The sequence below is a fragment of the Sorex fumeus genome, unplaced genomic scaffold (genome assembly GCF_029834395.1).
Source record: "Sorex fumeus unplaced genomic scaffold, SorFum_2.1 ptg000072l, whole genome shotgun sequence".
In the NCBI taxonomy this organism is placed as follows: domain Eukaryota; kingdom Metazoa; phylum Chordata; class Mammalia; order Eulipotyphla; family Soricidae; genus Sorex; species Sorex fumeus.
This window is the reverse complement of record NW_026606129.1, coordinates 10872652-10988338: the sequence shown is the minus strand read 5'-3', so window position 1 is coordinate 10988338 and position 115687 is coordinate 10872652. Positions and strand designations below refer to the sequence as shown.

The 115687-nt window shown below is 49.5% G+C and overlaps 3 protein-coding genes across 5 annotated transcripts; 1 reads left to right on the top strand and 2 right to left on the bottom strand.

The window, feature by feature from the left end:
* The first annotated feature begins 39345 nt into the window (after positions 1–39345).
* Positions 39346–72348, top strand: NR2C2 (nuclear receptor subfamily 2 group C member 2). 3 transcript variants are annotated; one of them, XM_056129275.1, is made up of 14 exons: positions 39346–39458; positions 42763–42892; positions 51059–51259; positions 53304–53406; positions 57383–57562; positions 58500–58647; positions 59417–59510; positions 63530–63663; positions 65191–65368; positions 66468–66589; positions 67646–67785; positions 68750–68887; positions 69929–70034; positions 71713–72348. In XM_056129275.1, the coding sequence occupies exons 2-14, from the start codon at positions 42860–42862 to the stop codon at positions 71885–71887; spliced, it is 1752 nt and encodes a 583-aa protein (XP_055985250.1). In that variant the 5' UTR covers positions 39346–39458; positions 42763–42859; the 3' UTR covers positions 71888–72348. The 3 variants fall into 3 exon arrangements, with proteins under 3 accessions (XP_055985250.1, XP_055985249.1, XP_055985251.1); XM_056129274.1 differs by lacking the exon at positions 42763–42892 and having other exon boundaries at positions 39348–39458; XM_056129276.1 differs by lacking the exons at positions 42763–42892; positions 51059–51259 and having other exon boundaries at positions 39348–39458.
* A 5930-nt stretch (positions 72349–78278) lies between these two features.
* Positions 78279–81765, bottom strand: MRPS25 (mitochondrial ribosomal protein S25). Its single transcript, XM_056129618.1, has 4 exons — positions 81582–81765; positions 79675–79781; positions 78924–79011; positions 78279–78575 (listed from the first exon to the last, which is right to left on the bottom strand). The coding sequence occupies exons 1-4, from the start codon at positions 81713–81715 to the stop codon at positions 78383–78385; spliced, it is 522 nt and encodes a 173-aa protein (XP_055985593.1). The 5' UTR covers positions 81716–81765; the 3' UTR covers positions 78279–78382.
* A 5816-nt stretch (positions 81766–87581) lies between these two features.
* On the bottom strand, positions 87582–112552 carry RBSN (rabenosyn, RAB effector). The gene is made up of 11 exons (XM_056129784.1): positions 112336–112552; positions 104951–105091; positions 103293–103393; positions 102436–102481; positions 102177–102338; positions 100206–100447; positions 98190–98260; positions 92894–92980; positions 91881–91983; positions 88932–89036; positions 87582–88833 (listed from the first exon to the last, which is right to left on the bottom strand). The coding sequence occupies exons 1-11, from the start codon at positions 112481–112483 to the stop codon at positions 87682–87684; spliced, it is 2358 nt and encodes a 785-aa protein (XP_055985759.1). The 5' UTR covers positions 112484–112552; the 3' UTR covers positions 87582–87681.
* Between the last annotated feature and the right edge of the window lie 3135 nt (positions 112553–115687).

Here is a 115687-nt window from a genome sequence, read left to right as displayed (position 1 = left end):
GAGGTTTCCCCGAGGAACCGAGGCGGAGGCCGGCGCCCAGGGTCCCCGGGCCCGGCCGCAGCCGGCGGGGGCAGGAACTCGGCGGGCCCGGCGGTGCGCGCGCGACCCCGCCGGTGTGAAGCCCGGCCGCGGGTCTGGCGAGGAAATCGGGCCAGGGGAGAGACTGCTGGTGGATGCCGGGCTTGGGGGAAGCCTCGGAAAGTCGTTTTGTTTTTGTGTTGGGTCCATCAGTACCCGGCGATGCGCACCCCGGGCTCCCTCCAGGCCCTGCACTCCTGGAATCCCTCCCCGGCGGGGCGTGGGGGCGGGGAACACACGCGGTGCCGGGGATCGAAGCCGGGTCCGCCGCTCCAAGGCAAGTGCCCAACCGGCTCTTCCCCCCAGAAAATCATTTCACTTCCGGATTCAGCCCCTTTTTTGTTCCCTGTCGCCATTTGCAGTTAGTAGCTACGCAGTGAGTCCCGCTTAACTGGGTGGAACACAGAGGGGCTTGAACCCGGAGTGTGGTGCATCCGTAGGAGTTGGGGACACCCCACTCCCCCCAACACACTCCGGCTAGGATCTGGTCCAGGGTGAAGGATTCCTCTACTTCACCCAAGCCCCATTAAAACTGATGCCATCAGCTTCCTATCTAATTGATTGATTTTTTTTTTTTAATTTGGAGAGTGAGCCCTGTCCCAAGCAGTGCTCAGGGGCTCCAAGGGCCCCTCCTGGAATACTCAGCCATCCAGGCTGGCAGTTCGGTGCTGGGACCCTCCTGAAGATGCTCAGGAAACCTTGTGCCCTCGAAGGGCCGCTGTCATTGAAGGCCTGGCAGGAAGGGGTGCTCCTGTGAGCAGTGCCCCATTCCCGCAACTCAGTTCATGCTCTCTTGTTCTCCTCAGCCCCTTGTTTCCCGTTTAAAGACCTTTCTAGGAGCGGGAAGATGGGGCTTTGGGTCAGTCATTTGTCTTGCACTCAGACGGCCTGGACTCTATCCCTGCCACCACATAGCCTCCCTCTCCTCCCCCCAGCACTGCTGGGAATGATCCTTGAGCACCAAAAGGTGTGGCCACAAACCAAAAAAACCAAGACCCTTTCCAGGCTTTTCATCATTCTCTTACACCCGTGCTCAAAGCACGCTGGATTGCTTTCCTTGACCAGGTGACTCACCTGTACCTCTAAGGTCGCTTGACGTGCTGTTCTCTGTGACTGCAATCCTTGCAGCCGCTCACCCCTACCTCCAGACCTGCACATCTCAGCCGAGCAGTCTCTTCACGGAAGCCTTCTCTGATGCCTTACACATCAGTTTCTTAGACTTTACACTGTTCCCTTCCTTTATGACTCCAGTCTCATGTTTTAATTACTCTTTCTGTTGTTTGTCCCCTTACCATGCTATAAGTTCACGAAAGCAGAAATGAATGTGCTCGCCATAACAAATTACACCACTTAACCTGGCACTATTTACTGAGTAAATTAACTGTTGACATTTCATCATATATATTGTTTTTGGCGTTTTGGGTCACACTCAGCGATGAATAAGGGTTACTCCTGGCTCTGCACTCAGGAATGACTCCTGGAGGTGGTCAAAGGACCATATGGGATGCTGGGGATCAAACCCAGGTCAGCTGCATGCAAGGCAAAGGCCCTACCTGCTGTCCTATCGCTCTAGCCCCTCATATTTTCTATAACCTAAGTTGTCTGTCTTTCTTTGTTGGCTTATTTGGCAGTTCCGATATCAGTTCCTGCAAAAAAATATCTGTTGTGGTATTTGGTTGAGTAAAGAAGTTCCTTAGGTATGACACTGCCTGGAGAAATAAGTGTGGATTCAGATTTGAATATGAATAGCTCCTTGTTGCTCAAGACTTTTTTAGGAAATCCCAGATACCTAGATATAGAAAGTAAACCTATAACCAGAGGGAGTTGGTTCATTGGTTAAGGCACATGCCCGCATACCCCTGATCATGGCACCACATAACTCCTAAGCAGTGAGTGGTGCAGCCATGGGACCCCTGTCATCACTGGAGTGGCACTAGCATCCCCAGCACCACAGGCCCAAGCAGCATCGTATTCTCAGGCCAGTGCATTGAACCGCTGGCCTGGTTGACAGCTTGGGAGGCTCCACCCCTAAATAAGTACACGCATCAAATAGTAACTGGGATAAGTCATAAATTTATTTTAGTCCTGGAGAGATAGTATGAGGGATGAGGCACTTGTATTCTGACCCATTTGCTCCTCAGCACCACATGCTGTCACTATCAGGGGCCACTTCCTGGCTGTATACTCAGGGATCACTCATGGCAGGGCTTGGTAGACCCTCTAGGGTGCCAGGGATAGAACCCAAGTTGGTTGTGTGCAAGGTAAGTGCCCTATCTGCTGTACGGTATCTCTGGCCCAATAATTGTTTTGTTTTGGGGTCACTCCAGGCAAAGCTCAGGGTTTACTCCTGGCTCTGTATTCAGGGCTTGGGAGGCCGTAAGGGATGCTAGGGTATTAAACCTGGGTCAGGTACACGCAAGAGAAATGCCTTACTCCTTCAGTAACTCTCTGGCTCTAGAAAATTTTAATAAATTTAATAAATTCTGGGCCCGCTCGAGCAAATCGATGAACAACGGGAGGGCCTTTACCTTTAATAAATTAAAAATTTTAATAATTTTAATAAATTGATATTTCCATTTTATGTGTGCTTCATTTCAGACTACTCAACACAAAGAGTAACACACTCTTTTATCCCTTAGTAAACATATGATAGACGTGGCACGTAATTTCCTTAAATTTTTATTTCAGTCTATGATCATACATAATATGTATTTTTATTTATTTTTTTGTCTTTATTTTTTATATATTTATATATATTATATATGGTTTTTCTTTTTAGGATCACACCCAGCGATGCTCAGGGTTACTCCTGGCTCTGCACTCAGGAATGCTCCTGGTAGTGCTTGGGGGACCATATGGGATGGAGGGGATTGAACCCGGGTGCTGCGTGCAAGGCAAACGCCCTACCCTCTGTACTGTTGCTCGGGCCCCTTCTTTTGACCTTTGACCCTCCCCTTCACTCATCCACTCCCCAACCCGTATTTGGCCACCACCAATCTAAGATTTAATGTATAACATCCTACGGTATTTGTTTATATATGTATGGCTTCAGTTGGTTTTAATGCTCCCAAATTCTATTTCACTAGGGTAGGATTTCCCTTTTTTTACAACTGAATAATTTATGTTATCACTTCTTTACTCTTTCACACATCAGCAAACATGGGATGTTTCTGTGTCTCAGTCACTGTAAATAATGCTGCATTGGATATAGGATTGTAAATGTCTGGGGTAGCGTCTTGTTTCCTTCCAGTAAATAGCCAGAAATGGACTTGCAAGATCCTTGGTAGGTTTTCCGTTCTTGTTTGTTTTGTTTTGGGACCACTTGCACCAGTGCTCAGGGCTCACTCCTGGCTCTACACTCGGAGATCACCCCTGGTGGTGCTTGGGGGACCATATGGGGTGTTGGGGATCAAGCCCTGATCGGCTGCATGCACAGCAAATGCCCTACCTGCTGTACTGCCGCTTCTGGCCCCATCTTTTTTTTTTTTAAATGAACTTCCATGCTGCTTTTTCATAGTGACTACATAAATTCTTCCGGCCATCAACAGTGCACAAGGCTTTCCTCTTTTCTGCATCATCAGCATTTTAACTCCTTTTTTCAATTTTCATATTCTTTCTCTTCCATTTTTGTTTGTTTCTGCAATGACCTGGTGTACACAGGAATGGGGCTTGTTGGGGTAACAGGTTGCAGTGCTTACACCTATAGATGCTCACGCAAGCAGCAGTGCCAAAGGACCATACTTTTCTGATTGACCACGTGGCGTTATGTTCTCAGGGCAGGTCAGTCAACAGCTGAACTGTTCCAGGGCCCCTGCTTGTTTTTTGTTATTTTTTTGGGGGGGGGGGTGTCACACACAGCAATGCACAGGGGCACTCAGGAATTACTCCTGGCGTTGCTTGGGGAACCATATGGGATGCTGGGAATTGAACCCGGGTTGGCTGCGTGCAAGGCAAACGCCCTACCCACAGTACTATCTCTCCAGCCCCAGGCTCCCTGCTTGTTATTGATACTATTCTAATTGTACTGTGGTGATATTTTGTTGTGATTTTTATTTGCATCTCCCTGTTGACTAAACGTTGATGATAAAAACGATGGTTTAAGGGTTAGAGCAATAGTACAGTGGATAGGGCACTCGCCTTGCACAGGGCCCACCCAAATTCACTTCCCCAATACCCCAAGCCCACCAGGAATGATCCCTGATTCAAGCCCCTAGTAGTAGTAGACCCTGAGCACCACTGGCAGTGGTCCAAAAACAAAAAATGATGCTTTGAGTGTTTTTCCATGTAACCGTTGACCATGTTTAGAAGTATATGTACTAAGATCATCTGTCTATATTTTAGTTGAATGTTCTTTACATATATTTTAGATATTACCCTCTATCAGTGCTGGAGCGATAGCACAGCAGGTAAGGCATTTGCCTTGCACGCAGCGGACTGGAGTTCGATTCCTCCACCCCTCTTGGAGAGCCCGGCAAGCTACTACCAAGAGTATCTCGCCCGTAAGGCAAAGCCTGGCAAGCTTCCCGTGACATTTGATATGCCAAAAACAGTAACAGCAAGTCTCACAATTTGTTGTGAGATGTTACTGGTGCCCATTCAAGCAAAATCGATGAACAAGGGAAGGACAGTGCTACCCTCTATCAGATATATACTTTGCAGATTTTTTCCCCCATTAAGCAGGTGGACTTTTCATTTTGTTGATGGCTTTCTTTGCCACACATCAACTTTTTAGTTTGATGCTTACAGTCACACTTATTTGCTTGCTTGCTTTCAGATTAAAAAATCCATCAACACCTCTGTCAAGGAGCTTATTATCACTTTTTTTTTTTTGGTTCAGGTCTTTAATCTATTTTGAGTTAATTTTTTGTTTGGTTTTGGGGGACCACACCTGGCTGTGCTCATGGCTTACTCCTGACCCTGTGGTCAGGGGACCTTATGTGGTGTCAGGATTTGAACCTGGTGGTGCTCGGGGACCATATGGGATGCTGAGAATCAAACCCGGGTCGGCCACGTGCAAGGCAACCGCCCTATCCGCTGTGCTATTGCTCCAGCCCCCCAGTTTTTCTGTTTGATAATGTGTTATTCACTGTACACAAGTGCAACGGATTTTTGGTTTTGGAGTTTGTGTCCTACACCTGTATTGAAAAACAGTTCCAGCAGTTGATTAAAATCTTCCTGTTTGGTTTTTGGGCCACACCCAGCCCTGCTCAGAGGTTACTCCTTGCTCTGCACTCAGGAATTACTCCTAGCATTGCTCAGGGAACCATATGGGATAGTACGAACTGAACCCAGGTTGGCCCAGTGCAAGGCAAGTGCCCCACCCAGTGTACTATCCGTCCAGCCCTGATTGAATTCTTCTATGATTTTGTTTTCTGAATCATTTTACCTGTTTTACTTCTGCCTTGTCAGTTTGACTTCTTTTTCTGGCCTAATTACTCTGATTAGGACTTTATTGGGGGCTGGGGGGAGGTACACCCAGCTGTGCTCAGTTACTCCTGAGTCTGCACTCAGAAATTACTCCTCACGAACTTGGGGGTGTCAGATGGGATGCCAGGATTGAACTTTCCCGCTCTACTATCTCTCTCTCTCTAGCCCCTCCGACTCGGACTTTAACTACTAGATGAATAAAAGTGAGCAAGGACCACACCGATAGAGGGATGGGTGTTGGAACATTGTATGACTGAATGTGAACAGCTTTGTGGAATTCTCTCATGGTGATTCAATAAGATAAATTACATCTTTTTTAAAAAGTAAGCAAGGGCATCCCTGTCTAATTCCAGATCTTCTAGGAAAAACTTCTAAATTTGCACTGTTAAATATGGATGCTAGCTATGGGCTTATTATATATGTATGACTTGTATTACATTGCGATACATTCCCTCAGTATTCTCTCAGTTGAAGGTTTTTTAGAATTTTATCATGAATGATGTTGAATTTTCTGTTGGGCTGGAGCGATAGCACAGCAGGTAGGGAGTTTGCCTTGCACGCGACCGACATGGCCGACCCGAGTTTGATTCCTTCACCCCTCTCGGAGAGCCCTGCAAGCTATCGAGCGTATCTCGCCCGCATGGCAGAGCCTGGCAAGCTGCCCGTGACGTATTCGATCTGCCAAACGCAGTAACAAGTGTCACAATGGAGATGTTACTGGGCCCGCTTGAGCAAATCGATGAACAATGGGAGGACAGTGACAGTGACAGTGACTGAGATGTTACATGATTTTCCTCATTTTGTTAATGTGTCATTTCTTTGAGTGATTTGCAGTTGTTGAACAATTCCTTCTTCTTAATCTGAAATAAACCCCCATTGATGGTTTATCTTTTAATTCATTGTTGAACTTGTTTTGCTAATATTTTGAGGATATTTTTTCATCTTCTAGTCTTAGATATTGGACTGTAATTTTTTTCTCTTGTGCCCTAAACCTGGTTTGGGTATCACAGTAAGACTAGGCGAATAAAATGAATTAGAGCTTCCTCCTATTTTTTTTAAGAGTTTGGGGATTGGTGTTAATTCTTTGATAGGATTAACACCTAGATTTGGTCCTAGATTTTGACTAGTTTGAGCCATAGCTAGCAGTGTTCGGTAGCTCCTGGATTAGTGCTCAGAGATCACTTTGAGAGATGCTGGGGGGCCACATGGTGCTATACTGAATCCAGAACTTGGGTGAGCAAAGCACTGACTCCAGCCTGTTGAGTTGGCTCTCCAGCCCGTGGGTTTTGTTGTTGATTTCCTTATAAAGCGACCAGTCTCTTCAAATTTTGTTTGAACCTAATTCAGACTTGGTGGGTTGTATATTCCTAGGAATCTATCATTTCTTATATGCTGCTCAGTTGATGAATGATTATTCGTAGTACTCTGTGTGGTCCTTTGCTGTTTCAGTGTTTGCGTATCATTCCTTTCATTTCTGGTTTTATTTTTGCCCACTCAACACCTATTTTTTCCCCTTTGGTGAGTCAGCTAAAGGCCAGTTAACTGGAGTTCTTTTTGTTTGTCTTGGGGCGTCACCCTGCAGTGCTCCTGACTCTGAGCTCAGGGATTATTCCTGGCAGACTCCAGGGACTGTATGGAAGGAGAGCCTCATGCAAGGCCTGCCTGCTGTACTATCATGTCAAAGAACCAACTCTTGTTTCATTCTTCCCTGTTGTCTTTCAGTGTCTTATGCATCTCTAATCTTTAATTTACTTTTTTTTTCTGTTTAAGGTTCATTTGTTTGTTTTGCTATTTCCACAGTGTATAAAGTTCATTATTAGAGATTTTTCTTGTTTGTTGAGGGTGGGCAGATACTGCTACTTAACTTCCCTTATAAAATTGTGGGCTGGAGTGATAGCACAGTGGTAGGGCGTTCGCGGCCAACATGGCCGACCGGAGTTCGATTCCTCCGCCCCTCTCGGAGAGCCCGGCAAGCTTCCGAGAGTATCTCGCCCGCATGGCAGAGCCTGGCAAGCTACCCGTGATGTATTCGGTATGCCAAACACGGTAACAAGTATCACTATGAAGACGTTACTGGGCCCGCTCGAGCAAATCGATGAACAATGGGAGGACAGTGACAGTGACAATGATATAAAATGGTATTTTGTGGGCTGGAGCAATAGTAAAGCCGGTAGGGTGATTGCCTTGTATACTGCCACCCAGATTCAGTCCCTGGCATCCCATATAGTTCCCAAGCCCTGCCAGGGGTGATCTGAGCAAAACCAGGAGTAAGCCCTGAGCACTTCTAGGCAACCCCCCTCACCCCCAAGAAAGAATTATATATTTTCTCTGTACCGCACGCGGCCAAGCGGGTTCGATTCCTCTGTCCCTCTTGGAGAGCCTGGCAAGCTTCTGAGAGTATCCCACCCACACAGCAGAGCTTGGTAAGCTCCCCCTGTGGCGTATTGGATATGCCAAAAACAGTAACAAGCCTCACAATGGAGATGTTACTGGTGCTTACTCGAGTGAATCTATGAAGAACAGGAGGACAGTGCTACCTGCAAATTATGGTATCTTAACATTTTCATTGTTCCCTTTATTTTGCTGGTGGTTGTTGCTTGGGATCCAGCCCTCATGTATGCTCTGCCACTGAGTTGCACAACCCTGTCCTTGTTTGTATCTGTTGATTTTATTTGTCATGTATGGCTGTTTCCTTACTGATTATCTGATATATCCACTGATGTAAGTAGAATATAAAGATTCTCACCCACCCCATATTAAAGTCTGTTTTGCGGGCTGGAGCAATATCACAGCAGGGAGGGAGTTTGCCTTGCACGCGGCCAACCTGGGTTCGATTTCCAGCATCCCATATGGTCCCCTGAGCACTGCCAGGGGTGATTCCTGAGTACAGAGCCAGGAGTAACCCCTGTGCATCGCTGGTGTGACCCAAAAAGAAAAAAAAAATGTCTATTTTGTTTGATATCCACATAGATATTCCAGCTTTCTTCTTCTTTTTTTTTCTTTGGTTTTCTGCTTTTCTGTTTTTGGGGGATGGGGGCATGGCATAGAATATCTTTTACATTCCTTTTCTTCCGGTCGGTCTTTTTTGCAACCTTTCTTATATTTAAAGTTAGTTTCTTGGAGGGAACTTATAGATAAATGATTTCTCTTAATCCATTTGGCTTCTCTGTGTCTTAGATTTGAAATTTTGTCTATTTTTAAAGTAATTTTTCGCAGGTGTATATTTGTGGCCATATTGTAGTTCTCTGGTTGTTCTGTACTGTTTTCTTCTTCTCTGATTTGATGAACTTTCTTTAGTGGTATGCTTAGATTCCTTTCTCTTCTTCCTTTCTCAGCTTATTACAGATTTTGCTTTGTGGTCACTATGAGGGTTACGTGAAACATTTTATATCTGTGACAGTCATTACAGTTGATAACAAGTAGATCACATCCTAAAGTTGAACAGTTTTATTGCTTCCATCATGTTTTAATGTATCTGATACCACATTTTACACTTTGTGCTTCTTTTGACTCTTGAGCTCACTAACTTTGTGAGTTATTCACTAACTTTATATTTACGTTTCCAGTGAAGTATATCCCTTTTTTTCAGTTGTTTAATTTTTTTCAGCCACAACCAGCAGTGCCCACAGGACCAGGTGGTGCCAGGATTGAACTGGGGCTGCTCTGCTCAGCCGTTAAGTTTTCACTCTGGCCTGAAATTTATTCTTTGTTTATTTTGATTTGGGGGCCACACTTGGCGGTACTCAGGGCTCACTCCTCCTGGTAGGCTTGGGGATCAAATGTGGTGCCGGAGATTAAACCTAGGTCAGATGTGTGCAAAATAAGCACCTTACCTGCTGAACTCTCTGACCCCGAAATTTATTCTGTATGTTTTCTTGTTGCTGATTAGCACCCTGCCTTTTTATTTTGGAAAAAAATCCTTTGAGGCTTGTAAGGCTGATTAGTAGTGATTAACTATCTTAGTTTTTGCTTATCTGGAAAAACGCTTTATCTCTCTATTTTTTCCAGAAAATCACCTTTTATTTGCTTCACCAAGGTTAAAAGCAGATTTTGCAAAGTATGTCAAGCTTCTGCTGGAAAGTCTGGTAAATAGAAAATTTTTGTTGACTTATTTTATATAGCCAGAGATTTGTAAAATAAGATGTTAATAGTATTTGAAAAACAGTTACTTTTATTTGATTATCCTTTGAGGCTTCATTTTTATCCTCCTTGATGATTTTTTTATATTATTTGTTCAGTTCAGTAATTTTTGACCCAAGATAACCGAAAAGAACAGATGGTTTTATGAAAAAAACTATGTCTTAACATCATTAAATTATATATTGTTTATAGCTTCAAGATAGTCATCCCCCACAAATGAACATCCCCTTACAGAGAAGAGAACTCTCTGGGAACCTTTAGGTTTGTGTCAAGGGACACTCCTAAGACAGGGCAGGGCCTGACCACAGTGTCTCGGGGATGTCTCTGAAGTTTACCCATCCCCCAGTTACAAAAGGGGGCACGAGGAGCCCAGACTGAGATTGGGACCAGGGGTTGGAGCCACTCTTTTTTTTTTTTTTTTAGATGGAAGCCTTCATATTAATTAATTATTTATTTTTAAATTTTTATTAGTGAAACACCATGAGGTACAGTTGTAGACTTACACATTTTTGTGCTTGGGTTTCAGTCATACAGTGATCGAGTACCCTTGTCCAAATGCCACAGGGAACAAGGACGGACTAGCCCCCTTCAACCTCAGCACCCCCCAGCGACCTCCCGTTGCTGCTGAGTGTGAGGTGCCCCCTGGGAGTTTTCCTTCTTTATTCCGGAGGTGACTCCTGAAGCAGGAGCGAGTCCTCCTTATTAATACCATGTGGGGAGAATCTGGGAAGGAGTCTGTCTCTGTGCTCTGCAGTTGCTTTTGAGGAACTTTAATACTGCCATGTTTTTCTTTACCTACGATTTCTTTTTATGATCCTGACATGATGGACACATTTATATACCTACTCACATGTGAAAGGCAGCTCTTCCTTATTTGTTAAAATTTCAGTTGGCCCTCGACTAACGTGCCTGCAGTTCAGATGGTTTTTGTAATTCCTTCCCATATCCCGTGTCCCCTGCTGCTGTTCCCTGCCCTTTCATCAGGTGTGACCTCCAGGTTTGTAAGCAGCAAGAGTTCTGCTGAAAAGGCAGGACTGGGCCGGGCAGAGTTCACTGGGTTAGAGCTCTTGCTTTGCCTGCTGGAGCCCCAGGTTCAATCCCCAGCACCTCTGGGTCCCCTTGCATCGCTGGGACCAAGCCACAAAGCACAGAGCCCGAAATAGCTGCTGAGCACCATGGGTACGACCCAAAACAAAACTCAAATAAGTGCAGACAAAATTTTGCAGGACCGTTCTGGAACAATATCAAGGAGTATAACTCACAGTGCTGAGGAGTAGATCCAGAGGACCAAAGTCCATATCAGGGCCTTGGCTCTGGGGCAGGAGGAGGGCCAGCAGGGCCTGATCCATTCCTTTGACTTATGTATGGGATGAGGAATAGGCTAGCTGCTGCTGGACTTCGGCTAGCCTGTGGTGATGAAAACCAGCCTTGGGCAAAGTGTGATTCTTCTTGAGACAACAAAAATTACCTCTGGTGGGGCTGGAGGGATAGCAAAGCAGGTAGGGCGTTTGCCTTGCATGCGACGGACCCAGGTTCAATTCCTAGCATCTCGTATGGTTCCCTGAGCACCGCCAGGAGTAATTCCTGAGTGCGTGAGCCAGAAGTAACATTGCTGGGTATGACCCAAAAAGCAAAAAAAAAAAAATTACCTCGGTGCTGTGCAACCTAAAATTCTGTAAGTAGAAGTTGAGAGCTTTCAGTCCATGGTTGTTGATAAGGATCCCAAAGATTCTGATTGCTTGAAATGATAAAGAGAAATTTAAAGGTGTTGTGATATCCAGCAGGTAGTGCGGTTGCCTTGCATACAGCTGACCTGGGTTCAATTCCCAGCATTCCATATGGCCCCCCGAGCACCGCCAGGAGTCATTCCTGAGTGCAGAGCCAGGAATAAACCCTGAGCATCACCAGGTGTGACCCAAAAAGCCAAAAAAAAAAAAAGATTTTTTTATTCTGTTTGCTTTGTTTGCTTCTATATCATTTGCTCCTGGATGAGTCTTGGGGCAAGGAAAATGGAATGAATGCTACTGCAGAGAAAGAAGAAATGGGAGGCATGTAGGTCCAGACTCAAACTTGAAAACTATGATTTTATCAGGAGCCACTTTCTTTACCTTTATTTTTCATATATTGATAGAAACTGTGCCCGCCCCGCCCCCCCCACCTCAAAGTTAACTGGTTGTGAACACATGAACACATACATGTGTTGCAAACCCGTTGCAAACCTCAGCAGTGGCAGTCTCCACTGAGAAGGATGCTCAGCTGAGACTGATGGTGTGGTCTCAGTTCCCGCAGTGCAGCCGGCTTCATGATGCAGTTCCCTGGTGGTGGTTGTTGGGCAGTGAATTTGACGATGTATTGTTCATAGAGCGTTTCAGAAACATAATTTGTACCAGCCTGATTCTCTTTCACCCTCTCCCATAGCTTTTGCAATATTGCATCTTTCTACTTGATTGAGTTGGTAAACAATTTTGTATTTGTTGGGAGGGGCAGGAAATCACCTTTCATCAAGCTTAAACGCAGATATCATAAAATGCATCCTAGCCAGTGACTGAAATAAGTGTTGGGAGATGGCTCACATGAGGAAGCCCAGGTTAGTCCCCGGCACTGCTGTCTCAGGCCCTCCAAAGAGTGGCCCCTGAGCCTCCTTGTGTGGCAAAAAATAAACTTAAAGAATCAGTTCAGTGACTTAATAGAATCCTCTGTAATAAAATTAAACTTTTTTTCTGAAGTAAAGATCCATTTTTAAAATAAATGTTCAGATGACGAATATATAGTAATGCAAGGCATGCATCAGATCTACAAACTAAAAGGATTTAAATGTTTGACAGCTATAGAATGTATAGACGGTAATGTGTGGTTTTAAGTTGAAATTCTGTATGTGATGAAAATTGACTTGTCACTCAAGACTTGCTCAAACGTGAGCAAATGAGTCGTCTCCTCTTTGTCCTTCTCTCCTTCCCTATTCCTTTCTCTGCTGCCTCACCCTTTCTCATTCCTTCTCCATCTCTCTCTCTCTCTCTCTCTCTCTCTCTCTCTCTCTCTCTTTCTCCTTCCCCTCCTCCCTTTCTGCCACAGGAAGGCCCAAAGGAAAATGCCCCCCTTGTACCAGACCCCCCCCCCCACCACACACACACACACACCCCCTACCAAAGGTATCGTGCCACTTCTGCAGATCTGAAAATCGTACATGCCAGAGGTTAGAGATCAGCCTCCGGTCTAGCAAGGGAGTTTGATCTCACCACACATGGATCCAATTGAATTGTGAATGTGTGCGGTTAGACACACAAAGCCCAAATCAAGGTGTGTCTGATGTGGGCGAAAGAGTCATTTAGACCAGTAGATGAGGGTGGATGTCACAGATTGGGCCCAGTAGCCTGGGTTGACCAGAACACTGTCTCAGCCTGCTCCCTTTCTGTCCTGCATAATTTAACTCTAGACCAATGCTGCCATTGTTGTTTCTTGTCACCTGACACCTTCATTAACTAAGCCCTACTATCTTGTCAGTATAAATATTTGAAATGATAAGTAAATTAATATTCAACTATGTGGCAGTTTTTCTGTTTACAAACCAATTTAACGGACTATTGTACATGTTTGGTGTCGGTCTGATGAGACATCGGCGTGTGAGCCATCAGTGGCACATGCTCTCCATGGGACATGCAAGTATGAACCATCGTGGTATGTGCTGGCATCAGTGTGTTCAACCCAACCCATCCCCGAGTATAAGAGGAGTGGAGCTGGAGAGTAGCTAGTCTAGGGCACTGGCCTTGCACGCAGTCAGCCCGGGCTCAGCATCCCATCTGGTCCCCGGAGCCCCAGGAGGAGTGATTCCTGAGTGCAGAGACAAGCGTTAGCCCTGAGCCGTGCTGGGTGTGACACCCCACCCCCACCCCCTAAAAAAATGTGTAAAAGGAGAAACATTTCTGTCTTTCTACAGAATCCCTGCCCAGGAGATTTCATATGACAGTGGGATATTTCCTGCCCACCTTCCCTCCCCTGCTAGCCTTTTAAATAAAGTAAAGTAAAGTAAAGGCCCTCCCGTTGTTCATCGATTTGCTCGAGCGGGCCCAGTAACGTCTCCATTGGAGACTTTGTTGTTACTGTGTTTGGCATATCGGATACGTCACGGGGAGCTTGCCAGGCTCTGGCGTGCAGGCGAGACACTCTCGGTAGCTTGCGGGGCTCTCCGAGAGGGGCGGAGGAATCGAACTCCGGTCGGCCATGTTGGCTGCGTGCAAGGCAAACGCCCTACCGCTGTGCTATCGCTCCAATCTCTTCTGAATTAAACCCCCTAAAAGGGGGGAAATCAGGTAAATACATACTGCATACAGATAGTTCAAAACAAGACTCAATTCATGATAATAGAAGTTAATGACTATGAGGATATATGAGGGAGAGTTGAGTGCTGGTAGAATGTTTTTCTGACCTGAGTGGCATTTATATGTATTCATTCTCTTGGTGAAAATTGTTTTGAGCTGTTTTATGATTTGGTACTTTTGTTTTTACATGCTCTTCAGTAAAATTTTTTAGTTAAGGGGCTTTTTCTTACAAGCCTGTGTTTTCTTGAGCATTTATTTCTCCTGTGTTCTCTTGAACACGTTTCTCTCTTAACTCGTTTTCCACTCTGGAGATGCCAAATTTCTTTCAATAAAAACTATTTCGCTTCACTAAAAAATTTTTTTCTAAAAATTTAGAAAAAGCCTGTCAAAGCTCCCTGTGGTGTGTTCCTTATGCCAAAAACAGTAACAAGGCTCACAATGGAGACCTTACTAGTGTCCGCTCAAGCAAATCGGTGAACACAGGGAGGACAGTGCCACAGTGCAGTGCTCCATTTAAATCAAAATCAGTTTGGTTATTGAATGTAGGTTAAACAGGTTTCTTGTTTGTTTTGGACCACACCCAGCAGTGTCCAGGGCTTAAACTCCTGGCTCTGCGCTCAGGGATCACTCCTGACAGAGACAGGGATTGAACTCGGGTTGCCTGTGTGATGGGCAAGTGCCAGGCTGTAGCGATAGTACTGCCGTAAGGGCATTTGCTTTGCACATGGTTGACCCAGCGTCCCATATGGTCCCTGAGCACAGCCAGGAGTAACACCTGAGCAATGCTAGGTGGGACCCCAGAAGAAAAAAATAAAAGAAGGCAAGTGCCATAACCCCTTATACTGTGTCCAGGGCTCCCACTGTAGGTAAAGTCTGTTCTTAAGGGGAAGTCTCTTCAAATTCCAAAAGTACTGATCTGTTATTATCTGGGCAATGCTGGGTGGGAAAATCTGTGAGCCAATACAGAAGTGCATCTCTCATCTTGGGGAATTGATGTTTATAAGCATGACTTATTAATTTACAGGTCTTCCTATTTCTGAGAATTATTTTGAAGAGCACTGTGGCATAGAGGGTTTTTTGTAATTCTCTCTCTCTCTCTCTCTCTCTCTTTCTCTCTCTTTTTCTCTCCTCTCTCTCTCTCATCTTTCCCCTGAGAGACCTGAGTTCCAGTCCAAAGTCCATCTTTACTTGCTGGATGACTTGAAACAATTCCCTTATACTAATGCGCATTGTGGGGTTTTGTTTTTTTTTCTGTTTGTAATGGGGCACTAATGATAACTTCTTCGAAGATGTCCTCAGGATCAGAAGATGCCTCTTGGTAGAAGGAATGTTGAGGCTGTTCAGGAAATTATTCCTGTCTCTGGCTCACACTAATACAGATAGAAGCCCTTAACTCCCTAGGTTGAGCCATGGGAAGGTGAGAAGCAGCCAGTGTTTGAATTCTTCAGGGGGTCTTTCTCCACACAAAGCCGAAGTGCTGCTCTAATCACACTGGCCTTCCAGGGAGGTGACAGCGACTCTGTGCCCTGCCTGCCTTCTGAGCCACAGCACCTTCTGTCCCTTTCTTGTAATCGGGACAAAACTAGCTTCTTATGGGGAGCAGGAAGTATTCTGACCCAGAAGCTAAATTCTTTGAGTCTAAGTTGCAGCAGTTACTGTTGATGAATACTGGTTTTATATAAAACAAACTCCTTGATTTCCTTTTCCTGGTTTCAAGTCTTTTTTTTTTTTTCTTTTTGGGTTACACCTGGCGATGCACAGGGGTTACTCCTGGCTCATGCACTCAGGAATTACTCCTGGCGGTGCTCAGGGGACCATATGGGATGCTGGGAATCTTACCCGGGTCGGCCATGTACAAGAAAATGACCTACCCACTATGTTGGTTTCAAGTCTTGATATCTGATTTCAAATCTTGAGCTAGATATATCTCATTTTTTAATTGTAGTTCGGGCTACATAGATTTCTTAGTTTTTATTTTCCCATGTGTATAAAAATACTTCTGACTGCCTAGCAAGACTTATACTGACTAGCAGATCTGTGCCCAGTAATATTTTGCACATAATAATAATGTATTGATTTATTTAAAATAATTGTGGGTTTGTAACCCTAGCAGCCCTTTTATTTTTCTCATTGGTACAGTTTAACAGTGACTCACAAATACTGTGTATAGTACATACGTGTAGTTGAATTTGAAGTGACTCATCAAATGAGAGGACTCATCCTAATTACAGTACACATCTGCAGTTTGAGTTAACTGTTTTAAACTTTCTTTGAGACAGTAAAAATGATACCATTCCAATGCACCCCAGTAGTTGTTCCTATGTATTGCATACCAGCTATGAACAGGTAGTGTCAGTCTCTTTATATACACATTTAAGACAGAATTTATCTATTTAGATGAGAAAATACCGAGACAGTAGATGTTTTAAGTACTTTGTAGTTCTGAGCCAGGCAGTTCCTAAACTGTGAGTCTTGATTGTGCAGGGAAAGGCAGGCTCACTGGTTCCTGTGAAGACAGTTTCCTTGTCCTTGGACCTATTTGCTGTCACTGGAGACAGTGGCTGGCTCCTTAAGTCGCCCTGGGAGAGCTTGGCCAGGCTTTGGAGGCTGACTTAGAATTCCATTGTTTTCTTGGGGTGGGGGGAGCACGGCTTGCTCTGCCGCCATGTCTGTGGCCCTGCTTGCAAAGTGTAGTCAACTGTATGTGCACGTTTTTTGTTAGGTTGGTTGGTTTTTGTTTTTGCTTTTGTTTTTTGTTTTTTTTGGGTCACACCCGGCATTGCACGGGGGTTACTCCTGGCTCATGCACCCAGGAATTACTCTTGGTGGTGCTCAGGGGACCATTTGGGATGCTGAGAATCGAACCCAGGTCAGCCGTGTGCAAGGCAAATACCCTAGCCGCTTTGCTATTGCTCCAACTCCTGGGTTGGTTGGTTTGGGGGCCACACCTATCTGTGCTCAGGGTTTATTCCTGGCTCTGCACTCAGCGATCACTGCTAGTAGGCATGGGTAGCCCAGTGGGGTCCCCAGGATCGAACCCGGGCCTGCTCCGTGCAAGGCAAGTGCCCTCCGCGCTGCCCTGCTGCTCCTGCTGTGTGTGCACTTTGGGAGTGCCCCGGAGAATTGGTTCACAGCCACCACGTGTCCTTGGCCACTTCATTGTTAAAAGGATAGATATTGATTGCTTGTATTTTTCATTGGGTTTTAGAACCTGCTACATAAGACCAAATGATAACATTCTGTGAAATTACAGTTTACCGATACTGTGCCCGTTTGTTTGTCTTCTATACAGAAATTCACTGAAGTTAGAAACTTGCTTTCGTTCTAGAGTCACTGTATCCTTACTGCTGTCCAGCCACAAGACTTTCTTTTTATTTTCCCACACTGTTGACCAAAGATTTTTTTTTTAAAGTCCCGTGTGGAATGATCTTCAATTCCGAACTTCAGACCACTTCCCCTTGACCTCAGTTCAGCAAATTTCACCCCAGCTTGCTGATGCCACTCTTCTCCTTGTCTGCCCTTTCGTTTGAGCTGCTGTAACTGGTCAGATGCTTCACCGTTTTCCCTCTCTCTTCATGAGTTTCCACTTTTCTTTCAAAAGCCAGTTTTATTCTTTTGGTTTTGGACCACACCTAGTGATATGCAGGGCTTACTCCTGACTCTTTGCTCAGGGATCCCTACTCAGTGCTCAGGGGACCGTATGAAGTGCCAGGGAGTAAATCTGGGTCAGCCACTTGCAAGGCAAGCACCCTGCCTGCTGTACTATCGCTCTGACCTTGTTTGGTTATTTTTAAATGAGATACTTGGTCATATAACTCCTTTGACAACTAATCAGGTTCTTCTCTGGAAACTGGGGGCCTGGGGAGAGGGCAGTCTTGAGGGTCAGGGAGCTGAGTGGATCAGGAACCAACCTTTTAAGACTTAATGTCTCCATACCAAGAGTAGTTCTAGGCATAGTGCTTATTAAGACAGTGTCCGATTTATAGTAAGCCCATGGTGTTATGTTCAGTATAAATTGCTTTGCCTAGTTAATTTTTCTCTTTTGGGGGGGGCAGGTGGAGGACATATGGGCTATACTCAGTGGTCAGTGGTCTCTTCTGGCTCTGCACTCGGGAGTTGTCCTAGCAGTGCACAGAGGGAATGTGTGGGATGCCAAGGATGGAACCTGGGTTGACTATATGCAAGGCAAGCCCTCTCCCTGCTTAACTGTCTCTCTGGCCTTGTTTGATTTTCCTGGTGGGGTTAGGGGAGCATCACAGATAATTCATGGAATCCAGGGTCACTCCAGGTGATGCTTGGCCTGTGTGTTGGCTTGCCGATTCAGTACTCAGGCCTGTAGGTGTTGAGTGGCCACTAATGCCAGGATGGCAATACTTAGAGGTGACCAGGGCTGTATACAGTGGTACTTAGAGGACCAAGCAGTACTAGGAACAAACCTAGGGCTTCTGCATGCACTGTTTTCCCACCCTCTTTTTTGAATGTTCTGTCTTATTTGTAGTATCAAAACAAAGTTTTGTCCTTCGCATTTCAAATGCAAAAGAATACTGTGCTAGTGAATATGATTTTTCAAACTACATGTAGATGCAAACTGTGTGTTCCTTGGAATGTCTTATTCTTGAGGAACATCCCAGAATTACTAAGCATTGTCCACTGCCCTTTCTGGAGCTCTCCGCCCTTCCTTCTCACCGTGACCTTTCTGTCCGTAGGTCGGCCGCTGTCCGAGATAGCTGGAGAGGACGCTCTCTGTGAGTCTTGACCCTGCCATCTTCTCTTTTTATGTGGGTGCCTCTGAGTTTAGTGTTTTCTCTCTGATCCTGTGGGTTTCCTTTTATTTCTTATACTGTGATACGGTAGGCGGCCTCTGTCTTTATACATGAGAATAGGATATGGCTTGTGGCTTCAGTGTATTTTCAGAAATGATGCAGTGGGGCTGGGTGATGGCTTCGGAGGGCGGGAGCACATTCCCTGTACACGAGGGCTCTGTTTGATTCCCAGCACCGCATGGTCCCTTGAGCACCAAGCTGCAGCTCACCGCTGGTCACTGCCCAGTATGACCCACAGACCAGAACAATAGAGTGACACAGGAAATCGCTTGTCCAACTTGCCCTCTCACTTATCTGCACTGACTGGACTTAAAATATTTCTTGGAACCACTTGCTTAGATCGTGTTCCTTCCCGTTTGTCCCTCTCACTCCTGTTCTCACCCTCTGTCTCTGCTTGTTTTCCGGGAGGAAGAGGCATTCTTCCTTTTTCATTTTTCAGCCACTTCCATAGCTGCTGTTGCTGATTCCTGAAGCTGTTTTGGAGACAGAAATCCAACACTGAAGAATTATAAGAATTCGGTATCTAAAGAAAGGTCCAGCTGGGGTGGGGGGGCACTTGCCCTATTCAAAAGCAAGACTTGGGGGCTGGAGAGATAGCACAATGGGGAGGGCGTTTGCCTTGCACGCAGCTGACCCGGGTTCGATTCCCAGCATCCCATATGGTCCCCTGAGCACTGTTAGGAGTAACCCCTGAGTGTAGAGCCAGGAGTAACCCCTGAGCATTGCCGGGTGTGACCAAAAAAGCAATAAATAAATAGAGTGAACATAGTGCTATTATTTTTTTTTTTTAAAAAGCAAGACTTACTCAGCTGAAGTCATGAGGCAGTCGTGGCCTAGAGAAATAAAAGTAGAATGGTAATAGAATAGGATAGAGAACCAGCATTATACCCACACATAAAGGGAAACTGAGTCACAGAAAAAGAGGCGGTGCCAAGTAGTGGGCAGTAGGATAAATTGTTCCATAAATACTGCTGGAAAATAGATTATTTATTTGGAAAGAAATTTTATTGGTCTTTATTAGACTCAAGAACCAATTACTGCTGAATTGAGTACTTAAGTATAAGGACAAAACCATTTAACATTTGTATATAAACATAAAATTAAAATTTGTCCATGGGGTAAGACAGTTTTATTTTGTTTTGATTTTTGGGTCACACCTGGTAGCACTCAGGACTTAACCTGGTTATGTGTTCAGGGATCACTCCTGGAGGTGCTCACGGGACCATATGTGGTACCAGGGATTGAACTGGGGTTGGCTACGTGCCAGGCAAGCACCTGAACCCCTCTACTATCTCTCTGGCCCCTGGGATTTTATAATAGTAGATAAGAAGACAGGCTAAAATTATTGATAAATTCACCTCATGAAATAGAAGAATCTCATAAAATTCATCAATACACTATAGCAAAAATAAATATAAATCAGTTTCACAGTGTGAGAGAAGATATTTATAACTTACATAATTTTATAATGTCCGGAATATTTTGTTTTCCCTGGCTAAACAGGTGTACTGCCACTACTCTCACTGAAACCTTGAGTTTTCAATCATTAGCAGTATCTTGGAACCTCCTTCTCTATCCAGTTGGTCCTGTAAATTTATTGATTACATAAAGTTCTCTGAGATACTGAGAAAACAGAAAACTCCATAAAACGCCCCCGTCAGAGAATTCGGACAGGGTTGAGGTGCTGGCCTTGCATCCCGCCGGCCCTGACTCGGATCCCCAGCACCATGTATGGTCCCAAAGTGCACTCAGATCACTCAGCACAGAGCCAGGAATAGCCCCTGAGTAATACCAGGTTCAGCACAAGCCCCTCCCCAATGAATAAAAATGAAATAAAACCCAGTTTAACTCAAAATTTAAAGATCGTATAGGGAAACCCAGTAGAGAGAAGAAAAAAAAGGTAAGCCTTTCTATTTTGCTCTATTTCATGTCGAGCCAGTGATAATTCCCTAACAGTATTTCTGTTAACACTGAAAATAATGAAATTATGACTTATAGTTGCCTGTTTGGATTTTCTTTCTTCCTCCTTCCTCCCTCTCTTTCTCCCTCCTCTTCTCCCCCCCCCCCCCATTCTAATAATTTTTTAAGTTTGGGGCCCATGTTTGATGGTGTGGGGATGGAGTTGATACGGGCACTGGAAATCCGACTGAACGTGTGCAAGACATGAGCTGGACCACTTGAGCAGCATCCCCCCTCGAGATCTTTTGAGGGGAAAGGGCCATACCCAGCTGTGCTTAGCTCCTACTTCCCAGATCTGTGCTGGTTGATGGGGGTCACCTTGGTGGTTCTAAGGGGACCATCTGGTGCCTGCATGCCCCACGTACGCACTGAGCCCTTTGAGCCCTCTCTGGCCCTAGATTTTATTTCTTAAAATAAATAGCCTGTTTGATTTCTGGGAGAGCTCTTAGATGCTGTTTTGAGAAATCGGAACGCCAGGCTTTCCACATGTAATAATTGTGCCAGTTGACTGTTCCGGTACAGGGGAACTGGGGTTTTTCCCCTCCGTTTCTGTTATTAAAACTAAAATGTAGCAAAGGAAAAAGTGTATACGCCTTTTCTTCTAGAAATACAAGTGAACAAAAGATAAATGTCTTGACTACTTGTTGCTGTGTTTGTCTCTTTGCTCTTGGTGTCAGGTCCTCATCAGGCTGTGCTTGGGCCCCTGGTTTAGTGCTCAGAGATCACTCTTAGCAGGGCTTGGGACCCCGTGTGATGCCTGATGCCTGATCAGAGCTGGGTCAGACACATGCAAGGCACACATCTTACCCCTATATTCTCTCTAGCCTAGAATACTTGTTAAAATACTCATTTTTAATGTTAATGCTACCCCCCTAGTTTCCCACCTGCTTACATCATGTGAAGACAAATCCCTGATAGTAGTGGCCTGGTAGGGTTTTTTGTTTTTGTTTTTGTTTTTGTTTGTGCTATCTGCACATGCTTTGGACGGCTCTTTTGTTTCATTTTTTGGATTCATTTTTTGTTGTTTGTTTTGGGGTCACATCTGGTAGTACTCTGGGCTTCTCCTGGCTCAGTGCTCAGGGACCAGTCCTGGTGGACTTTGGGGACCATATGTGGTGCCAGGGATCAAACTTAGTTCGGTCAGATGCAAGGCAGTCTGGCGCCAATTTTGACTGTTTAAGACAGACACCAGTTCTTTTCTGTCAGTTATGAGATCACGCTCCTTTTTCCCTCTTCTTTCTGTCTTAACAAGATAATCTGAAGGGAAATTAGACTAATAAAAGTCACTAACAGTGAATGGAATATAGGAAGTTACTGGAGTAAGAAACTGTAGAGATCAGTGCTTAAGTAGAAAACCTTAAGTAAGAACTAATTAAGGAAAGCGTTATGTAAAATTGCATTGAAGAACAGTCCAGTTTGTGATTGAGAAGGGACCAAGCAGTGAGTGAACTGCACACTCAGTAGTTACTCGGCATGTAGGGAGAGAGGACAGGCAGGTTCTCCTTCTCCAGATGATCCAGGTTTCTTCCCTGTGCTCAGAGCCAGGAGTAAGTCATGAGCACAGCCAGGTGCTCCCCTTCCTCCCCTGCCCCCCCCCCCCCTATAGTAATAGTGCTAGGTAGTTTTCGATGTAAATGGTGGAAATAACTGACACCAGAGCTTTGTTGTTCGGTTATACGCAGTAGTGAAGTCTTCTCATTCATCCAGAGATTTGATTGAGAGAGAACGAGAGGCAAGGGTCAGATAAAGGCAAGGCCTCTTCCATGGAAGCATGCTCTGTCCCACTGAGCAGCGTCCTTGTTTGTCAGTTTTGGGGCCACACTCTGCAGTACTCAACGATCACTCCTGGCTCTGCTCAGGGATCACTCATGGCAGTGCTGGGGATCGAATTGGCGTTGACTGCATTCAGTGCATACACCTTATCCCCTGTGCTATCTCTCTGGCCCTATTCTAAACTTTCTGTGAGAGTTTATTGGAAGGATTTCCTTGACCCTCTGGGGAGCTGTGTCATGTTATTAAGAGACTGGGGAGTTGGTTTCTTCAATAGTTCTGGCACACTTGACCACAGTGTGATCATGGTCCAGAGCTTGGCTCTGTTCTCAGTCTTTGGATAGCATCATTAATCGGCTGGAGCAATAGCACAGCGGGTAGGGCGTTCGCCTTACAAGCGGTCAACATGGCCGACCCGAGTTCGATTCCTCCGCCCCTCTCGGAGAGCCCGGCAAGCTACCGAGAGTATTCGATATGCCAGACACAGTAACAACAAAGTCTCCAATGGAGACGTTACTGGGCCCGCTCGAGCAAATCGACAATCAACGGGAGGGCCTTTACCTTTACCTTTACCTTTACTGGGGATTTAAACATATATTTAAATAGATAGCTTTTTAACATACTCACGTATTGCAGTTTCTTTTTCTTTGTTAGTGACAGCTGTTCGCTTTTCAATTTATGTGTGAGTTGTGTTAGTGATTGGGCAAGGCTTTGCTGCTTTTCATTGACCCAGGTAACAGAAGTGTAGTTAACGATAGCAATCTAGGATTCTGTGTCCAGGGTTGCTCTCACACCTTTCTCAGAGAGCCACATTCTGTTCCGCTTACTGTGACAGGAAACACTCCAGAAAGGTGTGATCACTTTCTCCATGGGACGTGAACCAAGCTGTTACAAACCCAGACGACCTGAGAATTAAAGTTCCAAATTCATCTTTGTGTTTACAGAGGAAGTTTCTGTACTGAAATGTTTCTTTTGATTAATTTTGGCGTTTGTAATGAAGAAGCTGGTACAGCATACTCAGATATGCTGCACTGTAGAGAGAACCAAATCTGAACAAGTGCCAACTCTTACCAAAGATGACTCTTAGTAGTTTTCAAGTAGCCTGGTTTCCCTTTCCCTGATAGAAGTTGCTGCATCTTTCCAAACAGGTTCTCTAATGATCTTGCTTCATCATGGCTACACATATGGAGGGGCTGGTTCAGCACAGAGTGGGGACCCAGCAGGTGGCTGAGGTGAGTGATGGGCCAGCCCAATAGCTGGCACCCTTGCTTTTGCAAGGAAAGTACATCGGTGGGCTTTGTCGTTTCTAACTAATCGCAGGTCAGGCAGTAGCCTGCCATGCAAGGGAAAATAAAAGTGACCAGACCATTCAGTTCACCATCTTCGGGGTGGCCTCACTTCGTTCCATAAGGTGATTGGGAACCAAAGACTGATGCTTATCGAACTTTGTGAATGTAGTTTTAGTTCCAGGGCTCTGCGCCAGCTTCTGGGGCACTTCTTACTTTGTTATTGTAGGGGTATAGTGGTAAGCCTGGTTCTGCGTCTGAGTCCTAACTGACCATCAGAACATACTGCCCGACTTTGCGAAGTACTGAGAAATACAAAGGCGAATGGACAAGGGGTCCTGCTGTAGCTTTCTCAGAGCCTGGTTACGGAGCAGTTGTAAACCAGTGTCAAAAGTATGACTCCTGGTAAGGAAGGTGATCCTCAGGACCGATTCTAGAGTAAGTTAGCATTTGTCACACGGGAAGTGAGGTGGGACCTTTGGCATACACTGCAGAGAGCATCCTAAGCCAGAAACTGCAGGCTTGAAAGGCATCAAATAGCTTGGTATGTTCAGGCACCATGAGGGGTAGAAAAGGAAGTAGAGCCGGATCTGAAATATTCACACTGTACCAGGCTCTGTGCCTGTAAAGGGCTGACAGCCAGTGGTTCTCATACCATATGTGTAAAATGGTCGAACATCTGGAGTGATAGCATAGCAGGTAAGGTGCTTGCCTTGCTTGCGGATGACCCAGCTTCTACCCCCAGCACCATATTGCCCCGCCCCGTGCACAGAACCACGAGTAAGCCCTGAGTACCTGACCCCACCTTTTCCCCGCCCTTTCCCTTCCTCTCCCTCCCTCCCTCCTTCCCTCCCTCCCTCGCCCCCTTCCCCTTTCTCTGTTACAAAGACTCTTGAAAATCTGCTCACAACTACTATTTTGGGGTAGGGTTTGGGCTACACCTGGCATTACTCGGGGGGTTTAGACTTGACTCAGTTTCCAGAGGTTGCCTTCCCACGATACTCAGTGAACTATGCAGTAATGAGCTTCAAACCCAGGATTTCCATACAGACCCTGTGCTCCAGCCATTTAAACCATCCCTCCAGCTTTCACAGCTACATTTTGAGGTCGGTATGTCAGTATTGCCATTACCTAAATGAAGAAACCAAAGCTCAAAGAGAAATAATTAGCCAGGGGCACACAAAAATGGAGCTGAGATTCTATCCCAGTTCTGTTTTACTTCTCCCAAAGCTCCTCCAATAAATCTTGTGTCTAACTGCAACCAGGAGACATTAGAAGGATTAAATTTTTAAAATCATATTTCTTGCGAAAACAGATTTACCAAAAACATGACATTTAAAGAAAGAATTTTTTTTAAAGTTCCTCCATGCTGATTTAAGCCAGTAATGGTGAATAATTTTTTTCAATTTGTAGTTCGGCCATTTACTTTAAGGTGACAGTACAGCTAAATTCCCTACCTTGCCTCCAGAAGCTGAAAGCAGATTTTACATTTTAATATTGTGTTTTTGAAAGGGCTGTAAAAGCTGCAAAGGGATTGGGATTTAAACATCCAGGTTATTTATCATTTAATGTTGTGATGGCGATGATTACATTACTCTGAAAATCTGCTCACTAAAAGCTATCAGTGGGGTCAAGCCTGAAACGACCCGTTAGAGGGCTGTCGTAGATGAGGATTGGTGTTTTTAGTTTGGTTTGGTTTCCCCCTTTCCCTCCCTTTATAGTTTTTCTTGTCATCACAGTGACCAGGGAGTGCATAGCTGGTTCGCAGCGCTCACCCACCTGTGTTTTAGTGATGGTGTTCCCCGGGGATTGCACTTCTGGCCGCAGCGTGCTGGAAGCGGCACACACTGTTGTGGTGCTGAAGGTCCCAGAGAGCAACTGGCGGGGTCACACTTCACCTGGCGGGTGGTATAGGAGAGCAGGGGCCCAGCCTCCACCTGCAGAGCCGTGCGCCCTCAGGCTGCCTGTCAGTCCAGGCCCTTCTGTTTGCTGTCTCTGTGAGTGTCCAGTGCCTTCCTTGCCTCTTCTAGAAAACGGGTATAATTATAGTACCTAGTTAGCTCACGGGGTTATGTGAGACGCCAGTAAATCAAAAACGCAAAGTGCTTTAGGAGTTGCCATGTTTTTGTTCTGTGAATGGTATAACGTTGCCAACCAGGTCAGTAGTACTCTTTCCAGTTCCCTGGGGGTAAACTTTTTTTTTTCTGGAGGCAAAGCACTAGTTCCACGGCAAACTGAAAAAGTTGGAAATATGAAATAGCCGGAGATCCTGTGATGTACTTAAGTGTACTATGCTGTTGGGAGAAAGAGTTTCATATAGTGGTGAAGAGAATAGACACCAGAGCCAGGTTACCTGGAACTAAATCCTGGCCCTGCCATTTTCAAGCTGTGCGTCCTCTCTGCTTGTTGTTGACGAATTGGCATGAATTCTTTATTTGGGCGGGGGGAACACTTGGCAGTAGTCAGGGGCTACTCCTGTCCACATGGGGTGGGGGGGCGGAATGCTGCAGCACCGGGGTTCAAGCCCAGCCTCTGAATGCAGAGCTTGTGCTCAGCCCATTGACCTCTTTAAACAGAGACTATCCGAGCCAGGCTTTAGTTGCGAATATTCTTTCCCATTCTGTGGGTTGCTTTTTCATTCTCTTGATAATACCCTTTGATATAAAACATTTTTTAGTTTTGAAGTTCAGTCTTTTTTTCTTGTATTGCCTGTAGCCTCTGTGGTCAGAACCAGAAAAACATTACCGAATCTAATATCTTGCTTTCCACCTGTGTTTCCTTGTGAAAGTTTTATAATTTTAGCTTTCATAGTTAGGTTTGCATTCCATTTGTCATATAGATTGGGCCCAACTCAGGTTTTGTTTTTTTAGGATTTTTTTTTTTAAATTTAGGAGTGATAGCGCAGCCAGCCCGGCTGAACCAGGTTCGATCCTCCGCCCCTCTCGGAGAGCCCGGCCAACTACCAAGAGTATCTTGCCCGCATGGCAAAGCCTGGCAAGCTACCTGTGACATATTCAATATGCCAAACACAGTACAACAAGTCTCAAAATGGAGATGTTACTGGGCCCCCTTGAGCAATTTGATGAACAGTGGGAGGACACTGACAATTTTTTTTTGTATTAGTTACTGTGAAATTACAAAGTTATTTATGATTGGGTTTCAGGCACACAATGTTTCTTTTTTTTCTTTTTTTTTAAATGTAAGAGTAATGCTATTTATTCAGCCATTGATTAAGCTGGTTGAATTGGGCATGAACTCCACATTACTTTTTTTTATTGACTCACCATGAGATGCAGTTAGAAAGCGTTCATGTCCGAGATACAGTCGTACAGTGATCGAACACCCATCCCTCCACCAGTGAACACCTTCCACTACCATGGATATACTGTCCACAGTATATCCATCCCCTCACCCCCTCCATCCCAGTGCTCACCCTGCCTCCATGCAGACAGTTTCCCCAATACTCCCTACGTTTGGCATTATGTTTTGCTTGAATTTTTTCCACCACCATTCAAGTCTACCTGCCGGGGGCAGATGCTAGATCATTTATTGTCCATTGCTCATTTTTAATATCTTGGGTGCCATGGCCGCGTGCTTCTGCAATCCTAGATTGTAAATGGTTGGGTTCCAGAGACATCTCTGTAGGGCACTAACCCATTTTGGGATTCAGTTGGGCGTCTCTGGACCAGGGCTGTTGGTGTGCTAAGATGGCTCCCGGAGGCACATTGTGGGGGGTGACAGTCTGGTGGATGAGCAGGCGGGGAGCCAGGGAGGGACAGCCCGGCACCTCTGCTGCCATGTGGCATGGAGATCTGGTTCTGGAACCCGCATACCTGGACCTTGCTTGCGCACAGTCTTTCAACACCACTGTCCACTTCCCTCCATCAATGCCCACACCCCTCCAGCTTCCCACCCACCCAGAGGCTCTTGGTGTTGTGTTCCAAGAAAGAACGTATGCTTGAGAGAGCAAGTAAGCACAGAGGCAACACGTGGGATCCATGTTCACAGGAGAACACGGGCTTGAAAAGCAGGGTGTTCGTTGATGTTTGTTGGGGGCCTGGGGCTGCCCCTGGCTCTGTGCTCAGGGGTCTCTCTCCGCACTGTGCTTCCTGCGTGCAGCGTCTCTGCTCAGCCCTTCAGCTCTCGCTCACCCTGGATGTTTTTGAACTGAACATTATGAACAAAGAAAGTTTCGATTCTGTGTTTCCCATTCCCAAATTCCTCCTCTTATATCCATGTGATCTGTGCCTAGGTGGATCACATATTCTTCCTCGCCTCTCCAAGGTGGGCATAAAATCATCTAAATACTCTTTTCCTTATCAAATGCATTGGGGGCATTTCTGGTTTCCTCTGTGTTTGGCCTATGTAAACATTCCTCCTGAAACGCTCTGGCCTCCCAGCTAGCACTGGCCCTGTGTACTTGGTGCCCAGCACAGCTGTGACCTGTCACCTCTCTGTTTGGATTGTTCCCTTGAGCATGTTTTTCCTTTTTCCTGATGGAAATACCATCCTCCACTGGCTTACCAGGAAAGGGTACATCTGGGGAATTATTTTTATATCTTCCATATTTCAGTGTTTGAATGGTTTGGGTATAGAAATCCAAGCTGAAAATTTTGCCTCAGTATTCTGGGACCTTTTATTTTTTTAATTGAGTCTCTGTGAGATCCACAGTCCCAAGGTCGTTCGTGTTTGGGTTTCAGTCATACAATGTTCCATTCCCCATCCCTTGGCCATTGTACATTTCCTACCACCAATGTCTCCAATCTCTCCCAGTACCCTCCTCACCTCCCCTGCACCTCTCAGCAGCAGGGCACTCTCTGCCTCTGTCTGTCTGTCTTTCTCTGTCTTTGTTAGCCTGCCTGCCTGTCTCTCCCTCCCTCTCTTCCTCTCCCCCCACCCCTTCTGGGCATTATGATTTCCAGTACGGATACTGACAAGTCATCATATATCATCCCTTGACCTACCATCAGCACTTAGTTTTGTCCAGAGCGATCATTCCCCACTCTCATCGTCATACTGGTTCCTTCTCTATCTTAACTGCTCTGGGATTTTTTTAAATTTACATTTTATTCCAAAATGTTATTATCTACTATATTTTCTCTCTGTCCTCTGTCTGGCTTTCCTTTTTTTTTTTTAAAGAAGTATGATGATTTTTCCCTTTTGGATTGGGTTGCCTAAATTTGTGTGCAGATCAGAAAAATGATGACATTTTCCTGTAACTTAGATTGTAGTAAGATATTACGCTCAAAAAGTTGCGACATGGAAATTTATTTTTTTATAGCAATATGAAATTATTCTTTTAAATTTCCTTCTTTGGGGCATGGAAAGATAGCGTAGCAAGTAAGGGCACTTGCTTTGGACACACTGACCCGGGTACTATCCCTGGCACCTCGTTCCCCGAGCTCGCTAGGAGTGGTCCCTGAATACAGAGACAGAAGTAAGCCCTGAGCACCTACCTTTGGGTGTGACGAACCCCCCCCCAAAAAAAAAACCCAAAGTAAAAAATAATAAAATTTCCTTTCTCTCTTTGCTCATCCTGGATAAATGTAAATATCCATAAACTCTCCTTTTGTCCTTCTCCCGAGTTTGTGTTTGCTTCCTTGTAGTTGGTCTTGGTGATAGGCCATCATTCATGTTCACTCTGCCAGGACATTAATGCAGGTAACGAGGACAAGGGAGTTAGCTTAAAGAGCCTAGGTGTGTGCTTTTTAGAGACCCTGGTCTTGATCCCAAAATAAGTAAATCAGGTGGTTCGTCTTCCATATCAAACAGGAGAAATATGGGTATTACTCTAGCCTCACCTCTTAATGGTAACGTCAGGAATTCCTTTCCTCTGTAGCCTCAGGGTAGTGGGGGGCTTAGAGTTTGAGGCCTCCTCTGGCCCGTCGTTTGCCTCATTTGCACCGACAGCTTGTTCTCCGTCAGCTTTGAATGGGAGGCTCTGCAATCTAGGACTGGCCTGTGTCCGCTTGCCTGGTGGCATCTTTGAAATGGGCAAAGTAATTTTGTGAACTGAATCCAGTGCTGCTATTTTTGTAGGATTCTTTGGATATAAGCAAACTGTTGTTGCCTTACGTTGGTATCAAAGAATTTGCAAGGACATTCGTTATCTCTAAAAGTACTGATTCAGAGGCTGGAGATCGTATAGCAGGTAGGGCACTTGCACGTAGCCTGGCTGGCGGGGGGTTGATCCCAGGCACCCGTTATGGTCCCTCAAGCATCACCGGGTGTGGTGAGTATGTGTTCAAACAGTGAGATTGATTCTATATGCAGAATGTGATACTTCTGGGTTTTCCAGATCTTCCCTCCACTCCTCATGGGTCGTAAAGCCTCTTTCTTATTGAGTTGCCCGATCTCCTGGAAACATTCTGGCAATCCCTTCTGGAAAGGCGGTCTTTAAGGGGAATCAGGTGCATTTCGCGAACGCAATAATCAAGTTTTCAACAGAAAACTTCCTAAAGCAAAGCACATCTTCCCATGAAGCAGTTAGTCATGTTATTAGACAAACTGCCTCAATAGCTGGCAAAACAGCAGGAACGTGGCCATTTTGCTTCCTTAGTTACAGAGTGATAGTGTACTTGACCTTCAGCAGAGCAGGGTCACAGAGAGGGCATCTCTAACCGCTCTGTCTGGTTTTGGTGACTGGAGTCTGCACTGGCAGTTGAAAAGCAAAGCCTGGGAGTTTACCCACCCTCCTCTGGCCTGGCAGTTGCTGAGGAAAATGTAAATGAAACTTCAGGGAGCCATTGGCCTGCGAAGTGTAAGTGACCAGAGTTAAACAGTGCTGCTGTGTTGGGACCTGTTCTCTCTCTCTTGTTTGCAGGGATCCCTCCTTTTAATGCTTTGCATTTTGTGGGTGTTTGTTCTTAGAGAAGTTGATAAAAGAGCAATAAATTTAGTTACCTGGTAACATACTTTAAAGGAATTCAGCATAGTGCCTTGCTATGCTTAGCAGATAGCATTTTTTCAGAGAAACTTGTATTTGACTTTACTGGATAAATCCAGTGAAGCAAAAGCTTTTGCTTGCAGCCAACTTATCTGCCTAAAGAGTTTCTGAACCCTGTTACCCTTCAGTGCTTAAACACCCTGTTGTTTCACTTAACAGCTGCTACTAGCTCTTGACTTTGGATCTTTGTTTTTGTGCCAAGAAAGTTAGAACTATAAGTTGATCCTTTTTTTAACAGTATCAATAGGAAAAATTAAAAACTAATCAAATCTGGTTCAGATGAGATTGATTTATAATAGTCAGGTTTCAGTTCTTCACTGACTTCAGTATAAAGAACTGGATTTACTGGTAGGTCATCAAAGAAGTGATTTCTTTCTGAACATCGCACCTTCACATTGAAAGGTTTTAATCCTCTGTGTGAGGTTGGAGTAAGCACTTTGGAACAGTGGCTTCCTATGGAATTTTCTCTGCTTGCTGCAAGGGGCCAACCCAAAGGATAGTTAACTCTTTACCAACTGACACTCCCTAATAGCACTTTGAAATAAAAGAGAGCGTTTGGTACGTTTTAGTGCAAGCTTGAGACATCCCCTGCCTTTCCCCGATTTGAGGATTTACCTTGTTCGTTATTTCATGTGGAATGCTAAGGTGTTAAGGACAGTAATTTGGAAGTTTCTGCTTTCAATTTGTAACATGTTTTCATGACCTCTTTTTTCCCACAGGGTGTGAACTTTGTTGGCCTGTTTATAACGGAGGGAATGTTGCAGCCAAAATCCCAGAATAAACATAGGTTCATAGGCCGACTGGTTCAGCCCTTTTGGAAAACAGTATGGACGATTCTCAAAAAATTAGAAATTGAGGTCCCATTTGACCCAGCAATACCACTCCTGGGAATATATCCCAGAGAGGCAAAAAAGTATAGTCGAAGCGACATCTACACTTGTTTGTTCATTGCAGCACTGTTTACAATAGCCAGAATCTGGAAAAAACCTGAGTGCCCGAGAACAGATGACTGGTTAAAGAAACTTTGGTATATCTACACAATGGAGTACTATGTAGCTGTTAGAAAAGATGAAGTCATGAAATTTACATACAAGTGGTACTACATGGGAAGTATCATGCTAAGCGAAATGAGTCAGAAAGAGGGATAGACATAGATTGCATTCATCTGGGGAACATAAAGTAACAAAATATGAGACTAACACCCAAGAGTGGCCGAGATTAGTACCAGGAATTTTGCTCCATGGCTTGGAGGCCAGCCACACATGCTAGGGGAAAAGGGAGCTCAGATAGAGAAAGGAGCACCAAATAAAGGGTGTTGGGAGGATCCTCCCAGGGTGGGAGAAGCATGCTGAAAGTAGACTATAGACCAAACATGATTGCCACTCAATGCCTCTTGTGCAAACCACAACACCCAAAAAGAGAGAGAGAACAAAAGGGAATGCCCTGCTACAGAGGCAGGGTGAGATTGGGGGTATGGGGGGTGGGAGGGATACTGGGACCCATGGTGGTGGAAAATGGGCACTGGTGGAGGGATGGGTACTCGATCATTGTATAACTGAAACCCAAGCACAAAAATTTGTAAGTCTGCAACTGTACCTCATGGTGTTTTACTAATAAAATTTTTTTTTAAAAATCCCAGAATAAACATAGGTTTCAGAAACCTACAGATTGTTCAACTAGTTCTGTGCTATGGGCATCTCCTCACCTCTAGGTTCATCTTTATCCAGTGGCCGCATGTGCACTGTAGAACTGTTTCCTCCCAATTATTTCCTAGAGCAAGTTGCCAGGGCAAAGTCACGTTGTGGTGGAATACAGGAGGTTCCTGTTGCAGGGTGAAAATGTCTGTAGAAATTCAACTTCGGCTTCATAAACCCACTGGTGTCAGTAGTAGGCAGAGCTCGTTGGCTCTTGGATGCCAAACCTCCAAGATAGGTGGTACCTGCCGGGCGTCTAATGAGCAGGCTGGCAGTGGAGAGGAACTGAGGACAGTCAGACTTCTTTTTTTTTTTTTTTTTTTGGACTCATACCTAGCTCTGCACTCAGGAGTTACTCCTGGTGGTGCTTAGGGGACCAAATGGGATGCTGGGAATCGAACCCGGGTCAGCCACGTGCAAGGCAAACGCCCTACCCGCTGTGCTACTGCTTCAGCCCCCTGAGTCAGACTTCTTATTCGTTCCCAACTTAAGTGCTTAGTCACCAAATAGCCATGGTTGCCTAGTATGCGCCTCGTTGAGAGAAGAAACGGGCAGTGGGCAGGCAGTTCGCTTCACGCCGTGTGAACAGGGCTAAGATGTGGGAGTCTGGGAGCCCAGAGCAGGCTTGTCCACTAACCTCAGGGGTCAGGAAAGGCAGAGGAGCAGGGGTTATTAAATCTCTCAGACAGTAGGCATCTGTGCTGCATGCATGGCTAACTTTAGACAGGATGCGAAACAGAGCAGCTGACTACCCTTGGTGTGAGTCAGAGATCGTGACCTGGAGAGGACCTTTGTCCTGTCATGCCTTCACATCCTGCCTGCTAAGGGTTTAATTGAGTCCTTTGTGCTTTGAGTCCTTTAGCAGTCTAATAACCAGTCCTTTAAACCAGTGCTTTGCTTGTGAAAGTGCAAGTGTTTGGTCCCAGACGCAGACCTGGGTATTGCCAGGTGTTTATTCATTCCTATAAACTAAATCCTGACCTGGCCACTCAAGCAGCTTGAAAGGGGGGTTTCAGGAAGTAGGCCGAGGCCGAGGACCAAGATTCGTGTTAAAAAGTAGACATGAGGGGCTGGAGTGATAGCACAGCGGGTAAGGCGTTTGCCTTGCACGCTGCCAACCTGGGTTTGATTCCCAGCATCCCACATGGTCCTCCGAGTACTGCCAAGGAGTAATTCTGAGTGCATGAGCCAGGAGTAACCTCTGTGCATTGCTGGGTGTGACCCAAAAAGCAAAAACAAAACAAAACAAAAAGTAGACATGAAAGGCCAGAAAGAGATGCTTCAGTGAGTCAGTATGTGTCTAATATGTTCTTACCCTGTTACCAGACTGACCCTTTCTCTCTGTGGTAATATGCAACAAGTGCCCTGGGGAAAAAGTCAGTTTCCCACCTGATGTTTGTTAGGGACTAAAGTCACAGACCACAAGACTTTCTTAGAGATTCCATCTGCCACCACTTTGCCTTTCACCAGATCATACCTAAATTCCCCCTCTGGAGTAGGATTCTGATCCCCAATATATTCCAGTTAGTACGTCACTTTCTCAAAGTTCACCCAGTCTGAATTTAATACAGAGCAACAGGAAGCCCGTTATCAAGGATTTGGGCTCCTTATATTCAGAAATGTAAAATTTGCAGACGCGTCCCTTATAGGTGAGGGAGTCTGAACTATGCTGAGGCATGGTTACAGAGCTGGCCAATGGCCAAATCAAGTTTAATCATCCCCTGTTGTCATCTCTGGATCTTTCCTCCCTGCCTCCCCCTCCCCCCCCCCCCAGACAACTTTGACAGCCCTGCTCACAGCAACCATGTAGCACAGGGCCAGTGCTCAGCTGGTCCAAGAGACATACAGGCAAGATACACTTGGAGTTAGCCATTGGGAAAGCTTCCTTCTGAGGACTCATTCTTTTTTGTTTCCAGACCCCACTTTGTGGCCCGCAGGGGTGACCCCTGGCTATTGGATACAAGGAAGGCACTGTGCCTCACCTCCTGTACTGTCTCTCTGGCCCCAAGGATACTCATCATTTTGTTTGTTTCAGTTGTGTGGGTGGTGCCTAGAGCTTACTCCAAGGTCACTCTCAGCTCTGTGCTCAAGGACCTCTCCTGACAGTAATCAGGGGATCATGTGTGGCATCGAATCCAGGTAGGCTGCATGCAAGACAAGCGCCCTCCCCTAGCTGTACTATCTCTGGCCCAAGAGACTCTTTATTTTTTTTTTTTGCTTTTCGGGTCACACCTGGCGATGCTCAGGGGTTACTCCTGGCTCATGCACTCAGGCATTACTCCTGGCAGTGCTTGGGGGACCATATGGGATTCTGGGAATCGAACCCGGGTCGGCTGTGTGCAAGGCAAATGCCCTACCGGCTGTGCTATGGCTCCAGCCCGAGACTCATTCTTTTAAGTAAACTTTTATTGTAACAAAGTACATAAAGTCGAAATTCCTAAGCATATAACACTGAGACATAACAAATTTTCATGCTGCCTCCACCCAGGTTAAAATAAAATAGAATTTCCTGCGGCCCACAAACCTTTGTGCCCTCTTAGGAGTCCCCACTCCATTTTCACTCTCTAAAGATACCTCCGTTCTGACTTCTTAGACCATGGATTAAAATGCTCTGGTTGGTTGGTTTTGGTTTTTGAGCCACACCTGGCAGTGTTCAGGGGTCATTTCTCTGTTATCCAATCAATTTCAACTCTAGAATTGTATCAACAGTTGTGGGTTTTGTCTATACTGAAGTAAATTTTAAAAACGAGTCATGGAGATAACTTACCACCATACGGAAGATCAATTGAGAAGCATTCATTTATATTGAATACTTGATGTGTAATTGCCATATAACCTTAATTCAGGTGTCCAAGGTAATGATTTGATATTTATATATGCTGAAACAGATGGACTGGAGCGATAGCACAGCGGGTAGGGCGTTTGCCTTGCACACAGCCGACTTGGGTTCAATTCCCAGCATCCCATATGGTCCCCTGAGCAACGCCAGGAGTAATTCCCCTGTGCATTGCGCTGGGTGTGACCCAAAAAGCAAAAAAAAAAAAAAAAAAAAAAAAAATGCCTACTTTTTACAAATTAAAAATATGTAAGGGTCAGACCAATAGGTAGGATGCTTGCCTTGCAAGTAACTGACCTATGTTTGATACTTGGCATTTCATATCACATGGAATATTTTGTCTGTTCATTCTTCCCAAAACCTTTTAAAGAGGTTTTCTACAGTTTAATTCACCGTATAGTTCACCTACATAAAGTATACAATCCTGTATTTTGATTTATTTGCATGGTTGTATAGCCATAACTACTACATAGTTCCAGAACAGTTTTGATTTTCTCAAAATCCTTGTCCTTTAGCTGTCAAACCCATCACTCCCTCCCCCCACACACAAACACACACATTCACACACCATTTCTCTAACCCGGCAGTCATAGATTTACTTTCACTGATTTACTTTCTGTATTGACTTGATATTTGATTTGCTATTGGGAACCATACCATATGTGGCCCTTCTGGCTTGCGGGTCTTTCTTCTTTAACTCAGGTAAATGTTTTCAAGGTTGATCCTTGGTGTAGCAAGTAACAGTACTTCATTCCTTTTTATCGCAAAATAATATTCCACAATATGAATCGACCATCAATTGATAGTCATTGATTTGTGTCCAGTTTTTGCCCATCAGGGATAATTGCGTTCTGAATATTCATGGGCATAATTTTTGTTTCTCTTACATATACAACCTGAAATAGAATGCCGAATCACATGGCAACACACTTACCTGTTTGAAAACTGGCGTTTTTGTTTCCATCATTTTATATTCATGCACCCTCGTATATTAGAGTTCCAGTGTCCTCACATCATTGCCAATGGCCGTTCCCTTTCTCTTCTCATAAGCACCCTATTGGGTGTGATGTACCTTGATGTGGCTTTGGTTTGCGTTTTCTTTGTGACTGATGTTAAACATTAGAATCCTCTTTTTAGGTTAATTTTCCCTATTTTCTTTGAGGGATGGATCCAGCTTCATTCTCTTGCATGCTATGTCCACTTGTCCCATCCTTGAAAAAGCTATTCTTCTGTTTTAATTCACTGGGAGATACACAGAGAGTTGTTCATAATTGAGTTTCAGCCTGAAAAAACTATAATTTTCCCATTGTGTTGTCATGACATTATTGTGAAAGGTCATTTGACCATATGAAGGTCTATTTCTGGGCACGATATTCCATTTTATTCATTTCTCTGCCTGTGTTTATATCATTGTAACTCTTCAATTACTGTAGCTTGGTAATATATTTTAAAATCAGGAAGTGTGAGTTTCCTGCTTGTTTCTTCAAGATTGTTTGGCTATTCTGGGTCCCTGGTATTTATAAATAAAAAATAAACTATTTGGTTTTTGGGCCATGCTCAAAAACCGCTGTATTGGCAGTGCTGTGAGGTTATTCGTGACTCTCCACACTGGTATCATTTCTGGCACGGCTCAGGGGACCACGTTGCATGCCAGGGATCAGACCCGGATCATCTGCATGCAGGGCAATTGCCTGCCCACTAACTGTCGCTCTGGTCTCTTGTTTCCCTGTGAATTTTAGGGGTTTTTATTATTTTCATTGTGTTGAGGGGAGGTTTGAGTGTTTTTGGAGGTGATGGTCACACCTGGCAGTGCTCAGGGCATACTTCTGGTTCTGTGTTTAGGGAACCACTTCTGACAGACAGGGACCGTATGTGGTGCTGGAAATCGAGCGTTGCGTTGGCCCTGTGCAAGGCAAATGTCCTACCCCTGCACTCTCACTCTGGCTCCTCCAAATAACTATAAGGATCAGCTTGTCAATTCATACAATAAGGCAGTTGGGATTTTGACAGGGATTACATTGAATCTGATGAATCAGCTGAGTTGTATTGACAACTTGACACTATTCTTCTGATCCATAACTATGGATGTTTTCATATCTTTCTATCTTCTGTTTTAATGGTGTTTTATAGTTTTCAGTGTGTAAGTCTTGCACTTTGTTAAATTTACTTCCGTGTATTTTTTTTAATAACCTGGGCTGTGGTTCTCTTAATTTTACTTTCAGACTGTTGAAGTTTAATGATTGTGTATGTTTGTGTATGTTGATCTAGAACTATATTTATAAGCTTTAATAGTTTTCTGTGGCTTTCTTGGGCTCTTTTGAATTCAAGTTCATGTCATGTTTAAATAATAGCTACTTTTAATTTTTTCTTTCTAGATCTTTTTGTGAAAGGTCATTTGACCAAATGGAGGTCTGTTATCTTTGAGGGAAGAAAATTTGTGTGTTATTTCTTTTTCCTTAACTGATTTCCCTTGTTAGAACCTCCGATGCAATATGAAGTGATAGAATGGTGGGTAGACGCTTGCCTTGCAAGTGGCTGTTCCCATGTTCAGTCCCGCAATATGAAGTAGAAGTGATTAATGAGGCTGTCTTGGTCTTGATCTTAGGGGTATCATTCTATATTATGGTAGCTTTGAGTCTTTTCTAGATTCCCTTCATTAGTAAGTTCCCTTCATTTAGAACTTACTTCTATTCCTACTTTAAGGATTTTACCATGGAAGGATGTTAAATTTTGTCAAATGCCTTTTCTGCATTTATTCAGCTGATCATATGACTTTCCTTTTAATGTGATATCTTACATGTATATATTTACTTTTTCTGAACCAACCCTTTATCCCTGTAGTCATGGTGTACAAGCCTTTATGTGCTGCTGGGTTAGGCTTGGTAGTGTTTGAGGGGTTTTTGCATCTATTTTTACAAGAAATACTGGTTTGTAGTTTTCTTGTGATGTTTTTGTCTGGTTGTGGTATCAAGTAAGGTTGATCTCTTAGAATTGCAAACTGTGTGTTTGTGTGTGTGTGTATGTGTCTAAAACATACCTGTTGTTTTTGTTGAAATGATGCTAGGACTTACAAGTAGCACCGTTAATGATAAACGTCCCAGCAGGGCTCAGAGAATTGAACGTGGGTGTGCTGCGGCCAAGGCAAGCCCCTAGCCACAGTGCTCTCTCTGGCCCCTTTCTTATATTTTTTTTTAGAAATGTTTGTAGAGCATTGGCTCACAATACACATTTTCTGTTTTGTCTTGGTTTTGGGGCCACACCTCGTGACTTTTGTGGACAACTACTTGGCTCTGTGCTCAGGGGACAATGTGGTGGCAGTGGTCTAGCATGGATGGACACATGCAAGGCCAGGCCTTCACCCCTGTACTGTCTCTCCGGCCCAGAATGTACTGCTGATGAGGAAAGACAATGCTTGATTTAAGTGCCCAGGTGACCACTCGGAACTTCACCTTGTGTTTAGTGATAATTGGCTACATCCCTGACCCATCTGTTACCTGTGGGCTTTTTCCAGTGACATCCCACTGGGACTGGGAGGTTTCCAGGATTCTGCAAATAGCTTTAATCTCAGCAGTTTTCAGTGTGATGCCAGTTCTGTTGTAAGAGCCTTTCTTCTGCACATTGTCGTCTTAAAGGGAGGTTGTATAACCGACTTGGGAGATAGCAAAAAAAACCCAAAAAATTCAAGATCATTAGTATAAAGTTACTTTGGTAGCTTTGTATTTTATTGAAGTTGTGTAAAACAGTCCTGAAAAATCCCTTGATTTCGCCCTCCCCCTTGTGTTTTTAAAGTCAAAAGCAGCTATTATTAGATTTTATTTTCAAGTCCCAGCAGTTAGAATGTACCCTTCACGTTTGTGAAGCCCGGGGTTCAATCCCTCACGCACACTCTCAAAAGTTTGTATTTTCATGGGGTCCTTCAGTGGTAGTGTCTCATCAGTTCCTTTGTTTTCCTGGGTCTTAAGTCCAGAAGTTGGTTGTGCAGAGCTTTAGTGAAAGCAGGAGGCCTGATCCCCAGGGCACCTCCATATGCCTTTCTGAACCCACTCTGATCCAGCTCACCTCTCACCCACAGGTACCGCGTGCACAGACCTCTCGGCCGGAATCTCCAGGGATGACCAGCCCCTCTCCACGCATCCAGATAATTTCCACCGACTCTGCGGTAGCTTCACCTCAGCGCATTCAGGTACTGGCACCTGTCCCGCTTGGTTTCAGTTCTGTGGCCTTCCCCGAATCCCAGAGGTTTCACTAAGGAGTTGTACCTCTTGGACATCTAAGTACACAATAGCCTCATTTTAATTTTTATCTTAAAAAAAGTAAAAGAATAAAAGAAAAGCCAGAAAAAGAATACAGTAGATAAGGCACTTGCCTGGCACATTGCTGACCCAGGTTTGATCCTCGGCATCCAGTATGGCTCCAGAGCACAGCCAGATGCAACCCCCATCCCTGAAAAATTAGATGCATATGCAATACAGATATGTATATGTGCATGTATAATAAAAGTAGGACCAGATATAATGCTTGCCTTGCACGCAGCCAATCTGGATTCAATCCCTGGCACCACATATGATCCCTTGAACTCATCCAGGAGTGATCTCTGTGCTCAGAGCTAGGACCAAGCCTAGAGCACAGCTGGATGTAGCCCCAACACACACACACACACACACACACACACACACACACACACAGAGAGAGAAAGAGAGAAGAGATATTACACTTGTTTAACTGCAAAAGTCAAAGCTCTTTACAAACTATCATGATGGTATATTGCTTTATTATGTGCTTCCAAATTAAGAGGCATTGTGTCCTCGTCAGTGTATGGACTTAGGGGCCCGGAGCCAAAGTAAAGTGGGGAGGGCCTTTGCCTAGTAAGCCACTGACCTGATAGTTCGATTCCCGGTACCCCATATGGTCCTCCAACCCTGCCAGGTGTGCTTCCTGAGCGCAAAGGCAGGTGTAAGCCCTGAGCGCAGCATGGTATGACTCAAAAGAAAAAACATTTATATTACCAGCCAGAGAGATAATCTAAGGGAAACCTCTTAGAGGTGCCTGCCTTGACTGCAGCCAACCCTGATTCAGTGTCCAGCACCCCCCCCCCCCAGCCCCAAGCATTGCTGGGTGCAGCCCTGGGTGTCCCCAATCGCTACCAAGGTATATCCCAAGTAGATGGTGCCCCTGAACCTCGTTCACTCTGCTTGGAAGACAGAATTAAGAAGTTAGATTTCCATTTTATCTGTATTGTGCAGTACTTACATAAGTGCAAAGGTCCATTTACTTGAATTTTTGTTTTGTTTGGGGGCCATAATTGTCAGTGCTCAGGAACTACTCCCAGCTCAGTGCTCAGGGTACCAGGGATTGAACTTGGACTTCCTGCTTCTCTAGCCCTCTGAGTTATCGCTCCACCTATTTGTCATTATTTTAAATTCGTACCAAGTGAGTAACACTTAAGTATTTGGATATCCAATAAGCCACAAGTCCAACATGAAGGAGTTTTCATTATTCCTCAGAATTTATAACTTTAGCTAAATTAATTTTCTTTTATTATTTGCTGGTAATGAGTTGAAAGTAGGGTACGTGTGCGTTGTTTTACATAATAGGCATTAGAGTTCTTTCTACAATTCTCCTGACTCTGGAAATTACCTCTGCTTTAACATGGCTATTGCACCGTGGTCACAGAACCATCTGAGGGAAGATGAGAACAGATAGACTTCTGAGATTCTTCATGTCTTTCTAAAAAAAACTTGATGTTGCTAGCTAGGAAACTTAGGGCCTCACACTCCTGAGCCATATCCTGAGCCATTTCAGGAGAAGGTGCACTTACCCAGTGCTCAGGGGTGTGACCATATGGGATGCTGGGAATGAAACCTGGGCTAGGTGCTTGCAAGGCAAATGCCGCACCCACTGTACTCTCCCTCCAGCCCCTGTTCTTGGGAAATTTTACAGCTCTTGCCATACTGCCTTTCAGAGAGGTTCTGCACAGGTGTATTTGCACAGGACCAGTGTGAGTGCCTACCTCCTGTCCCCACTGCATCACCTGCCGAGGCGCCTCCAAGCTCTTCTGTCGCCTTCCTCTTGCTAAGAGCCGTTTGAATATTCTTCTCTGGGGCCTCTTCCCTGCCCCTGGTGCTTGGCCCATGGCAACCCCAAGGTCCTGGCTAGGATACTGTGAACTAGAAGTCTTGCAGAGGAGATGCCTATTGTTGAACCTTTACTCTCCAAGGCCACTAACACTTGACATGAAACTTCTGTATAGTAAGCATAATTGAAAATAATTTTGACTGCATATTGTCAGTAAGATGCTTATGTTTCAGTATAGTTGAATTGACTATATTCCAAAGTTTGGGGATTTTTGTGTATTTTTAAGGAAAATGAAGCAATAGGATAACTTCTTGATTCTTGGTACTGATGGCCAAAATGAAGTTCTCCTTTCTAGGTAATCTCCAGTCCCCTAACAGCTGGGAGGAGAGTGAATTTCCTAGTGTTTCAACAAGAAACAATGCTTGGAACTCAAGTAGTGACTTCTTGAAAGAGTAGATTCATTAAAAGCATGAATGGCCTGGCCAAGGGGCTCACATTACATCAGAGGAAGATAGGTGGGAGAAGGGGTGTGTCCTGGAGAAATTTTGTCTGTTTTTGTTTGGGGACCACACCCAGGGTGCTTAAGGATCACTCCTTCCTGCCTCTGTGCTTCCTGCCCGGAAGGGGACCATATGGGATGCTGGGGATGAAACCTGGGCTAGGTGCTTTCAAGGCAAACGCCGCACCCACTGTACTCTCCCTCCAGCCCCTGTTCTTGGGAAATTTTACAGCTCTTGCCATACTGCCTTTCAGAGAGGTTCTGCACAGGTGTATTTGCACAGGGCCAGTGTGAGTGCCTACCTCCTGTCCCCACTGCATCACCTGCCGAGGCGCCTCCAAGCTCTTCTGTCGCCTTCCTCTTGCTAGATCCAGTTACTTCTGTGTACAGCTTGCAGTTTCATATTTATTCAGGCATACGTGTTTAATGAATGCATTGTGTTTTTCACTATCAAAGCTGATAGTCAAATTTTATATGATCATAAATTAGAAAATACTCTTCCCTGTTCTTCCTAGTTTTCCTACCCACACACTCAAAGAGATTTTTCTGAAAAGGATATCTTTATTGTAATTTTATTATTTAAGTTTACTCTAGGACTTAGGATACAGCATACAGTAAGATGGATTTTTGCAGAATCACTGGCACAGAAAACTCAGTCTGCTAAGCGTTTGTTTTATAGGAGAATAGGTATTCAGAATATTTAAGATAGCATTTATACAACTGGAATTCCAGGCTGATTTTGGTATTGGCTGTAGTTCCCCACTCTCTAGCTGAGCCCATGAGTTTAAATGGTTTTTGGTCGGGGCCAGGAATGACTAGTGGCCAGTAGTGCCTCCCCTGCAACTGTGGCCACTATGTATGCTAGACTCAGTCCCTGCAACTTTGCTAAGACACACTCCCCTTCCCCCCACAGTGCCACAGCCGAGTATGTAGTCTCTGGTGCACAACTACGTGTGTGTGAGCATTGCAGTAAGAGAGTGTGCAGCCCTCAGCAGCCACCACTAAAAGACATGCAAGTACCACGACCAGGATTACAGCCCTTGGTGAGCACTACAACAGACTGCATGAACAGCAGAGCTAAGAGTGCAGCCCCTGGTGAGCACATGTGCAGGCGCAGCAACTAGAGAGTCCCGCCCTTGGTGAGCATTGTCACTGAGTGTGTAAGCACCACACCAGGTGTGCAAACAGAAGGGCCAGAGAGCTAGGACAGGAGGTAAGGCGCTTGCCTTGCATGTGGCCTACCCCAGTTGGATCCCGGGCACTGCCTATGGTCCCCATGAATCACCAGGGATAGCTCCTGGGCATGGAGTCAGGAATAGCTCCTGAGCGTCACCGGATCCCCCCCCCCCCAAAAAAAAATAAATAAAGTAAAACAAAAAGTGTGTAAACACCACAGCCAAGTGCGTGAAACCCTGTCGTCACAGCAACAGATGAGAAGGGAAGGGAGGAAAATGTCTTTCTATACCAGTGAAAGTAGTTTTTACTGCATTGAACTGACCTATGCGTTGTTTAATTTACGAATATTTTGGAGACTTTCTAGCTATCACTGGTTTTTATTTTTTTATCTAGGTACTTTATTTGCAGGATTTGTTTTTTCCTAGTGCTGGGGATTGAACCCAGGGCCTCCCACTTCCAGGGCAAGTGCATTACCGCTGAGCCCTGTCTGGTTTTTATTTTTCAAGGTGCATTTTTGACTCAGTATGGCTTGTCTTAGTGAGTGTTCTATGCCAGCTTGAAGAATGTGGATTCTACTTCTATTACATGCATTGCTTTATAAATGTTAATTATAGTCATTGACTGGTAGTGCTATTCAGGTCACCTATATCCTTTTTGATTTTCTGTCTTTGTTGGATCTGTCAATTACTGACAGGGTTTATGTCCAAATAAAATAGCTGATTTCTGTTTCTCCTTGCACTTCTATCAGGATTCTCCTTATGATGCTTTGTTGTTAGGTAAATCACATTTAAAAGATGGTTATGTTCTTTGTTCTGAGCCACCCCTGCAGTGCTCAGGGCTCACTCCTGGCTCTGCTTAGGAGACTGTAGTGCAGGGGACGATGGAACTTTCAGTTGGCCACATGCGAGATAAGCTCCCTACCCAATGTACTGTCCATTAACATTATAAAAAACTTTGTGCATGAGTGCCCCCCCGCCCCGTCCTTGCTCCTTGTCGCTGCTGTTGACGGATGAGCAGAGGTCGTACACCCCAGGTTGTACTGTTCTCTCACAGACGTGCTCGTGGAGCTTGCGTTCGCTGACTTGTCTTCCCCGGGATTGCTTTCTTGGCATGGTGTGTGGGAGATCCCAGAGAGCAAAGCCGCTGGGATTGTGCTTTTGCATATCGATGGCACCAGAGATCGAGTTTGGTGCTTGCCAAGTTGGTGTTTTTGCTGCTGAGCCGTCCGCAGGCACCATGTCTGATGTGTTATGCCAGACAACTTTTTTTATTGTACCGTCTGTTTTGTCCTTAAGTTAATATAGTTGTCCTAGTTGTCTTTTGATTAGTATCAGGACAGCATATCTTCTTCAGCCCATTATTTTTAGTATGTCTGTGTCTAGGGCTTTAATTGTTTTCATTCCTTTTCATGATTAGGTTTTCTTTTTAATTCAAATTGAAGTTTCTGTCTTTTAATTGATATAATATACACCACTCACACTTAAATTATTATTTAGGTAAAATCACCAGATACATAGTTCTTTTCTGTTTGTCGCTAGGTGCTTCTTTCCCTGTCTTTCATTAAGTTTTGACCAAGTAGCTCATGTAATCCCATTTACCTCATCTCTTGGTGTCCCAAATGCACTGCTGTTTAGTTGTTTGGTTTTTGACCATTATTTCTCCAGTCCTTCTCTATCTTGATTTTTAAGACAGTTTAATAGTTTGAGGAAATGAAGCATTTTGAGGCCAGAGATAGTACAGTGGATAGGGTGCTTGCCTTGCATGTGTCTGATCTGAGTTTGATCTCGGGTATTACGTATAGTCTCCTAAGCCTGCCTGGTGTAATCCCCGAATGCAGAGCCATATGTCTCCCAAAACCAAAAATCAGAAGCATTCTTGGGGCCAAGGAGACAGATCAAAAGGGTAGTGCACAGGCCTTGTCCACTGGACACCATTTAAGGTGTAACACAATAACTCCTTTAGCAAAAACTTAAAAATTAAGCTCCCTTGTATTGCATATGGTTGTAAGAAAGACTGTTCAAATGTAGGAACTGATCAGAGTTGGGAAGGGGGTGATTAATGCTTATGGAACCATCGCCGTTTCCTTATAAACAGAACAGTCATGTATTCAAATGACTAGCAGGGTCTGATTATTAAGCTCTGTAATTTCTGTGTAAGGAAATACGTGTTTTTTTAAAAAAGGTGTTATAAATTCTTTTCCACTCGAGTCATTATATGTTACACTTACACTGTTTTCCTATCTCCTGAAGAGTGCATATGTGAGTGTGCACCGTACAAAGTGCAGATTTTCTCACTGGGAGGGATTTGGTGAGATGGGGAGGGTCCACAAGACTGGCCAGGCGAGGAGAGAAGTATGAGAGAGCCCAGAGAGCGGACACTTCTATCGAGGTCCCCTTGTGTTGGTGGTATAGGAAGAACTTCGACATCCGTCATACCCTTTCGCTGCCCTCTTGGTCTTTTCTGTAACTGTATAAATAGGCTTCGAGGCTCGTGGAACTGCTGCCCCCCTGGCAGAGCTGGAAAGGAGGGGCGCGAGCGCTTCATTCTGAACTTAGCTGCAAAGCTCCGGCTCCAGATCACAGACGAGGTGTTTGTATGACCAGATGGCGGTGGAGAAGGCGGGCGTCGAGGTGAACCAGAGAACTTGTGCAGTCTCTCAAAGGACACTCACTCGCCTGGCCAGTGCCACGGAGAAATGGGGGCCAAGGATGGCCAGTGCTTCCATTGTATCAAGGAACTTTTTCCTGGAGAACAGTCATTTAGATGTGGGCAATCAGTTTTTAAAAAATCGTAATGTTGGTGCGTTCCCCAGCAGCTGACCTTCCCAGGGGCAGTTAGCTAGGAGCAGAGCGCTGGATGAACTCCTTTTTGGTAGAATTAAGGCTTTGTTAGAATACAGTCAGTTCTGTTACAATGTGACACATTGCCAAGAGCTCCCATGAGTACAGTGAGGACCACAGGAAATTGATGTTATAGTGCCTTGTCACTCCAAAGTTGCATAAACCAGAATGAATTGAATAGAAACGGTCGTTGGAGGGGCCAGAGTATAACATAATCCCATATGTCTGAGAGCCTAGGCTTAATCATGGGCGTCATTCCCTTCCCCCTGTTCCATTCATCCCACCTCCAAAATACCACAGAATCCACAACTGGTGGTTACATACCTATCAAGTTGGTCAAGGGATGTGGAATGACCGCAGTGAACAGTGCCTTCCCTGCCAGGACACTGCTGCTTCCTCACAGGCCTGCGTCCCGGGACTCCTTGGGAGCCGCTGCAGCCTCACGGCATGAAGCAGGCTCTTCCCACACAGCCCACGGCCCTGGGTGTCACTGTGTTTTCACCTGGATTTACTTACGGAGAAAAGGAGGTGTAAACAAATGAAAATTGCTCTCTACTGCATTAATCACATGGGAATGAATCCGCACTTAGTGCTTTCTGGCAACACTGATTGTGTAACCAGACTAGTGGCGCTCTATGGTCAACGGGATGTAGTTTAGTAGCAGAGGTCCTGAGTTCGATCCCCAACACCAGAAAGGAAAAAAAGGTTACCCAATTAAAAAAAAAAACCTCTCCTTAAAGATTGTTCTTCTCCACTCACCTGTTAATGCTTGCCAGCCAGAAGCATAAACATTTGTTCCATGTAAAATAAAGTTAAATAAAGATCACTTCTTGTGTATTTTAGAGTTGCTATAGTAAATTAGACAAATTTGGTGACTTCAGACAATAGCACTATAGCACTGTCCTCCCGTTGTTCATCGATTTGCTCGAGGGGGCACCAGTAACGTCTCCATTGTGAGACTTGTCGTTACTGGTTTGTTTGGTTTTTTTGCTTTTGGGGTCACACCCAGCAACTCCTGGCTCTGCACTCAGGAGTTACTCCTGGCGGTGCTCAGGGGACCATATGGGATGCTGGGAATCAAGCCCGGTTCAACCGCTTGCAGGGCAAACACTCTACCCATTGTGCTATCACTCCAGCCCCATATTGTCCCTGTTTTTGGCATATCAAATACGCCACCAGGAACTTCGCAGGCTCTGCCATGCGGACAATAGAAATCATTTTTACTCTCACAGTTCTGGAGGCGAAAGTCTGGACAAAAGGTTTCTGCGGGCCTTGCCCCTCTCTGACTGCAGGGAAGCACAGGTAGATCTGCCACTTCCAGCTGCTTTGCTCACCAAGCCTCTGGCCTGTGTGCCTTCCGGCTGCATCACGCCCCTCCTGTCACCAGGGCCCTGGGGCTTTCTGAGCATGCTGCTTATTGAAATTTTTTTTTTCGTTTTGGGTTACACCCAGCGATGCTCAGGGGTTACCCTGGCTTTGCGCTCAGGAATTACTTCTGGCAGTACTTGGGAGACCATATGGGATGCCGGGGATCGAACCCAGGTCAGCCGCATGCAAGGCAAATGTTCTCCTGCTGTACTACCACTCCGGCCCCACACAATGCTTATTGATTGTAGGGCCACCCCAGCCACCTGCTCAGGCCCTGACAGTCAGGTCTTGAACAACTCTGAGAGTGCAGGGAGAGGCACAGTGCGGCCTTGTGGCGCAGGACACTTAGGGGCCTGGGTTGGATGGGGGCCATGTCCAGCAGCGCTCGGGGGTCCCGCACGCAGCCGAGGGAGTTAGAGTTGTAATCTGATGGCAGCCTTGCAAGTGAACCTGCTTTTGTTCAGGATCTATCTTTGTTTACCTCATGGTCTCCCCATAGTTCTAATTCGGTTTTGGGATTTTTTTTGGTTTCTGCCTAAATTTTTAGCTTTTGTTCCCATGAAGTTTTTGTTTCTTTTTTTTTTTCTTTCCCCAACTGAAAAATACAAATGTTTTAGGACAGGAGAATTTTTTTGAAAACAGTTTTAAAGTAATTCATAAATTTTCAAGAGCTCCAGGGTAGATTGCTTTCTGGCATGTGTGAAGCTCAGGGTTCCACCTTGCAGGGCAAGTAAAGATGGGGGTGGGGAAATGATCCGGGCTTTGGGGTCTTACAAACAGGCACCCGAACACCTGTCCCTCTGAGTGGACTGGTCACTCCTGCCTCGCACCTCGGCCCGCGTCTACCGCGCTTTAGGGCTATAAACGGAAGTGCCACGCTACTTCTGCGTTGAGCTCAGGTGCAGCTTGATCCCTGAACGTCCCTAAAAGCAAAGCGTCGTGAGCCTGCCGCGTGAAAACGGCTCAGGAACGAGACTGCGTGCTTGGTCGCTGTTTCCCTCTGTCCGAGGTGGTGGGACCCACAGGCACTCCTCTCCTGGTGCCGGCTGGGGATCGCACACACCTTGGCCTACAGGAGGTCGCGTGCTTCCTGTTAGAGCGAAGCCATGGGTGGGGGGGCGGGGGGGTGGGCACTCGTGGGCCGCAGGCTGTTGCCTCCTATTTGCGGGCCAGGAGCTTTTTGCCATTTAGGCCACCCCCAGGCCCCTACATTCTATTTCTGGACATGGAAGTTCATTTAGGAAGGAAACGAGGCTTAGACCTGGAAAAGAAGGGAGGCATCTCAAGGGGAGGCGCCTTCACGGGCCCTCCCGGTCTCCAGTAAGACAGTCTCCCAGAGTCTCCCGTGGCAGCAGACCAGTGCGTGTGCTGGCTTGGGTTTGAGACTTGGGGCCCAGAAGGAGGTCAGTGTTGCCCCTGCAGTGCCGGCCGGATGGTTCGGCAGGCCACTAGGACCACTAGCACCTGGAGCGAGCATTCTTCCTGCCCTCACGGGGCTCCCCGCCGTGTCCTGCTCTTCTGGAGAATGTCTGGGGTAGGTTGTGATCATGAAAAGCAGATCCTGTCCTTCTCCTTTTCTCTTCGCCTTTAAAGATCTTTGGACCCTTCAGTTGGAAATTGTGGCACGCTGGGCAGTCCCAGCCATCGGCAAGGGTTTCTCCTTCATCTCTGTTCCCGCGTTGCTCTTCTCTCTCCTCTCACCTCTTCCCCTCACCTGCCCCCACCCAGCCTGCAGCCCGGCCGCCTGTCTCTGTGGCCTCCTGCTTTGTCGGGGTCCCTGCCGAGGGTCGCTCCCTTGGACCCTCGGAAGTGCCTTCCTTCCTGCCCCTGCCCCATGTTCTTCTCCCTCCATTTGCCCTGTCTGTGCTGGACCCTCACTGAATCGTGTCCTGTTCGTCACACCGCCGAGTACTTTGTCTTGTCACTTGTTAGTTGTTCTGTGTTCTTTTTCTCCTTTCTTTTGGGCACTGTGATTCCACTTCCCTGAACGATAGGTTTTCAGGCACCGTCTGGAGACCAGCGGGCCCTGTGCTCAGCCCACCCCCTTTTCCCAGCATGCAGGCGCCGTTCTGAGACCAGGTCTCAGCTTCTGCTGCTCTGCCCATTTGTTGATTCCTTGCTGTGCTGCTTGTTAAACCCCACACATGAGACAGATCGTTTTAGATATGTTCCTCTCCTTTGTTTAGTTGGTTGAGTTTCCGGGATCATTGCTGGTGTGACCCAGGGAACCATACGGGGTGCCAGGGATGGAGCCCAGGCAAGGCACCCCCGCCCCCTGCAGGCCGCTGCTTCAGCCTCTTTCCCCCTTCGGATCTACGTCTCCGTCATGTCTATGTTGCTTATGTTGTTTTCTTTGTGGTTTGTATTCTGTTTCAACTTTTGGGCCACATCCAGCAGTGCTCAGGGCTTGCTCCTGGCTCTGTGCTCGGGGCGGGGATAGCTCCCAGTAGGGCTCTGGGGACCATATGTAGTGCCGGGGATCAAACCCGGGCCCACCACATGCCCTGCCTGCTGTCTGTACAACTGCTCTGACCTGTCATTTTCTTTTGAAGCAGCCCACCTTGTCTGACCTTTTTTCCTTCTGACTGGCCGTTGACAAAGCTGTTGTGTTAGGCTGTATTTGCTGTCTGAATCTGGGAATTCCACATACCATAGCGACATTTATTAAGAGGCGGTCCACAGGGCCACTCCACCCGCGAACAGGCTTGGGGAGCTGAACTCCAGCCAGAGATCGAGTCCGGCTCCCCCAGTCCTGGGGGCAGCCACTCCGTGGGTGTTCCCAGGGGAAAGAGGGAAGGGCTCCATGGTGGGGGACGTGGCCTAGAAGAGGCAGGACAGGAACCAAGTAGCTTCCAAGAACTTCCTGAGCAAGAGCAGAGGTTCCTTTTAAATGTGGCATCTGGACTAGTCAGAAGGGATAAAGATAGAAAGGAGAGCAGAGGGAGATCACGATTTCCAGAGCAGCAGCTTTGGCCCAGCTTTTGTCTTTAGATTTATAGGGACTACAACCAGCAATGCCCAGCCTGGCGGGGCAGCTGATGATTTGGCGCTTGGAGGCCAGTAGGGCCACCGGTGGTGCTTGAGGACTAACGGGGGAGGCCGCGTCCCTACTGGGACTAGGACTCTGATGACTTGGCCTCCTGCTTAGTGGGTGGGGTCAGTGTTGGGACTGCGAACCAGCACCACCCATCAGAGTGGTGGTCACTGCTCTTCTCTATCAGGCAAGGACCCTCGTGACAGAGGGGCTAGCCTTAATGATCTCAGGAAGTGGGGTAGTAGAGGGCTCCGGACTTTAGCACTTCAGTAGGAAGGCAAGACTGGGGCCTTCCTGTTAGAAATCAGTGCTGGAGAGAGAATCAGCAGGTCAGGTGCTTGCCTTGCACGCCGCTGACGGGTCTGATCCTGGTCCCCAAGCCCCACGAGGAGTGACTCCTGAGCACAGCAGCGGGTGGCCCAGAAAGCAAAATGGTTCAGTAAAGAAACAAAGGGAGCGTTTGTTTAAAACTGTCATTCCCAGGCTTTTACATTTTGTTAATTGGTAGCCTTTCAGAAAAGTTTGTCACAGCATTTTTTTTTATGATACCAAGTCTGTCATCTTCTGTTCAGTGTCTTCCACAAAAGACAGGTCATTTTGGCTCTCAGCAGAATAGGAAAGCTACCCTACAGTAAAATCAGTTTCGTGAAAACTGGTTTCTGCGAAGCTCACTGCTGTGTTCTGTGGTTCTCGCATCCCCACGGGCTGGCGAAAGCGCGTGTCGGAGAGGCCGGCAAGCGCACAGGTCACACGATGCTCCATGAGAGCAGCCTTCGTGTTGTGTCTTGTAGATTGTGACAGACCAGCAGACAGGACAGAAAATCCAGATAGTCACCGCGGTGGACGCCTCCGGTTCCCCCAAGCAGCAGTTCATCCTGACCAGCCCAGATGGAGCTGGAACTGGCAAGGTGATCCTGGCTTCTCCGGAGACCTCCAGTGCCAAGCAGCTCATATTCACCACCTCGGACAGCCTTGTCCCTGGCAGGATCCAGGTGAGACTGTCGCGGTGCCCAGTGCTTGTCGCAGTGCTTCACGGCCGGCTGAGCACGGACATGTTGCCCGTTCATTTTTGTTTCCTTTTTCGCTTGGGGGCCACACCTGGCCGTAACTCGGGTCACCCCTGGGTCTGCACTCAGGCATTCTCCCTGGGGTGCTCGGGGATCCAGCCTGGGGCAGCCGAGTGCAAGGCAGGCACCCTGCCCGCGGTACTCTCTGACCCGTGTTTCTGATTTTTAACTCCCTCTTAGAGGTTAGATTCCATCCCTCAGACTTTTGGAAGCCTGTAAATACAGCAGGCTGCTACTTCCGCTAAGGCAGACAGTCAGCAAATGGGTAGCCTAGTCCGGAAGCCAGCCAGATTGGGCCCAGGGGGAATGGAGTGGGGCCTGCAAAGTCAGTGGCTGCAGTCAGGAGTTGTTCGTAAGTCTTCGTAGCTCTGTGTCGGCAAACCTGGGCCCAGCTCCTCCCATCCTTCCTGAAGTCCTGCCTCTGGGTCTGAGTTCTCATCTCTTTTTTGTTTGTTTGGGGTTTTTTTTTTTTTTTTTTTTTTTTTGCTTTTTGGGTCATACCTGGCGATGCTCAGGGGTTACTCCTGGCTTTGCACTCAGGAATCACTCCTGGCAGTGCTCGGGGGACCATATGGGATGCTGGTAATTGAACCCGGGTCGGCCGCGTGTAAGGCAAACACCCTACCCGCTGTGCTATCACTCCAACTCCGAGTTCTCATCTCTTCCTCTGCTGTCTCTCGCTGCTCTGAAAGGGGGGATGGGGTTGAGGCAGGTACAGGAAGAAGAGTGAGGCTTGAAGGATGCAGGGCTACCGCGAAGTCCCGATTCCCAAGTCTCACAGCGGGTGATGGAGGCTCCATGGTTGGAGTATGTCCGTCTAGTCAAGATCAAGGGAGAATCCGTGTGGTTTGTTTGTTTTGCTTTTTAATTTGTGTTAAAATAGACCATGAAGTTGGCCGTCTTAATCATCTCTCTGCACCTCAGTGGTATTCTGTGCTCACATTGTCATGTGACCATCCACGCCTCCTTCTCTAGAATTCCGTCTCTTCCCAGAGTAGACTCTGCCCAGGGAGACTCCCCTTTCTCTCCCTCCAGCCAGCCACCAGCAGCACCTTTCTGCCTTCCGCCTCTCTCCCTCTGACTGCTTCAGAAGGAACGCTCCTGTAGCACGAGCGAGTGTTAATTCTTCCTGTAACAGGAGTATTCCGCTCACATAATCTTTCAATGCCTCTGTTGGAGCACGCGATGAACATCCTCTTTTAAGGCAGAATGGTCTTTCATCGTAGGTAGAAACCACTCATTTGCGGGTGGGTACTCAGCGTTGTTCTTCTTGGGGTCTCTTGCTGCAAATAAGGCAAGGGCCTGTGTGGGTGTATTTTGTTGTTTTGGCGGGGAGGGAATGCAGCTATGAGAAAAGTAAGGAAAGGATTTTATTTTCTTCTAATGGAATAGGGCTCAGACTACCAACATGCTCAACTTTCAAAGCTGTTCTTTTAGGACTCTTTGAGTACAGTAAGTGCTGCTTTTCCTTCCCCAGAGTATGTTCTGGTCATCTAAAAATAGCACGCTTTTTTTTTTGTTTTCTCATATTAGTGTCAGTTTTCTTGAGATGAGAACCATTGTCTGCCTCCTGTAAATAAAGGGCAGCTAGGCCTCGGAGGTCACCTGTTCAAGCACTTCCACTGCCCCCTCACTGCGAAAGACCTAGTCAGTAGCTTGATTATGTCTCTGCCAAATAGTCCATTTTGCATATTTGTGAGCTGTTCCTGGAACAAGAGAGGCAGCCCAAGCGACCTTGTCTCTTTGTGTTGATCTGTATTGGTCCCCCCACCCCGCCAATCCTGGGTTGTGAGGCCAGCCAAGGAAGAGAGCGCAGTGGCACCGGCACCTTGACGGCTGTGGCTCTGGGGTCATTGTCAGGTGGTTTTCCCGTTGCTGTCCCAAGTCCGGAGTTAAGAATCGACAGTTCAGCCCTCTTGCCCGGTGGTGTGGTTTTTAATCAGCACCTGCTTCTCCCCATTCTTCTTAGATTGTCACCGATTCTGCTTCTGTGGAGCGTCTGCTGGGGAAGACTGATGTCCAGCGACCCCAGGTGGTGGAGTACTGTGTGGTTTGCGGCGACAAAGCCTCTGGTGAGTGACCCTTCCTTTGTTCCGCTGTGCTTGTATCAGGGACCAACAGCATCAGCTGGACTGCAGGGCAGGAGGCCGTTAGTGGAGAGGAAGCACGTTCCGTAGGTGTGTCAGCTCCAAAAGAGGAACTGCACTTCCTTACTTGGTTAGCGATGTGAGCGGGCCAGTTTGTTCAGTTGCTCAATTCAGAAGGAAGAGTGTTTTCCGTGATTCATAAATTACATTCACACGTCAAACGTTTCAGTGCTCCCGAGAAAGTAATTTCCCGAGTGCGGTTTGTGCCGGGCTTCGTGATTTCGCACCCGCGTGGTTTGCGTCTTCCCCTGCATCCTGACTGTGACTGTCTCTGCCTTCCCTGGTTACGGCACACTGAGAAACGCTGATGATGGGCGGTCAGGGCATATTGTTGTGTCTGGTCAGGGGTCCCCAGACCGAGTCCCACCTCTGAGCCGTTCTGGTGGAGGAATGCGGGAGCGTCTGGGGAAGCAGCCGTGGCCCGGGCGCCGGGGCAGGCCCCAGGGCCCCCTGGCTGTGCGTGGCGTGCTCTCAGAGCTCGCAGAAATCCTAGGCACTTTGTGGTCTTTTCTTTTTTCATTCTTTTGGTTGGACAGTGATCTTTTTTTCCTTCTTATTTTTTGAAATGTTTATTGAAATAAAGGTAAAGGCCCTCCCGTTGATCGTCGATTTGCTCGAGCGGGCCCAGTAACGTCTCCATTGGAGACTTTTGTTGTTACTGTGTTTGACATATCGAATACTCTCGGTAGCTTGCTGGGCTCTCTGAGAGGGGCAGAGGAATCGAACTTGGGTCGACCATGTTGGCCGCTTGTAAGGCGAACGCCCTACCGCTGTGCTATCGCTCCAGCCCTTTATTGAAATACTAATTTAGAAAGTTGTTCCTAATAAAGTTGTTCCAGACAGATAACATTCCAACCCCACTCCCACCACCCAAGTTCCTGCCCACCCCTCAGCCTACCCCTTAGCAGACATGTAACAAATTTATTTCCTTTTACTTGGCCCAATAAATCTTAAGGGAATGGCAAATAGAATGACCAGATATCAATAAACGTCAGTTTATGGTGATGAATTGCTGTCTGTTTTTAACCTTTCTTGGTTAGTAGCATGCTCAATGCCACATATGGGAAGTTCTTCCTGTTCTTTAAACGAACTTTTTAAATGCTTCTTACAAAACTGGTTTCAAGGCTACGAATTCCTTAAGCTGTTGCCTGTCCATGAAGCTCTGTATAGTTCCTTTAAGTCTGAATGATTATGTAGCTGGATAGAGTATTCTTGAACTGCTCATTCTATTGAGTTTTTGTTCTGTATTCTTCTGGCTTGTAGAGTCTCATTTAATAAATCCGCTCTGCATCTTATGGGCTTTTTTTTGTGTGCAGGTCTTTTTTTGGTTTCGCCGCATTCAGTACTTTGGATTTTTTCATTTTTGAGTATAATGTGTCTTGCCGTTTTCCTAATTTGGTCTTTTTTACACCCCTCAGCCTACCCCTTAGCAGACATGTAACAAATTTACATGTGGCTTCTTGGGTCTTGGTGCCAATAACCCTCAGCTCTAGGAAGTTCTTCTCAGTTATTACTATATTTACTTTTGCTTTTGGGGTTACACCTGGCAATGCTCAGGGGTTATTCCTGGCTCTGCACTCAGGAATTATTCCTGGCGGTGCTCGGGGGACCATATGGGATGCTGGGAATCGAACCCGGGTCGGCCGCGTGCAAGGCAAATGCCCTACCCGCTGTGCTATCGCTCCAGCCCTGATAATTTCTTTATCAAATGTTTCTTTATCACATTTGCCTCCCTTCTCTTCCGGGGCCCTCTGATGCTTCCTTCGCTCCCCTCGAGCCCGACCCTTAGTTCTCTGGTCGCGGTTCTTTTCTTTCCAGGCGATTTCCCACCCTGTTTCCTGCGGCGTCTTCCTCCTCTCGGGCTCCTGTCAGCCTTTTTCATTTCCCCCGCCACGGTCTTCGTTTCTGTCACTTGGCTGTGGCGGGTTATTTGTTCCCACTCTCATACTTTGCCCCGCTGTGCTGACCCCCTGTGCTGTTGTTTCTCGGTGCTCATTGAACCCCCTCCTCGCAGTGTCCTGCAGACACTGAGGGTTACCGGTGTGGACGCCTCCAGTGAGGCTGTTTCACTCACTGAGCTGGGGGCTGCTTTGGGCTTCCCTGGTGATGTCCCGGGTTCCCGTGCTGGGGGTGAGTCTTCGTAGTTATCCCCAGAAGATGCGGAGGGATTAGGCTGGAGAGTGTCTGCCCCCCGCCTGTCTCGGACCATGTTTGTCCCCTGCCCTTCCTGGAGAGTGCTCTTATCCCCGCCCTTCCCGGAGAGTGCTCTGCCCCCTGCCCGTCCTCACAGAGCAACAGGAAGCTTAACTGTGAGCAAAGTGTATATTTTGATTAGGTCTGTTCTGTGTGTGGCAGATTCAGGGGTTGTGGCGTGGACCTTTAACATGATTCATGCCGAGTGTGGAGGCTACTGGGAGGCCCCCCCCCTCCCCAAACTCCCTATCCAGAGGAACAGGCCCAGTACTGTCAGCTGGAGGCCCCTCACCTGGGATGGCGAGCAGCAAACAGAAAGTTTGTTTTTTTGGGGGTTTTTTTGTTTTTATTTTTGTTTTTTTAATTCATTTATTTACTTAAGAGGAGGACCAGAGGAATTGTACAGCAGATGGGGCTGCCATTCCAAGTTCAATCCCAGGTGCCACAGAGTGCCCTGAGTGCCGCTGAGCGTGACCCCAAAAAAAGGCAAAAGAAACTCTGTCGTACCCCCCCCCCCCCGCCCCCAGGCTGTGACTCGGTTTGCTCCCCTGGAGTACCCTCTCCTCCAGCCTCTAGTCCTGGGAAACGCAGCCCGCGCGCCCTTTCTCAGACGCCCTCGCCCGCCCTGGTTGGCCGGGGCCAGTGCTTCTCTGGCCTGACGCTTTCTTGTACTTAGTTCTCTGATAATCAACACTCTGGGCTCGAGGCCCCGCCAGTAAGTGCTTTTTGTTAGCGCAGCAGTCCCGTGTGGCCTGTCTGCCATGGTCAGCACGGTAGAGGCACTCTGCGGTCTTTTTGTTTGGGGAGGGTTTTTGGTTTGTCTCTTGTTTTGGGGCCACCCCTAGATGTGCTGAGGGCTTAATCCTGGATATGCACTCAGGGTTTCGGAGACACTCAGGGTGCCAGGGACAGGACCTGGGTCAGCCAAATGCTGGGCCAGTGCCCTCCCCACTCTCGGTCACTGCATCCCCGTTCTTCAGCCTTTTACACAAGTGAAGCGTGAGCATGATGACGGGGTGGGGTCTCCACTTGGCTTCTCCATTTGGCAGTCCCTTGCAACACTGAAAGCCCTACCCGCAGACTCGAGCCACCTTTGTCTCCAGACGGAAGAGACCACTTTAAGGGTCGAGTGTGCAGGAGAGGAGAGCAAGTGTCCACGTGGTCACTGAGCGCAGCTGCCCTGAAAGGCACTGCTGAGCGCTCACATGCGCACTGGGCAGCGGTGTGCGTGTGAGAACCGAGCACAATGGAACGTGTTTCAGTGGCCAGAAAGGATGTCCTGCGAATGTGTCATCCAGATCCGTAGCTCAGGCGTTGGGGGATGTGCGATCAAACCCGAAGGACACATCCGTGACCAGTCCCAGCTGGAGCAGATGTGTGGACTGGGTAGGCGCACTTGAGCCTGAGGCTGCTGTGGGCAGCACGGAGAGTGTGTCCCTGCAGGGCCAGGGCACGTGTCAGCTGCCCTCCGTGAGCCCCTGCATGGAGTGAGGCCCCTCGTGCGCCCAGAGCTTGACAGGCTGTCATCTAGCTGTCGTCTGTAAGCGGTCAGAGCATCTTTCCCTTGTGCCCTACTTGGAAGCTGGTCCTCAGCCTGTTCTCCCGCAGCTGTTGGTGGCCGGAGGCTCAGACAGACCTGCCTAAAAACAGGGCGAGGGCATCTGGCCGCTTCCTCGCTAAACAGCGCACTGCTCTCTTGCTTGTCCAGGCCGTCACTATGGGGCTGTCAGTTGTGAAGGCTGCAAAGGTTTCTTCAAAAGGAGCGTAAGGAAAAATCTGACCTACAGTTGCCGGAGCAACCAAGACTGTATTATCAATAAACACCATCGGAACCGCTGTCAGTTTTGTCGGCTGAAAAAATGCTTAGAGATGGGCATGAAAATGGAATGTGAGTAACTTGATTTTTCTGTATTGGTTTGGTTTGGAATAGCAATACTTGATAGCAATGTGGGTTAATGAGGAGGGCGAGAGTGAAGTTTCTGTACTTGACTTTAAGGTGCTATAGGGCTGGAAACACAGACAGGAAGTCCAGGATCACTCCCTGGCCCTCATGGTACCCCAGGCACCAGCAGGAGTGACCCTCATGCATCACCAAATCTAGCCCCCGAACAAATGAAATCAGCTTTAAAAGGCTGGGAAGGACTCGCAAGCACGGGGAAGCTTGCCATACACAAGGCGGCGCCTGGTTCCATCCCCGGCACGACAACGGTCCCCGAACATGCTGGGATGGTCCTTGAACGCAGAGCCAGACGTATTCCATGAGCACCACTGGGCCTCAAAGCCAAAGAAATAGAGGCCAGGGCTGTGGCTCTGGGCGTCAGTGTCTCAGGAGACTCTGGCTTCCACCAAGAGTATATTATAGTGTGAAGGAAAAAACCCACTCAGGCCCCATTTGGGATTCCCTTCTGGGTCAGGTAAATGACTCTGCGCCAACACCGCGGGGTTAGTGAGCTCTTTGATGGCGGCGGCCTCCCCTGCAGTCAGGAGGCCGCACGGTGAGTTGTGGGTCTCAGCTGAGGAGTAAAGAGGTGCAGAGTCCCGCACAGTCTTCTCCCGGGAACAGACGCTCCCTTCCCTGAGAGCGGGCCTGGGCCTCGTTCGTGCTTCCTCTTCGAGGAAGCGTTGGTGTTTGTTAGTCTGGGCAAGCCTGCTACGTTTCTCACGCGGCAGTGCCCTCCACCCTGAGCTCTTTCTTTCAACCGTGAACGTTGAGCGTCAGAGCCTGCCATCTCTGCTTTCCCCAGAAGGACCCCTTTCTGCACCCCAAAAGATGCTTATTGATTGGGGTCTCTCCTCTAACATGAATGTTCACGTTGTGATTTAAGCTGTGCAGAGTGAACGGAAGCCCTTCGATGTGCAGCGGGAAAAACCAAGTAATTGCGCTGCTTCCACAGAGAAGATCTATATCCGGAAGGACCTGAGGAGCCCTCTGATAGCCACGCCCACATTTGTGGCAGACAAAGATGGAGCAAGGTCAGTCCCTGTTTCGACAAAGGGCAAAAAAACTGCATCCCTGGCCTCTAGTTATTTGGTTTTTTGAGGGGTGGGATAGTGTCCAGTCAGCCTTGGAACTGATCCAAGTCATGCAACGCTTCCTGGGCAGAGAGCACCTTGTCTGGCCTCATCCCCTCCTCACCTCGGGACAGGCCTCAGATGGCTAATTCCTGGGGGCTCGGGGGAACTGGAGATGGAGCCAGTGGTAAAGTGTCCGGTTCCCGTGGAACCATTTGGCTCCCTGGGTTCGATCCCTAGTGCCAGAAGGATGGGTGGGGAGTGAGGGGGAGCCAAACAGAAAGAATGGGGTCAGAATTTCTCCATCCTCAGGGACTCGGATCATGTGCAGTATTTAGGTGTCAGTCACGTGGAGGAATAGTTTCAGGGGAGTTCCATGGCAATGCCGCGGTTCCTTTTTCCGTCCTGCATAAGCAGGACCCAAGTCTTGTGTGGTCCAGAGGATGAGACCAGAGAATCCTCCGAGATGTTCTGAAGATCGGCCTCTCGGAGAGTGGAGTCTGTGGCCACCGGAGGAGCCCTAAGAAGGGCATCTCCTGGCATCCACAGGCACCACACCGACCTTCGTGCCCATCTCACTGCCTGGTCTGGGAGTGGGGGGGCTGTTCCTTCGAAGGCAGGGTCTTCCCAAAGCTCTCCTGCTACTCAGCTTTGCAGAGTCAGGAGACGTGAATGACCTAATGCCACTGAGCATGGAGCGTCGGTGCTATCCTGGCTTCCTCTCCCCTAGGCAAACAGGCCTTCTCGATCCCGGGATGCTCGTGAACATCCAGCAGCCTTTGATCCGTGAGGACGGCACGGTTCTTCTGGCCACGGACTCCAAGGTGATGTGCTCTGCTTCCTGTGTGTTTTGCTCCCTGCAGAGAGCTGATCTAAATGTGCACCTACCTTCCTCTGGCCTTCAGAAACCAGGTTGAAAGCATGATTGTGTGAGTCAGTTGACTTGTGTCTGTAATCCAGCATCCTGTGGTTTGTCTTAGGGGTGCCACTGACAAACCTTCCAGGAGCTCAGTCATAGGGCCGGAGCCATGCCAACCCAGGGTTGATCCCTGGCGCCCTCTATAGTCCCCCAAGCCCTGCCAGGAGTGATCCCTGAGTATCACAAAGTGTCACAAAGCATTCATTTTGGTTCAAGTCCTTTGACTCTTTGAGGATTCCCCCTCCTGACAAACTGCTGGGCTTCCACAGTGGCCTTTGCCAAGTCGCCTTTTAATTTATTAGTTAGATGATCTTCAGGAGGAAGTCCAGCAGAATTCTGGAAAATCTTGCCTTGAGCCAGTCAGCCATAGGGAGTTTCCCCGTAGCTTGTAGAAAGAGATGCTTGTCGCGCCAAGAGAGAAACAACAGCTCACTTTTGTGAAGATACTGAGGAGAGGATTTTATCCAGCCAAGAGAACATTGGTTTCTCCTTATTTCTGATGAAATCGAGCCATAAAGTAGCAGTGGCCACAACTGCGGCCCAGTTTTTCTCCTCTAGAAGAGGCTTGCTGACAGGGCACTGACGTGGCGCTTTCCTGATTCTGATTTGGAGGTATGGGAGGTCTCCCTGCTCCCTCGTCACAGTTCTGATGCAGAGTGTATGCCCTCATCACTGACAGCAGCTTGTCAGTTCCTCGCAGGCCCCCAGGGCAATATAGGGGGACAGCTGGAAATCATAGAAATGGGGGACCACAGCCCGAAAGGAGTGAAGTGGGAAAAGCAGGATTGATAAGGAAATGAAAATTATTATAAACTGCTTGAGGAGTCACTGTGTTAAGGATCATCCTCTTTTGACCTTTTATCTTTTTGTTGGGGGCGACACTCATTGGTGCCCCGGCAGCAGTCAGGACCTTGTGGTATCAGGGGTCAGACCCAGAGTTCTTTTGTTAGTTTGTTTTGTTTTGGTGGCCACACCCTGTGTTGGGGGACCAGGAAGCGAATTTGGACCAGCTGCCCTCGCCACTCTGCGCTCTCCCGCTCCGTGGGGATGGGACCTGGGGTTCTGGCTCGTAAAGGCGTGTGCTCCAGCTCTTCTCTCTGTGGTTCTGCTTGGGTTGAAGGCCACGCCCGGCCATGCTCAGGTTTTGCTGCTGGGAATGCGCTTGGGAATTCCTCCCCTGGGCCTTGGGGAACTGGGGTGCTGGGGATCCAACCTGGGTTGGATCTCGTGCAAGGAGATGCCCTCCTTGCTGTACCGTCACTCCAGCTCTTTGGGGTTTTTTGTTTGTTTTGCATGTGTTTTTTTAATTTTTATTAAGTAGTCCACTGTATTTATAACGTTTATAACATTCCGTATTCCAGCACCAATCTCACCACCATTTCCATTTTTCCAACCCTTACCCCTTACCCAAGCCTGCCCCAGTAGCAGGCCCTGAATAATTTATTTTGTATTGCTCGTTAATGATTATTTCGATAAAATGATCACAAAAGATTTCCTTAAAAGAAAGTGTGTGAAGATTGTTGTGTCTCACCCTGGTGCCATTAAGCCCTTGTATAAGCGATCACTAACATGTTACAGGTTAAGCCTTGTGTGTTAATGTTGCCTTCTGCTTACGTTCCCGCCAATGTGGTGTGCTGCTCCTGGTATATCAGTGGCTTCGAGTCTGGCGCTCCGGCTCTTTGAACCATCTCCCAGACCTCAGCATCTTTAGGAAAGAAAGGCTGGCTGGGAGCTGCCCTCCGCACCTCCTCTTGGGCTGAACTTGGAGTCTGTCTTAGGGTCAGGCATGGTTGAGTAGGGGGGTAGGAAGAAGTCAAACAAGTTAGATTTATAAGGTACTTGGCACGCCGTGAGCATCATTGAACACTGGTTGGCAAGTAGTGGCACTGGGTAGAACAGAAATACAAAAACTACTTAAAGAAGAGCTAAGAGGAAGAGCTGCAGCATCAGGTGGCATCAGAGCTCATCCCCTCCTCTGTTCCCACCCTGAAGTCGGCCGTGAAGTAGGGGGCGCACATAACACACTTTGGGACCGGAGAGATAGCACAGGGTTCGAGGTATTGCTTTATGCTTGGTCAGCCCTCATCCCATCTCTGGTACCAGCAGGAGCGACCCTAAGCACAGAGCTGGGAGTCATCCCCCACCCACTGGAGGAAAGGGAAAAGGAAGGAAAGCATATGTCTTCAGAAGCTGAGTGTACGGACTCTGCTTAAAAATAACTCTGCGTGCAAGCTGACTGCTTTTGAGCAAGTATAGTCAGACCACGGCAATCCCAGTACGTGGGCCCCGGTTCTCCCCAAGGCTCCACCTTGCTGAGCTACAGAACAGCGCCCAGACCAGGACAGAGCATTGCTGCAGTGGTGTCCGTCAGCTTTTTCTCCCTTCCAGATCAGTCTCTGTCAGGGTGACTGTGAGCTGGTGACTTGACTTGTTAAAAGCTAAGTAGCTGTGTCCCATCAAACTCACCTTTTTCAATACATTGTTCAGTGGCTTTTAATATTCACAAGGTCCTGTAGCCAGCTCATCTCAAAAAGATTTCGAATCTGTTAAGCTGTCACTTTCCTTCTCCCAAACGCCAAACCTGCTGACAGCTCAGCTGACCTGCTTTCTGGCTGGTTCCTCCAGGCTGCATGTTCTCTGTAAAAGAAGTCATAGGAAGTGCCTTTCGGACCAGCTTTTTCCCCAGAGCATAATGTTCCTGAGGTCATCCATGCTTAGTCTGTGTCAGTGCTCCTTTTTATTGCCAGTTAGCGTGCCGTTAAATGCACATATCACATTTCATTTGTTCATCTTTCAGCGGATAAACATGTGGATTGTCTCACCTTTCTGTCAATGTTTATATCACGTTTTATTTTGTCAGCTGATAAACAAGTGGATTATTTTAGCTTTTTGTCTATTATGAATAGTGCTGCTGTGAATTTTTAGGGGTTTTTTTCCATTTGTTTTGTTTGGGGCCACACCCGGCAATTCTCAGGGATTACACCTGGGTCTGCACTCAGGAATCAGTACTCCTGCGGGACTTGGGGGACCATACGGGATGCTGGGGATAGAACCCGAGTGGGCCACAGCAAGGCGAGCGTCCTCCCCGCTGTCTGTTGCTCTAGCCCCTAGGCACACTTTCTTTGGACATGCGTTTTGATTTCTCCTGAGTTCGTACCTCAGAGCTGGGTCCTGTGGTGGGTGAGTGTCTGACCTCCTGGGAGACGCTGGGCCCCTCTCCAGAGTGGCGGCACCATGTATCCTCCCTAGCAGTGGACGAGGGTTCAGGATTTTCTTTTTTTTTTTTTTTTTAATTTTTTTTTTATTTTTTTTTATTAGTGAAACACCATGAGGTACAGTTGTAGATTTACAATTTTTTGTGCTTGGGTTTGATTATACAATGATCAGATACCCATCCCTCCACCAGTGCCCATTTTCCACCACCATGGATAATATCCCCCCCACCCCCATCCCCCCATCCCCCCCTGCCTCTGTGGCAGGGCAATCCCCTGTGTTCTCTCTCTCCTTTTGGGTGTTGTGGTCTGCAAAAGAGGCATTGAGTGGCAAACATGTTCAGTCCATAGTCCACTTTCGACATGCTTCTCCCCTCCCTCCTGGGAGGGTCCTCCAAACACCCTTTATTTGGTGTTCCCTTCTCTATCTGAGCTGCCCTTTCCTCTAGAATGCCCAACTGGCCACTAAGCTATGGAGTAATCCTCCTGGTGCTGATCTCAGGGGTTCAGGATTTTCCGCATCAGCACTTGATATTCAGTATGTCATTTTTGACTACCTTGGAGTACAGTGATACTGTGATCTTGGTGAGTACTTTCAGTGGTATTAAGCATCTTTCATGTGCTTCTTTTTATGTCAGCGTTCCATACGCTTTCCTGGGACAGAGGCAGGGTATGTGTTGTTCACGTCCACCTTACTGTTTTTGTTTGATAGGCTGAAACAAGCCAGGGCGCTCTGGGTACTCTGGCAAACGTAGTCACCTCCCTTGCCAACCTAAGCGAGTCCCTTAACAATGGCGATACGTCGGAAATACAGCCGGAGGACCAGTCTGCGAGTGAGATCACGCGGTACGTACCATGAAGGTGGCTGCGGCACCCACACCCACAGCACTCTGACATCCTGTCCAGTTTAATTAAGGCTGTGCAGTTGTCGTAGGGCCCCTACACATCTGTCTTCATTTCCGTTTTTCTATGGTACTGTGGACACACATCACATGGTATCAGAAGTCAAAACTGCCTTTCATCCCAGACCCAAAAAATGAAGAGTAACTCAGTGAAGCGCGGGAGCAAGTGCATCAGTGGCAGATGTTTCTCTTGTCACTTCCACCTGCATGTAGTTTTCCAAGTTGTGGGTGTGGTGCAGTCATCACTGGGGTCGATGGCTGTCCCTGAGACAGTGGGCATCACCAGCTTATGACTGTTCCTCAGACTCTGGTCATCACTGGGGTCGGTGGCTGTCCCTGAGAGAGCGACATCCCTGGGGTAGGTCATTGACCCTGAGAGAATGGTCATCACCGGGGTAGGTCGCTGTCCTTGAGAGAGCAGTAACTGGTCCCCAGCATCGGTGACAGGCTGCCACAGGCATTTCTTCTTTGCAACTCGACTCTTGTAATTTCCTCCTTTCCTGTAGGACAGATCATACCTGCCTGTCTGGTCAGCTTGGAAGGGACATGGCTAGGGATCATGAAGTTTGCTGGCCCTTTAAGTTCACTTGTGCCATTGATCAGCAAAGTCAAGATTCGGAATCCATCAGCTGATGGATTTGAGTTAGGTTCAATTCTGATTCTGCCACTAACTGGGCAGGTATTCTTGGGAAAGGTATTTAACATCTTTAAGCCTTGGCTTGCACATCTGTGAAAGGAAGAACATTTCTCCCTGGAGCGTCGTTGAGAAAAGGGTTGGCACACAGGGTTCGCGAATGCGCTCTGGCACGCGGGAGCGAGCTGGGAGTTAGCCAGCACCAGAAGCGTGGCCCAAAAAGTAGGAGGAAGATTACACAGGAAAATAATGTAAAAGGACGGGAATGGGTAAATTTGGTGGAAGTGATAAATTGTGTGGTGAAGGAACGGACACACTTTAAGCTCAGCGTACCCGATACAGATCTGTGTATATGTGTACACACCTATGCATATATATATATATACACATATATGTGTGTGTGTGTATGTATATATAGATAGATATAGATACAGATATAGATATAGTAGATATACATGCTGCCATAATTTTTTAGTATTTTGCTTTGGGGCCACACGCAGTGGTGGTCAGAACTTACTCCTGGCTCTGTGCTCAGTATCATTCCTGGCGGAGCTTGGGGCAGCAGATGGGATGCTGGGGTTGAGGCTGGGTTGGCCCCAGGCAAGGCGAGTGTCCTGCCCGTCCCTTCACCTTTTTAAGTACGCTCTGTATACCTCAGTGCCCCGACGGAAGATTAATATCACAGAACACCTTCACTCGCTCTCCCTTCCCTCACAGATGCCATTTGATCACCCTCTCTCTGGGCATTGTGGTTTGAAACTACGCCTCAGCTAGGATTCTGTTCTCCCTAAAAGCTGTGCATTTTACAACATCTGCTTGCTTCGTTTTTGCTCTCAGGGCATTTGATACCTTAGCTAAAGCACTTACTACCACAGACAGCTCCTCCCCGCCGAGCCTGGCTGACGGGCTGGACACGAGTGGTGGAGGAAGCATCCACGTCATCAGCAGAGACCAGTCCACACCCATCATTGAGGTGGAGGGCCCCCTCCTGTCGGACACTCATGTCACGTTTAAGGTGAGTGCGCTGGCGAACCGGGTGCCCTGGCACCCAGCTTGCGGGAGAGGGGTCTGTCACAGCTGGTGTGCCGCGGCGAAGGTCACCCCCGCACAGAAGCTCCCTCTGCCATTAGCACCTGCTACCCCTCATCCTGTCCTGCAGGGCCCCGCTGCTCTGAAGGCAGCCTGAGTCCTCCTGCTCGCGGACCCACGACTGCTGGCACTCACTTCCTGGCCTCTGCCTCACCTCGCAGGCAGCAGGCCTCACTCCCAGCCGCCCCCCGATCCTGTCCCCCTCAGCAACACGGGTAGATCTCGGATAACCTTGGGAGCGCTGCTAAGGCCCTGGCGAGCTCTCCTCCTCTCACCTGCTCTCAGGGCACTCACAGCTTCCCCGAAGCCCTCCCGGTCTTGAACTACAAAGCATGAGTCTCCTTTCTCCCTAGAATTCTCTGCCGAAAGAGCTGATGGGCCACTTAGGAAGGTTGAACCAGGGATGCAGAAGGAACAGCTCCGTGGGCACTAAGTACCGCACCCTCTAGACAGTGGAGTGCCCAGAGCCCTGGGCCTGATACCCTGGTGGTGTGTCTCACCCTCCTGCCAGACAGCTCTCCCCAAACGCCCAGCCAGGCACGGACCCTGCTCCTGGGCCCACACACACGAGCCTGCAGCTCCAAGCAGAAGTGCCTTAGGATGAGTCACAACTCAGCTGAAGCAGGAGTTTATTTATTTGTTGCTTTGTGGGTCACACCCAGTGATGCTCAGGGGTTACTCCTGCCTCTACACTCAGGAATTTCTCCTGACTGTGCTTGGGGGACCGTACCGGATGCCGGGGCTTGAACCCAAGTCAATTGTGTGCAACGCAAATACCCTACCCGCTGTACTGTCCTTCTGGCCCCCGAAGCAGGATTTAGAAGTCTGCTCTGCACGCAGACCACATCCCCAGGGTCATCACACCTGTCTAATTGGGCCAAAGAAAAACAAAGCCAGGATTTTCAGCGTCAGAGATGGTGACAGTGCTGCCATGATTGTCGAAATGCCACAGGGACTCATGGCGACAGACAAAGCCATTCTCTGTCCTGCCAACACCTCCTGTTCTCCGCCCCTCCTCTCCTCAGCTCACCATGCCCAGCCCCATGCCCGAGTACCTCAACGTGCACTACATCTGCGAGTCCGCCTCCCGCCTGCTCTTCCTCTCCATGCACTGGGCCAGGTCGATCCCGGCCTTCCAGGCTCTTGGGTGAGTCATCTTTTACTCTGCCCTCTCCTTTCTCGGGGGTGCCAAGGGTACCCGAGGGCTCTGCTGGGAAGGCTGTCAGTGGCCCAAGGCAGAGGCCCCTAGTGGCAGTCGGGGGGGGGGGGGGCTCCCCCAGCCCTCTGCCTCTGTGCCTGGTGCCCGAGCCAAGTGTGCAGTGGAATAGAGGGCAGGAGTTATCCAGAAGTCGTGTGTGTGTGTGTGTGTGTGTGTGTGTGTGTGTGTGTGTGTGTGTGTGTCACTTCCAGCGATGCTCAGGATTTCCTCCTGGCTCTGTGCTCAGGGATCACTACTATCAGGACTCAGAGACCACATAGGGTGCCAGGGATTTGCACTCAGTTGGCCATATGCAAAGCCAGCACCCTACCTGCCGTACTACCACTCGGTCCCTCGTCCTGAAGTCGAGGGCTGCTGCAGCTGGCTGGGGCGTTCCAGAGTAAGTCATAGTGTCTGCAGGGTATCCACCAAGCTGTCCTGAGCGTGCTGCCCAAAACAGGATCGGCTTGTCTGACCCCTTCCTCCTGCCTGCGTTTCTAGTCTCTCCCCATGGGGGCCTCAGGCCCTTGAGTCTCAGGGGAGATGCGGGGTGGGCTCCTCTCACGCCAGCACTGCTGTGATTTCGAGGCTACCAAAGCTGCTGGTTCTTGAAATCTGAAGCAGTGTCTCCAAGGAGGGGATGGCGCCCCCTGGGGCATGGGAACAGGTGAGAGTTGGGGCCCCGTCATACCCTGGAGTGGAATTAGGGGGTATTTTCTGTTTGTTCACTCAAACATGGTAGATTCTGGTAGGATACTCTCGAGTTTATTTTTCCCCTGTAAAAGGGGCAGTAGGTTAAGTCCTTCTGGGGCGCTCTTGCCTAAGGAATCCTTTGCACAGGACTCTGTGTTTGCCCTCACGGCACGTTAGTTTAGCTGTGTACGGGCAGTGATGCAGTGGAGGCTAACCCTGGCTAGGCCCCAGACCTGCACTGTACGTTTTCTGAATCCGCTTGTTTCAGCTGGGCTTGGAGAAGTGCCAACATCCTGGTATCTGTGTTCCTAGGCAGGACTGCAACACCAGCCTGGTGCGGGCCTGCTGGAATGAGCTCTTCACCCTCGGCCTGGCCCAGTGTGCCCAGGTCATGAGTCTCTCCACTATCTTGGCGGCCATCGTCAACCACCTGCAGAACAGCATCCAGGAAGGTAGGCCTGGGCCAGGCGAGCAGGCCCTACACGGCGGCCTGCAGGAGGGTAGGCTCACCAACTCTCAAACCCTAGAGAAACTGTTCTCTCCTCATTACACTTGGGGAAACTGAGGTTCACTTGGTTTGTGCCAAATGAAAGAACAAGTAGAAGGGTTGGAGCTTCGGTCTGGACTCGGGGTTTGGGGCTCAGCTCTTTTCTTTTCTCAAGAGTGAGCAGGCGATTCTTCCCTAGTAAGGCCTTTGGCAGCATCTGACCTTTGGTGGTCCAGGCCCACCGTGTCAGGGTGGGAGCTGCCCGGTGCAATGCGATCTCTGCGCTGCCCAGACACGACTCACGGGCCTCTGCGGGGCTGGGGTGCAGCTGCTGCGCCCAGCTTTCTTTTCTAGTCATTCCTTTGGATTCTTCAAATCCTATAACATTTTATTGAATTTGTTAGATTGTTCACAAACTTTCCTTTTTTTTTTCCCCTTCTGCTCACGAACGTTTAAGTTTTCATTATTTAGCTGGTTGTGATACCTTCAGTAAGATATCATGAATTAGATCATTTATTACAAAATTGTTTGGTCAACTAAAAAAAAAGTAGGCATTTAATTTGTATGTTGGCAAACATGTATTAAGTGCCTGCAGGCTTAGAAGACCTGAGTGCTGATGAGAACTGGCATCTAGGTCGTGAGCAGAGGCCCGGGAGTCACCTGCCCACACCCAGACCCAGAGTGCCGCCCGGGTTCCAGGAAGCCTCGCTGGCTACAGGCTCCGTAGTGGGCAAACGATCTAGCGCAAGGGATGTGGGACTTGGGCCCGTTGCCTGCAGCTGGAGAACGAAGCTCTTAGCCATCGTCAGATATTTGGGGTTGCTTCTTGTTTTGTTTTTTCATTCAAAAGGAAAATGATTCCATCTTTGTGGCCCTTCAAAGCAGCGTGTGTTCCCGTTGACATGAGGGTCTGTGTTCTTCATTCCCAGACAAACTTTCTGGTGACCGGATAAAGCAAGTCATGGAGCACATCTGGAAGCTTCAGGAGTTCTGTAACAGTATGGCCAAGCTGGATATTGACGGCTATGAGTATGCATACCTTAAAGCTATAGTTCTCTTTAGCCCGGGTAAGATATGCCATGGGGACTCATGAGCATTTTCCACTGTGTCTACTGATAATCCGAGCATTGACGTTGTCAGGACATGCACAGGAAAGAGACCGCACCACGTTACGACCAGGCTCTCCTCGGATAGGTGTGCTTTGCAGGCCAACACAAGTTACATGCGTGCTTCTGTAAGTCCTTGCCTTCAGGGCTTTGATACTCAGAGGTGGAAGAGCACATGCCCGGCCTTTGGGCAGCCCTGGGCCCATCCTGGTACTCCGGTGAGTGCCCATTCAGAGCCCCCCAGGACGTTGCTCCGGGGCCTCCTTCCTAGCGCTGCTGGGTGAGATTCTGTTGCCTTCATCCCCACAGTACCTGACTTAGTTGACTAGAGATTGCATCTCTGTCCTGAGCAAAGCACGGACCGTGAGAGACTGCGCGGACAGAATGGAGGGGCCGGCCACTCGTCCTTTTTTGTATCATTTGGCTCTTTGCGAATCCTCAGGATATGCGATCAGATCCAGTAAGGGCTGTCACACACTAGTGTCCTGCAGCCTGGGGGTGTTCGGCCGACCCTCAGCTGGCCCCTCTCGCCCTTCTCCCAGCCTCTGTTCAGGAACGGCCGGCTCGTTCATCAGAGTGATTGAATGTGTAGAAAGCCGTCATTTCTAGCTTTATGTGGTAATCTAAAACTCCGGTTTCCAGAGTAGTAGGGAGTCAGGTGCCCAGGGACCGTGGAGGCTGGCGTGGCCATGCAGGAGCCCGCCCTCCCCTCCGGGGACCCTTCGGGCTTTGATGGTGCCCCCGTCCTGCTGTCCAGACCAGGACCCAGTCTATCTGTCAGCCTGACTCAGAATAGGTACTGAGACGTCTGTAGGGGCCTGAGAGAGCCCGGGGGACTGAGCCATGTTCTCACGTGGGAGCCCTGAGTATGACTCTGGAACTTGGTCCGAGCACTGCCTCGTGTGCCACCCCTCCTCCCCCACCCCACCCGTCCCTCCAGAACAATGGTCAGGTGAGGCTTTCTGAATATAAAGGGAGTTTGGGGCGTTCTTCTCTTTTCAGATCATCCAGGTTTGACCAGCACAAGCCAGATTGAAAAATTCCAGGAAAAGGCACAGATGGAGCTGCAAGACTATGTACAGAAAACCTACTCCGAAGACACGTACCGGTGAGGCCCGGGCCCAAGAGGGGGTCGGGGTGCCCGCTTCTCTGGTGGCTGAAGCCTGTCCTGTCCTCCGGGGTTGGAACAGAGCCAGCACACCTCCCTCCCGCATCAACTCCCCGGGCGATGGGTTAGAGCCCCCAGGTCAGGTAACACCGAGGAGGGGGAACTCCCAGAGAGCAGGAAAGAAACAGCCCCCTGGTGGCACCTGTGGGGAGGACAAAGTTTTCATTCACAGAAACTGGATCTGACCCCTAGAATCTGAGTGGGGCCCTAAACTGAGTTTTAAAAATCCCTTTATTTGGCTGACGGTTCCTTTTTGCCTTGTGGTGGTTTTTGCTCTTTTTCTGGGGTGAGGGTGAGAGGTTTGGGGGGCGACACCCGGTGGGACTGAGGAGCTGCTGACTTAGCCTGGAGGGACCGTGTGGTGCTGGGGTCGTGCCGGGGAGCCAAGCCTGGGTGCTGTGTCCTCCCCACGGCCACAACAGGGGTGACCCGGAGGCCACGCGGGGCCTGGCGTTGAACCCAGAGCCTTATACACACTGGGTCTGAGCTCCCGTCCTTTGTGCTGTCTCGTGAGTCCTGAGCACTGATTTGTATTGTTGAAATGGTCATGCAGGCAGATTTGAAAAGGAAATTTCTTGAGGAATAGGGCAGAAGAGAGTCCTGGTAACTTCCTGCTGGAGGCTCCATGAGTTTCTGAACTCCTGTCAAGCAAATTATTTAATAGCTCCCCCTCCTCTTCCTGTCCCCTCAAAATAAACCCCAGGACAAAGATGGCCACACCCTCACCACTCGTTTTCCTTGTGCCCCTTCGTTCACTGGGATCTTGGGCTTGGCCTCCAGCACAGGGCCCCCTTGAAGCACTCCCCAGAAATCATAGCTTTATGTCCCAAATATAAATTTCGCCAAAGCAGGGTCATTTTCTTCTGGAATCGCACAAGACCTCACTGAGTGTAGTCTGTACAAAAGGGAAACCCCCCTCCGGCTGCTGGCAGAGCCCACTGAGAAATCTCTCTGGGCCCCCAAAAGACGACTCTTGCATTACCACTATCCAGAGAACCATTGTTCCTGTTTTATGTATTTGCTTGCAGAATTTTGTTTAAAATGGAAATTACAAAATCCAACAATTTAGTATCTTATTTTTTCTCCTAATACAGTAACCATATATGCCCATTTCCCAGGGCTAAGAACATGAAAACTTTCCTTCTTGGAAATCATTTTCCCCCCGATGCAATCGTAGGTGGTTTCTGGCTGGTCTGCTCTGGAGACACGTGTGGTGGCCTGTTCTCTTTTGACACTACATGTTGCATTTTAGTGGGTACCGGGACAGTTGTTATAAACAGTGAGAGTCAGAGAGAACAGCCTGCAGCTGACACGGGTTTGGTCCCCAGCACCCCATCTGGTTCCTCAAGCACCGCCAGGAGTGATTCCCGAGTGGAAAACCGGGAGTCACCAACCCCTGAGCACTGCTGGGCGTGACCCAAAGCCAAAAATTGCTCATTAAAAAAAGAGAAGGAAACCCTTTTGGACGCACGCCTTCAGACTGCTCTTTGCAGTTTCTCCTGTGATGAACTGCATGGGGTCGTTGTCTAAGCGGGCGGCTGGCGGTCTGCTGGGCCGCGTTCCGAGCAGGCAGCGCCCTCGGCTCCGCCAGCTTCTCTGATGGGCCTCCCCTCCACAGGTTGGCTCGGATCCTCGTCCGCCTGCCGGCACTCAGGCTGATGAGCTCCAATATAACGGAAGAACTGTTTTTCACTGGTCTTATCGGCAATGTGTCCATAGACAGCATAATCCCCTACATCCTCAAGATGGAGACCGCGGAGTACAACGGGCAGATCACGGGAGCCAGTCTATAGTGCCCGCCGGGGCCGCGCGCACTCGCTAATGGTACTTGGTATGTGCAAATGTGTCCGATGTGTTCGCCATTACCTGCCTGGTTTCTTCTCTGTTAATCCCAGAAAATAGCAACTAAAAGACTAGTAGGATCCTTTCCTGACGTAAGAAATGTTTTAATGCCTTTTGATGAAGTAGCAGGTTTTGGAACAATCTTTTAACTCAATTTGTACTTAGAAATTCTCAAAGGGCAGAAAAGGAAAACAGAATTTTATAATATCAGAGACTAGTATTAAAACTAAAAAGAACCTAAGAGAACAGTATGTGTGTATATATATTAAAAATGTCCTTGGAATTAATAGCTACTAATTACCAGGGTAATGATATTAGCACTTTCTAAGCACTTCTTATCGATGGGATGTTCACGGCGTCTTGCCTGTGGGCAGGGCAAACGGGAGACTGTCTTGTCGAAATGCTAATGATCTCTGCGAAAACCAGTAGGGACAGGAGACAATCATTCTGTGTGAAGAAACGAAGGTATCATTCCTCTTTGTACGCACACATTGGTGGTGTTAAGCTAAGTTCCTCTGAACAAACGAGAACTCAGCCTGTCTGCAGCCTAGAGTGAGTGGGCACTCAGCACCCCGCCCCAGCTCCCACAGCCCTAGTCGCCCCCTGCCAGGCCGAGGGCGCCTCCTCTCTGGGGGCTCTCCTGATGACCGGTTCTCAGGATCGGAGTGCAGCCGCTGGAGAGACCCCAAGGCACCCCCGCCACGCCCAGGAGATGGCACCTTCAGACCGGCGTGCGCAAGGTCGGCATTCCGAACCTTTGCACAGAACTTTGGAGTGCAGCGTGGGGCTGGCGCGTTACTCGGATAGGCGGATGTGAGGGCTCCCGCCCCCCAGAAGGGGCCTGCGGCGGCCTGGCCAGCGCCCAGCGAAGCTGAAAGCGAGGCTTGTGCCGACTGGCCAGCTGCCTCCAAGCCGGGCTGCAGGCAGATGTTTCCGTGGTACTGGTGCATCGCCCACTTGGATCCAGCCCTTTGGACAGCGCAGCAGCAGACGCCCGCCCGCTCCCCAGCGCAGCCCGAACTCCCCATCTCTCTCCTCCAGGAAGGGGTCGCTCTCTAGAGGAGAGGCGAGGGAGCGCAAGCACCGCCGCCAAGGATGCAGTGGCCACAGCCAGCTCGGGCGCTTCCTGCTTGCTGTTGGATAGTCCAGAGGAAAGCGGAAGTACCGTGCAAGGTTCAGTTCGCAGCAGAAGGTGGCCTGGCGGAGGCTAGAGCACCGCTGAGTGAGCCCCCTCGCGGGCTCGGGGCGCGGGAGACGGGAGCTGCTTCATTCCGGGCGCGCAGCAGCACTTTATGGGAGTCAGTGGCAGAGTGCAGTCAGGGGAACGGTCTCCCGCGTCCAGACTCCCGTCTGGAGGTAGAGGGGAGAGGTGGGGTGCCTGTTAGAAAGTGGGGGAAAGAGTGACGCTTTTCTCTTTGCCAGCTTACAGTGATGGTTTTCTAGGTTTGAAGTGACTCAAATGTCAGAATGAAGACAAAAGCCAGCGCGGTGGCTTCCGGGAGGTTCGCTGTGTGCTTGGAGGCCCGAGTGGGGCCTCCAAGACTGTCCGAGCAGCCCGCACATGGCGTTTCCCCATCCTCCCTCTCGACCATCTGAGCAGTTCCCTCAGGCCCACGCACATCCCGTCAGCATATCCTAAGGCCCAGGTTGTCAGTGTTGCCGACAAGGCCCCAGGCCCGCGTGCTGCCCACGCCTTTCCCGCCAGGCTCGCGGCAACTCCCAGAGCCCTTCTGAGCCCGTTACATTCACCTGATCATATTGGGGGAGCTGAGCAGACACCCCGGAGGGCCCAGGCCATGCTGGGGGTAGATAGTGACCGGCAGGACAGCAAGAACACTCAGACTAGGGAGTGCCGGGCTCCCGCACGCAGAGCCGAGGGGCTTGGCCCTAACGCAGCCTGTTCCTGCATCTCTTCTCTGGCAAGGGCTAGTTCAGGGGCCGCCCTTCAAACGCCCATTCGTTTCCCAGATCCTTCTTGGCCTTACTCGGAAGTGACCTTTCCCTAAAGGATCATGTCCTGAATTCACGCCCCCGTCATCCCACGCCCTGGACTGCGTGTGGTCTCTCCCGGCTGTTGTCAGATTGCCGAAGCGAAGCCCTCAGTCCGAAATCTTCAAAGGGACCGCAACCGATCCTCGGTTCAGCTTCTCAGAAACTCAACTTAGCGAAGTCAGACCTGCCCTCTGCCCTCTGCCCTGCCCCCGCTTCGTGCTGGAGACCCTGCTGGCCCCACTCCCGCTGATAATGCTGCAGCCTTTGTTGAAATTTGTGGAAAATAATGGGACAGAATCAGATTCTAGGACAGGAAGAGGCTTAGAAAAAGACCAAATTACTTAAGCAAATCGTACTTTTTTACTGTTATTCCTGGGAAGTTTTTAAGGAAGTACCTTAACATCCCCTCATTTGAGATGTGTGTGTGTCTGTTAGGGGGAGGGGTTGTGTTATTTATTATCTAACGGAGGCTATTGTTTGGGGTTCTTGATTTCTTCGGGTTTTCATATTTGGTTTCAGGTGTAGTCATGTGTAAGGTGTGTTCTGTGATTGCCCTCAGAGGGCCTGTTCTCCTTGTGTCAGTATTAAGTGTGGAGGGGTCTGGGGTGGGCACCCGTCATGGGGGGTGCTGGGCTCCCTGACTGTGGTGGCGGCCTGCTCAGAAGCCGAGGGTTGTAGCCACACAGCATGCAGACTTGGCCGTTCAGAAAATGGGGTTCTAGCTGGACCTAGTGCTTTTACTCCAGGTAAAAGGGGGGGGACTAGGTACCCTGAATTGTGAGGGACATGGCCGGCAGAGTCCGCCTCGGCTGAGGATCCAGGCCCGAGCCTGGTCAGAAGCTGTGTGTCCAGTTTCCGGCGGAGATGTTCTATGTGCAATGGGTCATGGGCGACATTTCAGTATCTTAATTAACCCCAGGTCTTGACAAGTGTCACTTTTGACCAGGCTCTGGATTGCGTGGCTCTTCGGGAATGCGCTGAGATACAGGTTTCTAACCCCAGCTTGGGAGAGGTTTGAGTCTTTTGTCCACAGGGTTCTGGCCTCTGCTGGGGCCTCCTGCCTTCAAGCACGTCTGCACGTCCAGCCCTGGGTCGCTTCCGAGGCCCCGTGTACAGATCTCTAGGCCGTCTGACTGATGAATGTATGTGTGTTTATAGCTCGACGAATGTACAGTGTATATAACTTATGTGTACATAGATGTATATTATGTATACAGACATGTAGCCATGTATCCAAACTTCCCTCACGGTGGAGTCTATGATGGAGTCCCGCTCCTCTGAGCTCGCTCCGGGGCTGGGAAAGGCCGGGGCAGTCACGGGCTCTACTGTCAGGGAGAGCTCGAGACAGAAAAGGTCCTAACAGGATGACGCTCTCTTCTCTGGGGAAAGCCAGGGCAAGACGCTGCAAGAGCATACCCTAGTGTCCCCTGCCCCGCCAGGGCAGGGGCTTGGTGGGAGGCGCTGGGCGGGGACCCCTGCACTCCCCAGAGCAAACCAATTGAAATGCCAGTTGAAAAACATCGCCTTCCAAGTATTCTGTTCAAACAAGCATGAATGTCGATGGTTATCTTATGGCATATAAACTACAAATCCTAAGTTACTTTGCTAAGTATCGCATGTGAGTAAAATCTACTACTTAACTCCATAAATTGGTTTTTTTTTCCAAATTAAAATTGCATTTCTGACATGGAGATGTATGCCCATAAAGCTACAGATGCCAAATTCTCCTCGTCCAGATGGACTCTGATGAATTCCCCCTAATCGGGCTTTAAACTGAGACACGGCATGCGGGAGGCAGGGCCTGACCCGCCGAGGGGCGAGGGTGAGCGCCCCGGCAAGCCCGCCACGGAGCAAGCTGCAGACTCCCCCGGCCACAGTCGCTTTTGTGCTCGGCGAGCTACTGAAAGGTTCCAAGCCGCCTCATTGAGACCATAGTACTCAGTGCCTTTGTGAGACGTGGGTCACTCAGCCTCCCGCTCCCCCACTTCCGGTGGGAAAGCAAGCAAGCTCCGGCTGTTCCCTGGCCTCGTCCAGCTGTGATTGTTCGACCTTTCCCATGTCCCTGCCTGTCGCGACAATCGCACCATTGAACACGGCTTTCCAGTTGGAACACAAGCGGAAGCTTGACAACGGAACCCGCAGACTTCTTCCTTCGGGGCTCTCTGTCTTAACAGCAATCGAAGCATTAAACTGTGAGCTTAAAAAAGCATCCTGGGTGGGGTGGGGGCGGGGCGGGGGAGATTTGTAAGACCCAGCTGTACTTTCAGTTAAGAAGCCTTAACTGGAATTTTGGTGTTTCAATATTTATACATACGGCGTAGAAGAAATACCGTTAAATGCTGGAAAAAATATTCAGCAACATTTATCAAATGACACTTTGATAAAGTTTAATCTTTGGATAACATTGGGAATAAATAGACTTTACATTGAAAAGGTTTTCCTTTAGGAGAGTAATTATTTTAATGACCGGAGCCTTCATGAGGCAGCCGCTGCCGCCTCATTCAGCTCAAGTGCCGGGCTGTCTCCCCACAGCCTCTCCGGTTCCCCAGTCCCTGGTAACCAGTGTTCAACTAGTTTTATAACGGAAAAAGCTGCACATTTTTCATAGTACAGACCATAGTTTTTATCTGTAGTTGGGACCTCTGGTAAAATGTAGCTGCGTTTCCAGCTCTTTTGAAAGACGTCTGTTAAAAGGAAAATTCAGGTGTTGGATTTTTCTTGGGACCGTTTCTGTAACCTTTTCCCTTCACAATATATTGTTTATGCCATTACATTTTAATTCCAGGTTTAAAATCTGTTCAAAGCTGTAGCTTGAAATCAGCTTTGTTTATGTGATGGCATTTAAAAAGAAAAAAAAAGCATGTTCTTTTTAAACTGAATTTTATATCTAATCATTGTCTTCAGTCCTGAAGAAGAATTTGCATTGTTGTGTTTGTATATAGAGTATTGCAGTGCATGAATTAGCTTTATGCATTTTATTAAATGCTGTTTTAATGTGGCATTATTGTTGTGGCTTAATACTACTACCTAAACGAGGTTTATACTATTAAAAGTGAATTAAAGACTTGTGCGTCCTGCTCATCACTTCTCCACTCTATAGTGACAGCGGCAGGGCCCACGGAGGGCTCCTGCCTCACTGGCCTAGGGAAGGGCCACCTGCACGGTCAGATGCGGGGCCAGAGCACTGGGGCCGGCGGGTCCCTCCAAGAGGGTGGCGGCTGTGGCGATAGACACAAGCTCTGAAGTCACAAACAAGGGACTTGGTGTCTCTGACCTGGCTCTGCTGCCAGGTGAGCACTGAGCGCAGGAATCCAGAAACCCACTTGATTATGCCAATAGAAAGAAACCACCAATCAGAGAGAACTGCCAGGCACCACCTCGGGAGAAGAGGGGTCTCAGCGGGAGGGGAGGCTACTCCCTCCAAACAGCTGGCTGTCTCCGGAAAGCCCCTGGCAGCTGAACAGAACCTGCTGCGTGGTGAGGCCAAGGTGAGGTGAGAGACGGCGCCCGCCCTAAGGTGGGGTGCCCGCTCCACCCGGGAGCCGTCACCCTGAGCGCAGCTCAACACAAAATCACAGCAAACCAGAGCTTCCTGAGGCGCGTCAGGCCTGGCCAGCAATCCCTGACCCCAGAGTAAAGGCCAAAGACGTGGTCCAGGCAGACCCTGGGCTGTTAGCGCCTGTGTGGCCCCCACGTGGAAAAGCCAACTTCCAACTTAATGGGCCTGATGATAGCCCATGTCGATCCACAGCCGCCCTGGATGTGCAAAGCCTCTGCCTCCACACCTTCCCGGCAAAGCAGTCCTACCCTCAGCCGGCTCGAAGCCACTGACTGAACCACACCCCAGGGATAGGGGCAGTTCCCGGGTTCTGCTAGTCCTTCACATGTGACCAAGTCACCCTCTGGCTTCTTGCTGCTGAAGCCCGCGGACCTCTCCTGATCCTGTGTCCAGGGAACCGGGCAGCCCTCAGCCACACCTGCCAATCATGAGTGAACATGGGTGAGCACCGGGGCTATGGGGGGGTCCCACAGGGGCCATCCCGCCCACCAGACCTGCCTCTGGAAGCGAGCCCTGCGCGAAGGCACTAGCCTCGCATGCAGCCAGCCCTGTTCAAATGCCCAGCACCACGTGTTCCCGGGACAGGGCTGGAGTAACGGGCACAGCCAGGTGTGGCCCAGAGCCCACCCAGCCCTGCTCAACGAAAGGCAGGTGCTGCAGAGGCTCGCCAGAAAAACAGATGAGCCTGGTGCAGGCGTGCACACCGCAGCCACGGCCCAGGAAAGGGCCTCCCATTTCTCACTCGGCCCCTCCGGCCTCATTCATACCAGGGACGCACAACCGTGCCGAGGTGGTGGAAAAGCATTTTATTGCTCACTAGCAGCTCAGCTGCCGACTCCCCGGCCACCTGCATCTTTCCTGGGCATGTAAGGGGCACCCCAAGTCTCTGGCAGTCTTAATCCTGGGCACCGGCGCTCAGAGTAGCTCGGTACTTCCCTGTCATCTCCTTGGGTAAGGGCACCAGGCCGGGGCAGGGTACCTGCCCTTCTACCTGGCACATGCACTCCCGCAGACAGTACTTCCGGGGGCCGAAGTTGGCCGGGTGAGAGAGCTGCATCCTCGCCTGCTCTTCTTTCTTCAGGGTTTCCCTGATGGCAGAGACAAGAAGGCGTGGGCGACGCTGCTCCAGGCCTCTGGAAAGGGGCTGCCAGCCAGGGGAGAGGAGCCCCATCCCACAGCCTTCCCGGGAGGAAGGACGAGGGGCAAGAAGGCCTCCCCTGGCCTCCCGCTGCCTCCTCACAGGGCGCTCCCCCGAACGGGGCCCTGCCGGGTCCAGACACCCCAACCCAGTGGACAGGCTGGCACTAAGCTGCAGTCCCTAAGGAGAGGGGCCACAGGAGGGGCACAGAGCCGGGGGAAGGAGCTAAAAAGGTCTTGGGGGCAGCCTTGCATCAGCCACGGCCCTGCTCTCAGCTCAGGGAGCCCCAGCAACTCACTCTGTCTTCCCCAAGATTTTCTTGATGTGCGCCATGATCTCCTTATTGCTCTTGGTCTCCACGTCCACCAGGACCTGCTCCCCAGAATCTGCAAACAGGAAGCATGGGGAAGAAAGAAAGATCCAGCAACTCAACGCATCCCTCAGTGTGTGACTTCGGCCCTCAAATCATTTTAATCTGCAGAAACAGATTCAAATGTCTGGGACTGCAGCCCGAGTTAGTTCCCCGGCACACATGGCCCCCGAGTGGTCTGTTGACATGACCTGTATGTTAGCTACACTTCCTTCTTCCACAAGCAGACAAACTAGGGGTAGCTACGAAAGCGTACTATGTAGTGGAAAAGAATTCTATGTTCATAGATAGATACTGTCAGATACGCTATACCCCAGGGTGTCGGGAGATAGTACAATGGGTAAGTGGGTAAGGCACTTGCCGTGCACACACCCAACCCAGATTAGATCTGAAACACGGGATGCGGTTCCCGAGCCCAGCCAGGAGTAAACCCAGAGCACAGCCGTGTATGACCAAAAACATCCAAAAATACAAAGTTAGTCTGCCCCCAACTGGTCTAATTAATCTCTATCAAAATCACTGGGGCCAAAGAGTGAATCAGGTCAAAAGCACTCAGGAGGCCTGGGTTAACCACCAGCACCGCATGGTCCCGAACCCTTGATCACCAGCAGGTGTGGCCCCCAAACAAACAAATCTGAGTAGATGTTTTTGTCCCTGGAGCGCTGGGTCCCACACTCACCTAAATAGAATCGCAGGAAGGGGGACGGCGTCATGTTCTTGAACATCAGGATCTGGACCCAAGGGTTCTTATACTGGATCTGAGGGACGTTGAAAAACACGAATTTCCTGAAGAAAGCAAGAAATTAAACTTGCAACAGTTTTTGTTGTTGGGGGGATACTCCTGGCAGTGCTCAGGGATCACTCCTGGTGGGGGTGGGGACCAAATGGGATGTTGGAGATTGAGCACTGGTTGGCTGCAAGCCAGGCAAGCACCTTCCCCCTCTGTCCTATCCTGCCGGCCCCTAGAGGGGTACCAATATTTAATTAATAGCACTGTAGCACTGTCCTTCCGTTGTTCATCGATTTGCTCTAGCGGGCACCAGTAACATCTCACAACAAATTGTGAGACTTCTTGTTACTGTTTTTTGGCATATTGAATACCTCACGAATCATTTATAAATATTTAATAATATCACTAAATCATTTAATTTATAATTAAATTATATTTTTATGGCTGGAGCGATAGCACAGCGGGCAGGGCATTTGCCTTGCATGCGGCCGACACGGCCAACTGAGTTCAATTTCTCCGCCCCTCTTGGAGAGCCCAGCAAGCTACTGAGAGTATCTCGTTCGCACAGCAAAGCCTGGCAAGCTACCCATGACGTATTCAACATGCCAAACACAGTAACAAGTCTCACAATATTACTGGGCCCGCTCAAGCAAATGGATGAACAAAGGGAGGACAGTGATGAACAGTGAACTTTTTTTTTTTTTTTTTTTGCTTTTTGGGTCACACCCGGCGATGCACAGGAGTTACTCCTGGCTCTGCACTCAGGAAATTACCCCTGGCGGTGCTCAGGGGACCATGTGGGTTGCTGGGAATCGAACCTAGGTCAGCTGCGTGCAAGGCAAACGCCCTCCCCGCTGTGCTATTGCTCCAGCCCCTGAACAGTGAGCTTTTATGGTTATAAAATTATCATAATATTAATATTTCTACCCATTCCCCTTCCACCCTGTCGTTTCAGCGATCAGCTCCCACACACACTCGGTTTCTGTGAGCCAGACCACCGGCCTTTGAGGCGCAGGATGCCGCGATGGTGGCCACTGACATCACTCTTGGATTTTGTGGGGCTGTGCTTGAGCTCAGACTGGGGGCCACACACACACACACACACACACACATGGCAGGGACTTTGCAAGCCAGCCGTCCCAGACACACACACACACACACACACACACACACACGGCAGGGACTTTGCAAGCCCCGTCCCAGACACACACACACACACACACACACACACACACACACACACACACAGCAGGGACTTTGCAAGCGAGCCGTACCAGTCAGTCTCTCTCACACACACACACACACACACACACACACACACACGGCAGGGACTTTGCAAGCGAGCCGTCACACACACACACACACACACACGGCAGGGACTTTGCAAGCGAGCCGTCCCAGTCCCACCACTTCACACTGGTCTGGGGGTCCGAGCGCGGGCGCACAGGCTCTGCGTGCAGGTGGCCCTGCTTGATCCCCAGACCCCACGGTCCCCCACGGTCCCCCAAGCCCGCTGAGCGCCGCCTCACCCCGCCCTGCAAAAGAAGTGTCAGACACACCCCAAACGGTCTGCGGCAGTGAACAAAACAGGCCACGGGGAAAAAGTAGAAACCCTGAGCTTTTGCGGATTCTCGGCATCTTCCCAATAATTACGTAAACTGAGATTTTTCCCCCCGGGAGAGGAGAAGTCGGCCTTACGGTTACGCCTGGGGGCGGGCGACCCGCTCTGACCCCGGGCGCCGCCCGTCAGTCCCGCTCTCCGGGGGGCAGGGGGGGCGGCTGTCGGGGCCACCGGGGCCCCCTCTGCCCGCGACCCCCGGGCCGGGCGGGGCGGGGTCGGGCCGCGCCGCACTGACCTGGCGCCCTCGCCCCGCTCCCCGCGCGTGTTGTAGTTGACCGTCATGACCTTCACCGAGTCCTTGAACACCACGTCGCCCTGGCCCAGGTACTGCAGGGTGCGGCGGATCGGGAAGCGGCCCTTCATGGGCATGGCGGCGGCCGGCGGGGCACCCACCGCGCGCCCAGCCCGCTCAGCCCCGCGCACGCGGCCCGCGCCGTCCCGACGGCCGCGCCTCCCGGCAGGCACCGCGCGCGCGCGGGGCAGCCTGGGACTTGTAGTCCCGCGCGGGGGCTCGGGCTCGGCCGCCGGTGCCCTGCAACCCGCGACCGGGGCAGCCTTTCCCGAGGCTCCGAGTTGCAGCGCGAAGCCAGGGGGCTGGAGTCCGCATCCCGAATCGGCCCCAAAGAGGTGTTTGGTTTTGTTTTGTTTTCTCACTGGCGCTCAAGCTGCAGAAGGAAGCGGTTCGAGTAGCACAGTCGCTGACCTGGGCTCAGCAAACGGTTGGCAAAAAAAAAAACAGGAAAAAGTGTTGGGTCCAGGGAGACCGTTCAAAGGGTTGGCTCAGAGGAAGGTCCCGAATTTGACTCCAGCAGCCCCCCAGTACTGCTGAAGCCCCCTCCAACGCGAATATATATATACGCGAATATATATATATACGCGAATATATATATATATATATATTTTTTTTTCCCCCCCTTCCCCTAACTATGATGAGGCGGGAAAGCGCGAGGCCGGGGTGTGGTGGGACTCAAAGACTGTCCTGAGAAACGGGCCAGTGCAGGAGAACGCGCTTCATTTATTGGAGTCGGGACAGGACAGGGCCTTTCCCGCGCGCTCCCCGTGGTGATATACAGGGTCCACCAACCCCTCCAGCGTGTTCTGGAGCCAATGGGGTTGCAGGTAGAGGGGATCTGGGCCCCCCCTGGGTACAAGCCCGGCTTGTAGGCATTGCCCAAAGTGCTTTGCAATGCCCAGGGAGCATTGACTCCCACGTTTATCTGCCAAAGACTGTTCACCCGCCAGTCCCTGGCCAGCACCGGGAAGCTTCTCATCTCCTAACTGTGAAAACAGCTGGGTGCCTGAAACCATGAAAGTGTTTCGCATCAAGGATTCACCAAGTGTTCCTACTCACTGGTCAGGCCCCAGCCTCTCACAGGACCTGCGAGTCAACTCTCCGGATTCAAACTCTTGTCTGATGGGCCGCCCAGCTTTTTCTGATGACAGTGACTTCAAGATTTCAAACTCTGAAATGAGAGAGGTGCCCCGTGGCAGTACTGGGGAGATACATGTGGTGCCAAAGGATCAAACCTCGTCAACTGTACACAAGGCAACTGCTTCAAGAGTATAACCCAGGACTCCTTCCAGCCCCAAGGTTTTGATCTTCAAGCCCACCAGTGTTTCCCATGGGCCCAATGTCCTTCTGTGTTAGAATGAGGGCGCATGTATGAATCAGGCTCAGGCAGTGGGGATTGACCTGGCTGCAATCCCACCTCGAAACGCTGAGCACGATTGGCCGATCACAGTCATTTCCCCTGTAAATCAGAGTTGGGAGGACTGAACAAGGCACGCCGTGAACCGCACTCAGCTTTCTGCCTTGTCCCAAACGAGCACTACTTCCGGGTTGAATACACCCAGTCCTTGGGAGGTTTCAGTTTCAAAGACCCCAGTGACATCAGTATCAGGTTGAGGAACAGTGCCATACATTTCCTTGATTTCTGCATCATTATGATGAGGTGGCAAGACTGAAGAGGATTCTTATACTATGTGTAAAAACTGTTTAACGCAGGAATAACTAGGTTTCATGAGGGCAGAACTCAAAGCCATATTCATCCTAAGAGCCCAGTGACCCCAATTTTGTCATAAACAGCCAGGGAACACGGAGGTTGGGCGTACTTTTTGATACTTGGATGATTTGCTCGAGCGGGCCCAGTAACGTCTCCATTGGAGACTTTGTTGTTACTGTGTCTGGCATATCGAATACTCTCGGTAGCTTGCCGGGCTCTCCGAGAGGGGTGGAGGAATCGAACTCGGGTCGGCCATGTTGGCTGCTTGTAAGGCGAACGCCCTATCCGCTGTGCTATCGCTCCAGCTCCAGGAAAGAAGGGGGGAAGGGTGTTCCCAGTGCTTCTCCTTTGTAGCACACATGCACATACAGACACACACAGAGCAACTAGCATCAGTAATTTTATTTTCTTTTAAAGGTTCCGATATGAGGTCCCAGAGTAGTGCATGCAAATCAATGACCCTAAAACGGACCACCGCTGGAAGATGACCCGCACAATCAGCTAGACTGTGGCCTGGTAAAGAACAGCTTCTCATAGGAGTCCCGTTACCTAAGTATGTTCATGTCCAACCTACCACATAGCTCATGATTAACTCAGAGGTACATTTTAGTATCCGAACAACAAAGACACATGAACTGTGCGCACAAAGTGTCCTTAGTGTATTAAGACAGGGGCAAAAAAACACAAGGCCGAAAAGGGAAGGCTCACCTCATTTGAGGCCTGAATCCCCGAGTCTCTTCCACGTGTGAGACAGCTCCAGCACCTGCCAATGCTATAGCAAGAACGTGCTCAACTCCTGACCACATGCAGCTGCGCATGAAGGGCCAAAGATTCACCTGAGCTAAGACTCCAAATTGTGGTAGCAATCGAGACGCTATCTGTTCAAAGGCCGAATGTTAACCTACTCTGTAAATCTTTGTGCCTTGTGAATCCTGAAAAAATGGGACAGATGAGGAATCGAAGTCTAATTCCTGTCATAACTACAATTCTAGATTACTGCCATGGAAGAACTGAATGAAGAGATTCAATCACATCTGAGGATTTTAGTTTGGCTTAATATACTTAAGTGCCATGTTTTAGTTTAAAATGTTTCTTCTATGCGGTTCTCAATACTCTTACTTACAAATTGCTATTTCAGGCTGATTTTAGGGAAAGGACATATTTAGTAAACTAGGCTTGACTGAAATCACCAGCTGAGAAATCCTGGAAAAAAAGTGTTTCTGCTGCAAAATCGCCTTTTGCTTCTGGAACTATCGGCTCTTTAATGAAGAGTGTTTCCTCAGAATGGCAGACTGAGAAAAGAGGGGGTACTGGCCATGAGCAAAACCTTCCAAAATAACCAAGGCCTTGGGCCTCAAGGAAGGAAAGGCCTAACCCAAACACGAGATACTTCATCCGTCGCCAATGTCCCCAAACACTCCTGACAATCACCAAGTTCTTAGCTGGCACTAGCAACTCACTCAACAGTTCTTTGTGAACAGAAAGCAAACGGAAAGGGTCCTCCACAGAACCCCTTTCCCCATGCCCCGATACAGGACCTTTTGATTCAACCATAAGGTTCAGATGGTAGTAAACAAATACGGATAGTGTCAACACACACAGATTATTTATACACCACAATGTTTTTCAGACACGAATAAAGGTCTCTCCAGAATGTAACAAAATGAATTTCAGCTCACACACCAGGAACCAGCAAGAGTGTGACCCGAGTTAGTTAAGGGATTTAAAGTGACTAGTGGTCAGATATTGTTCATTCATTAACAGGCTTAATTACAGGAACTCTACCCGGAGCTCACGTGGGTACCCTACCAGCAGCGTTTCTCAATAAAGGGCCATGGTGGCCCCCAGAACATTGCAAGGGAGGACAAAGGTGAAAATCACACAGATGGGGGGCTGGGGCACAAGATTAGGGGGCCAGCCAGTAGGACGGGGGCCACAGAACGGACAAGGTCAGAAGAGGCTGAGAAACAGTGAATTAATGACAGCTCCGGAACTAAACTAACAATTTCCCTTTTTGTCCTTCATGAGTGAAGAGGTCAAGTGCCTGGTGCTTGCAGAATGACCCTGTGTTGTGCCTCTTCAAACATCTGTTTCTTAATACTAAATGGTAGCCTGCCAGTGCCCTGGTCAGGACACGAAGCGCCAAAGGGAGGAAGGCGATCATTTAGCCCTGAGAGTCATTTTGTTCCTTTCAGGGTTGGGGGGCAGGACTGGGCCACATTCGGCAGTCTCAGAGGTTATTCCTGTCTCTGGGCGCCAGAGACCAGGTGGAGTGCTGGGAACTGAGCCTGGGTCGGCCGCCCGCAAGGCAAGCGCCTCACCTCCTGCACGCTCTCTTTTAAGTTTATCCTCTGAGAAGCAAGCTTCCACTCTCCTGACATGTTCCACAGAAGCCTCCTGCCCCTCGATTCCTGACGCACCGACGGGGGACTCTGAACAAGGCCCAGTCAGCGTTGCCAGAGCCCTACCTAGAGCAATAGCGGCCAGCCAGGAGCACGTGGGCCCGTGTGGGTCTCCGGGGTCCTCCAAAGGCGCCACAGGTGAAATGGGGCCCAGCACAAGACTAGGGGTTGACCAGGAGGACAGGGTGGTCACAGGAAGGAAATCAGGCCAGGAGGGGGCAGGGCCAGGAAAGGGGTGACGACACCCCAGAGGAAGGCTTCTGGGAGACAATGCTCAAGCAGCCAACGGGGCCGAGAGGTGTGCTGGCAGAGACCCCGCTCGCCGGTACCACCCCAGCCCACCAACCCCAGTTCACCTCTTCTCCTACACCGCTCCTGGCTCACGGCTGCCTCGGAAGTTCAATGTCCCGAAGGAGAGAACCTGCGCGGGAACAGGCCCATCACCTGCCTGAAGCCTGGCAGTCCCCTCCCTGCTCCCACTGCTGCAGAAGCAGGTGGAAGGCGGCCAGGCTCCCCGCGATCCACCGCCGCAAGGGTCCCTCAGCCTGTGGCGGCTGGAGGGTGGGCACTGCACTGACACAAGGCGAGGCAGGAGTAAACAGCACCAGGAGGCGCAGGGCGGCGTCTGCCTGCGCGCAATAAAAACTGCATTTAGTCCTGTCTTGGGAGAAAATGCCAGGTCCCTTCTGAAGGGAAAACCCAATTGAAAGAAAAAACAAAAACTAGAGGAAAAGGGATGGAATGCTGATTATTCCTGTTCTGAGTCCCAGTATCTGTTCGGTGTAGCAGGGAACGCTCCGCCGCACATAATGAAGTTGAAATTGAAATTCTAGAGAAAACAGCTACCAGATATGAAGAAGATAAATTCAATCTGCAACGGGAACTTGAAACACACAATCAAAAACTTCAGCGACTGGGACTGGAGCAATAGCACAGCGGGTAGGGCGTTTGCCTTGCATGCAGTCAACCCGGGTTCGATTCCCAGCATCCCCTATGGTCCCCCGAGCACCGCCAGGAGTAACTCCTGAGTGCAAAGCCAGGAGTAACCCCTGAGCATCGCTGGGGGTAACCCAAAAAGCAAAAAAAAAAAAAAAAAAAAAAAAAATTCAGCGACTGTTTTCCGATAAAAAGAGATTGGAGGCCAGGATGTAAGACACGTTGACAGAAACCAACGGTGAAGTGGGAGAAAGAATGTGAACGTCAGGTGGTGGCCAAACAGCTGGAGATGCAAAATAAACTCAGAGTCAAAGATGAAAAACTGAAAACAACTGGAGGCTACACTCACTGAGCCTAACTCCGAGAAGCCAGAGACCCTCTCGGGAGCGGGACCAAGAAAGCGTCACTCAGAGGTCCGTTTCTCCATCTCCAGTCCCTAACGCGCCACCAATCCATCACCAACCGACACAGATGATCACACTCTGCGGGAGACAGACGGGTAGATCCTAAGCCTGCCACTAACGTGCAAACCGAGACAGCCATGCAGCCACATGTCCCTCACGCCCTCACAGTCTGTTGCGAACGAAAAGGCACAAGCGAAGTGTGAGAAGTACATGCTGATCCCACCCGGAACTGGCCTCCGGTGGGGAGACTGAGACTAAACTGATTGAGGGTGATGTCTGCAAAGCAAGGGGCGGCGGCCAGTCTGTTCAGTTTTCCGATAGAGACATCAAAACAAGAATCACCAACTGGTCGGAATGAGGATCTGTTGCGGTAGTGCCTGCCCGGCCCCACGATCCTGCATCTGAACGGGCCGATGCAGAAAGAAGGGGAGGGATGAGAACTAAACGCCTGTCTGCTCGCTAAGAGTGCAGGAGGCCACCGTGTGGGCGCACAGCAGTCTTCTCGCCCTTTCTCCGTCCCCACCCGTCCACCATCCCTCTCCCCGAGGGGGCGGCTCCCCGCAAGTGCCCTGGCCGGGGTGCCCCGCCCGTCAGTCCGTGCCCGCCTTCTGCCTGGCCAGGGTGTGCTTCAGCTCCTTCAGGTTCTCCGTCAGCACGTCCACCTCGTCCAGGCGGCCGCACTGCTTGGCGTCGAAGATGTACGCCTTGATGTTGTCGATCTGCTGCAGGAGCAGCTCCTCGTCGATGGGCGCCTCGGCCTCCGGTCCACTGTCGCTGTCCAGCTCGAAGGGGTTGGTGCCCGCCGGCTCCTCGAAGGGGTTGCCCCCCACAGCAGGGCTCGAGGGCTTCTGGCGCGGAGGCTCCTCCTCCTCCTCCTCCTCCTCCTCAAAGGGGTTCGGGGCCGGGCTGTGCGCGCTGGTGAACAGATTTCCTGCCGCGGACTCCTCCTCCCCGTCATCCTCCTCGAAAGGATTGTACTCTTTGGACTTGTGGGCTGACGGAGCCCGGGGAGACTCCGCGGCAGGGGGGCTGACGGTGCCCTCTGCCGTGGGGCTGGAGGGGTCTTCCTCAAAGGGGTTCAGGGAGGGGGCCTCATTCTGCGGGGGCGCGGCGCTCTGCGGGAAGGATTCCAGGCCGAGGGCTGGGGGCGCCGCCCACCCCCGGGGGGGCTCGTGCGCTGAGCTGGGTGAAGGGGTCTGGGGCGCCGCGCTGCCCCGAACTGGAGAGGAGTCGAGGTCCGGCGCGTAAGCCGAGTGGGGCCGCGGCTCGCGCTGGAAAGGGCCAACTTCCCGGAAGTCCAGGGAGCGGGTCCGAGTGTGCAGTGAGGCCGCCTGCAACTGCTCCCGCTCGCGCTCCCACTCGCGCTCGCGCAGCACCTGCAGCTGCTCGCGCTGCAGGGCCTCCTCCTCGGCCTGCCTCCGGGACAGCTCGATGGCCCGCTCCGTCTGCTGCTGGTCGTACTCGTCCTGCAGCTGCCGCAGGTTCTCCTGCAGCGTGCGCACCTCGTCGGCACGACCCGCGGCCTTGGCCTGCCCGATGAAGGACGTGATGTTGCGGATCTGCTGCAGGAGCGGGTCCGACTCTTCCGTCTCCGCCGGGCCCCCGGACAGGGCGAGCCAGCCCTCGGCCTTTCTCAGGGGCGCGTGGCCCCGGCGGAGCGATGCCACATCCCCGTTGGCCGCAGCGCCGGTGGTCAGATCGCCCCACTTCTCCTCCAGCCTCCGCTGAGACTCCAGGGCAGCCTGGGGGGACAGCAAAGGCAAAGAGAAGGCAGCGGTCATCGGGCGGCGAGCAGGCGCGGACGGGGGGAGGCGGGCCACCAGCGCCTCGTGTGCCTCACCGGACTCTCCAGGATCCGCTTCCGCTCCATCTCCTCCTGCCTTTTCTTCTTCAGTTCCTCAAACTGTTCTTTGGTCGGCAGTGACATCAAGCCCAGCAACTTTTCCTGCAGGGAGTCACAGGCAAGTGTACGTGTAAGCCCTTTCAGGAAAAACAAACCTGAAGCCCAGGGCTGGAGCGATAGCACAGTGGGGAGGGCCTTTGCCTTGCACGCAGCCGACCTGGGTTCGACTCCCAGCATCCCATATGGTCCCCCAAGCACCGCCAGGAGTGATTCCTGAGTGCAAAGCCAGGAGTCACCCCTGTGCATCGCCGGGTGTGATCCAAAAGCAAAAAATAAAATAAAATAAAAAATAAATAAATAAAACTGAAGCCCTGTGGGAAATCCTCTTAAACTACCCTCGGAGGGAAGGAAGGACCCAAGCACCTCTCAGGCAGTGCGTTGGCCTGACCAAATGGCCCACACCAGTCGCCCCGGGCTCTGTCTTCTCAGTGAGGCCTAACGTGAGCCTCCGCCAAGCCCCACCACCCCTGCCCTGCCCATCATCTCTCCACAGGCTCCAACATCTAGCTGCCAGTGAGGAATTGTCTAAGTCCTCTCTGAAATAAGAGCTTTGTAAGACTGTCTGCTTTTCGCTCATGGTACCCAGCATCTGTGTACCCCGAGTCAACAGGGCATTGACCAAGTGGCTTAGACACGGCCACTGGCGGGAAGGAGAAAGGGCGGGGCTGGAGAGACAGCACAGTGGGGAGGGTGCTTGCCTTGCATACAGCTTCTATCCCTGGGTTCTATCCCTGGCATCCCATATGGTCACCCGAGCACCACCAGGAGTAATTCCTGAGCTCAGAGCCAGGAGTAACCCTGAGCATCGCTGGGTATGACCCAAAAAGCAAAAAAAAAAAAAAAACAGAGAGAGAGAGAGAGAGAGAGAGAAAGGGTCCCTCCACTGCCATTTGGGGCTGGACACGAAGGCACTCTGAGAGGAGCCACAAAGGGAGTGACCGGGACCTCGTGCCTGGCTTCCCTGCGGCTGTGGTCACTTGCTTGCCTGGGAGGCCTCGCCCATGGCATAGTCAGGGGTGCTCAGATGCCACAATACATGCGCACCAAGCCTGCGCGCCAGCACTTGGAACTCTCCGCTAAGTAGAAAACAGGAGCTGAGGTAGAAATCTCCTACATTAGTTCTGCTCTTTTTTTTTTTTAATTTTTTATTAGTTAATCACCATGGGGTACAGTTACAGACTTAAAAACTTTCATGCTTCTGTCTCAGTCATACAATGCTCAAGTACCCATCGCTCCACCAGTGCCCATTCACCACCGAAGATCCCAGTAGCCCCCACCCCACCCCGCCTCTGTGGCAGGGCATTCCCTTTTTTTCTCTCTCTCCTTTCGGGTGTTGTGGTTTGCACAACAGCGGCATTGAGTGGCCATCGTGTCCGATCTATGGTCGACTTTCAGCACGCATCTCCCATCCCAAGCGGGACCTCCAACCACACTTCACTTGGTGTTTCCTTCTCTAGCCAAGCTGCCTTTTCCTCCAGCATGTGAGGCCAGCTTCCAAGGCGTAGAGTAAACCTCCTGGTACTGATCTCTGCTATTTTTATAGGGTGCTAGTCTCCCATTCTGTTGTTAGCTCTGCTCTTGAACAAACATTTTTAACTCCTAACCAATGGCCGAGGCAAGTAGAGATTCTCCAAATTGTAGGACTCCATTAGATGTCAAAAAAGGGGGATGGATAAAGGAGGAAACATACAGTGAAAGAAGCATTCTGTAGTCATTTAAAGGAGAGCTATCTGAGAATTAGATACTAAAAAAAAAAAAAAGGCTCGGGGCTAGATCAATAGTCCAGCGAGGAGAGCATTTGCATTGCATGCAACCGACCTGGGTTCAATCCTCGCCATCCCACACGGTCCCCTGAGTACTGCCAGGAATAATTCCCGAGTGCAGTCAGGAGTAATCCCTGGCATCACTGGGTATGACCCGTAGAGATAGTACAACGGATAGGTTACTTGCCTTGCACATGGCTGAACTGGATTCAATCTCTGGCACCCCCATATGATCCCCAAGCCTGCTAGGAATGATCCCTGAGTTCACAGCCAGAAGTAGGCCCCTAGGCACCACCAGACATGGTGCAAAAACCATAATGAAAAACCAACAAAAAAAAAATCCTCAGGGCTGGAGAGATAGCACAGCGGGTAAGGTGTTTGCCTTGCACGTGGCCGACCCGGGTTCGATACCCAGCATATGGTTCCCTGAGTACCGCCAGGGGTAATTCCTGAGCGCAGAGCCAGGAGTAACCCTGTGCATCGCCAGGTGTGACCCAAAAAGCAAAAAAAAAAAAAAACCTCAAACCACCTCTTTAAGTGGCTCAGGGAGCAGAGCACATGCCTTCCATGTGTGAGGCCCAGGGGCAGTGCCCGGCACTGCAGGCCCTTGAGCACTGCTGGGTATAATCCTCATCAGGCTTCCAATGGCTTCCAAAAAGTGGCTCCTCTCCCCCAGGAAAAGAGTTGTTTCTGACCAAATTCAGGGATGGAAAGATAAACCGGCAAACATGCCCTGATAACTACCTTATGTAATAATGCAAAAAAAAAAAAATGGTATATTGGGGTCATATAACTGAAAGCAATTTTTAGGGGCTCAACTCAGGAGATGGTTGAACCATCAGAGATGCACACCTTGTCCACACAAGAATCCGAGTTCAACCCCCAGCACAGCACAGCGCCACCAGGCCCCGAGGCACCTGCACCTTATCACTAGGCCCAACGGGAGTGACCCCCGGCCCTGCGCCACCACTACAACAGTAGCTTTACTTTTCCCTGAATCCAGACTTGTCCCTAAATGTGGTCGAATGAACTCATAATCTTACAAAAAAGTAAACACATAAATAGAGAACAGTGGCAGTCTGTCTTCCGAAAGGCAGAGAGTGAGCGGGACGGGAACGTTTACCTGCACGAAGAGGGTCGCCGAGTATCTGATCATCCTCTGCAGCCGCAGTGAGCTGGGGTGCGGTGGGGGGTCTTGTTTCAAGCCCAGGGTTAAGATCTTCTTACTGAATTGGAGCAAACACATCAGCATGATGGGTGCCAGGCCGCCATGCGGGAAAGACACAGCGTGGGCACACAGCTAACACCTGGCCATTGAAGGAAGGACCATCTACTCATCAAGGGCCACCTCCACGGGAGTGACCTGTGCAACCACCCAGGGTCCTGAACACAGAAAGGCCCTGCGCTTGGCTTAGTGCTCCATAATCACCTTCGTGCACATGGCACCACAAGGGTACAGAGGATGGGCCTGTGGAGATGGACAAGGGTTCCTTGTCAGGGTTCCCAAGATGCTGTTCCTTCCCACGCCCCTCTGAGATGCTGTTCCTTCCTATCCCTTCTGAGATGCTGTTCCTTCCCACGTCCCTCTGACATGCTGTTCCTTCCCGCGCCCCTCTGAGATGCTGTTCCTTCCTACACTTCAGAGGGCTGAAGTACCCCAAAGAGCCAGTCCACCGTTAGAAAGCAGCTACTGGGCTGGAGAGACGGCTCACGGGGGGAGAGCACATGCCCAGCTGCGTGAGGCCCAGAGTGCCATCCCTGGAACTGCTGGCTGAGTCCGCTCTTGGAAAACATGCAGCCGCTGACCTGAAGGAAGAGCCCGAGTTCCCATCCTAGCTGGAACCACGGGCAGATGAGGCGGGCAAAGTCACTTTCCTGGTGACTTCGACAGAATACACGAGTCTCTGTGTGGAAATAGCCAGTGACCAGCACACACCTGAGCACAGCTTACAGCTCCGTGCCTGGTCCTTGCCCAGAGATGGCCACTGGAAATCCCTCATCGGAAGTTCCTGAGAAGTTCCAGCAGGAGCAGACGCACCATCAGTCTCCCCCTCACACAGACTCTGGTGAGTTCAGGCCACCTGGCTCCAGCAGCACCATGGCCCGAGGCTGCAGTAGCCATCCCCGGCGACTCACCTCAGAGCATCGATGAGCTCATACACTTTCTGCACTTCCACTCGGAGGTCGTTGGCATGTTCCAGACTGTAAGTCGTTTCCCCAGCACTGAGGAGAGATCACAGAACAGCTCTGAGTGTCCGCCAGTGACTGCGCATGTGGGAGGAGTCTGCGGGCTGGAGGTCTCACATCAGGAACCTAGCCGCTCTCTGCAGCTCTCCATCAAGTCTACTTTCCCTCAATAATCTCATCCTGCTACTAAGCACACGTCGTGGTCTGCTAAGTGAGATGGGGTCACTCTATCAGGGTAAAAAGGAACTGACTTTCTCACTCCAAGAGAAGACGAACGATGGAGCAGGCTGGCCTGGACCCCTGATAGCAGAGCCCCAGGTCCACTAGCCCGCTACTGGCTCCCATGAATAACTGCTCCTTGTGAAACTAGTACTTTGCTCCCAACGCAAGAAGAGGAAGGGAAGAATTCCGAGTTCACCCAGGGTGGGCGTGAGCTCAGGGCAAATTCCAGTCTTAGAGGAACAGCAGCGGCAACCACACGCTTGCTCCCAGAATCGCTCGTCTGGAGGCCTGTCACCCCAGCAGATGCCTGAATTCTGGCGTGTGACTCTAGCTGCCCATATGGCTGTTCTGAGAAGCGGGCCAGGGCCAGGCTTACTCCTGTTCATTGAAAAGAGTCAGCTTTCAGGAACCTTCACAGCTATTAATCCTGGCTTAGCAAGGATCAGCTCAACTTCCTCCCAGACGCAGCAGCAAGGCAAACAGAGGGAGTGGCTGCCTGTCTCTGCTCTGTCATCTGACACAGACCCCACTGGGCACATCCTGTGGTGTGCTGCAACACAAAAGCCCCCCAGGGCAGAGTTGCAGAACAGAAACCCAGCAGTGAGGGCAGACGCGGTATCGTGGCATCCCCATGTTGTGCGGCAAATACCCAGATTGGCCAGTCGCTTCCCCTGGGCTCAGTCACAGCAACCAACCCCCTCCAACCCCCTTAGAGAAACCATCACACCTATAGTTCTCCTGTAAATCATTTGTTTGGTAATATTTTCCCCAAAATAAAGATCCTTAAGAACGAACACAGCCTTCACTGTCCAATGCCCAGCCCTGGGACCTAGAATGTAACTAGCGCTCAAAGTATCTGCCCCACACATCACAGTCTAGCCCGGGGCGCCCCCGAGCACCATGCCACCAGATGTGGTCCTGGTGGTCCCTGGCACCAGGCCCTCTCAGCACCCATCCTCAGGCCTTCACATTGAACCACCAGTCTGGCTGGCCCAAAATCACCAGGAGTGGCTCTCCAGGGTCCGAAAATACCATTTGGGACACTCCCTCGCCCACCCCTCCCAACACACTGAAGCACTGTCCTCCAGTTGTTCATCAATTTGCTCGAGCGGGCTCCAGTAACGTCTCCATTGTGAGACTTGTTGTTACTGTTTTTAGCATACTGAATACACCATGGAGAGCTTGCCAGGTTCTGCCATGCAGGTGGAATACTCTCGGTAGCTTGCCAGGCTCTCCAAGAGGGATGGAGGAATCGAACCCAGGTCAGCTGTGTGCAAGGCAAATGCCCTACCCGCTGTGCTATCGCTCCAGCCCCCCCACCCCCCACGCAAAACCTGTCAAATCTCTGAGAGCATACAAACCCTCTAGAACCAGCCTGTAGAGAGGAGCGGGAAACACACTGAAGAACAGTAGTTGCCCCCACTGGACAGGGAGCCCCATCAGCCCAGAATTGAAGAGGCGCTCCTGGTGGAAACAGGGCACTACTACGAGCCAACAAAGTCACTTCCAGGTGCTTACCTGAAGGAATCGAAAAACGAATTGGAAAAGATACATGTTCACTGCAGTATTATTAAAAACAGCCAAGGAGTGGAAAAAAATTAAGTATCCACCAATGATCAATGGGGGTGTGTGTGTGTGTGTGCGCGCGCGCGCGCGCGCGCGCGGGCGCATGTGTGTGTAGACAATGGAATATTGATTAGTCATAAAAAACAAAACAAAACCCTGAAACCTGCCATTTGTGAAGCATGGGTGACTGAAGGAAATAAGTAAAACAAAGAGATAAACCCTGTATGGCTTTTCTTTCATGTGCAATCTAACATATAAAACAAAATTCACATAGACAGAAAACAGATATCGGGTACCAATGAGGCAAGGGGTTGGGAAGTTGGCATATTTGACAAATAAGATCAAGAGGTAAAAATTTTCAATTACAGGGCTAGACAGTTAAAACTCAAGTCTTAAGAATGCTTTCCTTACACAAGCTGGCCAGTACCATGTACAGTCTCCTGAGCACGATATGACTGCCCTATGGTCCGAGCACCACTAGGAGTGATCCCTGTGTACAGAGCCAGGAACAGGCCTGAGCACCACTGAGTATGCACCCTACACACACACAAAAACAATTCATTTATAAATATCTTAAAGATGGAAAATGGAATGGAATGGAATCCACAGGTAATTAAGATTATATTGCAAATTTTAAAGTTTGGTCATATGGTAAACAGACAAATTATGTTGATCACTTAATACAGTTCAGAAATGCCAAACCACTATGCTTTATAACTGGTTATGAAGATAATATGCTATGTAAATTTTTTTTTTGTCTTTAGGGTTCACACCTGGCAATGCCCAGTGGTTCCACTCCTGGCTCTGTACTCAGGAATTACTCCTGGTGGTGCTTGGGGACCTTATGGGATGTTGGGGAACAAACCCAGGTCAGATGCATTCAAGGCAAATGCCCTACTTGCTGTACTATCACTCCGGCCCCAATACTCTATGTAAATTATAATACATAGAAAATTCTGTATAAACAGGTGTTTTTCGTTGTTTAGTTTTGTTTTGTTTTTTCCTTTTTTGGGACACACCTGGTAGTACTCAGGGCTTACTCCTGGCTCTGTGCTCAGGGATCATTCCTGGTGAGCTCGGGGGTCATATGAGATGCTGGGGATCAAACCAGCATCGTGGTCATCAAGGTCAGCAGCATGCAAGGCAAGCACCCTATCCGCTGTGCTCTCTCCAGCCCCTAAAGGAGTTTATTCTATACAAAGTACATTACTACGAAAGTGGCAAGTTAAAGACAAAAGTAGGCAGTACTCAAATTGAGAACACAACACCATAACTGATTAACTGATTCCCTCACCCCCCTCTCCTTGACTCCACCTCCCCTCCACACACACAGGTTAGGAAAAGACTGCTGAAATCTGAAATCAGTAATAGTACTTCAAATTCTAACTCCTACAACCCTAACCCACAGTGACAGGGAAACAGCGTGAAGGGCTGGAGCACATGCCTAGCATAACATAAAGCCCTGAATTTGCTTCCGGGCACTGCATGGCCTCCAAACACTGCTCAGAGCAGCCCTGGAAGCCCCAGCCCGAATGGGAAGGTTAAAAACAGAAAAAAAACTATGCCTTAAGAGAGGGTCAGCAAAACCAGGGAGAAGCTGGAATTAGGCTTTGCAGGAAGGCAAAAGATCAATCCACCATACGCTGTGGTCTCCTGAGCACCATCCAGAACATCCAAGCACCAGAGGAGTGGCCCGAGAACAAAATAAAAAAAGGAGGGAGGGGTCTGGAGAGACAGTACAGGGGGTAAGGGGCTTCGCTTGCAAGCGACTGGTCCTGGCACCGCATGTGATCACTGAGCACAGAGCCAGGAATAAGCTCAAGCACCGTCAGGTATGGCCCAAAAACCAACAGACGGAAAAAACAGCAAGTGGCCAGATAACAAATACTCTTTTTTTTCCCTTTTTGGAAGGGGGAGTTTTCTCCCCAGCGGTACTTCGGAGGACTGAAGGCCCCTCACAAGTATCTGGCTGACATGGCGGAAGTGGCCTTTCGAATCCTGTGGTGGTGCTTGGGGTCCCACCACGCAGGGTTTTGGAGGAGCAGGTACCAGGGCTCGAACCAGAGTTGGGTGCCCAGACCTGCACCTACGCTCCTACACTGTCTCTTCGGCCCTGACAAATTTGCAAATCAAAACTGTCAACTCTGCAGAAGCTGCTGTAGAAGAGTAATCAAATGCATGACAGCTCCAATGAAATGTTAGTAACAAAAAGAGAGGTAACAGCAAGTGTTAGCATAACTGTGGAAAAACTGAAGCCCCCAGACCCTTTATTCCCGCTGCAGATGGGACAGCAGTACAGTCATTTTGGAAAACAGTCTGACAGCTCCTCAAGTAGCTAAAGACAGAGCGACCACAACTCCATTTCTAGAAGTATTCCCGAGAGTAGTAACAATCTACGTCCACAAAAACATCTGTACACAAATATCTACAGAATCATTCATAATTGCCAAGTGAAAAAAAAACACAAGTGTTCAACAACAAACTAAGAGAGAAACAAAAGTCAACTCTGAGGGCCAAAACAATGTTTGCACAGGTGTTAAAGCACTTGCTTCGCACACAGCTGGCCCAGATTTGTTCCCGGCAATGCTTCTGGTCCCAGAGCATCACCAGGAGTGATCCCTGAGCACAGAGCCAAAAGCAAGCCCTGAGCACTGCCAGGCGTGGCCCACAAAACATAAAACCAAAAGGGGGCCTCTCCATACAAAGAAATGAATACTGATACATGGACAAATCCTGAGATTTATGTGAGGCAGCCACACGTGAAGGTCGTACTTAATATTTTGTTTCTATCAAATATCCCCAATAGGAAAATTCATAAATTGAAAGAAGACTGGTTCTTTGTATGCTTGAGTACTGGATTTGGAAAAGAATAGAAAGGAAAAAAAAAAAAAGCTGGGCTGGTGGTTCTGGGGAAAGTGGGATGAGCAGGATGTGCAGTGTCTGCCAATAGGTGTGGGGTTTCTTATTAGAACATTTAAAAAAAATCTTAAAAAAAAATCTTACATTAAGACCGTGGTAATATTTTGTGAATATACTAAAAGTCACTGACATACACTTTGAAAGGATGAATGCTATGGTTGGTATATAGCTTTTACTTAGCAAGAAACAGAGCAGACCAAATCTGGTGTATGGGCCCGAGTTTGCCGATTCCAGGTCCAGAGGAAAAGCCTGCTCTATACCTGCCACCCAATTACCACCGACATGACAGCTACACAGGCAGGCGAGTGAGGCAAGCTGTCTTTCTCAACTCCAGATGCCACTTCCAAAACCACTTAACCAAAACCCCCAGGCTCCCCCTGATCAAAACACACAGGACCATAAGGGCTGTCCCCTGGAAAGAGCAACAAGACAAAGATTCACGTGGCCAGAGTTAGGGTCCTTATCTAAGCTACTGATGAACTGACCTGAAATGTCAGAGAACCATAACCCTGGCCAGGACAAAGTGCAGAGAGCTTACTTTAACGACGCTGCCATCCTGATGTATTCTGGAGCCTTTACGTCAACCTTCTCCATGCAAAGTCGCAATTTCTAAAAACAAAAGGGAAGAGGTAAGTGGTGTTCTCCACAGAGTCAAGGGCATGGAGACAGTACAGGGATAAGGTGCTTGCCTGGCATGAAGTTGACCCTGGTTCGATCCTCGGTGCTATATATGGTCCCCAGCACCACCAGGAGTGACCCCGTAGCACAGAGCCACCAACAAGCCCGAGTGCCACCATGGGCCAAAAGGCGAAAAATCAAGAGGGAAGAGAGGAAGGGAAAACCCTACCAGAAACTATGCGTTGAGGTGTATTTTTTCTTTCTGGGGGCCACACCTGGCTCTGTGCTCAGGGCCATCCTGGCAATGCTCAGTGGACTCATGCAGTACAGGGATTCTTCAGCCAAGTTAAGCACCTTAAGCCATGGAGTGCCTTAACCTTTTTCGATTTTTTGTTTTGTTTTGGAGCCACATTTGGCAATGCTCAGGGGTTACTCCTGGCTCTGCACTCAGGAATCACTCCTGGCAATGCTTGGGGGATCAGTCATCTGTGTTGAAGGCAAGCACCTTAACCACTGTGTTCTCTCTCCTCCCCCCAACCTTAACTTTTTTAATACCACCCCTCTAGACCCTGCTTTTTGGGTATTTAGAGATGCATTTAAAATGTGCAATTAAAAAACAGATTTTTTTAATTAAATGTGCAATTTGGGGAGGGGGAGCATGCAGTTGACCCATGTTCAATCCCCAGTACCCCACACAGTAGTCCCTCAAGCCCTCCCAGAAGTGAGCCCTGGGCACAGAGCCAGGAATAACCCCTGAGCATCACCAGGTGTGGCCCCCCAAAATACATAAAATGTGCAATTTTCTAAACATTTTCCTAAAAAGGGAAAATGTCTAGGCTGGTTTTGCTTTATTATCAATTTCCTGGTTCAGAGATCTTCTTTACAAGCAAAACTCTAGCAGGAGCAAAGAAAGTGAGGGTGATGTTCGAACTGAGTTTTGGGGAGGAGGGATGGAGGATGGGTTTGGATCACACCCAGCTGTGCTCACCCTGACCTGAATATTTTAAAGGGAGCAAGGCCTCCCAGGACACAAGCCAATGAATTAATCAAGAAAAGTAATTAGCTGTACGGTCTTTCTCTGCCAGGTGATGCAAGACTCCAGGTTCACTTCAAATGGCAAAGAAAGTGAGTTTTCAGGTCATGAACTTTCCATAAAGGTGATTAATGCTTTATCTGCAGCTCAGCACAGGGTGGAATCAACGCCACTTCTGTTAGTCTGCTGATGACCGGGGCGTCGCCAGAAGCAGTGTCATTACGACCTTCAGAACGCCCCTAGCAATTACCAAACTCATGCTTTCTGTGCTCAGCACTGTGCGCAAGCTCGTCTCTGGAGTCCTTCCTCTATCGGGGCTGGTCTCGTCTCCCATTTCCCGCTCACTCTCCTCCTGGACCATCCAATCCTGCTCACATGTCAGGTCTCCCTGGCCACGAGGAGGCCAGGTCAGTCTTAGCGCCATCCTAACTCCAAGACCCATGTTTGCCCACTACACCCTGTTCCTCTCAAATTGTGCTTGACTAATGGTGTTTACTAATCAGAGCCCCTGAAGATAAACTGAGGCATCTCAAGGGACCGGGAAGGGAAGCTGGATGTTCTCAGACTTGTAATCAGAAGTATCTCGGCGAGTTTTCCAGTTCACTTCTGGCCCGTTTTACACAAGCGTCAGCCTTTGCCTTCACCACAGAGCCCGTCCGTACCAGTGGAAACGCCCCTTCCTCCCTGCTCCCCTGCTCCGGGGACGCCCAAGCCTCTTAACGTCCTGCTTCCTGCTTTCAACCAGGCTGTGCCGTGACTCTATGACCCACCAACGGTCTCAGCTAGAAATGACCCCACGGTCCTTTAACAGAGACCGAAACTGGACCAAAAGGAAAGAACGCCCCGAAGTGCGCTCCTGCCCCCGCAAGCTTGCAACGAGGAGGACCCCCACGCCCCGGGCACCTCGTAGAGCTTCACGATGTCGGGCGTGTGCTCCTTCTCATCGATCTGCTGCTCGCGCTTCAGCAGCGTGTCCTTGCAGTGCGTACAGCAGCGGATCCGGTCATCGTCCTTCTCGTCCAAGACGGAGCTCACGCTGCTCACGCTGCTGATGCTGCCTCGGCGGGACCCGTGGACGCTGTTAGGGGACTGGCTGGGGCTGGTGTGGGCGCTCAGGGAATCCTTGCTGGCGCTGGTGAGCTTGTCTGGAGGGCACGGCATAGAGAGGCAGCCATGAGTCCACGTCGGACTCAGCCCGCATGCTGCCCACCCTGTCCCCCACACCCAAACACTGACTCCTGCCCCTGCCAAAGCTCCGTGCAAATGGCATGTCCTCTGGGGTCATTCCCAAATCCTCGAGGCAAAAACAAGACGCCGTTCTTTCCTGTTCTGACCACATAACCCCTCTGTGGGCTCTATCTACTTTCCCGCCGTGTCCCAAGTCTCTACCCACCCCTCGGCAAAGCCAGTAAGCTGTAACTGAGGACGGAAACTGTGTTGTGTTCACACATGTGGCCCTGTGGGGCCACCCCGCTGCAGCTACCCAGTAAATGTCAGCTGACCGGCCCAGCAGAAGAAAGGTGGAGAATGTCCTGCAAAGGCGGCTTATGTCACCTAAGGTCAAGGGACAGCACCAAGGGAAGAGCATGCCCCACCCTGGGGGGACCAGAGCCCGGAGGAAGCATCTGCTTCTAGGAACACACTGCAGCCAACAGCACGTGCAGAGTCAGCGCAATTCTCTGGGCTGCAAAACCGCTGCTAAGTCCTCGAATTGGCTGAAAGCCCAAGAGGTCATCTTGAGCAACATTTAAGCAGCTGAGATTCAAAGTTCCACACCATCTGGTTCCACCCAGCCTTTGTGGTCTCTTCCTACCATTCTCAAACAGGCCCTCCACACTCTCCAACTACTTGGGGGGGCGGGGGGAAGGCTGGGGGGGAGTTGGACCACACCCAGCAGTGCTCAGGGCTTATTCCTGGCTCTGTGCTCAGAGCTGACTCCTGCAGGGCTCAGGCGACCACGTGGGGTGCTGGGCATCGAACCCAGGTCAGTCACATGCAAGGCAAGCGTGTTCCCTGCCGTACTATCACTCAGGCCCTTATTTGTTCATCTACTGATCTACTGACCTTCCCTGCGTCTCTCCACTTCCCATGCCTTTGTGCCTGTTCTTCGCTCTACCTTGCGTTGTCCTCCACCCTACCTCTTTGCAATCCTAGTTTCTTTCAAGATTCTTCCCTAACATCCTAAATACTGATGACTTTCATCTTAAGGAAAAACGCCAGCCCACTGCCCATTCTCAAACTCTTTCAGTCTCCCCGAGCCTTCCCTGCCACCTTTAAGCAGAGCTGACAAAAAATTCGGCCAGCTCTCCTAGGGGCCTGATGCTGCGTCTATCATCACACTGAGGCTCTGCTCCCTGCGGGAATGATGACGCCTTATAGGACCAGATGTGAACGAACAACCTGCCAGCCAACCTCAGCCTGTCTCATGTGACCTTAAGTAGCTTTTACAGCATCAAAGGCAGTGCTGGAAAAGATCCGGGAAATAGCTCAGAAGTACACGCCCCGCACACACGAGGTCCTGAGTTTGATGCCTAGTGCCACAAGCCCAACCCACCCCCCAGTACCACAAAGAGGCCTGAACACAGGAGTGGGGGGAAGATGAAATATGTCTAGCTCCATATTTCAATATGGCCCACAAAGTCTATAAGATACTGATACAGGGAAAGATTTTCAGGCCCGGTGAAAGACCATCACACCCAACTCCTAGCACTGTCTAGCGTGCAGTGGGCTTCACGGAATCAACAAGTGAATGAAGACCCCTAGAGCCATCAATTTACACAAAAGGCCCCCACATCACCCAAGTTAATCACTGACTAATCACAAAAGTGCTCCTATCTAGAGCCCAGGCCCAGGGCCCACGTTGGCGGCACCTACTTGCCAAGGGAAGACTGACGAGCTCCATGCATTTCTTACACATGATGGACCCGCACAGGCGGCAGTGGTGGCGGCGGTTTCGAATGCTGAATTTATTTCCGCAGTCAGGACAAAAGGGGACATCCTGGTCGTTGACCCAAGGCACCACAGATTTCTCTATTGCTTTAGGAAGAACAAAATAAAACCACAAAGCAAGCCTGGTAGAGACTCGCTTGAGAAGCACCGTACAGAGTGAATGTGAGCAAAGTTCCCCAGTTACCTCGGATCTTCGCAGACTCCGTATTGGTTCTGTCGAACGCAGTGAGCTGGAAAGGAGAAAATAATGCCAAGTGGAATCAACCAGTTGACGTTTTTTCCCTTTTTTAATAGGCAAGAGACAGCAAGCAAGAGTAAGCACATCTGCAGTTCCAAGTCTTAACTGCCACCCCAACCTTGCAAAGTCAATAGGCAATAATTTTATATGGGAAGGAGGTTCATGAGCTTTGCCTGGAGGCGGTGCCTGTTCCCGCACCCCACTTCCCCCCTCTTTACTGTCAGTTACCCATTTATGCAAGAGAGGTTGGCAAGGATGTAACGCGGCCGCCACCAAAGGCGACGGGCACTCCCATTCATTCCCCCCAATCCCGGATCATGACTCTGAACATTTCAAGCTAAGTTCACGTGAGTATGTCGCTGCTCCGCCCAACCCAGCGTTATACATAAGCATGTCTAGGCTCAAAGTAAAACTGTGCCCACAGTACTGAAAACCACTGTGCACCGCTGCCCAGGCGTTCTCACATACACCCACAGCCGAAGTTAATCATTCTGGTTGCCATCTGATGCTACACACACTAGGCCCCACCGTCTCTTGCCTTCCAAGAGACAAGAACCTAACAGCAGAAATCCCAAGAGCCGGTGAGCTTCTGACGAAGGAAAAGGGAGTGGGCTATGCGGCCAGTCGGTCACCCAGGCCATTCCCTCCAGTGAGAGCAGCGCCAGGTCCTTCACACGCCCTCAAGGTGGGGGCGGCCTGCCAGTATCAGGTCCCCGCGATACGCAGAAAATGCAATCCCCCCACCCCACCGTCCGGCCCCCAAAATTCACTTGCTAAAAAAGTTTAAAAACAACAAAATTTACCTTCTCTAACCTGATTATTAATTTATTGACTTCAACAACATAGTGATCGATTCTGGCAGCTCGGTGTTTTTTGAAGTCAGAGAGATGGCTCCGCACAGCACCTGGGAGGAAGGGGGGCAGGAGAGAAATGACTTGTCTGGCGGCCAAGGGCGCCGCTCGCCCTTGCTGCGGATTCTCAGTGAGCATCAAAAGCGAGTGACAATCCCAGGACTTTAGACTCCTGCTGAAAATTCAATGCCTAAGGACACAAAGGGAAGGAGCGTTGCTACGAGCACCCTCATATCCAGGGTCACTATCGTGAACCACGCAGGGGAGGCCTCAGGGCACAGTGACCTGCGCGTGGACTCGGGGGCCAGCCTGTGAGCAGGCTCCCTTCCGCCCCACTCCTGGGACTAGTTACTTAGCCTCTCTATAACTCTCCAGAAAATGAGGCAACAGTAGTACCAACTTTCAAGGGTGGTTAAGAGGATTAAGTTAAAATTGGGCTGGAGCGATAGTACAGCGGGGAGTGCGTTTGCCTTGCGCGAGGCCAACCCAGGTTCGATTCCCACCATCCCATATGGTCCCCCAGCACCGCCAGGAGTAATTCCTGAGTGAAGAGAAAACAGGAGTAACCCCTGTGCAACACTGGGTGTGACCCAAAAAGCAACAAACAAACGAAAACAAGTTAAAATTTTCTGTAACACTGCCTGGCACATGAAGGTTTGTGAAATAAAAAGGGCAAAGACATTATGGATATTTTGGTTATTTTCTTAAAAACTATCATACTTTTCTGTACTCTCCAAAATCGTTTTTTTTCCATCAGAATAAAACAATATTTCTCAAAGGAGCACCCCATTTATAAATGCTATTGGATATTCCAAGGGGAGCTAGATAAGTTGGCACCCTTTTACTCAGTTCAGACAAACCTCCCCAACATCAATACAACTAAGTACTTTGCTGTCTCACTGTATCAGAGACATTTCCTCGTCCAAAAGATCCTTTTATCCTTATTTTAAAAGCATATGATACCATAATTATGTGTTTTAGGCACAAACCAGTGCCTCTCACTAGGAGATAATTTCCTCTGTGAGAGATCAGTTGATGGGGTCTGCTCGGGCTAATGTCAGATGCTGAGACTCATACCCCAGGTCTGCACTTTGCCAGCTACCTGACCCTGGGGGAAACGAGGGCACATATATAAAACAATTTATGTATAAGGTGGGTGCACCATTCACTCGTTTAGGTTTGGGCCCACACCAGGCAATGCTGTTGGCTTACTCCTGGCTCTGCACAGGGACCACAAGGGACGCCAGGGATTGGCGTCGGCAACATGCAAGGCAAGCGCCCTACCCACTGGACTATCACTCTGGCCCCTCTCTTTCGTTTGTTGGCTTGGGTTTGGGGCCCACACCTGATGGTGCTCCGGGTTTATTTCTGGTTCTACTCAGGGACCACTCGTGGTGGGACTCGAACCAGGGATCAAACCTGGGTCAACAACAGGCAAGATAAGCACCTGCACTCTCTCTCCAGCTCAACCCATTCTCTTCCCCCCACTAGCACAGTAGGTTCACACAAGAAACTCATGATCACTGATGACCACTGACATCGTCATCTCTCAAAATAATGACCTAGAACAAATAAACAATAAACAGTGCTGAATGAACCAGTTTTCTCACCAAGTTCCTGAGGTTCCCACATGTAAGGGTCAACGCCTCCATAGCTGAAAGACTCATATCCTTGGGTCCCTGATTCTGTTCGGTCATCTCCTTCTCGTTTCAATAATCTGTTCTTTGCTTTCTTAGCCTTCTGGACAAGACCTTGGAAAAACGGGGAAAAAACACCACAGATTGAATCATTGAAAAATATCTAGGGAAGAGTCAAGAGACATCTCAAAAACGAGAGCAAATGAAATAATTATGCTTTCTTTTAAAAGGTCAAGAAACTGTTGAAACCCTCCCTCCAAATGCAGTAATACACGCACAACTGCTGTATTGCAAATATCACACATGGATCATACACTCGGTCATCAATATCAGCAGCAAGACGGCTTATGCAGCCAACATACAGCTGACTGCTCTTTGACGTATTCAATAGTCTAAACAGACGTGTTAAAGATCTCGCCTGCTCCAGAAGTGTTTTTTTTCCTATGTCCTAATAGGGAAGGACGTTAACATGGATACGGATATTTCTCAAAACTCACTAAATTGAACACTTGAAAATTTACATGTAAACTGTACCTTAATTTAAAATAAAGGTGGGTAAAAAAAAAATCAGTTTCTGTAGTACCAATTTTTCTTGGGATATCATGAGTCAACACTTTCTTTTTACCTCTAGGACGGGATTCTGCCAAACCCACTCACTGGTTGGTATTCCCAAGACTTTTAATCGCATGTACTTCTTCCCCCATCACTCCCAACCACCTACTGAACACATGTGTGAGATTACCAAGAGAGGAAAAATAAGCTTCCAGAAACAGATAGAACCCTACAATACACAGGGAAAAAATGGTGGTTAAGAAAAGGTTTTCTTCACAACACCCAAAAGGAGAGAGAGAAAACAAAAGGGAATGCCCTGCCACAGAGACAGGGTGGGATGGGGGGATGAGGGGTAGGAGGGATACTGGGACCCGTGGTGGTGGAAAATGGGCACTGGTGGAGGGATAGGTACTGGATCATTGTATAACTGAAACCCAAGCACAAAAATTTTCTAAGTCTACAACTATACCTCATGGTGTTTCACTAATAAAAATTCTTTTTTAAAAAAGGGTTTTCTTAATTGATTTCTTGTATCCAGCAAAAACAAAGCAAGGCATTTTCAATTACAAAATATATCACACCAATTCATCATCACAGTATTAAGAGGCAGGTCATATTCCCCCTGCAAAGGAATACAACAAACAGGAAAAACGTGCTTCACCCGATCACAGGCTTTATAGGCAGTCTGAGTCCAATCCCCGGCCTGCATCTCCATGAAAACCAGCCTCGACAGGAGTCTGTCACCAGTGATAGTGACCTGCCGTTGAAATCAAACAACAGAGGCTGGAGAGACAGCACCGGGGTAGTTCTTGCCTTGCCTGCATCAACCCTGGTTCAAATGCTGGCAGCCACATGGTGCCCAGGCACTGCTGGGAACGAAACCTGAGCAGAGCCAGAGGAAAGGAGCCCTGAGCGCTGGTGGATGCGACCAAGATCAAACCGAACCAAACCAAAATGCACTGATCAAAGATTTGGGTCTGGAGAGAGACTACGGCAGGGAGGGCACTAGTCCTGCACGCGGCCAACTTGGGTTCGATCCCTGGCATCCCATATGGTTCCGGAGCACCACCAGAAGTGATTCCTGAGTGCAGAGCCAGATGTAACCCTGAGCACTGCTGGGTGTGGCCCAAAAACCAAAACCAAACCACACAAAAACGGGTAAGGGGCTGGAACAAGAGTACAGGGAGTAGGGCACCTGACTTGATTGCAGCCGCCCCAGGAGTGGTCCCCAGCAACCCACATGGTCACCCAATTCCTAAGTACAGAGCCAGGAGGAAGCCCTGAGCACAGCCAGGTGTGCACTGCCCCTCCTCCCCACCAAATATATATATATATATATATATTAAACATCACTTAATTGGGGGAGAAAAAAAGAATTAACTCTTAACTCTAGGGTGCTCTCGGTAATGTACTTAATTAGTAGGAGACACCCATACACGACAGTGCCGGGGAGGCGCAGGCCTGGGGCTCCCGGTAGTGATCATCTCAGCAGTGTGGGCGCGGAGGGGGCATCTACCGTTTGCGCCTCATGTCCAGTCCTTATTACTATTTACCTTTTTGTTTTGGAGGTCACGTGCGGTAGTGCTTGGGGCTTATTCCTGGCACTGTTCTCAGGGGTCATAACTGGCAGGTCTGGGGGACCAAATGTGGTGCTGTACCACCCACTGATCGACCACCCACTGCAAGGCAAACGCCCTGCCCACTGCGCTATTGCTCCAGGCCCAGTCAACCCAGTTCGTACCCCGACACCCCATAAGTTTCCCTGGGCCCCATCAGCAGAGAGCGCTGAACACAGCCAGGCATAGCCCGAAGACAAACAAAAAAATCTGAAGTCTATATTGATATGGAGGGACTTGCAAGCAGGAAGTAAAGTCAGTAAGTCACAGGCACTCCTTATCAGTCAACGAGTCAGATTCCCAGATTCAAAGTGACTAGTATGAAATGGAAAAACAACTAAAGAGCCAAATGACACGCTCTGAAATGTCTTAAAACAATCACTTTTAAGACGGGGGTGGGAGTGTGGGGGGCAGTGTCAGCATAAAGGGTCTTTATGCCGACAGTAGACTAGTAGTAGACTACTACTCACAGTAGACTGGAGACAGCAAACACCAATTCAATTTTTTTTTTTACAGTGATTCCAGTTTCATGTAGTTCCGAGACAAAGTGTGATTACATTTCTACATATATCCAATATGAATATGTGAGCTTACAGATTTTCATTAATAACTCGTTTTACCTCAGAGACCGAAAAAATGAACAAAAAAGAAACTAAGTAACAAGCTCTAAGGAAATTCAGCAAAATGGGACCCCCTCACCCTACAATTAGTAATATTACAATTAAAATTATTATATTCTTCTATAATTTTTTTCTGTTAAAATCATCTCATAAATTTACAATGGTATTATTAGTTTCTTGTTAGAATTTCTTGTTAGAAATTCTTGTTAGAATCTCCTGCCCCCGCCCCTCTTGGAGAACCTGGCAAGCTACCCGTGACGTATTCGATATGCCAAAAACAGTAACAATAACAGGTCTCATTCCCCTGACCCTGAGAGAGTCCCCAATGCGGCACTGTTGGGAAGGACGAGTAAGGAGAGGCTGCTGAATCTCAGGGCTGGGACAAATGGAGACATTACTGGTGCCCGCTTAAGCAAATCGATGAACAACGGGATGACAAGTGATACAAGTGATTATTAGTTTCTAAGTCTAATATAAACTCAGTCCATTTTCTACAACGAAAATGATGATTCAGAGGCACAACATCATGAGCAGAAAAACACAAAACATTTTTCTTTAGTAGCAAGGACATGATCAGTTAAGAATCATTATTGTTCTTTTTTCCCTGGTAAAACATTCTAAAGCCAAGTAAAATACTCATTCTTGTAATATACCTATACTATTAGACTAAGGAATAGGGTTGCATTTAGGTCTACGACACATTGACCTTGAACTAAAACCGAACCAAACAAACAAACAAAAAAAAACTGGCATTTATAAATAAACGGGGAGAGGAACAACTCACAGAGGGAGAAGGGGCTTTGAAAAGACAGGGTGCATGCGTTTCCACAAGGGTTAGCATGGCGTAACGCTTTTCATTACAGAACCCAATATGGGGCAGAAACGCAGCGGACCAGGCCTTGGGGGGTGGCAGTGCTGAGGTGACCTGACAACAGAGATGACCTCACCAATTCATTTTTACAAATCAAACCCTGTCAAGTCCACGACCGTCTATGGCACACCACCACTACAGAGACATGGAAAAACTGCTCAGCAATCTTCCCAGAGTGGGGGTAGCCCGGCAAGAGTGGAACTGCATCTGCAGGGAGATTGCTCGGGGAACCCTGCGGCCACACTCAGCAAAGCTGCCAGACAATTTATCGCTGGGGCCCTTGATGCAGTGTCACTCCAGTGCTGCTGACCCCAGCGCTAGACACATAGGGCATACCTCAGCTAGCCCTCCAGCCCCAAGTGTTCTCAAAATCACAAAGCAGAAGCCAGAGCTAGTTTTCAACTATTGTTACTTCGACTCACCACTGACGTGCCAACGGCTGTGGTTCAAACTCACTGACCTTTTAGTAAATGACAAACTTACATTTTCTTTTGTAAACTCCCTCTGAAACCTGATGGATCGAGGCTTGCTTTGGGGGCCTGAGCGTTTTATTGGCTTCAGACCAGCAATGCTCTAGAATTTTTCAGAACTAAACATCCAAAAGGAGAGGTAACCTGCTTTTTTAAAAGGGAAGGTAAAGGTAAAGGCCCTCCCGCTGTTCATCGATTTGCTCGAGCGGGCCCAGTAACGTCTCCATTGGAGACTTTGTTGTTACTGTGTCTGGCATATCGAATACATCACGGGGACCTTGCCAGGCTCTGCCGTGCGGGCGAGATACTCTAGGTAGCTTGCCGCGCTCTCCGAGAGGGGCGGAGGAATCGAACTCGGGTCCGCAAGGATTTTGCAAAAATCTCTTAATTTCATCTTTTAAAATTTATTTTCCTGAGGTCATAGAAAGCTCAACAGGCTGAATACAAGCTTTAGATGTGGAGGCCCCAGATCGATTCCTGGCACCACACAGTTCCCCTGAGCACCACCAGAGGAACGCAAACACAAATAGTACAAATAGTACAGCAGGTAGGGTGCTCGGCCTGCATGAGGTCAACCCAGGTTCAATGCCCGGGACCCCATATATATGACCCCCAGATCCCTAAATGAAAGGCCAGGAGTTAACACTGCTGAGTGTGGTACCAACCCTCTCCCCCTCCCCCCCAAAAAAATGAATAAATTCCCATATCTACTTTTGTCAAAATAATCTTAAACATTCCCTCTGATAATATACTCCTCACAGGGACCTAACAGTACTCTCCTATCTCCTCCTATTGGCATCAAAGTATCTACTGACTCAGTTCAGCTGAAAATAGGACAAGCCACTGAAAAGCCTGGTGGCCTTTAGGTGGCCAAGGAAAAGCAAATCATCAGTTTGCGTCCCAGCGCTGATAAACTGTGATAGCACTAAAGATCCGCGTATCAGCAACACTGGGTGGAAAAAGCAGGGCTAGATTGAGAGGTCACCACCTGGTTCCAGGTGGAACTGCCAATTCCTGTGTGACCTTGGATGAAATGCAGCTTCTGTGGGCAAAGAGAAATAATGTGTCCCTACACAATATGTAACGAGAAACAACATGTCCCTGTGTTGTTGGGAGAATCCGATGGAGTGATGCAGATTAAAAGGATTCTCAAATCTCTGACAGGCAGTGCTCTGGTTTTGGTCTTCGTGGGTTCGAAGGCTCTGCCCCAACCTCAACGATCAACAGCTGCCATCACAAGTCCTCAGGAGACACTGGAGAATGTCATTATGATGTCTGACTTGGTCACGGTTTTGGATAGTTGCTATAAATGCTGTTTGCAACGACAAACTGGTGAGGCAGGGAATGAGTTGATTTGATGACTGGCACATGTGACCCTCCTATGCGAAAGCCTCTAACCACCTAGGACTATATAACTCCTTTCTCTCCCACCGAACAAACTGTAAATATAGTATCCAGATCTTTTTAACTTTTTTGGGTTTGAGGTCACACCCGGTCATGCTCAGGGTTTACTCCTGGCTCTGCGCTCAGGACTAAGTACTGGTGGGACCAGGGGACCACATGGGGTGCCGGGGATTGACCCCAGGGCAGCTGCATGCAAGGCAAGTGCCCTCCCACTGTGCTATTGCTCCAGCCCCGGTATCCAGACCTTCTGAATCCCCATCACTTTCAGAAATGCTGGGATAAGCAGGTTACCTGAATCACCTGAGCATCATATTTAGAAATTACAATCTGAAGTCTAGGATAACTATAATCAAAATTATTTTGAAAAATTCTTCGTGTAACTGGTCTATGACTTAGACCTTGGGAAGCTCAAAATCCACATTTTAACTTTTGAGGCTGTTTCTCCTCATTTTTTGTATGGCCTTCTTTTCCCAAAGAACAAGGTCCACTTGAAGGAGGGGAGGTGGTGGGAATTGTGACAGAGCATATATACGCTTTGTATGTGCAAGGCCCAGGTTTGATGTCCACCATGCAGATATCATAGCCCCCGGGAGCAATCCTGGAGCACCAACCTAGGAGTAGCCTCCAGAACTCCAGGTGGACTCCCCGCAAAAAAACAAGAAGTGGCCCAATGTGCCTTCATTTTCAGGGGTCACAATCACGATCATCCTGTCGTTCGTCGATTGCCTCGAGCAGGCCCCAGTAACGTCTCCTTCGTCCTAGCCCTGAGATTTTTAAAAAGTGCCATATTCAAGGCTCTCTCAGGGTTAGGAGAATGAGACCCATCATTGTTACTGGTATTTGGCATATAGGGTACGCCATGGGGAGTTTGCCAGACTCTGCCATGTGGGCAGGTAACATCTGGTAACCTGCTAGGTTGTCCAAAGTAAGAATGAGATTCGCGGCCGCGCACTTCCAGAAGCTGGGTTTTATAGACTCTGGGTCTTGGCCGTTGATGGGATTACATGGCGCCAGGGGGCCAGTTGGTGGGTGTGACCCCTGCCTACTTGAAGATGGAGGATCTGGGTAGAGGATGCTCAGCCCCGATCTGAGCAGGCTTGGAGATTTCAGGGGAGAAAAAGAAAATATCACCCCCAAATCCTCTTTAGATGGTAAGTTAAATACTCCAAATCAAGAGAGAAGAGCGGAGCGTAATAATCATATTTACTATGTTCAAAACAAGGTAGTGAATGTCTCATGGTGTGAGGTCAGTCAAGTTATTTTGTTCTTGTTCTTTTATTTAGGGGAGCAGCAAGGGGTCTCCCAAGCTATACTCAGGAGGCCTCTTAGGAGGCTTCAGGGAACCTTGTGATGCGAGGGATGGAACCTGGGTAGCCCACATACAAGCCAAGCACCTTCACCCCTCTATTTTCTCTCCAGACCCAGCCACGTTATTGACAGACTGATTTGAGGCCACTCTCAGTGCTGCTCAAGGGGTACCTCTCCATCTGTGCTCAGGGCTCACTCCTGGCAGTGCCATGATCGGCTGCAGCCCCTAAACTCTCTCCCGCCCCAGCTAATGTTATTTTCACTGTGTCTGGTATCCTCAGCAATGCAGGGCTCAGAGCCACAGTTATTGGGAGAATCGCATGAAGCTAATACTGGAAGAGCTGGAACACTGCTGGGCTTGTGGAAAGCACGAAATATATGTTTGATACTATTAGAGATATTAGTGTTAATTTACTATGGCTATTATCATGTTCTGACAGCAACATGGAGGCTCACAAAAACCATCCTACAAATGACAACTTTCACAGGCAGAACGGAATAAGCAAAAGGCTCTTACTTTTAATTTGCCCTTTGACGTCACGATCCTCCCCCGAGTGCTCTTCCTCATAATGTGACTGGAGCTGATAGAAGGACTGTAGGTCCTTCAGGCACAAAGGGCAAAGGAAGCCCTCCCTCACGTCGCCGGGGTCTTCCAGAGAAGCCATGGCGGACAGTCGGTCTAGCCCCGAGACAGGGGCCGCATGCCAAAGGTCAGCTTGATTCCTGCTCGGGGCTGCCACCGTATCAGCTTAACCCAGCAGCAAGGGGATGACGGGGACGAGGCATCGTGACCCGGGGTGAGGTTTCGCACTGGAGCAGAGGAGGCCTGAGAAGGAAGAAGGGAAGGGAGTCAAGTCAAGCCCAGCACAGCCATGGAGACTGATCGTCAGCACTCTGCCCACGCACGATTCAGGGAGGACACTTAGTGTCTCTTCAATACGAGTTTGCAGAAAGCTGCCAGGAATTTGGCAGGCAAAGGACGGTGGCTTAGAAAGTTACTGTTTTGTCTTACGAGCCCTGGCCAAGTCACTCCCAACATCCCCTCAGTCACTGAGAGACTGAACAAAGCCATTCCATAGAAACAGAGACATTTCTTGCCAGGATCCTGAGGCCACAAGGCACATCAGAGAGACAAGAACAAGCTCTAAAATGCAAGAACCAGAACATCGCAGAACAACGGCCCCCGATGAAGTGGGAGCCAAGATCCTTGACGATAAGGAAACCGACTTCAGCAAACGCAACATGAAGGCAAGTCTCCAAAATTCATTCCAGATGGCCCCACTTCATACACAGTCTGTCCCCCACCTTAGCCACGGGGAAATGCCTGAAATACTTAACCAGGAGCAAAGAGTTTATCTCTAACCCTCAGCAAATGCATCGGCTCGCCACTGTGTTAAAACGCAAAGATGAGGGGCTGGAGCAATAGCACAGCAGGTAGGGTGTTTGCCTTGCAAGCGGTCGACCCGGGTGCGATTCCCAGCATCCCATATGGTCCCCCGAGCACCGCCAGGGGTGATTCCTGAGTGCAGAGCCAGGAAGAACACCTGTGCATCGCCGGGTGTGACCCAAAAAAAGCCAAAAAAAAAAAAAAACCCACAAAGATGAAATACTCAATGGTCGCCCTAAGAACAAAAACCACTTGGGGACAGAGTGATGACACAGAGGGGAGGACGCCTCCCGTATGGTCCCCTGAGCACAGCCAGGTGTGGCCCTACATAACAAAAGAGAACAAAAACTACAGAAACCCCAACTTCAATTTAAGGATGTGGGAGGATTTAGAAAGGCCAGGGGACAAAAAGAAAAATCGACTGTCTTAGATTTGTCCTGCATGTCCTCTCCTGCCAACTCCCTAGGTTTTATAAACCAGCAAGAAAGCTGGGCAGCGAGATAAGTACCAGGAGGTTCACTCCATGGCCTGGAGGCCAGCCGCACACACTAGGGGAAAAGGCTGCTCAGATAAGAGAAGGGAGCACCAAATACAGGGTGTTGGGAGGATCCTCCAGGATGGGAGAGGCATGCAGAAGTAGACTATAGACCGAACAAGATTGCCACTCAATGCCTCTTTTGCAAACCACAGCACCCAAAAGGAGAGAGAGAACAAAAGGGCATGCCCAGCCACAGAGAAGGGGTGGGATGGGGGGGATGGAGGGTGGGAAGGATACTGTGACCATTGGTGGTGGAGAATGGGCACTGGTGGAGGGATGGGTACTTGATCATTGCATAACTGAAACCCAAGCACAAAAATGTGTAAGTCTACAACTATACCTCATGACGTTTCACTAATAAAAATTTTTTAAAAAAAGAAAGAAAAAGAAAGCCGAGCAGCAGCAACCCGACCAGCAGTAGTTCTCACGACTTGGAAAGGACCCGAGTTCTGCGGAGCTTCATCCCTTCATCGGTTCCAAGCTCTGCTTTCCTGGCCCTGAAGAGCCACTTCCAATGTCATCTCACCCAGATTCCAGACCAATCCATGCCCCCCAGGGCAGCAAAGTCTTCTTCCCCAAGCCCGGGGCCACTGGCCACAGCACAGAGGAACCCCGCTGGAGGGTCACTGCGGAGGAGGGTCTCCGGGCGGGGCTCGGCGGCGGGGATCCCCCCCAAAACACACCACACAGCCCACCAGGACCCCGCGGTCTCCTCCGGCCCAAACAGCCGAGGCGATGCCCCTGCAGACGGAGCCCCCTCTGCAGAGCGCCCGGCGCGCGCGTCCCCGCCCCCCGCCCCGACCGCCCCCCGCGTCCCCTCCGCGTCCGGGAGCGGCGGCCCCGGGGGACACACGCTGTCCCGGCCGCGCCGACCCCGGGAGCCGCCCGAGGCCGCGGGCCCCCGGGGCGGTCACACACCGGCGCTAGGACCCAAGACGCCCTCGGCGGCCCCGCGGGCCGGACCCACCCGGGCCGCGTCCTCCGCGCCCCCACGCGCGACCCGGGCCCCCACCCCGCGGGTCCCACCGGCAGCGCGACGCGCACGTCCCGGGCGTCACACCCACCCCCGCGCCGCCGCGGCCCCGCTCCTCAGGCCCGGCGCGGACCCTGGAATCGGGCCGCGCGCTCCCGGGGACTCGCCGCCGCCTCTCGGGCCCGGGCTCGGGGCCTCCGCCGCGCTCCCCTCACGCCGCCGCGGGAGCGGGAGCCGCCGCCGCCGCCACCATCGACTGCGCGGCGCTCGGCAGGCGCGCCTGAGGCGGCGCCGGAACCGGAAGTCCGGCGGACGGACGCCCGGCGAGTGCCGAGTGGTCGAGGGCCGCCTGCCGGCCCTGCTGCGCAGGCGCGGTCCGCGCTGGGGGGCGGGGCGAGCGCCGGGGAGGGGCGGGGCGAGCGCCGGGAGGGGCGGGGCGAGCGCCGGGGAGGGGCGGGGCGAGCACCGGGGAGGGGAGGGGCTAGCGCCGGGAGGGGCGGGGCGAGCGCCGGGGAGGGGAGGGGCGAGCGCCGGGGAGGGGCGGGGCGAGCGCCGGGAGGGGCGGGGCGAGCACCGGGGAGGGGAGGGGCTAGTGCCGGGAGGGGCGGGACGAGCGACGGGGAGGGGCGGGGCGAGCGCCGGGAGGGGCGGGGCTCGCTCCCCCCGCCGCGCCTCCCGCGAGAGGCTCACCCGGAAGCCGCGGCCGGACGTGCTTTGAAAGCGCGCGGCGGGAGAGGCGGCACGTGGGCTTTCCGACCCCGGCGCCGAAGCTGGGAGATGAAAGGAAGATTCTGGAGTCTCTGCGATGGGATTCCAAGGGCCGGGAGGGAGAGGGCGTCGCCCACGGGGGTCCTGCGCGGTCAGATCTGGGGGAGGGCGGCGGCCGGGCCTCGGGTCAGTCCCTGCACGACGCCGGGGGGTCCCGGGCAGGCGGTGCCCCTCCGAGCTGAAAGAGGGCCAAGACCCCCGCG

Coding starts and splice junctions, on each gene's coding strand:
- NR2C2 (XM_056129274.1), top strand. CDS start 39,387: ATGACCAGCCCCTCTCCACGCATCCAGATAATTTCCACCGACTCTGCG. Junction 65,369..66,467: donor ACACTCATGTCACGTTTAAG/GTGAGTGCGCTG, acceptor TCCTCTCCTCAG/CTCACCATGCCCAGCCCCAT. Junction 66,590..67,645: donor CCGGCCTTCCAGGCTCTTGG/GTGAGTCATCTT, acceptor CTGTGTTCCTAG/GCAGGACTGCAACACCAGCC.
- MRPS25 (XM_056129618.1), bottom strand. CDS start 81,715: ATGCCCATGAAGGGCCGCTTCCCGATCCGCCGCACCCTGCAGTACCTG. Junction 79,782..81,581: donor GAGCGGGGCGAGGGCGCCAG/GTCAGTGCGGCG, acceptor TGCTTTCTTCAG/GAAATTCGTGTTTTTCAACG. Junction 78,576..78,923: donor AAAATCTTGGGGAAGACAGA/GTGAGTTGCTGG, acceptor CTCTGCCATCAG/GGAAACCCTGAAGAAAGAAG.
- RBSN (XM_056129784.1), bottom strand. CDS start 112,483: ATGGCTTCTCTGGAAGACCCCGGCGACGTGAGGGAGGGCTTCCTTTGC. Junction 105,092..112,335: donor CGTCAAAGGGCAAATTAAAA/GTAAGAGCCTTT, acceptor CGTTTTTCCAAG/GTCTTGTCCAGAAGGCTAAG. Junction 91,984..92,893: donor GAGCTCATCGATGCTCTGAG/GTGAGTCGCCGG, acceptor GCTCCAATTCAG/TAAGAAGATCTTAACCCTGG.